Below are 116,107 nucleotides of genomic sequence, written 5' to 3'. Positions count from 1 at the left end.
AAGTATAAATGAGAGTAGACCTTGATGAATTTCGCAGCTAACGGTGAGTTCGTTAGACCTGGTACATCTTGTAGTTACAAATTACCAATATAACCGTTGCTAGTGGGAAGGTAAAACTACCATAGGTTTGCTTTGGGATTCACCCCTTTAGCGTCGATCCTGTTCCTAAATTGGATCGTGACAATTTACATATGAAATAAATGATTAATAGATATAAGCGTATTTTAATAAAATATAAATTTGTGCGTCATTTTTTATATTTAAAAATTTCAAATCATAATTTTTAAAAAATATGAGATTCCATCTCATGATATGAAATCATGAGATACAATCAACATGATATTACATATCTATATGTTAATTCCATCTCACAATTTCATATCTTAAAGTAATATCTCGTGATCAAACCCCTACTTAATTTGTGAATAGATTCTCTCTCTTGGTTTGTGATCCTATAAGAGTGCAGCAAGTAAAAGTCATACATGAATTTAATTCGACTACCTGGCGAGTATAATTAAATTAAAATATAATCAATTGTCATTTTTCTTTTTGATAACCATGGTATAATTCAAATAATTTTATTCACCTAAGTTAAAACAAAAAAAAAATATCATGAAATGTATTCATCCCACTTTATTTACCGTTATTAGGTATCTAATGTATTTATTAGGTTTATATAATACATGTTATGATGGATTACATAATTGTCACGCTTTTAAATTTTCTTTAAATATTTTTTAACCTATCAAACTATCACATAATATTGTCCTACCCCTACGTTAACATATAGTTTTCCAATATCTTGTTAATGGATAATGGTTGATATTTGTAGAATACTTAATTAATGACCAGTCTTCCTTTAGATATGTTGAAATTAAGTAATTAGAAAAGTTAGTTCAGTTGTTACAGTAAAGTAGTTAGTCATTTTTATGTTTTTCATACATGTATATATAGAGGTTAAAGTAAAGCTCATATCAGTTTTAGTGAAATACAATTCACACCTGATCTTGATCACATCATTCCTAATGAGGCTTCCCCATTACCATCTCTCGGGAGGACAACTAGATCAATTCACCCTCCTAGCTACCTTAAAGACTATAACTGCACATTACCTAAGTTAAATTCTTCCATATCTACACCTAATTCACAACATTCCCTCACCTCAATAATATCCGACCATAACCATGTTTGTTTTACTACCCTATGTTCTAATAGCCAACAGTTAATAAAAGCAATATCACATGATTGTGAACCTTCTTGTTATGAGGAAGCAATCCTGAATCCTGCCTGGCAAATGGCAATGACACAAGAGTTTGAAGCACTATATGCAAATGATACATGGGACTTGGTTCCCTTACCAGCAGGGAAGAATGCAATTGGATGCAAGTAGGTATATAAAGTTAAACATGCTGTTGGGAGTGTAGAGAGATTCAAAGCTACACTGGTAGTAAAAAAGTATACACAACAAGCTAGGATTGACTATACTGAGACAATTTCACCTATAGTAAAAAATGACTACAGTGAGAACTTTAATCTGCTTGGCTGTGAAAAAGGGATGGAATATGTATCAGCTGGATGTGAACAACGCTTTCCTACATGGTGACCTACATGAAAAAGTGTACATGAAACTTCCAGAAGGTCTAATGGTAAATGAAAACAATTTGGTGTGCAGACTCAAGAAATCTTTATATGGCTTGAAGCAGGCAAGTAGACAGTGGTATGACAAGTTGGCCAGTAGCCTTTGCTCAAAGGGATACACACACTCAAACAGTGATTACTCATTATTTTACAAAAGAAAAGGTCATTCTTTAGTGTTTGTTGTTGTCTATGTGGATGATGTTATCTTGACAGGAACTGATTTGGAAGAAATCACCTCTTTGAAGGTTTTTCTACATGATCAGTTTAAGATTAAAGACCTTGGGAGGCTCCACTATTTCTTAGGGCTGGAAATACTATACAGACAAAATGATGCTCTCATTTCCCAAAGAAGGTTCACTACCAACCTTCTAAAGGAGTTTGATGTTATGGACTGCAAAGTGACTAATTCACCACTTGACTCTACAGAGAAGCTTACAGCAGCTGATGGCAAACTATTGTCAGACCCTACTCACTATATGAATCTAATTGGTAATCTTAACTTTCTCACAAACACAAGAATAAACATATCGTTCAGTGTGCAACATCTCAGTCAATTTATGCAATCGCCTAGAGATACACACTTGAGGTCTGCATATCATGTACTAAGGTATCTCAAACAAGATTCCACTTTGGGAATTTTCATCTCAAATAAACCAGAGTTCACTATCAGTACTTATTGTGACTTAGATTGGGCCTCTTGTTCTGATTGAAGGAGGTCAATTAGTGGGTACTTGGTCCTTATGGGAGATTGTCCTATCAGTTGGAAGTCTAAGAAGCAGGTCACTGTGTCATTATCCTCTGCCGAAGCAGAGTACATGGCTGTGAGATAAGTAGTTGGTACACATTTCTTTGCCTATACATGTATTTTGTGACAGTCAGGCAGCAGTTTACATTGCCAAGAATCCAGTTTTCCATGAAAGAATGAAACACATCGAAGTTGATTGCCATTTTGTTACGGATAAACTTCAACGAGGGTTAATCACACTTCATAATATTTCTACAAACTCACAATTGACAGATATATTTACCAAGGCATTGACTGGTGCTAAACACTCCACACTTCTGCACAAGTTGCCTGTGATTACCTCACCTCCAACTTGAGGGGGTGTTAGAATTAAGTAATTAGAAAAGTTAGTTGGAAGTTAGTTAAGTTATTACAGTATAGTAGTTAGTCATTTTCATGCTTTTCATACATGTATATATAGAGGTTTATGTAAAGCTCATATTAGTTTTAGTGAAATACAATTCACACATTTTTTTCATTTCATCTCCTCTCTAGAATGTTCTATGCTTCATCTTTTTCCATCTTTCATTTATTTTAGGAAACGTATTCTAGAGTGTGTTTGGTATGAAGGAAAACATTTTCTGGAAAATATTTTCGAATTTTCTCATGTTTGGTTGGGGCAAAAGTTTTGGAAAATGTTTTCCAAATCAACTCATTTTCCTCAAAATTAAGGAAAATGACTTCCCTTCAAAAATTAAGAAAAACATTTTCCAAAGCTCTCCTCCAATTTTAAATTACATTTTTTTTTTTGGAGAAACATAAATTTTTAAAAAAAAATTCAATATTTTATTTTTTCATCGATCTCTGACCACCCTCCCCCTCTAACCCCGCCCCCAACACCCACTCCCTCCCCAAAAAATTAATTTTACTTTTTAAAAATATTTTCAACTCCAAATTTTTATTTTTAAGCTCCTACCTCCCCCCCCCCCCGGCCAGCCCCATATCCACCCCTACTAACCCCCCAAAAAATTAATTTTATTTTTTAAAAATATTATCAATTTCAAATTTTTATTTTTACACTCCTACCTTCTCCCTCTATGCCCCCCCCCCCCAATCACCACCACCCAAAAAAATTGTTTTTAAAAAATATTTTCAATTTCATAAATTATTTTGTATTCTAGTAAAAATAAAATATATTCCTCAAAAATATTTTTCATTCATAGATCAAACACTAAAAATCATTTCCGAAAAATATTTTCTACTTACCAACCAAACATGAGAAAATAAGTCCAAAATCTACTTGTTATCCAGGAAAACTTTTTCTAGGAAAACATTTTCTATGGAAAACATTTTCCTTCGTACCAAACACACCCCTAATGTAATTTATTTGTTATAACAACTCGCTCATTCAATTTTTTTGACCTACCATGTAAAACATTTGAATCAATGTATCTAAACATACATCTATATCTCAAAACATCAAAAGTAGAATTTTTTTAACGAAAAATCACTCGATGTAGACCTTTCGTGTAATAGTCAATAACTTAGCTAGCTAGAAATGCGCCTAGAGAATGAATATTCATAGCACTAAAAAATTTAAAGCAAACATATATATATATTTATATATATATATATATATATATATATATATATATATAAATAGCCAACTTATGAAGAAGTCAAAAAAATTCTACCACTATTATATATAGCGGTAAAAAATAATTTTGACATTATAGCGCAATTAGCAGTTGTTCCGGGAAAATCAATAGGCATGGATGGTAAAAAAGATCTAGACATCCATTTCCTCTTCCATAAACTTGAATTGAGATTTTTGGTATGGATATCATATTTGGGTTTGATTTCTTGTTATTTAAAAATAGAGAAAAAAGTCCGAAATATATTCTAACTTTGATTCAAATTTTATCCACTTGGACATCATAAATATTTTATAATTATAAATAGTAACGTGTCCACATAAGTATATATACACTATTAAATAGTACAAGGGTACAATATCTTTCTACTTTTTCATTTTTTTCCTTTCGTAAAAGCAATTTAATTTTTTCGAATATAGAGAAACTTGCAACAGGTACAAGGATAATCATGTTCTGCCTAAAATGCATATATTTAGTAATTATTTGCTTCATATTTTAATAATTTAATATTGTTTGGAGTATCAATTCTAATAATTGTATGCTTATATATGTTAGTGAACTTTGACAGCTAATATTATAAAATCAACGCAATTCAAACTCAAACAATCAATATATATATTTTCCTAACTTGTAATTGAAATTACAAAAAAATTTAAGAACTAAAATAGAAATTGAAGAATACAAGTAGAAGAAAGGGATGAGAAGTAGAACTCAAAGAAAGGGTTGCATAAATAGTTTTTGAGAAAAATTATATATAATAGCAAACTATTAATTAAAGTTAAATGCTATAAACATAGTTTGATTTAATTGTACCCTATAGCAAACTATTATTTTTTTCGCCTCTCTCCCTGGTGGAATCTCGCTCGCCACTCTTGTTTTGGTTGCAGTCTCGCCTGCCTCTCTCGCTTTTATACAAATACAAATGTATAAAATGCATTTGTCTTTGTAAAAAGCGAGAGAAAATTGTATATATTCATATATTTTCGTTCCCCTCTCTCTCCTCTCCCAGATCTCGCTCGTCACTCTCACTCGCGTCTCTCACTTTATACAAATACAAATGTATACATTGCGTTTGTGTTTGTATAAAGCGAGAGAAAATTGTATATACAAATACAAATATACATATCTTCATCCTATACACTTATGATTATACAAATACAATCTTCCCCTACCTAGTTTTCTTTTATCTTTCTCACTTTATACAACACAAATTATACAATTGATCTTTTGTATATGTATAGCAAATAATACAATTGCTTTCGTTGTATATGTATAGCGAAATATATATATATATTTATATTTTTTTTATAGAGCGCGATTATACAAATTATACTTATAGAATACAAATATAATTTTTATGTTTATTATACGTGAAAGTTGCTCGTAGTTCTTTCTCATCTGTTGTCCTTTTAACTAGTTGTTAATTGGGCTATATCTGAAATAAACCTTTGTGAAGGCCTTTTAATTTTGTTATCTCTTTTCGGTCTAATAACTAGTCATGCGATATCCGTATAGGTATCAACATTGCACCGAGACTCCTGGCTCATAACAATTAGAGAGTTTCGAGCTACAAGTGTGTATATATACATATACATATATATATATATATATATATATATATATGTATGTATATGTATATATATGTATATGTATATATATGTATATATATATATGTATATACATACATACATATATATATATATGTATGTATGTATATTTTATATATATATATATATATATATATATATATATATATGTATGTATCCGGTATAACAAATGAAAATAAATTGTTTACCACTTAAATAAAATATAAAGACATAAAAGAAAATTAAACTTTATAATATTGAGTGTATTATATTATATCTTATTTTAAAATTATCTGGATCTAATTCATTTAACTAAATATTTTTAGACGGATCCTTAACCCATTCATTCATAAACTTAATTCAGTTTAATCAAAGGCGAATTTAGTATTTGATAATTACGAGTGTAATTGTTTTTAAGAAAGTTGTATTTTATCGAAAACAAAAATTTATGGATATAAAAATATCCTCTGTTATAGTTTATGGATGGCAAGGACATTAATATTCCAAAGATATGATAGAGGGTATTTGCATACATTTACGATAATTTAGAAATATATTTATTTATTTTTCTAAAAATAAATGAAGTTTTTTTTTTTTTTTACTTTTCTTAATGAAACCAACATAATCAATGAAAATCTATGAATAATGAAATTTCAAAACTTTTTCTTTAGATGATATAGGAAGAATTTTGGGAAATCTATCAAATTCTTTATTTTGAGATAAAATTTTCAATAAATAACTGTATGTCGGTATTGTGACTTGAAAAAAAAAAGTGCTCTTAATATATAGAGCACTATCTTTAATGCAAACTTAGGACTAGTTAATAAAATTGAATTGTAATCCACATATAATTAGACTAATAATATGTTTCTTGATTTCGCTATTCTAAATAATTTTAAAAATTAAGAAAAGAGTAACATTAAATGGATGAACTAAAAATGCTTAAACTATATTCAAATAAAAAAATTTAAGATCAGAAAAAACAAAACAAACATATAATTTAAATAAAAATAAGTTTGTGAAATAAAAAAGAAATTGATGAAAAAAAGAGCTATAGCAAACGGTTAAAAGATATCATAAGGGACTATCCACAAAAATAATAAAGGAAAATAATAAAATAAAGCCTTTATAGTCCCCATATAATATGTGAGATTGAGCGTCTTTTTTTTTTTGATCATATTAATATTTCTATATAGAGTATCAAAGTATCAATATGTATGCTAAATTTTAGTCAAAGCTATTTTAAAATTCAATTTATAGGTCGATTTCTAATTTTAATATGTTATTATCTATTCAAATCACGTTATTTTACACCTTCAAAGTATATAAATTGAGCATCATTTTAATATTTTCAAATTTAATTCAAATTATACTGATTAACATACTAATTAATATCTTAAAATTTAAGTCACACCATTTGACACCTCAAGTATTATTCGTTGAGTTGTGAAGGGAAAAAAATTGAAAAATTAATTTGTCGGACTCTGATTTTAATTTGTACAAAATTAATTTAAATTAAGTCACGCTATTAAAAACTCATAACCCTCCAAATCCAAGTCACATCATCAACACTCCACCACCACTACCACCTCGATCCCGTCCAAATTCAAGTCACACTATTTAACACCCCAAATCTTGTTTGTTGTGTTAAGTGTGTATAAGTATGTTTTTTTTTTTCTTTGGTCATGAGTATAGTGTGTCATAGAAGATATGTTTGTGAAAAATAATATTCATTGAATTTATAATATACAAAATTGATGACAAGATTTGTCATTTACTGCACGAAAATCAACCACAATATACAGTAGTGATGTGGCACTAAAGTACCTAGTAATAACTCAATAGATATTCTTTTTGGTTGTCTAATACATGCTCACACATAAAGGACTTGTCATGTTTTAATCATTTTAACTACGTGAGATACAATTTAATCAACTAAATTTTAATCACCTATTAAACGATCTTCAAAAACTAAGACTTAATAAAAATCCTAATTGATATAATATTTTACATAAACTATCTACCAAGTAAAAACAGTTATAGTGCATATATGTGTGTGTTTTTTGTAGTAAGATTATTAACAGATTTTCTAACTCATCTTCTTGTAACAATTAAGGTTATTAAAAAATAATAATTTCTTACAATAATTTTTTTTGTTGCTAAATAATCATACAAGTAACAATGATATATATGATTTTTTACAAATAAAATCTTAACAATAATTTTTTTCTCTAGCATAAATGATTAGCTTTCGACAACAATATAGTTGTTATTGCATAGCTTTATTTTACACGATATTTACGTCAACACTTGCTACGACTTTTTTCTTATTGCTAAGGGTACATTTGGCAACAATATTGAAATATTACAACAAAAAAATGTTACGTACGTTTATCACTCATATTATATCTAAAAATAATATTCTCTATATTACATTATCATAATTATTATTATTACCACCATCATCATTATTATTATTCTATCTATTTTTGAAAATTTTAATTTCACTTTAGATTCTGACAAGATTGCATATGCATTTGTCATCATGTATTTAACTAATTATTATATTTATTATTACAATTTTTTAAATCAATATCATCTTATATTATGGCGATATTAAGTGTTTTTATATTTAAATAATAATCCTAAATACAAGCTTCGATCTCTTTTTTAAAAAAAATTGGTTAAATTATGTTAACTTTAGCAAAAATTTGCACCTAATTTTAAGGGAAACCTACATAAATGGGTCATAAAATTTAAATTAATTACAAGTGTATACCCAAACTCAAAGTAATTCATGGCAGATACTTTTTGTTTAATTGATAATCTCTCTGTTCATTTTTATTTGTCATATTTAGTTATTTAAAAGTCAATTTGATTAATTTTCAAAGTTAAATTAGATTATATTAATTCGATATTAAGCAGAGAATTTAGATATTCAAAAACTAGATGAAAAGTTCTATAAATTGCAATTTTTTGCATATCAATATGATGAAAAATACATCTTAAAATGTTAGTCAAAGTTTTTAAAGTTTGATTCTATATATAGAAACCATGACAAACAACACCGGATGGAGGGAGTATTAAATTAGTAACATATACTGCATTAGTATCATTAAGGCTGATAATTTTTGCTTAATTGATACTAAACCAATATCATATATTGTATTGATATCATTAAGGCTGGTAATTTTGCTTAATTTGATATATATATATATATATATATATATATATATATATATATATATATATATGTATGTATGTATGTATACACACACATATAAAAGGGAAATTATCAGTGTTAATAATACCAATACAATAATATGATATCGATTTAGTATCAGTTAAGCGAAATTAGTTGAGAATATATAATGTAATCATTTAGTGAGGGTATAAATATAAAGTGGTACAAGTTTGTAACATATTTACTTAGTTTCCCCTAATTTTAACTCCTAAATTGGTCCAATTCACAACGCATAAAAAAAAATCCGAAATACGGCCCATTTGATCCTCGTAAACTTCACCACTGATTCTATATAAACAGACGATCACTCTTCTTTACAAATTATTCTTAACCCTAATTCATTTTTACTTCCGTCGGCCGTTGCTCTAACTCTCCTTTTTCTCTTCCTTTCAGTCGATAAACCCTAACAAACCTCTTCAAGCAATGTCTATTCAACTATGAATTTATATATTCTTTTCAGTTCTGAACCATTTTTTTCACTTTCTTATTCTCCTTTATCGATGTGTCGTGAAGTTCATATATAAAAAAATACTTAAATCTAAGAAGAGGCTTCGTCAACCATAGATCCAAAAGAGGAAAGAAAACAAAGATATCGCGAAACATAAATGAAATTATTTAAATATTAGTTTAATGGGTAATACTATTTATATTCTCATTGAATACTGATTGATTTATTTTTGTTTGTATAATTTATTTTAATAATTTCTTTTTTGTTATTGAAAAGGAAAACGAGGAAGGAGATTACTGAGTGGAGAATTGAACTCTCACCAACAAGGTTTCAGGTAGTCAATCTTAGTTACTAAAATTTTTCTTAATATTGTATATCTTAGTCTCTTGTCTATTTTTTAATTTATTTTCAACAGGCTTTGTGTTTTATCTCAATTCCGAACTTCTTAATTTAAAGTTCATACACATACAAAATCATAGATGCGCAAAGTATCTAATATATATATTAAGTAGGTGTTTGGTCATGCGATATCATATCACGATATGAAATCGTGAGATGGAATCAACTTTGGACATGTGATTTCACGCTGATTCCATCTCATGATATCATATCATGTTATAGAATACCCTATTCTTAAAAAATCATGATATGAGAATTTTATATTATGATTTAAAAAATTTTAATTACAAAGCTGGACCTACAATTTATATTTTGTTAAAAACAACCCCACATAATATCTACTAAACATTTATTTCATATGTAAATAAAATTAATTATTCATATCATTATTTTTTAAAATTTATTATTCTCACCAATATAAAATTTTTGTTGCTTTCAATTTGATGAATATACTTGATAAAGTATAAGAATTAATTTGGTGAATATAACTATAAATGGAGGGAGAAATACTTTTTTTATTTTTTCATAGTAAAAAAACTTCTCTTTCGGCTACATGTGAAAATATTTAAAGCAATTTAATATGAAAAATTAAAGGACAAAAAACTAGTGATGTATGTTTGATAATCACTACTTCTAATATGTTTGATTTTAGCATGAAATTAATGTTCTGAAAATGTGCAATTGCACATAAGTGAAACAACGAATGAACCATTTAATATAAACACACGAGTGAAAATTGTCTTAACTTGTACAGTATTACATAACTATTTGTGAATACCATTAGGGTGATAAAATTATAAATAGTTTCATTTCATCCTATCATATCATGATTTATACTATGATTCCATATCGCACGACCAAACAAGCCCTTAGTGGGAGATATATTTTTGGGAGAGAATATTGTGGGACCCACACTCGAGCATGCCTATATATATATACCCTTCTCTTATTAAATTCTTACTTCAACTATTTTTGTTTCAAAAAAAACATATCATTTTCTTCTCATATATACTTCATTTTTCATGGCTGAAGAATTTCAAGAAAGCGAAATTCTTTTTCCTCAAGAGCATGAAATGGAGCTTCAAAATTCTGCTGACGAGGAAGAAGATGAATTTGAGTTTCAAGTTCGGCATTATAACAACAACGTATCCATGATACGAAAAATAATTATGAAGCAAGATGTTGAGTCAACACCCATGAACAAAGCTTCATTCTTCATGGACAACTTTTTCGAAGATGAGTATGAGGATGATGAAATGGTACCACCCGATGTGATAATTGAACGGAGAGTTATTAGAAGAATGATGGCATTTTCAATTTGCATCGGCTACGGAGGAACGCTCAAAGGAATTTGATTCAAGCAAGAGACTTAATTCTAAGGATGACTGGTTTTATTGAAACATGAATTTAGAGTTTAGTTTCTCGTTTTTTAAGAAATAGTATGAAAAAAAGTTAATAGAAAAGAGAAAAGATTTATTTACTTTTTTTTCTTAATTAGTAAATGTAACATTGATGGATTACCAATTCAATTTCTCCATTACTCATGTAATAGAAAGTTTGAAAATTTTGATGATGATTCTTGAAAAAATTATACATGTTTCCTGTAAGTAAATTCAAGTTGTTTTAACCAAAAAAAAAAGAAAGAAAGAAAATTCAAGTTGTTAAAATGTTACTTCTTCTGTTTTTAATTACTTTTTTTTTTAAGTTGTTCTTAATGCTTGTCCATTTTGACAAATCAAGAAAGAATACTTGTTATATCCTCAATTAATTACTTTGTATAGAATTTTTTGAAAATATTAAATTTTTAATTCATTCATTTCATGATTAATAAGAATAAAATAACAAATTCATTATGTATATAAGTGTGTCCTTAATTGATGTGTTAATTTAAAAGTGAACAGATAACTAAAGACTGAGCAAATATAATTTGACATTACCTATGCCAATGAGGTAATATATATGTTACCTTTAATTTTTCTCACTTATGTTTGAGGTAATATATGTTACCTTTAATTTTTGTCACTTATGTTTGAACATCAGATAAAACCCAGCACAAACAGTTCTTCATAAGTGGTGACAAAACTTTGGTTATGAGTGGTAAGTTTCTTTTAATTCTTGGATTCATAATATTAAGATTTTAATTTGAAGCACCAATTATAATATAAGAATCATTATTATTTTAATTTCTTCTTAAACAAGAATTCAAAAAAATGATTTATATGCTTTATTTGATTGTTTAAAATTAAGATGCTCAATTTCGTGATTGTTTTGACATTAATAACTATAATTTAAGTGTATTAGGAGTGATCAATGTTAAATTTAGCACATAAATCATGTGAATATGATATGTTGTTGCATGCTCTACTTTTTTGTTTGGATACTATTGACATATTCATTATATAATTCTAAAAGTAAAAAAGATTTCAGTTAAAGATTTGTTATTAAAATTTGTCCCAAATAAAATCTATATGACATATATTACACATTAGTGGTATAAATATCATAATGATATATCAATTAATATACAAGTGCGAGGTTCCTAAGTTAAAATTTATTTTCGTTTCCTGTTGGTGCTATCAGCGCTCGATATATATAGCTTCGATTAACAAAAAATTGCGTTGTGTATAATTTATTTAAGAAAATAAACAATATTAATTTATTTAATTTTTTGATATTCAAAATTTGAATTTAATTTTAATTAATGATGAAGATATTTTATTTATTGCATCAGAACTTTTTTATTCTTCTTATTTGCGACGATTTAACAAAGTTCTTCCACAAATAGTTTTCAAACATATCTTATTATCAATACTTTTAAATTTATTTTCGAGGCAAGTTTTGAAACAGAACTTACTCTGCGATATAAAAAGCTTAAATCAAAGGATACATTCTGAAATAAAGTGTAAGTAAGCCCGGGGAATAAATTTTCTACAAAATGACATGTCAACAAACAATCTGAAATTTCCTTATTTTTACAACATATTAATTAAGAATGACAACCATATTATGACATATCAAGGACTATATAGGGAACAATTTGAAATTGATTTTCTTTTCTTAATCGTTTTCATGTTTTTCTTTTCATGTGTAGTGTTTTATTATGAATTCTACTTGAATAAATATATATACCTACCAAGTTAGAGTATTTAATATTACGAGGTCCGTTTCTATTACCCAAAAAAAAAAAGGATCAATGTCATTTTAATAAAATAAAGTATGATTAGTGTCCACATTTTCCTTTTAAAATAATATATATAGTGCAATACATTTTCATAGAATATTTTTTCTTGAAAGAATAAATATTCATCAGCAAGAAATTTAGACTTAACAAATATTGAGTGATTGTTAGGAAGCGAAATGCACATTGTGCTATGTACGTGGTAACTGCTTGCGGATATTCAACTAATGCTCTCAAAATTTAACCTCATTCTGAAACTACTCTTTGTTATTTTAAAGCGAAAAATAATAGTCATGAAATAATTATAAAATTTTATCGTGGAATTTACTGATTTAATTTATAATATAGTGACGTAAAATAGTAGTCGAAGGAGAAAAAAAAATAGAGAATAGCGTAGTTAAGGGCTATATCTATATTTCATAGAATATAATTAATTTGGGAGTTTATTAGAGGAAGTAATATGATTCACTTTAGGTAAGGAATATGAGAATGACATTTTCTATGACTGAAAATAACAAAGACATAATCAAAGTTACATTCCATAAACTAAATTAAGAAATAATGGCAATCAATAGAATTTGTATTTTGACATTGTGTAAATTTAGCTTTTGAATTTCATTTTCAAAAGCACCAGTGATTGGAAAAACACTCTGGCACAGGTGAAATGACACCATAATAATAAAAGGGGTATTTAATAGCAATAGATATTTCTATTAATACTCTCCGTATTATATTATTATCGAGTTCGAAGTCTAATAGGTATAAAATATTAACAAAAAATATTAAAATGATATATAAATTTTTAATTTAATCAAAACAGTAATCGCTGGTGGAGCAGCGTTTGCTCGCCAGAAAAAGCAAAATCACTGCAACACCAACGATTTGATAATTATTTGCTTCATATTTTAATAATTTATTATTGTTTGGAGTATTGATTCTAATAATTGGAGTCCGAAACTCAAAGGGTAAAAATATTAACAAAAATTCCAAAACGGTATATAAAATTTTATATAAACCAAAACGGTAAAATCGCTGCCGACGCAGCGATTTACTTCGACTGAAAAAGTAAAATCGCTGCTGAGGCAGCGATTTTGCCAAAAAAAAATTTTTTAATAAAAAAATGAAATCGCTGCTCAAGCAGCGATTTCAAAATGTTTCTTCTTACAAATCGCTGCCCCTGGCAGCGATTTAACATTATTTTTTAATTTTCTTTTTTTTTAAAAAAAATAAGGTATATCGCTGCTCTGACAGCGATTTACGAAGAAAATTTTTTTTTTCTTTAAAATCGCTGCAAGTGCAGCGATTTATAAAAAAAAATAAAATTTTGCAATATAAATCGCTGCCTTAGCAGCGATTTATAAAAATTAAAAAAAAAATTTGATATAAATCGCTGCTCTAGCAGCGATTTATATCAAAAATTTTTTTTTATAAATCGCTGCTTAGGCAGCGATTTATTTAAAAAAAAAAAAAATTGTTATTAAATCGCTGAGCGATTTTTTAAATAAAAAATTTTTTAAAAATGTTAACTTATGTTTATAATTTATAAGAAAATATACATTATTTTAAAAAAATTAAAAATAAGTAAATATATTTTCTTTCTAAAAAAAATATTATATTGAATTTAAATTTAAATAATATTTGAATTCAAATAATTAATTTAAAATTAAATGAGAAAAATTATTTAATTTTTTTTAAAACAAAATTATATACTTTTATATATATATATATATATATATATATATATATATATATATATATATATAAAGTGAAAAGGATCACATGACAATAGTAAAATTTTTTGTTTTTATTGTATAATTTGAAGAAAATTTTCACAAGTTAAAGTGGATGACATCACAATAGTAAACCTTTGTTTTTATTGTAAGTTTTAAAAAAAATATTCACATGTAAATAGTACATCATACTTTGAATTCTATAAATTGGTACTTCAATTTTTCATACTTTGAATTCTATAAATTGGTAGTTCAATCTTCCAATCCAATCTACTTTCAATCTTCCACAATCTTAAAATTCTTGTTATTCTTCAAATTTTCTAAAGTTTTTAAAAGCATTTTCCTTATAAGGTGAGTTTAAATTTATTTTATTTTTAATTTATTTTAATTAGTTTTATACTTTTATATGATATTGTTTGATATATTCAATCGTTTGATACTTATATTAATGTTAATTTTTATTTTTATTTTTTGTGTATAGATATGGATCCATCAAATTTATACGTACATCCTGGTCCAGTAGAGCATGATGTATTAAAAATTCAAGTTCATCATCGTTCCGAAGGAATTTGGAATGGTAGCATAAAAGAAGAGAGATGTTGCTTATATACGCGTCGTGGTGATATTGAATTTTGGCAACATTTAAAATATCATCCATTACATTCTCGCATCCTTCAATATTTTGAAAATTGTAGATTTAAAGGAATTCTTGATGTTGGATGTGTGCCGTATGACTCCGGATTAATTTCTGCTTTAATTGAAAGGTGGCGTTCGGAAACTCATACTTTTCACATGCGAACTGGCGAGGCTACCATAACTTTACAAGATATTGAAATTTTATTCGGAATGGTAGTAGATGGTAGTCCTATAATTTTAAATGGAGCTGATTCTTTAGGGATTATAGGTAGACAAGAAATGATTTTTCAATTAACAGGATGGTTACCCGATACTAGTTGTTTTTCTGGTGTTAGTAGATTGTCAACATATAAATTGATTGAGTATATCGAAGGTTTGGAAGTTATTAACGATAACTCAACTGAGCATGAAGTTCAACAAAGATTTAGATTATATTTATTATGGTTATGTGGTGGATCAATATTTCCGGATAAATCTAATAATAAGATTAATTTGGACATTTTGATTGACATGAGAAATTTAGATTTAATGTCAACTCAAGCATGGGGATCGGCCGCATTATCATATTTGTATAATTGTTTATGCCGTGTGTCAATGAAAAAATCAAATGAAGTTTGTGGATTTCTCTCTTTAGTGCAGGTATACATATTTTTTTGATTAAATATTTTTTATATACTAGTAATATGCACTTTTAAATTTAAGTGCATTATAAGTAATGGTGAATTTATTTATTGTAGATTTGGGCATGGGAAAGAATTATTTCCCTGCAACCATTGCCAAAGCCTCTAAGAACCAATCAATTTGAGGCTTTAACTGCACTTGCACGTAAATGGACGCGACGTAGAAATCATCAAAATGAGGCACGAACTGTAATCGGTGTGATTAGGGATGTACTTGATAATCTAACTGATGAACAGGTATTTAATATTATTAGTATCTTATACTTTTCATATTTTATTTTATTTTAAATAAGAATATATTTTTTTCTGCCAATGTTGTTTTTATAATTATCTTACTTAATTATTTTTTTATAGTTTATTTGGCAGCCTTATTCGGAAGATGTTATTAATGGATTGCCTGAGTGGTGTCGGTCAGGACAACGTGTCTGGATGGCACAGGTGCCACTGATTTATGGAATTTATCGTGAGTGGCACATGGTTGATCGTGTTGTGAGACAGTTCGGTTATTTACAACATATTCCTGGACCGTGTACCCAATTTTCCGAATATCATTTTAAGCGTGATAAACGATCAAAAATAAAACAAGAAGATATAGATGTATTTAACTATACACAATATTTATGGGAACAACGTCAAAATCGTATATTTCGACCTCCATTTGTAAGCGATCAAACAGATTACTTCCGTTGGTACATGAGGCATACCCGCATGGTCATTGGAAATCCACAACATGTTGTACAAAAAGGGTATCAACACATGGCAGGAAGACATGAGGCATTAGTATGTATATTACATAAATTTCAAATTATTATGTCAATCTTTAATAATTTTTTTTATTAATATTTGTTTATTCATTATAGGCTAGAGGTCATGAAATGCAGTATCGTCGAGCTCGGATGATTGAAAATGATGAAAATCAATCTAATGAAATGAGACAATATGCAGCGGAAGTCGCTCGTATTTCAATGGAGTCAATGAATGCGGCCTTTCAGGGAACGCGATTGAGCTTTGATCATGATTACAATCCTCCCACTCAATACGATGAACCACCACCAGTACAAGTATCTCGCCGATCACGATAAACAACACCGAGAGAGGGTGCTCGTCGAGGTAGAAGGACCACTAGTGAAACAGCTGATTTTTCTGCAGGGCCCTCTAACACTAATGTGGCGACTCCCGAGCCTTATTATCCCACATTTGATTTTTCTGTAGGGCCCTCTAACACTAATCCGAATTTTTCTAGTCAGCAAACAGTTGGTTTTGTAACTTCGCAGGTTCCAATATCTGGGTTTGCACAATTTAGTGGTTCTCAATATGGTTTTCAACATGGTATGCGTGAATTTCCGATACATAATTCTCCATTTGGTGGAAGATTGAATTTTTCGAATGTAAGTATAATTATTTTCATACAATTTTTTAATTTTTTATAAATTTTTTTATTTTTATTGCATGTTTATTTGATTATATTATGTTATATTGTATTATAGGTAACTGCGTTTGATGATTCAAGATTTAATGCTGGGGCTTCACAAAATTTAGTTCTTAATAGACAAAATCCACCTCGGAGAACATCTAGGCTACACAAATCAACTAGATGTGGAACAGGCAGTCACTATCAAAATGAGGAAGATTTTGAAAATGAAGATGAAAATGAAGATGAGAATGAAGATGTAGAAGATTCGGATTCAGAAGAATAATTTTTTTTATGCACCTTTATTCTAAAAGGCTGAAGATTCGAATTTTGAAATATGTAAATTTTGTTGTTTCGTGCAAGTTTGAACAAAGTAATGAGATTATGTTTGAACAAGTTTGCTGGATTTACTTTTCTTTTTGTAATAGGTCAAATCAATACTTTTTATGTTATGTCAAATCAATACTTTTTATATTAGGTCAAATCATTATTTTTTAATAGAGTTCAAATCAGTAATATAATAATAATGTAAAGATATTATACGTACAATATTTAAAATGCACAAGACAAATTAAATTCATGTTAACAAATAAATATAAAAGATATATCATATGTCAAATCAATACTTTTTGTCAACATTTTTGTATGTTTGAACAAGTTTGCAGGATTTACTTTTTTTTATCTCAAATCAATACTTTTTGTCAACATTTTTGTATGTTTGAACAAGTTTGCAGGATTCACTTTTTTTTATCATAAGTCAAATCAATACTTTTTATGTTAAGTCAAATCAATACTTTTTATATTAGGTAAAATCATTATTTTTTACGTACAATATTTAAAATGCGGAAGACAAATTAAATTCATGTCAACAAATAAATATAAAAGATATATCATATGTCAAATCAATACTTTTTGTCAACATTTTTGTATGTTTGAACAAGTTTGCAGGATTTACTTTTTTTTTATCTCAAATCAATACTTTTTGTCAACATTTTTGTATGTTTGAACAAGTTTGCAGAATTCACTTTTTTTTATCATAAGTCAAATCAATACTTTTTATGTTAAGTCAAATCAATACTTTTTATATTAGGTAAAATCATTATTTTTTACGTACAATATTTAAAATGCGGAAGACAAATTAAATTCATGTCAACAAATAAATATAAAAGATATATCATATGTCAAATCAATACTTTTTGTCAACATTTTTGTATGTTTGAACAAGTTTGCAGGATTTACTTTTTTTTATCTCAAATCAATACTTTTTGTCAACATTTTTGTATGTTTGAACAAGTTTGGAGGATTCACTTTTTTTTTTATCATAAGTCAAATCAATACTTTTTATATTAAGTCAAATCAATACTTTTTATATTAGGTAAAATCATTATTTTTTACGTACAATATTTAAAATGCGGAAGACAAATTAAATTCATGTCAACAAATAAATATAAAAGATATATCATAATATTAATAACAAGATAATAAAAACACATTAACCTTAAAAACATATACAAAATATTTAAAATCGAGTAGGACATCGTGCCTTTGTGTGACCTGTCTCCTTACAAACACTACATTTTCTAGTCATGCGAGCCGGAGCTATATCCATATCATTCTTAAGTCGGCTTCTTCCTTGCGTACCACTTGTCCGCAAATATTCAGTATTTGCAATTAAATTAAAAGGAGCTGGTGGCCAATACATTTCATCACCCACTGGATTAAATGTCTCACTGTATGTTCGTTTGTAATATTTTGCACTGTAGAATTTACTTACATAAGATTTTGGCTCAATTCCGCGAAGTCCACAAAATTTGATGGCATGCGAACAAGGCATATGATAGTTTCTCCATTTTCCACAAGAACATTTCTTACCTTTTGCAGTAACCTTGTGGACATTTCCACCTTTACCATCATGAGCAAAAGTAAGAATTTCAAAAACTCCATCACCTGTGTTGTAAGTCATCATATCTGTGTGCCCTTGAGCTCTTTGATAATAATCATTAAATTTTTTATCTATCGCAAGTGGCCATGGCATATTACTTTAAAGTAATGCAATTGCAAGATTGTTTCTTTCGACAAAACGATCAACGAGAGCTTTGAACGTCATTCGAACCATGGCAGTCACAGGAAGCCCCCGAGCTTTTTTCAATAAACCATTATATGACTCAGACACATTTGTCGTCATGGCACCCCATCTACGACCACCATCCTTATACATCGTCCATTTTTCCAAAGGAAATTCATTTAACCATTCATATGCTGCAGGAGACAATGTTTTGATTTGTTGCATCCGTTGCATAAACTTTTTCTCCTGATGCTCAGTAGCAGCCAACCACATTAGATTTTTGAGTTCACTATTTACAAATTTTTTATTAAAATTTGCTTTTAAGTGTCGAACACAAAATCTATGATATGTGTTGGGTGGACTCAACCAATCATAAGATTGAACGCACTGCAAGATTCCTTGATGACGATCAGAAATAAGACCAATTCCTTGTCGTTCACAAACTACATGTGTCCATAATAAGTTGAGAAACCATGACCAAGACTCAAAACTCTCACGTGCAACTAAAGCATATGCAAGTGGAAAAATATTTCCATTCGCATCAATTCCAACCGCAATTAACAATTTGATATCATACAAACCATAAAGATGTGTGCCGTCGATAGAAATGACCGGCCTACAACTTTTGAAACCATCAATGCTCTGTTTAAAAGCCCAAAAAAGAAATTTAAAAATTTGCTCACCTTGCATTGTTGTAGAATGATGCTCCCACTCAATAATAGTGCCTGGATTGAATAATTGTAATGCAGCCATGTATCGAGGTAATGCCTTAAATGAACTTTCAAAATCACCATAAACCATTCGAAATGCTTTTCTTCGACCTTTTTGTGCTTTTCTGTAACTAGGAGTATAGTGATGTTTTCCTTTGATAATTTCACGGATCATCTTAATATTTATGTTTTCCTGTCTTCCACATACCGCTTGAAATCTCTCTAAACCGAATCATCCAATCACACCCTAACTCATGACGCTTGCAAATAACTTTCCAACTTTTACTTTTGGATTGATCACAAAGAAATTCTTTTTTAATAGCAAGACTATATGCTCTTACTGCAGATTTCATTTGCATCTTATTCATAAATAACATACCTAGTTGCATATACAAATTAAATTAATCAACATGCAATAAATAAATAAATAAACAACTATAAAATATTTAGTTTTCAACAATCGAACCTGACTGGATATGTTTAGGATTGTTTGAATTCCAAAGTGCCGTTCGAATGGAACCGTCATCTCTCGTGTACATAAAATCTTCTGCATTTTCGTCAGTGTGATCTAAGTATGGAATCGCTGTAGAATGATAATTAATACTTTGATCTTCAATGGATGCATTAGGTGCATTATCCACATTATCATCATCGCCGTCATACATATCATCACTGTCTGTTAATTCATGCTCGGAAGGTTCATCATTGTGCAACTAACCAACTCGTTCATCACCCATAACATTGTTATTTACAATTTGTGTACAATAACTCACTGCATTTTGAATTTGATCATACCTATAAAAATAATAATATAAATATATTACATATAAGAAAAATAATTTTTAAGAAATAAGAAAACATTACTTTATTTACCTATTAGTTGAATCCGATGAGAAACAATTCAAATGACTGAAATTTTGGCTAGACTCTCCCATAATATTCAAATGTTTTTACCTAAAATTGTTGGTAGATTGGAAGATTGAAAGTAATATGAATATGAAGGATAAGTTCCAATTTATAGAATTGAAAGTCTCATGTACTATTTACATGTGAACTTCTTCAACTATTTACGATAAAAAAACAAATTTTACTATTGTCATGTGATCCTTTTCACTTTATATATATATATATATATATATATATATATATATATATATATAAATATAAAAGTATATAATTTTGTTTTAAAAAAAAATTAAATAATTTTTCTCATTTAATTTTAAATTAATTATTTGAATTCAAATATTATTTAAATTTAAATTCAATATAATATTTTTTTTAGAAAGAAAATATATTTACTTATTTTTAATTTTTTTAAAATAATGTATATTTTCTTATAAATTATAAACATAAGTTAACATTTTTCAAATTATACAATAAAAACAAAAAATTTTACTATTGTCACATTCCGACACTGTATGTGGGATCGAAGTGTCACATTCCGACACAATAACATTAAGGAAATGAATCTTGAATTAACTTAATATATTCAATCTCAAAGAACCCATTTTCCAAATGACTATGGTATGGAGGCATGAGTCCTCCAAGGTATACTTGATGTTGTGACGATGGTGTACCTACTATGGTGTTGTTGGCATTGGTTCATGTGTGTGTTGTTTGCCATATGTTAAGTATTGTAGTTGATTTTATGTTATTATTCAATATATATTGGTTTCTATTTTGAGTTGGCCGATGATACCTACTCAGTACGTGTTCCTTGTACTGTCTCCTACTTGTATTTTCTTCTCTGTTCTTTTGTGGAGTGCAGCAAGTGTACCATCGACTTCGACTCGCCTTCAACTCTAGCCAGTCTCCAGCACATCAGAGTTCAGAGTGAGCTATTAATTCTAGCTCGTGCTGGATTCTCTCATTAACGTCTTGATGTCTTTGAATTTCGGACAAGGACCATTTTTTTGCTTATTTTGGTTTCTTAAACACTCTTAGACTTGATAATTTGAAAATAGCTGTCCTTGATGTGATGACTATCAGATTTTGGGATGATAAGTATTAAATTTTAGAAACTTATTTAAATTGAATGTTAGTATCTTTTGGAGCTTCCACATTATTTATATTATTTATAGTTGACTATTGGTATATGTTGGGGTTTAGATGTGTTGGTTCGCCTATCTAAGGAGATAAGTGTGGGTGTCACTCACGAATAATTTTGGATCGTGACACAAAATCAACGCAATTCAAACTTAAACAATCAATATATATATTTTCCTAACTCATAATAGAAATTACAAAAAATTTAAGAACTAAAATAGAAATTGAAGAACACAAGTAGAAGAAAGGGTTGAGAAGCAAAACTCAAAGAAAGGGTTGCATAAATAGTTCTTGGGAAAATTGTATATAATAGTAAACTATTAATTAAAATTAAATGTTATAAACATAGTTTGATTTAATTGTACCCTATAGCAAACTAATTTTTTTTTTGCCTCTCTCCCTGGTGGAATCTCGTTCGCCACTCTCGTTTTAGTTGCAGTCGCGCTTGCCTCTCTCGCTTTTATACAAATACAAATGTATAAAATGCATTTGTGTTTGTATAAAGCGAGAGAAAATTGTATATATTCATATATTTTCGTTCCCCTCTCTCTCCTCTTCCAGATCTCGCTCGTCAATCTCACTCGCGTCTCTCACTTTATACAAATACAAATGTACACATTGTATTTGTATTTGTATAAAGCGAGAGAAAATTATCTATACAAATACAAATACATATATTTTTGTCCTATACTCTTATGATTATACAAATACAATCTTCCCCTACCTAGTTTTCTTTTGTCTTTCTCACTTTATACAACAAAAATTATACAATTGATCTTTTGTATATGTATAACAAATAATACAATTGCTTTCTTTGTATATGTGTAACGAATTATACAACTGCTTTCTTTTTATATGTATAACGAATTATACAACTGTTTTTTTTGTATATGTATAGCGATATATATATATATATATATATATATATATATATTTTATAGAGCGCGATTATGAAAATTATACTTATAGAATACAAATATAATTTTTATATTTGTCATACGTGAAAGTTGCTCGTAGTTCTTTCTTATCTGTTGTCCTTTTAACTAGTTGCTAATTGGGCTTTGTCTGAAATAAACCTTTCTGAAGGCCTTTTAATTTTGTTATTTCTTTTCGGTCTAACAACTAGTCATGCGATATCCGTATAGGTATCGGCATTGCACCGAGACTCCTGGCTCATAACAATTAGTGAGTTTCGAGCTAACAAATGAAAATAAATCTTTTACCACTTAAATAAAATATAAATACATAAATGAAAATTAAAATTTATAATAATTGAGTGTATTATATTATATCTTGTTTTAAAATTATCGGATCTAATTCATTTAACTAAATATTTTTAGATGGATCCTTAACCCATTCATTCATAAACTTAATTCAGTTTAATCAAAGGCGAATTTAGTATTTGATAGCTACGAGTGTAATCATTTTTAAGAAAGTTGTATTTTATCGAAAACTAAAATTTATGGATATCATTTGTCTACTATTTTAAACTAAATTAGCATATATTATTAAAAAATAAGAAAAAAATGACAAACATACCCCGAACTATCATAAATGGTATGGAAATATAATCTGTCATACTTTATGATCTAATTTATGGACGGCAAGAACACCAATGTTTCAAAAGTATGACGAAAGGTATCAGCATATCATTTACGATAATTCAAAAATATATTTATCTTTTTTCCTAAAATTAAATGAAGTTCTTTTTTTTTTTTGTACTTTTCTTAATGAAACCAACATAACCAATGAAAATCTATGAAATGAAATTTAACTTTTTCTGTAGATGATATAGGAAGAATTTTGGGAAATCTATCAAATTCTTTATTTTGAGAGAAAATTTTCAATAAATAACTATATGTCGGTATTGTGACTTTGAAAAAAAAAGTGCTCTTAATATATAGTGCACTATCTTTAATGCAAACTTAGGACTAGTTAATAAAATTGAATTGTAATCCACAAATAATTAGACTAATAATATGTTTCTTGATTTCGCTATTCTAAATAATTTTAAAAATTAAGAAAAGAGTAACATTAAATGGATGAATTAAAAATGCTTAAACTATATTCAAATAAAAAAATTTAAGATCAGAAAAAACAAAACAAACATATAATTTAAATAAAAATAAGTTTGTGAAATAAAAAAGAAATTGATGAAAAAAAGAGCTATAGCAAACGGTTAAAAGATATCATAAGGGACTATCCACAAAAATAATAAAGGGAAAAAAATAAAATAAAGCCTTTATAGTCCCCATATAATTTGTTGAGCGTCGTGTTTTTTATCATATTAATATTTCTATATACAAGATTATCAATATGTATGCTAAATTTTAGTCAAGCTATTTTAAAATTCAATTTATAGGTAGATTTCTAATTTGAATATGTTAGTATCTATTCAAATCACCTTATTTGACACCTTTAAAGTAAATAAATTGAGCATAATTTTAATATTTTTAAATTTAATTCATGTCATACTGATTAATGTACTAATTAATATCTTAAAATTCAAGTCACATATTTGACACCTCAAGTATTATTTATTGAGTTGTAAAGAAAAAAAAATTAAAAATTAATTTGTCGAACTCTGATTTTAATTTATACAAAATTAATTTAAACTAAGTCGCGCTATTAAAAACTCATAACCCTCCAAATCCAAGTCACACCATCAACACTCCACCACCACTACCACCTCGATCCCGTCCAAATTCAAGTCACACTATTTAACACCCCAAATCTTGTTTGTTGTGTTAAGTGTGTATAAGTATGTTTTTTTTTTTCTTTGGTCATGAGTATAGTGTGTCGTAGAAGATATGTTTGTGAAAAATAATATTCATTGAATTTATAATATACAAAATTGATGACAAGATTTGTCATTTACTGCACGAAAATCAACCACAATATACAGTAGTGATGTGGCACTAAAGTACCTAGTAATAACTCAATAGATATTCTTTTTGGTTGTCTAATACATGCTCACACGTAAAGGACTTGTCATGCTTTAATCATTTGAACTATGTGAGATACAATTTAATCAATTAAATTTTAATCACCTATTAAATCACCATCAAAAACTAAAACTTAATAAAAATCCTAATTGATATCATATTTTACATAAACTATCTACTAAGTAAAATCAGTTATAGTGCATATATGTGTGTGTTTTTTGTAGTAAGATTATTAACAGATTTTCTAACTCATCTTCTTGTAACAATTAAGGTTATTAAAAAATAATAATTTCTTACAATAATTTTTTTTGTTGCTAAATAATCGTATAAGTAACAATGATATATGTGATTTTTTACAAATAAAATCTTGACAATAATTTTTTCTCTAGCATAAATGATTAGCTTTCGACGACAATATAGTTGTTATTGCATAACTTTATTTTACACAATATTTACGTCAACACTTGCTACGCCTTTTTTTCTTATTGCTAAGGCTACATTTGGCAACAACATTGAAATATTACAACAAAAAAATGTTACGTATATTTATCACTCATATTATATCTAAAAATAATATTCTCTATATTATATTATCATAATTATTATTATTATCACCATCATCATTATTATTATTCTATGTATTTTTGAAAATTTTAGTTTCACTTTTAATTCTGACAAAATTGCATATGCATTTGTCATCATGTATTTAACTAATTATTATATTTATTATTACAATTTTTTAGATCAATATCATCTTATATTATGGCGATATTAAGTGTTTTTATATTTAAATAATAACCCTAAATACAAGCTTCGATCACTTTTTTAAAAAATTGGTTAAATTATGTTAACTTTAGCAAAAATTTGCACCTAATTTTAAGGGAAACCTACGTAAATGGGACATAAAATTTAAATTAATTACAAGTGTATACCCAAACTCAAAGTAATTCATGGCACATACTTTTTGCTTAATTGATACTCTCTCTAGCCACTTTTATTTGTCATGTTTAGCTATTTAAAAGTTAATTTGACTAATTTTCAAAATTAAATTAGATTACATTAATTCGATATTAAGCAAAAAAATTTAGATATTCAAAAACTAGATGAAAAGTTCTATAAATTGCAATTTTTTGCATATCAATATGATGAAAAATACATCTTAAAATGTTAGTCAAAGTTCTTAAAGTTTGACTTTATATATAGAAACCATGACAAACAATACCGGATGGAGGAAGTACTAAATTAGTATCATATACCGTATTAGTAAGGCTGATAATTTTTGCTTAATTGATACTAAACCAATATCATATATTGTATTGGTATCATTAAGGCTGGTAATTTTGCTTAACTTGATATATATATATATATATATATATATATATATATATATATATATATATATATATATATATATATATGTATGTATGTATGTATGTATGTATGTATGTATGTATGTATGTACACAGACACATATAAGGGAAATTATCAGTGTTAATAATACCAATACAATATATGATACTGATTTAGTATCAGTTAAGCGAAATTAGTTGAGAATATATAATGTAATCAATTAGTGAGGGTATAAATATAAAGTGGTACAAGTTTGTAATATATTTACTTAGTTTCCCCTAATTTTAATCCTAAATTGGTCCAATTCACAACGCATAAAAAAAACCCGAAATACGGCCCATTTGATCCTCGTAAACTTCACCACTGATTCTATATAAACAGATGATCACTCTTCTTTACAAATTATTCTTAACCCTAATTCATTTTTACTTCCGCCGGCCGTTGCTCTAACTCTCCTTTTTCTTTTCCTTTCAGTCGATAAACCCTAACAAACCTCTTCAAGCAATGTCTATTCAACTATGAATTTATATATTCTTTCAGTTCTAAACCATTTTTTTCACTTTCTTATTCTCCTTTATCGATGAGCCGTGAAGTTCAGATATAAAAATACTTAAATCTGAGAAGGCTTCGTCAACCATAGATCCAAAAGAGGAAAGAAAATAAAGATATCGCGAAACATAAATGAAATTATTTAAATATTAGTTTAATGGGTAATACTATTTATATTTTCATTGAATATTGATTGATTTATTTTTGTTTGTATAATTTATTTTAATAATTTTTTTTTTGTTATTGAAAAGGAAAACGAGGAAGGAGATTACTGAGTGGAGAATTGAACTCTCACCAACAAGGTTTCAGGTAGTCAATCAACTTAGTTACTAAAATTTTCCTTAATATTGTATATCTTAGTCTCTTTGTCAATTTTTTAATTTATTTTTATCAGGCTTTGTGTTTTATCTCAATTCTGAACTTCTTAATTTAAAGTTCATACACATACAAAATCATAGATGCACAAAGTATCTAATATATATATTAAGTAGGGGTTTGGTCATGCGATATCATATCACGATATGAAATCGTGAGATAGAATCAACTTTGGACATGCGATTTCACGCTGATTCCATCTCATGATTTCATATCATGTTATAGAATATCCTATTCTTCAAAAATCATGATATGAGAATTTCATATTATGATTTAAAAAATTTTAATTACAAAGTTGGACCTACAATTTATATTTTGTTAAAAACAACCCCACATTATACCTACTAAACATTTATTTTATATGTAAATAAAATTAATTATTCATATCATTATTTTTTAAAATTTATTGCTCTCACCAATATAGAATTTTTTATTGCTTTCAATTTGATGAATATACATGATAAAGTATAAGAATTGATTTGGCGAATATAAATATAAATGGGGGGAGTAATACTTTTTTGATTTCATAGTAAAAGACCTTCTCTTCCGGCTACGTATGAAAATATTTAAAGCAATTTAATATGAAAAATTAAAGGACAAAACTAATGATGTATGTTTGATAATCACTACTTCTAATATGTTTGATTTTAGTATGAAAATGTTCTAAAAATGTGCAATTGCACATAAGTGAAACAACAAATGAACCATTTAATATAAACACACGAGTGAAAATTGTCTTAACTTGTACAGTGTTACATAACTATTTGTAAATACCAAAAGGGTGATAAAATATTTCTGGTCTATGAGCATGAAAATATAGTTGTGAATGATATTGACCAACAAATGACTCAAAGTAATAATGTCGGTTCATCTTCTCGGTCATACGATCAACAAATACAAGTTGAACGAGTAGAGAAGATGGTTTATACTATATGGGAGGATTATATTTAAGATTAGTACACTACAATTTATGTTTAATTTTTTTTTATTAAATTAAAGTTTGATGAAGTAATTTATTAAATGGAGAATAAATAGCTTTGTAATAATTTATTACGTGATTCTATAAATTTTTGTTTATTTGATAAGATTGAATAAATAATTTGGGTTATTTTAATAATTTTACAGCTTATAGGCTCTTATATTTATGAGAAAATATACAACACAAAAAATTTTATATTGCATGTCCAAATAAAATTACCACTTTATTTCATAATTCCATATTGCATAACCAAACAAGCGCTTAGTAAGTTGGAGAGACTATGGAGACCCACACTCGTGCTTTTAGCATGACATTCAACTAATCACAATGACTATATACACCCTTTTCTCATCTCAAGGTAGGAGAAGGGTATATATACGCATTGGGATTAGTTGAATGATCATGCTAAAAAGCATAAGTGTGGGTGGGTCCCAATATTCTCTCCAAAATTATTTCTCTCGCTAAGGATCGTTTGGTCATGCAATATGAAATTATGGTATGAAATTATGATATGATATCATATTATGAAATCATGAAATGAAGCTAAAGTTGTGTTTGAACATACAATATAAAAATTTTGTGCCGTATATTTTTTCATAAACATAAGAATCTATAAACTGTAAAAACTATAAATAGTTTCATTTCATCCTATCATATCATGATTTTATACTATGATTCCATATCGCATGACCAAACAAGTCCTTAGTGAGAGAAATATTTTTGGGAGAGAATATTGTGGGACCCACACTGGAGCTTTTTAGCATGCCTATATATATACCCTTCTCTTATTAAATTCTCACTTCAACTATTTTTGTTTCAAAAAAACATATCATTTTCTTCTCATATATACTTCATTTTTCATGGCTGAAGAATTTCAAGAAAGCGAAATTCTTTTTCCTCAAGAGCATGAAATGGAGCTTCAAAATTCTGCTGACGAGGAAGAAGCTGAATTTGGGTTTCAAGTTCGGCGTTATAACAACAACGTATCCATGATACGAAAAATAATTATGAAGCAAGATGTTGAGTCCACACCCATGAACAAAGCTTCATTCTTCATGGACAACTTTTTCGAAGATGAGTATGACGATGATGAAATGGTACCACCCGATGTGATAATTAAACGGAGAGTTATTAGAAGAATGATGGCATTTTCAATTTGCATCGGCTACGGAGGGACGCTCAAAAGAAGGAATTTGATTCAAGCAAGAGATTTAATTCTAAGGATGACTGGTTTTATTGAACCATGAATTTAGAGTTTAGTTTCTCGTTTTTTAAGAAATAGTATGAAAAAAAGTTAATAGAAAAGAGAAAAGATTTATTTACTTTTTTTTCTTAATTAGTAAATGTAACATTGATGGATTACCAATTCAATTTTTCCATTACTCATGTAATAGAAAGTTAGAAAATTTTGATGATGATTCTTGAAAAAATTATACATGTTTCCTTCAAGTTGTTAGAATGTTATTCCTTCTGTTTCTAATTATTTGTTATTTTTTCTTTTTTAGTTGTTTTTAATACTTTCTCATTCTGACAAATCACGAAAGAATACCTATTATATTCTCAATTAATTACTTCGTATAGAACTTCTTGAAAATATTAAGTTTTTAATTCATTCATTTCATGATTAATAAGGGTAAAATGACACTCACTATGTATATAAATGTGTTCTTAATTGATGTGTCAATTCAAAAGTGGACAGATAATTAAAGACGGAGCAAATATAATTTGACATTACCTATGCCAATGAGGTAATATATGTTACCTTTAATTTTTCTCACTTATGTTTGAACATCATATAAAACCCCGCACAAACAGTTCTTCATAAGTGGTGACAAAACTTTGGTCTCTTTCAGAAAGTCTAATCAATTATGAGCGGTGAGTTTCTTTTAATTCTTGGATTCATAATATTAAGATTTTAATTTGAAGCACCAATTGTAATATAAGAATCATTATAATTTTAATTTCTTCTTAAACAAGAATTCAAAAAAAAAAAGATTTATATGCTTAATTTGATTGTTTAAAATTAAGATGCTTAATTTCGTGAGTGTTTTGACATTAATAATTATAATTTAAGTGTATTAGGTGTGATCAATGTAAAATTTAGCACATAAATCATGTGAATATGATATGTTGTTGCATGCACTACTTTTTTGTTTGGATACTATTGACATTTCATTATATACTTCTAAAAGTAAAAAAGATTTCAGTTAAAGATTTGTTATTAAAATTTGTCCCAAATAAAATCTATAGGACGTATATTACACATTAGTGGTATAAATATCATCATGGTATAACAATTAATACTTAAGTGCGAGGTTCCTAGGTTAAAATTTATTTTCGTTTCCTATTAGTGCGCTATTAGTGCTCGATATATGTAGCTTCGATTAATAAAAATTTGTGTTGTGTATAATTTATTAAGAAAATAAATAATAATAATTTTTTATTTTTTGATATTCAAAATTTGAATTTAATTTTAATTAATGATGAAGATATTTTATTTGTTACATCAGAACTTTTTTGTTCTTTCTTATATGCGATGATCTAATAAAGTTTCTTCCACGAATATTGTCCAAACATATTTTATAATCAATACTTTTAAACTTCTCTGCAAAATGACATGTCAACAAACAATCTGAAATTTCCTTATTTTTACAACATATTAATTAAGAATGACAACCATATTATGACATATCAAGGACTATATAGGGAACAATTTGAAATTGAATTTTTTTTCTTAGTCGTTTTCATGTTTTTCTTTTCATGTGTAGTGCTTTATTATGAATCTACTTGAATAAATATATAGACCTACCAAATTAGAGTATTTAATATTAAGAGGTCCGTTTCTATTACCCCAAAAAAAAAGGATCATTGTCATTTTAATAAAATAAAGTATGATAAGTGTCCACATTTTCCTTTTAAAATAATATATACAGTGCAATACATTTTCATAGAATATTTTTTCTTAAAAGAATAAATATTCATCAGCAAGAAATTTAGACTTAACAAATATTGAGTGATCGTTATTTGTTAGAAAGCAAAATGCACATTGTGCTATGTACATGTTAACTTCTTGCATGTGGATACTTACCTAATGCTCTCAAAACTGAATCTATTAGCTCTTTGTTATTGGAAAGCGAAATATAATAGTCTTGAAATAATTATAAAATTTTATTGTGGAATTTGCTGATTTAATTTACAATATAGTGACGTGAAATAGTAATCGAAGGAAAGAAAATAGAGAATAGCGTATAGTTAAGGGCTAAATATATTTCATAGAATTGGGAGTTTATAAGAGGAAGTAATACGATTCACTTTAGGTTAGGAATATGAGAATGACTAACTGAAAATAACAGACATAGAGTGTGATTGGTACGGAGGAAAATGTTTTTCTGGAAAATAAGTAGATTTTGGACTTTTTTTTTCATGTTTGATTGGTAACTAGAAAATAATTTTTCGGAAATGATTTAATGTTTAATTTATGAATGAAAAATATTTTTGAGAGACATCTTTTATTTTTACTAGAGTAAAAAATAATTTATGAAATTGAAAATAAAATATTTTTTTTGGGTGGTGGGGGTGGGAGTGGGGTGGGGGTAGTAGATGGGGGCAGGGGGAGGGGATAGGAGTGAAAAAATAAATTTTTGAAGTTGATAGTATTTTTAAAAAATAAAATTAATTTTTAAGGGGGTTGGGGGTGGGTGGGGGGCTGGCCAGGGAAAGGGGGATAGGAGTTTAAAAATAAAAATTTGAAGTTGAAAATATTTTGAAAAACAAAATTAATTTTTTGGGGAGGGGGTGGAGTTGGGGGCTGGCCCGTGGTGGGTGGGTGGGTTAGGCGGTCAGGGATAGAATGAAACATAAAATTTTGAAATTGAAAATATTTTTTAAAAATTTAATGTTTTTTCAACAAAAAAAAATTAATTTAAAATTGGAGGAGAGTTTTTTGAAAACTGTTTTCCTTAATTTTTGAAGGGAAATCATTTTCCTTATTTTGAATACGAAACACACTCATAATCAAAGTCACGTCCATGAACTAAATTAAGAAATAATGGCAATCAATAGAATTTGTATTTTGACATTGTGTAAATTTAGCTTTTGAATTTCATTTTCAAAAGCACCAATCACAGGTGAAATGACACTAAAATAATAAAAGAGATATTTAATAGCAATAAATATTTCCGTTAGCATTTCTCATATTATATTATTGTCATTATATATAGGATAAAAATTATTTATATTATTATCGCTAAAGAATTATCCCATTATCTTGTTCTAGCATGGACCAAACAGTACCTGATAGATGATAGAAATTTTGGTGTTTATACTAAGAACTAGTTACGAAGATTGCGAGTTGTTGTGCACAGACTCAATATTTGTTCACAAATTTACTTTTTAGTGTTACTAATTAAAATATATTAAATCATCTTATTAAGTGTAAAACAAATATTTGATAAATAGAATTAATATTGATAAATTATAAATTGTACTAATTAAATGATTTTAAATTCACTCTAAAATAAATTAAACGTAATATATTTGTATAGTACTCTAGTAGATCATATTTTTGTTTACGTAAATTTTATGTGAATTATTAAGATGTCCATAATTAAAGATTTTTTAATCAAAGTAATTACAAAATATCAAACAAATATATTTGAAAACTTTTTTTCTAACTTACTTTTCACTTTTGAAATTATATTTGAATATATTAGTTTTTCCTTCTTAAATATTTTACTTTCTAAAATTAGTATATTTATACAAAATAGAGATAATACTCAATTACCCCTAGCCTATACCAAAAATCCCTGACTTATTTTTTATGAGGTCCTATTACTCCCTCTAATTTTTTTTTAAAAGTAATTAATTACCACTTTCGTACTTAGGGGTAAAACTTTAAATATAGATTAAGGGGACTGTGATATTTATGGAGCCATACAAAAGAAACTCTCCCTACTTGATTTTTTTTTTCTCTATAAATACATATGAACGGTTGGGGTAACTTCAGGATATTTATTTTTATTTTTGTAATTGTAATTTTAAGAAATATGTCAATTTGGTAGTAAGATATTTTTTTTTTAAAACACCGTGAATTACTCCAACAAAAATGGCAAAATTTGAAATCTTTTTGCCAGGATTTCTTACTTAGACAAATGTGTTCATAGAAATGCATAATAATTGTTTCCTACGTAATTAAGTCTTAATCAAATAGTTATATATTTTAGAAACCTCACAAAGTTATATATTCGTCCAGCTAACGATTTCTGAATGGTATTACCAGTTCCAGTGTTGTAAAAACTTAAACATGCAAAGTTAGTTTTTTAGTTTAAAAAGAAACTTCTTTTGTTGATTCTTGTGAAACATTTTCCAGAAAAGTTTTTTTCAGCTTTTGCTAAATAAGTTACTCTCCCCTGAACTTACACTTGATTTCTTCACCTCACTATCAGAAAAGTAGATATACACAATCATATCAGATAACAATTCCATTCACAATGTACATATAAAACTGCTTATTGATCTTTGAGAAACTTCAATATTCCGTAAACGCATCTCAAATATGGGAATTGAGAAGACTAAAAACATAAGGTGGAGAAGAATCATAAGAAATGAGTAATAAAAATAGAAAACCAAAGTGAAGTAAACCTTCAAATTTCAGGCTGCCGATGAAACGAAAAGATATCCCTATCAGAGCGGATCCTGCATCAGAGAATTGAAACAGTTTTAGTTACCTAGAGGAAAAGAAAAGGGAAACTGTGAATTTGGCCAAAAAAAATGGCTACTCACCTAACAAAATGGAAATTTAGCAGGAGCTGTTAGTTGATTCTAACTCATAGATATCAAGTTGACAATTGCCGAATCCAGTTTATACAAATGCAGGCAGTGTAGTTGCAAGGTTTAGACCTTATGACGTGCTGATAATTGCTTTTGCTTTGTTGGCTTGTACACAAACTTGCTTAGATCCATGTTACTAGCGGACCTTCAGTCAAAGGGTAAATTTAGAGGTGACAGTCAAAAACAGAACTAAACAAAAAGTAGATGTTCAAAATAGTATTACCTATTAGTGCTGGTATTCTTAATATCTTTTAGAGGGGCTCGGAGCCCACTGGCTCGAGAACCATTTGAGGTGTATCTAAATGAAGATATGACCGAAACAAAATTGTCCATTGATTTCTCTGATATTTGAGAATAATGTCCTAAATGAGAGATGTTGGAACCGAATTTCCTTTGTCCATCCTTTGTCTCCTTAGTTGAATCATCTAGGTTGGAGTTGAAGTCGCCTGAAATAGAAAGATGTTTTGATGTCTCTCCTGTAAAAGGATTCTATAAAAGATAACCAACAAAAGCTTAAGGATGAAGGAGATTCTCGATAATTGTATGACAGCCTTTTCTTTGTAAGAAATGGTACAGGAAAAAAAAAGTAAGAAACTATCAAGTGTTATATAATCGAAAGGAGCAGCACTACAGTCACTTGAGAAGCTAAGCTTGAAGAGTCGAGTCGTGGAAAAAGCAGCACTGTCTCAAGAATATCTCCAATCTAGCATATAACAATTATACTTGTCCTAGTTGCCACAATTGGATATAAAAGGGCAAAAACAACTTCATATATATATATATATATATATATATAAAAGAAGCTTTTTGCTTTAGGTTGCAGGTTTAAATTCCCAACTACGCCGTTGCCTCATTAATGTGCTCACTAACTTGTTGGCTGATCTTTTAGTTCTGGTTTTACATTAATATACTGGTAAGCATACCCAGAAACATTTGCTGCTGTGAAAAGAAAGTGCACAGTTCCAGAGATTTCAGCATAAATTAGGAGTGTCAAATGTGGATAGACAATGATGAGTAAAATAATTTTCATATCATTGATGAGTTCAAAATATTGGTTTTGGCCTTCTACATACCTTGACTGCCAGATGTGTCAGCCTCTAAACATTCATCACTTGCATTATCCTATACAAGAAGAGGAAATTAGATGCAACAAGCTGAAAATTTGACCAAATTTCTTATCAATTAGAAATGAAAGATGAAAAGAAAAACACATCGTGGAAAAACAACTTACAGTTTGAACAGTGTCAATGAAGGTAACCTTCCTTTTCTTTAATCTCCTTTCAGAGCAGTCATCTCCTGAAGCCATCTCAGCTGCAACATCCAAGTTGCCCTGAGAACTTTCATTTGCCAAGTTCTTCTGAAAATAAGAACTCCTAACTATTCCTCTTTTGTTCTCTTTCTGTTCAGCATCACCTGCAGGAACTAAAATGAGTTTATTGTCAGAGCCTCAGAGGAAACATCATCCTTGATAAAAAGCTTAGAAATACGTATGTACTGACCATTTTGGGCAGATGGATTGGACTGAAAAAATGAACTTTGTGGAATGGCAATTTTGACTGCTGCAACGACTGCTCCGTCCATTGCATCAGACATAGAATCATAATCATTCTCCCGAATGCTGCTATGAGATTTATCATTGGCAACCAGATTTATCTTACTCTTATCATCTTGAATATCTTCCTTCTTGTTATTCTTCAAAAAATAGCTGCTCCTCACTATCACTTTTTTTTTTGTTGCTCGTATCTTGTTCTCACTTAAATCCAGAGCATGCTCCTTGTGCAATGTGATGCAGGGTTTACATATTGAATGCTGTAGTGGAACAGATTGTCGTCCTAGGCCATTTTCAATTTCTTCCTCTAACAGAATTCCTGCTCAAAGAACACACGGAAAGGAAGTGTCTAAGTGCACTTATTGATCCTTCAATAAAATTTTGTATCTTAGTCTTTACCTTGACTTTTTGACTCCAAACACATGGAAGCTTTCAAGTGAATATCATCATCCACCTAAGGAGAAGAAACTACTATTCAGAAAGATGCTATCAGAATTCCAAAATGATACAACAATGTTATTCTCAGTGTTAACTGCAAAACCATCTTTGCTCACCAGAGGATTGGGGGAGGACATTGACAAGCTCCCGAATTTATACGAATCGGCTCCCTTTCTACTGTCTGCCCAAGCGCTTGAAACTCCAACCTCTGAATTCAGAAGGATAGGGCTAGTTCTTGGGGCCCTAAATTTCTGTTTTGCTTCAAGAGAAGCAGTGCCTATAGTAAACGTTAAGGAACACACAAACCTACCAAAAAGTATCAGAGAATACTATTGTGCCAGTACAAAAAAGTAATCCCAGACTAGTCTGACATTGGCTATATGAGTCCTACATCCGCTCCACTCTACTTGGCCTAACATCTAGCACTACATTCGAACATCAATTGGGTGGGATTAACATAACTCTCATCAGAAAATAAGATTTTACACAGTGTAAATTAACGTAACTCTCATCATAAAAAATGATTTTACACAACTCTCGAAATGTGTCAAAGTAAGTTCTCCACAATAGCTGGGAAACAATCAAACAACAACATACCTAGTGTTGTCCGAGAAGGGTGGAGTGTACGCAGACCATAACCCCTACCCCGTGAGAAAGAGAGGCTGTTCGCAATAGACCCTCAGCTCAATAAAAGCATTTAAAACAGGTTTGAGAAATGCAAAAGTGAAAGAAGCTCCAATGAAAATAAAAACTAATTGGAAATGACTATATGAACCCTCTATATTCATTCAGCCCTAATTAGGCCAATTCAATGCTATTATTGGTAAAAGATTGACCAAAATCAGAGGTCTTTTAAGACTCATACTTATCTTTACACTGATATACATCTTTAACCAGCCAAAAGACTAGTCAAACGTCAAACCTAATATAATGTCCATAACTCTATTCAGAGAAAAGAAAAAAGAGAGATAATTGCAAAATATAGATTTATGCAATAAACAGGAAGAAGAGAAATGATCTATGTTCAGATACATTTAGGCCTTCCCTCCTAAATATGCAAGGTACATAACTAAAGAGTTGTTTGTCGTAAACATGTCAAAAAATGAAGAGAGAATCATTGTTAATGATGCCTTGAGCTCCAAATGACAGTAAGAAGTGTAAAGCTAAGTACTTGTACAATAGGATACAGAAGTAGTTGGTTAGGAGATTTTTCTGTGCAGGCAAATCAAGCTTCCTCCTTTCACCTTCCACTTTGAAGTCATTCAGTTCATAAGTTCTGCTATCCACCAGTTCAGCAGCGTTGCATTCTTTCTGGTGAATTGTAATTCTATAACTTAGAGAAATATAGACTTGATATGAAGTATATCTAAGGTTAATAAAAGGAAAGAAACATTTGTCAGAGGTTACAGATCGGCACACTATCTTCATCAAATTTTGCATAAAGTTGCAAAGAATATTTTCATTTGCATTGAAATGGATGAAGAACTGATAATGCTAAAAGAGGAAGACACAACAAGAAGCACGACATATGTAGGTGTTGTGCATGAAAAAAACCACTAAGTTTTAAAGCCGGCATGCATATCTTCACTAGAACAAGAGATAAAGTCCATATATCCCTCAGAATGTGGCCCTATATTCAAGTACTCTCCCTCTGTGCCATTTTGATTGACCTGCATCGACTTTAGAAGATTTCAAGAGTATTTTTTGATGGATTCGGGGATCTTATATTGAGTTTGGTAGAGAAGGGTATGAAAGTAAAAATGTGAGTTCGAAAGTTGTCGCATCAACTTTAAATTAATACATAGTATGCATGTATTAATTAAGATTAATGGGAGAAGAATTGTCGTTTTAGGAAGAAGACAGCTTTTTGAGAGGGGCAAAAAAATGCAATAGGTCAATGGAGGCGGATAGAAGGAGTGTTTTACCAAGATGGTTAACCATAGGCTGCCTCGAGTTTCCTTCAAACCTCAGTTTATTGGGAACATAATACTGCTGAAGCTAGAGCATAAATGCAAATAATGACGTAGATTTGAAGGGAATGTAGGGAATATCACTCAAAAAGTGATTGGTCTTCTAACTCAAGAGAACTGAAATCAAGAAACTTCATAAACGAAAAGAGGACTAAAATTAAATACCTGAAATGGCATCATAGTGAAAGGATCAATGTCACCTTTTGCTATTCCTTGAGCTACTTCTGTAGGTATCAGCGTTCTCCTGGTTAAGGAATGGATCGTAGAAAAACCTCTGACCATAATAAAGGAGATTGATCGTAACAAGCATCAAAGTTGCATCATAAATAAATATGTAAGGATATGGGCCTAGGAAATCTAGATCTTGACTACCAAGATCAGAGAGCTCGGACAAATGAACTAGATCTTCAGTCATGAGATCATAAACTCGTTGATGCTGGAAGGTCATAATTGCTTTTCTGAAAGATTCTTCATACATAGGAGAAACTGCAGCAGTATTGTACCTCAAGTGCTTAATGACCTGTAAGCAAACAAATTAGTTTCCATTATCATTCTCATGTAAATGTCCAGTACCAAATGCGGGTCAATAGATAAGAGAAGCATATTGAGGAAGAAAACTTTGGCAAAATACATACAAATTTTTCTAAAAAATTCACTTTTCTAATGTTCTAATGATAATACTCACTTTGTCATAACTCTTGAACTTTTTTATAAGTGCATGAGCTTTTTTGAGCCCCATTCCAGGCAAGGACTGCAAATAGTCACAACCACTCAAGATGCACATCTCAAGAAGCATCTGCTTTGTGAAACCTGTTAAACTCAGTTCCTTATTTTGTTCCAGCTTGGAGTACCGAAACTCAAGACCTTGCCCAAACTTATCCATTTTGTAAATGATCTGGATTCAACAAACAATTACCAGGACTTTTATAACAAAGTACAAAAACAATATAACGGCATAAAAGGAAAACCTTTTTTTAACAAAACTTGCCAAAAAAACAGACAAAAGCTTACCCTAGGACAACCAAATGCTATTAAATCTGAGTCCTCGGTTATAACAGCATCAACCTGTTTGCTGATGGCCAAAAAGGTCATTTGGGCATCTGCTTCATAAGGAGCCACTACATAACATACATTTTCCCGCTTTAGGACCTTCAAATGCAAATATAAATTATGAGAAACAAAAGGCTGACTTGATGGCAAAAGTGAAATCATGATGAATTCGGTACCTGTATTAGATCGTGAGCCACTGAAGGTGATATATCAACAGCCTTCTGATAGCACTCATAAGCAGCAGTCATGTTTCCATTATTTTCATGCTCTATTGCACGAGAAAGGTTTTCCTTTCTAGACCTGAAGGAAAATTTGTGAATTGCTTCATCTATCATATCTTGAGTAACATGCTTGCAAAAACATCTTCCTCCTTTTTACTAAAAATTAAGTAAAATATGTATTAATTTGAGACGACATAACAACCATAGATCAATTTCTAGACTACATAACAATCATAGATCAAATTCTCAAATACTTTTTTTCCACAGAGGAAGTATCAAGCACTATGACTTCTAAAATTGCATTAAACAAACTCAGAACTCCGGCAATCAGCTTTCCCCTTAGACAACATCACTATCTCTTGAAGATTAATCCATTTGACAGAGTAACTTAAGCAAAAAAATACAGCAATCAGAAATATTAATCAATTCCACTTGCAGATAAGACCTAAGAGATGTGGAGAGATAAAATATATATTTCCTCGCTAGAAGGAAACCTTTCAACCTAGTCGACATCAGTGATAGTCTGAGCTGTTTAACATGGAAAGAAGAAAGAACTTCATTGGCGGGACGATGGTAGATGGATGTGATTCTGGGGTTGATCACATCTACAGACAAACTGTGTCTCTTTTATTGGAAAAGCATGAGGGAAAAGGTGGTAATTTATTTTAAGAAATGTGATGTGTGTCAAAAGAATAAACATGATTCAGCTTCCTATCCTAGATTACTTCAACCTCTTCCGAGCCCTTCAGCTACCTGGATTAGTATCAGTATGGACTCCGTAAGTGTTGCCAACGTCTCGGGGAAAAACTCACTTGGGTGGGTGGACAAATTGACTAATATGCCCATTTTATAGCCATTTCACATCATTATCATGTAGTCTATGTTTTCAAGCTATTCATGGAACACATATTTAAACTCCAAGGTATGCCAGAGGATATTGTAAAGTGACAGGGATCCAGTATTCACAAGTAAGTTGTGGCAGGTATTGTTTGCTATACAAGGAATGATTCGGTATACCCCTACTGCTAACCATCCTCAGCCTGATAGTCAAAACTAAGGTTATTAATAAGTGTTCAACAACTTATTTGAGGTTTATTGCTGCGACTCTCTTCCAGAGTGGCACACTAGTTCTTTGCAAAATGGTGGTATAATACCAGTTTCCATACTTCAACTCAGACCACTCATTATGAAGCTTTATATGGGCAACCACCACCATTAGGCTTGCCATGTGTTGCAGGTGATTCTGAAGTAGTTTAGACAGACAGGATATTAATAACTGAAGAAGACAAGCTACAGCTATTGAAATTCCATTTAGCCAGATCACAATAAAGGATGGTGGAAGGCTAATAAAAAGAGATCGGATAGGAAGTTCGAGTTGGAAGGTTAGATGTATCTCAAAATTCAACCATACAGGCAAATGACTATATCCAGAAAGCACTTCACCTTCCAAGTGTTATGGACCTTATCAAGTTGCCAGAAGGTAAGATATGTAGATATGATTGTATACCTGCATATGGAAATCTATCACAAGCTGCATTTAGGGACCACATGGAGAAGAGAAACATAAGATGTAAAGTAGGTTTCATCACTTGCCTCGACCATAATTGCCAACTCTGTAAACCTGTTTTATCAGGAAATCTCTGTGATATAAATCAGTTTTTAGACTATGTTGGTTAATTGTGTTTTATAAAAGAGGCAATGATATCTCTCTCTTTTTTTTTTTGTAATTTTCATGCATCCTCTAGATGCAATATGTCAATAGAACTCCTATTACTTAATCAAAGAAATTAAGAACTCATAAATAAGACCAATCAAAAACAAAAGGAACTCACAACTAAGAAGTTAAAGTTAGGAGTTTATATGTACCTTCCCCGCTTGTTCTCCTGTTCAATCTTCATTGGTAAGGGACCTCCATCAAACACAAGAATAGGTTTGACACCATGATGGCGCAATAAATTCACTCTGTGCATGCAATAATCGATATGCCTAAAAGAACATACAATGAAATAGATTGTCACGGTTTGTATTAAGCTAACATAAAACATTATATTTATGTTTTTTATCTTTTCAGCCATCAATGAGACTTCCATTTTCAAAGAAGGAAATTTCAAAGACATTCAATATAGTGAAACTTGAAATTTTTGTGCACTTCTCTAAAGGTAGTTTTTTTTACAAGATAATAGATTTCATAGCAGGCATCAAGAAGATGCATAAATTACAGATCATAAAAAAGTTAAATACATTGTTAGCTCTATAACTAAAGGCTAATCTAAATTTAAGGAGCAAACAAAGTCCATGAAAGTTTCGGGGGAATTGACTGGGGGCAAATGCTCGAGCTACAAAGAGTTGTTAAAAATCTAGACTTAAAGACTTTAGCTTGGGGAAGAGGTGCTTTGAAAGCATCTATTGTTTCTTTTTGTCCAGACACACCAAAATATGCAAGCAGGGATCATCTTCCATACTATCCGATTGGTTTTCTGTCCTTCCATGAGCTCCAACGAACCAGGGCATTACTTCTCTAAAGGCAGTTCACACTTCCTGATCTCATCTAAATTCAATCTTAATGTGAAATCTACAATATTTTGGGAGTAGAATATTTTACTAAGGTGATCTTAACTTACAATTAATATTCTCTAAACAAAAGTAGACAACCCAATGTATTTTCCTTGTAACAGTATGTAAAACTTGTTCGATCTTTGTTCCATATGAACGCCACTTAGCATAATCAAACCCCAATGCAATGATAAATACAGAAAGCAACATTCTTTGCAAAAATATCTTGTTCAATAAATTGGTATAAACAAATGGACTCAGATTTATAGTCCCTTTGCATTAATCATTAGCTGAATCAAAATTTTATTATCCAAATAATCAATTACATATCCACATTCACGTACTGGAGCATCACTTTGGAATAACAAAGACATTTTAAGGACACCATCATGAACATCAAGTCATAAAACAGTAGAAAAATTCTAATCATGTACCAGAAAAGGAAATCGAAAGAAAGCAACAACCCCATTATCCCCCCACCCCCAATTAAATATTCAATACTAACATTTAAAAAAGAATCTTTGAACCATCAAATGATGAAATCATATAAGATGAAAACAATATTGTTTTACACAACAAGAAATAGTTATTCAGATTTTCTTTACCCCAATTAAATATCTTGCGCTAATAACACACAAGAAAGTAAAAAAAAAAAAAAGAACTTGCAGAAATCAGTGAAAAACGTGAGAAAGAAAGATGAATACTTAGTAGTAGGAATGCCTTTACAGAGCTCTTTGCTGCAAGAAAGGGCACCTTTATGCAGCCATGAATATGTATCAACAGCAACACTGCAGCCATTCAAGTCTTTGATGTTTATTGGTAACATTATCGATTTCAAAAGGGGCAAAAGGCCTTGTATACCCATATTCTCTAGTGAATTCAATTGGGTTTTCGAGAATTTCAGTAATTTTGAGAAATGGGTTTCAGCTAAGATTGCTGTTTAGCCCTAATTTCTCAGTTTTGTTTACCCCATTTCGGAGGAGCTAAGAGAAATGGCGGGAAGTGCTTTTTGAGAGGTGAAATTTGTGCTCTTTTTCTTTTCTTCTCTTTTTTTTTTTTTGGAAAAAAATAACTTTCTACAAGAAGTGCTGAACCAAAAAATAATGTGTTTAAATACACTTTAATAAAGGTTGGGATGTGAAAAATTAAAAAAATATGATATTTTTTTATTATAAATAAATGATCTTTTTTCATTTTTTAATTAAAAGAATAAAAATATTTAAAAAGGTAAAATAACATAAAAAAATCTCATTTTGTCCAAATTTCTAACTACAATTTTTTTTCCATAAAAGGGTAAATTACTCGTGTTTGAAATATGTATCACAAAATTAGCTTAAGAATCAGTGGTAAATTATGTAATTTGTCACTACATAATTTATTTCAGATTTTTAATACGACTTTTATTCTTTTTACGGGATCTATCTAGATAGGTAGACCAAGTATCTGATTTCCCTCCTCCTCCCTTCACCTATTTTTATTTTTTTTTATTTCAGAATTTTGAAGAAAAAAAATTATTATTTGCTTTGATCTTTGATGAAATCATGTTTATTTGAATGAATTGATCATCCTAGCAAAAGAATGAAAAAAGTAGCATGTCAAATAATTTAATGCAAGCAAAAATTCATTTTGTCTCAATTTTTCCTATTTCATAAAATTCCAAATATCATAAGATTTTGAAAAATAAAAAAGATATTGAATGGGCAATTCTATCGAATCAAGAATTAACAAAGGAACAATCAGAAAGAATGATCTTGGCTCCTACATTTTGTCTCCAAGCATTCATGGTGGTGCTATCATTTTCAATTCGTAATCTTGTTACACTAGTTAAGATGTACAGTAATCATTTAAATTATTTAGACTTTTTAAAAATATTAATAAATACGTATAAAATCCTTTTAAATAGAACTCTACATTATTTAAAAACTCAATAGACAATATCATTTATTGAAGAGCCTGTAACCACAAATAAGATTTGTAGTAGTTGGAATGTTAATAAAGCACATATTTCATATTATTAATATTATTTAGAAAAAGTGATAGAGATTAGTGATGTCTGAATATTTGTAGTGTAGTAAAACAGGACCCATCCATGTCCTTTTTTCTTTTTTCAGGCTTCATGATTCATGTGGCAAATTTGAAGTGGTAGACAGAGACAGGCCCACCTAATTACTATTTAATTAATATAATATTCACTAAATATTATCAGTATTAGTGAATTGCTATAATAGGTGCATACCCACAGATTTAATATTAATTTGATTTAACACCTCTAAATTTATTATAAAGAATAAGACTTATCAAGATCTGTTCCATTATCATATTTCCTAATAACGTGAATAAAAAAATCATATGCACTCCTCCATTTCAATTTATATTCTTTTTAGTCCATTTTAATATAAAATATTTTTTAATTTTATTTTTTGTGTGGTCATTTAAAATCACAAAATTATATAATATTTGATTCGTTCTATGTATCTTTAGTCTAGATCAAAAGATTCAAAATTTTTATTAAAAAATCAAAACAAAAAATAATCAATTAAAACGAAATGAGTAATTAATATGCCAAAAGTTGAATTGTTATTTAAAAATGGAACTTGTGAAACAATTTATTTATTTTATTGTTTCTTAATTAATGATCAATATGTTTAGCCTCAACGAGCCGGAGAAGCCAAGTTAAATTAGGGCTATTCACAATTAAATCAAAATCAATAATTTAAATTGAAACAAAATATATTAATTTAACGTGAAATTTTAGTAGTTTAATTAGTTGACTTTTTAAATTTTCATCTTATTGATGAGAGTTCAATTTTTCATATTGTAAATTTTTTTTAGTTCTTCTATAAAATAAAATAAAAAATTTAATTGATTTAGCTTTTTGGATAATAATTAACTTTTTTATTAAATTATACAGAAAGCTTAAATATAATAAAATCTACTATTATTTATTAAAATTATTTTTTAGGTAGAATATATATCTATATATTATTTATACATATTTCAAAGATTAACTTTTTTAACTTCAAACCTGGACTGGTCAATTCTAAATTATCGCCGTCTTTGATTAGTTAAAAGTAGTTTTTTTTTTAAGAGGAAAAAATTTGTTATTGTTTCGATTTGTTTATCTGATTTATTTAGATAAGATGCAGCAGAATATGATTGACCGGTAATCAATTTAGGCATATGCTTATTACAAATTAATCAATTTATAAGCGCTGTCACAGATTGGAAAAGGTTTCTCCAGCTGGCCCTATCAATAGGAAAGAAATAATTGTTGATGTAATTATAATTTTATACTATGAATTTGTCTTTGCATCCATTAAATTTTCCACCTCAATAATTATGTTTTCTGCAACCACTAGCACACAACCTCTTTCCTCTCAGCTTCAATAAGAACTGAGATTTTCTTCTGTTATATGTTTTAAAAAATTTTGAGGTTTATTTGAACAAAGAAAGAATGTCAGTTGTAGGTGGACTATACTCAATTTACTCAATTTGCAGTTTTGCAGCTGGGATTGCAGGTACTACTTCTTATCCACACCCCCAATTCAATGATTTTCTTGTTTTTGTTTTTGTTTTTGTTTGTAATTTGATGCTATGGTGTTCTACTCAATTTTTTATTGTTAATTTTTTGAAAGAGAAGAAAGTTTTGTGGTTGATATGTAAAGTAACTATTGGATCTCATTAGAATAAGTTCTGCAGAATCTTGAACTTTCTTCTTCTTCTTTTTCATTTTTTTTTAGTTGATAATTGTCTGCTTTGCATTATTTATTTGTAAAGGTTCCATCTTTTTGGTCTATGTTAAAACCCCATTTGTCTGTTGTGCTTAATGGGGATTGTTTGTTTAGAAAGTTGGTTACTTTTCATTTTTTACTTCTATTTTGGTTGTATAAAGTTGCATTGAAAGCTTTGCTGTGATGTTCCTTTCTTTATTTTTTGGGTAAAATTTGCCATCAATTTTTCTGGATACTGAAGTAGCTTCTTTCTTTCTTTTTTGGTAAAATTTGCCATCAATTTTTCTAGATACTGTAGTAGCTCTTGACCCCTTGATATGTACTCTAAAGATGGAGAAATGCTAGGAAAAATCTTAATTGTTGTTTGACCTTGATAGACATGTTCAGTGTTGGCTAATGCTTGTCAATTTGATGAGCTAGGATTGGGGGGTTTCCACTTCAATCATTAGATTCAAAGATATCATTAAGTCCATTTTTGTTATGTTAGTGAAGGATAGTATTTAGGGCAAATAGTTAAATTGGACTAGCATCATATTAATGAGGATCCAATTAGTTTGTAATACTAGTCAGACTCATTATCCTTAACTAAGGCTTTAGTTTTATAGTGTTTGACTTCAAAAGTTCCCAAATATTGGCATAACGAAGCTACCAAAATGTTTATCTTCTAATTTTTACCTTTTGAAGTCATCCTCATGGTTTGATCGGTTAGAAGAAATTTGGTATTTAAGGTAAGGAAGAAGATAATTAGTGATCTTGTAACGGAACAGAAAGAAAGGAGAAAATATACACATCTATTTTTTATTACTGTCTAAGCAGGGTGGTGTGTGTAGTATTATACTTCTCCTTTTATGTTCGTACTAATCATTTCCTCTCTTGTCCTTCTCGTCCCTTTCCTTTTATCCAACAGACTAAATCCATCCATGAATGAAGGTTTTTATCCAATCTAACAAGCAATAACACTATAATATTCCTAAAGAATCAGCCAACTTGGGAAGTTTCTTACACTTGCTAACCAAATATTTGGTTTATGTGTAATGCAGGGAATCTCTTTGCATTCGTCTTATTTGTGTCACCAATGTAAGTATCTGAAATCTCTGAACAGTGACAATGAATAGTAAGCGATTCATATAAGTTGATTGTATCCCCTCCTTTTTCAGACCAACATTTAGAAGAATCATTAGAAGCAAGTCTACAGAACAGTTTTCTGGATTACCTTATATATATACGCTCTTGAATTGCTTAATATGCCTCTGGTATGGGACACCAATTGTGTCTCCTGGTATTATATTGGTTTTCACTGTCAATTCAATTGGAGCAGTGTTCCAGCTAGTATATATTACCATCTTCATTATTCATGCAGAGGGGTCCAAGAAGGTAATTGTTGGTTCTTACAAACAAAATATTGCTAAAGTTTCTGCTGTAAACTGATCTTGTTCTTATACCGTTATACACGTTCAATGCAGTTGAAAATGTTGGGGTTGGTGCTTGGCGTTTTTGCGGTATTTGCTGCTGTAGTTGCCATCAGCCTTACTCTATTTGAGCCTTCTAGTCGGCAAACTTTCGTTGGATATTTATCCGTCTTTTCACTCATTTGCATGTTTGCTTCTCCACTATTCATCATTGTAAGTTTTCACAAACAAAGTACTATCACCTAAGTTGATAAACACTCCATTTCTCAGACTAATTGGTTTAAGAAACAATTTTTTGGGGCAGAATTTGGTGATCAAAACAAAGAGCGTGGAGTACATGCCATTTTATCTATCCCTTGCGACTTTTCTCATGAGCCTTTCTTTCTTTGCCTACGGAATGTGCAAGAATGATCCATTCATCTCTGTAAGTAAATTTTCCATTCTTCAGGCTGATTACTTCCTTTTCCGTCCTACTTAAGTCGACTAATGTGTTGTTAAAATTTTGTTGTATGTTCAAAGTTATTCTCATTGTTTCTGGAGATAAGTTGGAGAAAGTCTGAACTTCAAAGTTTCTCCTGCACCACCTATTTATGAAAGATGAAAATTTATTCTAGTGACTAATTTTAACACGCGAGCTGAAAATTGGTGAAAATTAATGTTCTATACCATCTGTAAAATGCCCAGTGTTCTGTTGGCAGCTTTCTGATTTAACTGCTTTTACCTCCTATTGCATTGGCCGATGTGCTAGTGCATAGATAGTTGCTTCCCTTGCTATTTATATTTTACCTTTTCACCCACCCTCCAGAAAACAATGAACACCAGAAAGCAAGAAATGTCCCTTGAATGATTGCACCAACCCGACCTTGAAAGCGTGCTAAGGCTTTTATCATTGCATCATTGTTATGTTTTGTTTTCTAATGAACATGTTCTACGGAATGTAATCAGGTACCAAATGGGATCGGAGGAGTTCTTGGTGTCACACAACTGGTACTCTACTTTAGATATAGCAATTCAGAAGAGGAGCCAAGAGCACCTCTCTTGGACTCTTATGCATGAAACACAAAACTCTCTCAATTCTTCTTTTCACTGATTCTTTTTTCTTGTGTGAGAATTTGGGATGGTTAGAATTTTCTTTCGCTCTTTCTGTTTTCCAGGGAAGAATTTAGTGTATGTATTAAAAAGTGGTGAAGGGTAGTAGAGAGTGTCACATTTATGAGAAATAAAGTTATTTATCATTTGTTGTGTGCTCAAATTAACATTGAGCATCTATTGTTTAATGAAAGGTTCAGTTGCTGAGATGATAACTCTCAGCAAGTTTGGATTGATGTGTACAGATTTTCCCCAAAATTATAAGTACAACAGCCCATAATCATGAGCTAACACTCTTGTTTGGATATTTGTTATATATCTATAGTGTTTTGTTGATATTTTAAATATAATTTTATTATATTGTATCGTTAAATTTATTATTATATAACGATGAAAAAGATGTCAAATGAGTTTGTGGTCATAATAAACATCAGGTGAAAATGTATGATATGTGGCATTCACAAGACCATTTTGAACACAAAATCAAGTGAAAGACCTTTTCCCTAGAGTGAATTATAAAGCAGATATTTTTTCCTAAAAGTGAATTATAAATATTTCAGCAGATATTAGTTATGCAATAACTTTAAAAGTAGATATTAATGCACTTGGAAGATAGATTTATAAATTTATTTTCTTTCGCTTCAGAAAAGCATGATATATAGTACGAATAAAATAAAAAAATATAATTCATCTAAGTTTTGAAAAATCATGATATATAGTAAAAATATAGTTTATCTAAGTTGAATTCTAACAAAAAATACTTATAACGTTGACATCATTACTTTATCGAATTATTTTGATATCATTATATTTTTACTATACTATAGTGACGTCAAAAGTGCTCAAGCAGACACTGAAGTATTTCTGCAATTTTTTTTGGTTTTATCTATTTGTTTGTTTTTAGTTTTTTATTTTGTAATATATTTAAAAATTATATAAAAATATAACTGACAATGTAAAATATTTTTTAAAAAAGTATTTTTTTTTACTGATTCTTGAAATTAATCTATTGTTTACCTAAAACGAAACAAAAGAAAAGGGTAACATTTATTATTCAATTTAGAAACTAAAAAAAAAACTAGAAAATACAATAATTTCAATTTTAAAGTGTTAAAAAAGTTATTTTAAAATTTTATTGACACTTATAAATATATATAAAATTATTTTAACTATATATATTTTTTCACTAAAGAACATTCAGATCTTCGTATAAGATGACTTCGCCCCTATCTATATCACATAAATTAATGGAGAAAAAGACTTAAATTAACCCCGTGTAGTGATAAAAGAAAACAGAATATTCTTAGTTATAAACTTAGAAGAAATATTATTCATGATGTGGATAAGGTAATAAAATAGTTTAGTATTAAACCAAGACTTGAGACTCAAGCAAAACAAACAAGGAAAAAAAAATATTAATCCAAAAATTTCTTCAGGGGGTTAAAAGGGTCATTTACTTTTTATCAAAGACGGCATATACTAGAGAGAATAAAACTAGGAAAAATATCGATATAAAATATAAACCCTAAAACCTCTGCAAGAGTCGCTTCTCTCTCTCTCGTGCTCGTTTACTCTTAGCAGTTGTTTCTTCTACACCAGCACACTTCTCTGCGGGCGTCAGGAAGAGGGCTCTCGGAGCCCTTTTTGCTCTGTTTTCTGTTCTGTTCTGTTCTTGAGAACTTGGACGAATTTACAGAAGAGCGGTTTGGCTTGAGGGTTTTTTGGGAGTTGAATTTCAGGTATTTTAGTGTAAAGTCTGTTCCTTTATGTGAATTATTGTGTAAGAAATTGTGGGTGTTCTTTATTTTTTCTGTTTTTGTTGTAAATCATCGTTCGCTGATTCTCTTTGTGTTGTTGGAGAAAGTTTGATCAAGGTCGTTTTTGTGTTGTAGGAAAGTTATTGTTTGGGTTGAATTTTGTTGATTTTTTTTTGTGGGGTTTAGGGAAAGTTGAATTCTGAGGTTTCTTTTTAGTTTAATTTGAATATTGATTGATTTAATTCCACTCCGGGTTCTGTTCTCTCTGTCTCTGTGTGATTTGGGGGTATTTTGTTTTACTCTTTGTGGTTTGGGGATTTTGGGGAAAAACAATGATGATGCTCTTTTTTGGAAAGAAATTGATTACTGGAGGGGTTGGGTGGGGTTTGAGTGAGTCTTATGGGTACTTGGTGCTTAATTATTGGTTGAAATTCATCTCATCTTAGGCATTCATGTTGAAGAGCACTAACAAGGAAGTACAGTTCCATTAACTAAGAGCGTAGGTAAGTTTCAAGTTCCCGTTTCTAGGAGAATTGGAGTATAACAAACAATCACTTTGCTTTATTGTCTTTCTCTCTAAGCTCGTGGGATTTTGGTGACTCCCCTGGAGGTAATTTAGTCTTGATATCTTATCATCCTGATTAGGAGGTTATTTTTTTAAATCATATCTTTGGCCTGGGTAAATGTTGCATCTTTTAAGTAAGCTTTCTACTTATATCAAAGTTGCTGTCTGGTTCCCTTTTAACTCCCTTTTGTTATTTTATATTTTCCAGGGTCTGTATTTCAATGGTTAATGCTCAATCTCCAAAGGTGAACAGTTCTCTTCATCACCTGGAGTTGCCCACCATGAATATTGGTGATAGCGTAGTGACGAAGAAGCTGAGGATAAAAATTTCTTCCAAGGGGATGCGAACTGAACCTAGGGGAAGCTCTGAGATGAGTATAAAGGTGAAACTACCTATGCAGCCCGACTCTAAGAAACGTGAACCTCCGTTGGTGATCGACAATGGAAGAGAGAAAAGGCGGAAAATGGACCGGATTGTAAAGCAGCAATGCGTTAACATTCTGAAAGCCCTGATGGTTCATCCTAGTGGGTGGCCCTTCCTTGTACCAGTGGATCCAATCCAATATAACATTCCTGACTACTTCACTATAATTAGAAAACCAATGGATTTGGGAACAGTCAAAGCTAAATTGGATGGCAATCTCTACTTTGATGTCGATGAATTTGCTGCTGATGTGAGGTTGACGTTTGCAAATGCCATGAAGTATAATCCTCCTAATAATGATTTTCACCTCATGGCTAAGAGGTTAGACAATATTTTTAATCAGAGATGGAAGTCGTTGGAAGGTAAGTGGAAAGCAGAGAGCAAAAAACTCAGTCAGGATTGTGTTTCAAGTGGTAAAGAAAATCACTCTAAGAATACAAGGGAGACTTTCTTTAAGAAATCTGCACAATGTGCTAATGGTCTGAACAAGAGGCCAATGCCTTTGGAGGAGAAGCAAAAGCTGAAGAAAGAACTTGTTGATTTACTTAGGGGAAATGTTATCAAGAACATGCAGAATGCTCTCCAAAAGTTTGGATTGATGGGTCTTAAAGAAGAGAAGGTTAACCTGGACCTGGACAAGTATGATGATGAAACACTATTGGAGTTAAAGAAGGTGGTTAGAGCGTATTCCAATTTAACTACAGAAAAGGTAATTAGTCGTATATATAGAACTTCAACTAGAACAATAATAGCTGTGTACTGCGAAGGGAACTTAAAAGATTATTTGTTTGTTTTTTGTTTGTTGTTTTTGGAACTACAAAAATGTTATCTAATTGATGCTCTCTTTTCTATAGGCAGAGCCCGCTAGCGTGAAACAAAGTGGTGGGTGTCTGTCATCCATGGAGTCGGTCCCTAAAGGTACGATAAGGGCGAGTATAAAATTTCTCCTTTTATGGATCTTTTCCAGGGGCTGATTGGGGATGTGTCTTTTTGGGCACAGATAGTAGCACAAGTTCTATTTGCTCTGTCAATACCAAGCGACAAGCAAACATTGTTGCTTGCCACCTTCAAGGTGTTGATACCCATGCTCTTCCTAGGAGTAAGTTTGTTCTCTGCCCCTCTTCTTTATTTAACCTCATTGGAACTCCAAATCATCAATTGCTAATAAACAAGTTGTACTTCTCTTTTGCGATTCAGATTTTCCTACAAAAAGTAAGCTAGATCGAGATTATTCTGGTGTTGCCAAAAGGGTGGGTGTCTTGATGTTTCAAATATGTTTGAGTAGATTTAAGGCATTCCTCATTCTTTACCTTGCAACTTGACACCTTGTATACATTTTCAGGAAAGAGAAGTGACAAACTCATTGGCATCAGTTCCATGTAGAACTGATTTGAACCCTCATGGTGATTGCAAAACTTTCTTATATTTGTTCAATAGCATGCATCAAAAGATTTTAAATGTTCTTTATTGACAAGCTGCCTCTGATAATATAAAGATGGTCGAGGTACCCTTCATGAAGAAAACCCATGTTCTAGTCCAGGTAGATCTACATGTGCTTCCGCTGTTCCATATGGTGAAGGTGAGTATGTGTTTGCACACTTTTTAAACTTTTTGGTTATCCAAAAGGCCAACGAACTTAATTGTCTCACTGCTTATGACTGCTTTCTGGAAATAGGCTGGGATCCTCTTATGAACTTGGATCTTTCCCCGAGCAAGGCGCTACGTGCTGCAATGCTTAAGAGTCGATTTGCTGACACCATCATCAAAGCTAAACAGAAATCGCTTCCAGTTGATGTAATGCCTTGCCGTTTCCTCTTAAAAACGTGTGGTATACATTATTTTGACCTGCTTTGGTTTGTCTCACACCTGTTTTGTCTGCTGAATCAGTGTGATAAGGCTGATTTGCATAGAATGCAACTGGAAAGAGCACAACTGGAAAAGCAGCAACTCGAAGGTTTGATTTTTTATGTGGTACTGATTGATTGATTTATTACAATAGTAGCTCAAATAATATGGGGATAATGAAATCAAGAATTTAGACATACTTGGCATTTGTGGAATATCTCTGTCTGGCTAGTTATCAATATTGATGGAGAAAAAATAGAAGAAGCAAGGATGGTTATAAAACAAAACAAAATTATATAATAGATAGAAGGAGAACTTACATTTTAGGCACTGCCACCCTTTTTAGGCCTGCCATGGACTCTCTGGAGTGCCCTGGATTAAAAAGATGCAATGTAGCTGAATTTACAAAGATTTAATCTATATTTGAGCCAAAAATACAAGTCTTGGTTTGGTATTGTATTGTTTGGATTTAATTGTTCAGTTTTCAGTTTGATAAATAATAAAATCTAATTCAAACTAATATAAGATTGGTTCGATATTCCTTTTCGGGTTTTAGAGTTGTTTTGCCTTTTGCTCTTAATTAGTCATGATATTTAGTGAGATAACGTATAGTTACAAACTCTGAACATGCCACCCCGGTATATATGTGGGATATTAGTAACTAAAAATTAATCTAGATCATGAACTTAGATTTAAGAATGTTTTTTCTGCCGAAAGAGATGACTGTGATGAAAGAGAATATTGATCATGCAAACTTGTTAACAAAAGTAGTTTTAAATTAATGTTTGTTCAAGAACTCTCAGCTCGACTATTCAGAACTAATAGATCAGAGTGCTTATGTTCACTCAAAAATTACAGCATAACAAACAACTGAAAAAACTTGATGCTTGATATAGTGGCAAATAAATAAATTAGATATATTATCCAACTATACTTTGAGATATTTTTTGCCCAAGTAACACGCTTGCAGACCAAATATGTAGTGCTTTAGCTGCAAAAGTGACGAAGTAGAAAACTGGAACTCATAAAGAAGTTATGTGAAGCTTAAGTGAAGTTGCAGAATATGAACTTTCTAAGAACGTAAGATAATTAAATGTAAACAAAAATAGAAAAATACTTGTTGTAAGCTATTTTGGTTTCACTTTTGCTATTTATTGGAAAATCTCTAGTTGAACCAAAATGTTGAAGATTTTAATTTCTCCATCAGAAACCGAACTAGAGAATCACAAAACTTTTGTGGGGCATCTCAATTAAATCTATAAGTTGAGAGGCTTTAGTAGTTGATAGCCTCTTTTCATTTTATTACTCTTTTGGTGTCATTATATGAGTTGATAAATCTTACATATTTGGTCTGCAAGCGTGTTACTTGGGCAAAAAATATGACTTCTTTATGTGTTAAGGAGCATATCTGTATTGCAGTTCAAGTTTACTGTACATGATTTCCTTTGTTTGGATGCATGATGATTCTCTGACAGAACTTTGGTGTGTGCAGAGAAAGCCCGCATTGAGGCAGAACTTAAAGCTGCTGAAGTTGCCTCTCGGAGGAAAGCAGAGGCTGAGTTAAAGTTGCAGCGGGAGAGACAAAGGGAAGCTGCTCGGATTGCTCTTCAAAAGGTTTGTGCTTATTGTTGAAACTGCGTGTAGTTCCCATATCAAAACTCTCCTTGCTCATCCCCTCTGCACATCTCCCTCTCCAACCGCTACATCCCTTTAAAAAAGCAAAGAGGAGGGAGGAGTAACAAAAGGATAACTGACTTCCTTTTCTTTATCCCTTTGTCTGACATTATGATTGTGCTGCTTGAACAGATGGAAAGAACAGTTGAATTTGAAGACAATTTGAAGATACTAAGAGATCTAGAGAAACTATGTAAATGCTGTTCAGAAGCTGAGAATTTGAGTGGTAATGGAGATGGATTCACTATCATATTGGGGGAGAACCCTCTGGAAAGGCTTGGCTTATGCATCAAAGAGGACTACTTATATGATGATGAAGATGAAGATGCAATATTGAGTGGTGGTGGAGATTGGGAAGATGGAGAGATCTTGTGATAATAGCGCATTTTTGTGAAACGTTTCTTGTTTATACTAGCCTAGCCTGCTTCTCCTTGTCTATATGCACCGATTTTATCTCACCCTTATTCCAGTTTCATAGGAGAGTTAATGTAATAACTGCATATATCTGATTTTTTTTCTTTCAGTTTGTGGTATTATACCAACTGGTAGGGATTTATTACTCATAATAAACGAAATATTCAAAAAAATAATCCCAGGTGTATTATAATTTACTGCCCCTTAAGTGTGAAAATTCATTCATGTAGATGCAGGCAACATGGTAATGAGTAAATAGGCTGAAAAATGTCCTTCAATGTACAAATAAAATTAAGTGTGTTTTGAGTGTAGTGTCCAATAAAGGACGCAGAGATTCATTTTCTATTGATGTCTTTTTAGTCGAGTTCATCCAATCAGCTCAGCTGGTGTGATTTACATATTTCCATGTAATTTGTGTTCTATTGTATTGTCATTTTTCTATGTACTTTAACACAGGAAGGATCTGTATAAATCAATTATCTAACCATTCCCGTGACTTTATGGGCTATCTTTCAAGTGTGCGACTGATTCGCGATATGGCTTGGATTCATTATACAAATGAATTGCCTGCAATCTGCGGTTCCCATGAAAAAAAAAATGGAATCTACAGCTAAATAAAAGGACTATGTTGGATTTGTTTGTTCGTTTTCATCGAGTGAGCAGATGGAGTCAACCCCGGTTAAAATGAACTTTGGAAAATCTCTGTTAGTTCCAAGTGTTCAAGAGCTTTCCAAACAACGCTTAACCAACATTCCGGCAAGGTATGTCCGCTCAGAACAAGAACCTCCGGTCATAAACGCCGGAGAGGCGGTTCCAGTTATCGATCTTCAAAAGTTGATTTCAGGGGATTCCATGGATTCTGAGCTTCAGAAGCTTCATTTTGCTTGCCAACAATGGGGTTTCCTACAGGTCTCTCAATTTGCTTACTTATTTAATGATTCCTTTTACTCGTAGCTTCATTAATTCATAAACTGGAGATCATAGCGTTGTAAACATATTGATATTGTAGTTTTTTTACTATTAATTTGACTTTTCTCTCGACAAGTTAGGTTATAAACCATGGAGTGACACCTTCATTGTTGGAGGACTTCAAGAGGGAGGTTATTGAATTTTTCGGGCTTCCAATGGAAGAAAAGAAGAAACTATGGCAACAGGAAGACAATCATGAAGGTTTTGGACAGCTATTTGTTGTATCAGAGGAGCAGAAGCTTGATTGGAGCGACATGTTTTACATAACTACTCTGCCCTCTCATATCCGGCAAATGGACTTGTTTCAAAAATTGCATTCAAAGCTCAGGTGCTTATCTCTCTCACCGTGGTTCACTCTCCCCGGAGTCTAAATCATATTGCATCGTTCAATGATACTAGGTCCCTTTGCAGTATCCTCTTGGGTATTATTACCTTGCGTAAATCATCGTGAAGGATCTCTATATTGCAGATGTTGTGTTAAAATTTGATTGAGAAATTTGTTACAACTTATGCAGCAATTGCTGGTGCTCATTAGTGTAAGTAGAGATTAGCAAGTTTTGTTTATAAACTGTTGGTTAGTAAGAGCAAATATAGACAGACCTGTTATGTAATGGTAGGAACTAAATGAACTGAACTATTTATGGAGGCATGAACGAACCATTTAGCATAGTTTAGGGGTATGTTTGAACTCTGAACCTTTTCATATTTCCCCATAGACAGGACAAGTAGGAGAGGATTACTCATCTATGGTTATGTTGTATCCTATTCAATAATTTGTTAATTTTATGAATATTCTGTTAATATACTAATGATGTTTAGATAAGAACTAAAAGTGGTTAGATACAAGGGATGATTCTAACGCAATCTGCTGATAATATTAGTACTCATTTTTCTGTCGTGTGGAATATGTAAACACGCTGGTGCTACTAGTTAGATGATAAATTTTATTGTTGCAAGATGATCATGACTTGATAATCCCAAAATGCAGGGAAATCATGGAAGCATACTGTAACGAAATCAAGAACCTAGCAATGATCATCTTATGTCAATTGGCAAAGGCTCTAAGAATGGATGAAAAGGAAATGCGAGAGCTATTCAGTGATGGCGTGCAGTCAATAAGGATGAATTATTATCCTCCTTGTCCCGCGCCAGAAAAAACTATAGGCTTCAGCCCTCATTCTGATGCTGATGCCCTCACCGTCCTGTTCCAGCTAAATGAAACTGCAGGTCTCCAAGTTCGTAAAGACGGTGTTTGGGTGACTGTAAAACCCCTCCCTAATGCTTTGATTGTGAATATTGGCGATATTATGGAGGTAAATAACAACATTCATTCTTGTTGAGTAACCGATTTCTATAATGTACTGAAAATATTATGTATACATGTGTTATTTGACATGACAGATAGTGAGCAATGGTGTTTATAGGAGCATTGAGCACAGAGCAATTGTAAACTCAAACAAAGAGAGGCTCTCTGTTGCAACATTTTACAGCTCCAACCTCGACTCCGAATTGGGACCTGCACAAAGCCTTACTGGACCGAATAATCCTCCAATTTTTCGAAGAGTTCCGGTGGATAAATATTTCAAGGATTTTTTTGCACGAAAACTTGATGGAAAATCGTACATTGATTTTATGAAGGAAGAGTGAGGAATGACAAAATCGTAGCGAGAATTTGATAATTTAGTTGGTTATTAGCTAATCTAGGTCTGATGATATAATTTTACGAGTTACACTTGCTATCGTTTAAACGTGATTTCTTGTTTTAAACTAGTAAAATATTTTCATGAATAAATAGTACTTTATTTAAGAATTCAATATGAAGATCTTTTAGTCCTTTTTTTAGATGAAAAATATTGTACATGCTTTATTTAGTTTTATTGTGTCATAAAAATAAAAAAAGTCCTATAACTTTTCAATATAAAATAAATTTATGTAATAACAAAATGAAAATATTTCTAATTTCAAAGTAAACAAATTAGGACTAAAACATACTTAATATACTTTCAGCGATGTCAATACGCATACATGATTTGCTTATTTTACACTATTATTGATTATCCAATATAATAAATGAAATGTAATTGTAATTAACAAAAGATATGTATATTTAAACTATATATTTTTGAATGATCAACAAATTCACCTTTTCAATTATAGAGAAGAATAATTCATTGTATAGAATAACATAAAAAAAAAGTTATATAATTTTTAATGATATCGTGAATTTTGATAGATTAATTGGCTCCAGCACTGATTGAGAGATTTTTTTAAATAAAATTTATTTTTTCACTAATTTATTTATCAATTACGCAAAATGAATAAATTAATTAAAATGTGCGGAATTATTTTAGAGTCGAGATTGCGGTGACCGCAATATACAGCTGGAAGCCAGGAATTGCTGACGATGAGATAAACTAAAAAAATGAATAGACAAATGGCTCAAGTACTTGGAAATTGATAAAGAAAGCTAAATAGAAGATTCTCTGTTGAGTCTAGTTTTTGGTTGATTGAAACTTTTATATATTTAGAAAGTTTTCATTAAGCTAAAGTTTTATTATTATTTTTTTTTTTTATAATTTTATACATTTTTTTGATTTATATAATATTTAAATATTTTTATGCGTTTTAATTGTGTGGAGTCACAGTGTGTCACGTAATACATAAGGAGTACAAAAAGGATAAATTTAGAGGTAATATCACCTTAGTTTAGTTAAGGTATGTGTCTGAAATTTCGATCATATTATTGAATACTTATGCATTTTCTCAATTTATAATCTCGACGTGCCATCACACACCAAAAAAAAAACAAATAAAAGTGGTATATTTTAAGTACATGTTGTCGTTTCACATATCTCTATTACCTAAACCAAATTCTCTTAGAAAAAAAAATTCTCATTCATCAATGGAAGAATCAAGCTCGAGAAAGATCGGTAGTACTTTGAAAGTTCCCAGTGTTCGCGAGCTTGCAAAGCAAGAACTAGCAGCCATTCCATCGCGATATATTCGTGATGATTTAGAAAAGACATCCTGTTCCATATTAATGCCTCAAGTTCCAGTGATTGATATGGAAAAACTGCTGATAATTGGAGATCATGATACCGCAGAGCTTGAGAGGCTTCATTTTGCTTGCAAAGAATGGGGATTTTTTCAGGTATATTTATATGATTTTTGTTTAGTTTTTGAGTTGTGTAGAAAAGGTCTAGTACTTAAAATACGCGTTGGTCTATTGTAGGTGGTGAATCATGGGGTGAGTTCATTGTTGTTGGAGAAAGTGAAGTCAGAAATCCGAGCATTTTTCGATCTACCAATGGAAGAGAAGAAGAAGTTTGATCAACAAGAAGGGGACGTTGAAGGATTTGGACAAGCTTTTGTTTTTTCTCAAGAGCAAAAGTTAGATTGGGGTGACTTGTTTTACATGACCACTCTCCCTACTAATTTGAGAAAACCTCATTTATTTCCCAAGCTCCCTCACTCACTTAGGTAAATCGTAAAATTAGACATTATTTGTTACATAGGTTAATCATTCAGATCTAAAAAAATGGACGAACTGGATGGTTTTCATCCGCTATTATAGCTAATATGATTCGAAATATAATGTAGGGAGACCATGGAAGAACATAGCAAGGAATTTAAGAACCTAGCCATAAGGATCTTGTGTCAATTGGCAAAGGTTTTAGGGATGGATGAAAAGGAAATGAGAGATCTATCCAATGATGGTATGCAGTTAATAAGGATGAATTATTATCCTCCTTGTCCCGAGCCAGAAAAAACTATTGGCATAAGTCCTCATTCGGATGCTGATGCCCTCACCATCCTTCTCCAGCTCAATGAAACTGAAGGTCTCCAAGTTCGAAAAGACAGTGTCTGGGTGCCTGTAAAGCCCCTCCCAGATGCTTTGATTGTCAACGTTGGCGATATGATGGAGGTAAATAATACATAATTGAGACTTAACTTGTTGAGTTTGAGTAGTTGAAATGACTTGACCCTAGATAGGACAGATGATATGTAGGTCGAGGATTAGGATGGATGGTTAATAGGTAGTTGAACATTGTCTAGTGTTTCTTTTCAGTATTATTAATAGTATTCCTCTCCTACTATTTTATTCTTCGATTTGATTGTTACTTGATGTTCCCTAATTGGTTTCAATTATCGTTATTATTGCCTAATCTCCGTGATTTTTGACATGGCTTCTTTATTTTACTATATTTCCTTTTCTTTTTTGAGTTTTGTTATGCTTTACTTGAGTTGAAGGTCTATCAAAAACACTCTCTATCTTCACAAGGTATGACTATAGTGTAGGGTCTGCGTGCACACTGAATTTGTTGTTGTAATAATTAGGTTAAGCTTTATCACTTAGAATAAATTGGAGATTATTAATATTAGAATTGACTCAAGACAAGTAGTCTAGATCAAATAGATGAATGAATGAATGAATGGAATTTTACTAATCCATTTAATTACTTGCAAGTTAGCTAGACGTTATATAATCTTATTTTTGTAAGAAAGAGCTCATATGGATGTTGTTTGACTTGGCGCGCAGATATTGAGCAATGGTGTTTATAGAAGCATTGAGCACAGAGCAGTTGTAAACTCAAAGGAAGAGCGGCTATCTCTTGCAACATTCTATCTCTTCAACCTCGACTCTGAATTGGGACCTGCACACAGTCTCATTGGACCAAATAATCCTCCAATTTTCGGAAGAATTCGTGTAGGAAAATATTTGGAGGATTTTTTTGCACGAAAACTTGATGGAAAATCGTTCATTGATCGCATGAAGATAGAGACAAAGGATGAAGAATCCTAGGTACCATTTGATATATACTCCAGTTACTCTTGCTTTTCTAATTTCAAGATTCAATGTTTGATGGTTGTAAGCCTGTAATAAAGAAGAACGATAATATACTCTCTTTTTATGTAACTAGTTCTCGAACACGTACGTTGCACGTGCATCTCATGTTATTTAATACCAAACATTTCAAATGATATAATTATTTTAGAATAATTGATGCATTATACAATATTTAAAGGATAAAAATGATGTTTCTGGTAAAACATTCAACTAAGGTTGCAACTTGCAAAGATCAATAGAATTTGAAGAATTTTTGATTGTATTGATAAAAACTATTTATTTTAATCATGTGGAATACACTATATTTATTGGTAAAAAAAAAAATTACTATTTCAACTATATGATTTGTCAAGATTGTCAAATATCTAACACTATATTTCCATACAAATGAAAGAAGTTAATTAAACAAAGTAATATATCAATAAGAAAAAAATGATCAATGAATAAAAGATTACATAAGAACTATAAGATGTGAAAAATATAAAGTGTAATGGACTAATATTTTCTATTTAACTTATAAAGAGAGAAATTGTGTATATGAAAGGTTGTGAATGAATGTATTTAATTGTAGAAGCTAAAAAGTTAAGCAATTAAAGTCATTAAAAAGTGAAAAATAATAAATTGTGACATCTAGCCATGTATTCTCTTCAATTAAATATTGATATTGTATGAATCTCTCCATATGCTCTAACCTCTCTCTTCATATGCTCTAATGTTAAGTTTTTTTTGTATCTAAAACGGTAACTGTTTTAAGTGCTCAAAATTCAGCAATTAAGAAGAAAAATTGTTAATGCAACTCAATGATAATGGCAAAAGGAATACTCATAAATGCACTTAGTGGTATGTAAAAAGTTTTCTGTTATGGAACTTAAATTACTATTTGATAATAATAATAATAATAATAATATAATGGTATTATTGTAGTAACTCAACTATATAAGGTTATTTTGGTATTTCAACTTTCAACTTTTTTGTTCCCACTTATAATAATATACTAGTTTCAGCACACGTGCGTTGCACGTGTATCCTATGTTAATTTTTTTTATATATTTCATTATAACAATTAGAATTCTACATGTACATGCATGTAACGAATAACAAAATTCAACAATTACAAATAAAATTATAAAATTATGACCAAAAAAATCAGGTGAGGATTCTTATTTTAATGTATAAATATCAACAAACTGTAAATTTAGAACTTTAGATAGTAACAAAAGATTAACTTTAGCCTAAATAAAAATACAATTAAAACAATCAAAAATTTATGAAAAATCAAATTAAAGAAGTTTAATCACAATAACATCAAACGAGGAATCTTATTTTAATGTATAAAATTTATCAACAACTGTAAATTTAGAACTTTAGATAGTAATTAGCCAATTTGCATTATATATAGTCACAAAAGATTAACTTTAGCCTAAATAAAAATACAATTAAAACAATAAGAAATTTATGGAAAATCAAATTAAAGAAGTTTATAGAGAGAAAACACATACAAAATAAACAAAGAAAAAAACATGTGACAACATACACATTCTTTTGAAGACTTTAATCATATAATAATGCAAATCTTTAGTGGGCATCTGGGCATTGATTATGGTCTTTATATATTGATTTAACTCAATGATCTCATAATAACCAATATTTTTAATATTTAGTGTGGCATGTAGAATGATTACTATTTATAAATAAATATTTTATAATATTTTAATTTAACATAGAATAAAATGATAATCTAATTTTATACTTTATTATTTAAATATTTTTTTACCCTTCAACCAAAAACAACCTTCATTGGGAAAAAAATAGACAAATACAATGAAAACTTATCAAACAGTGTAATATAACACCAAAAGATTGAAGAGAAGACACCATATCAGAAAGAAAATTTATACATTAGGATTGTATCATATATAGCCAAAAAGAACATATACAATGAAATTAATTTTATACAGTGACTATTAATCAAAGAAATATAATTTTTTTTATGAACAACATATCTCAAAATTGTAGTCCACCTTACTTTTTTTTTCTATTAATATATCAACATATTATCTAAATATAACAAAAAATCATTTAATATAGAAGGAAGAATCATAATTAACAAAACTAAAACGGGAAGAACAAGGAAAAAATTGTAATCTAAATCGTGACGTACTCTTTTAATAGATTTATTGTAAGTTCATCTAAATGTTAGCACAGCATTTTCAAATGTATTAGAACCGTACTGTGCCATCATATAGTTTCATGCAATAGAGAAGACCAAGAAAATTTTCGAAAAAAGGGTTAGAATATGAATTCTTGTGCTTTTGAGTGTTCTTGATTTCTGTTGTTATTTTCTTTCTCTATGTCTTAAATATCTATACATTTCAATAATATGTGGAAGATGAAAATAATTCAAGTTAATTAAAAAGAGTGAAGTAACATATGAAAGTTCAAAAGAGTGATCTTTTCATTTACAATATTCATTGTAATTAATGTAAGTTAAGTAGTACCTTCAAAATTTAAAACTGAAAAAACCTTTCAACTTTAGTAATTAAATGATGCATGAATAAATAGGAGTAATAGAAAGACTTTAAGAATCTTATCATTGTTTTTCTAATCAAAGTCATTGACTGAATAAATTTAAACTTTCTTCCTAACTTTAAATACTTATGAAAATTAAATATATATATATATATATATATATATATATATATATATATCATTGTGTAATTAAAATATTTATATTTTTAATTAAATAATAAATTAAATTTTAATTAGTAAAAGGGCAAAATGTTATATATAAATTATATAAGTTTTAATTTATTAGAGGGGCAAAATGGTAATTCAACTTTTAAGTTTTGAGCTTCATGCTTATAATAATATATGAAGATTTGATTTTTTAAAATGACAGTAATTTCTTATTTCGTTTAACTAATTCCCAAATTTTCATGTAGTACGATATAAACTCTTATCGTATGCATCTATTTAAAGTTTTACGTAGAGGTATACAAAAAAAATTACAAAGTAATAGATATCCATGTTAACATATCATATTAAGACATTTTCTGTGACGTGGAACAAAAATCATTTCAGTATAAAGCCAAAACATTTTGCAGTGTTCTACAAAGGTAAACAATGTCATACGTCTATTGAAACAGAAAAGATTTGGATTATAGTTTCCTTTCTTTATTTTTAGAATACTTATTGAATGAGTGACATGGTCATATGACGAAATAATTGATTTTTCTAGTTTTGAATAAAGGAATTGGATATACTCATTTCGCGATCATATTATTTGGTCCTTATTGACGTGAAAAATAAGCGGTGACGCAAATCTGGTACCTCATGATGATACGATGACAAAATGTATATATCTTCATATATACAAAAATTTGAAATTTGCAAGAAATTCATAAAACCCAAATTAATTTTCAAGTGCAATGGATTCAACGCCGGCAAATATGAACTTTGGAAAATCTCTGTTAGTTCCAAGTGTTCAAGAGCTTGCCAAACAGCACCTAACCAATATTCCGGACAGGTATATCTGCTCAGAGCAAGAAACTCCGGTCATATCCACCGGAGCGTCGGTTCCAGTTATCGATATTCAAAAGTTGATTTCAGGTGATTCCATGGATTCTGAGCTGCAAAAGCTTCACTCTGCTTGCCAACACTGGGGTTTCCTACAGGTTTCATTTTCTTCATAATTTTGTTTAATTTAATTATTCTGGTATGTTTGTTATGAATGAAATTTATTTGCATTGAGAAAAGGATTTTCTTAAATAAAAGTGACTCTGCGCGATCTTCCTGCTTGAACTATCAAACAAATCTGAATTATCAATTGTTCTCTTTTTCTACGTGAACATAATTTTCATCTAATTAGTTCAAATTAAACATCTCAGATGAAGCGCAATATCAGAATAATATAGTCTAAAATGCATAATCCTTCTCATTGTTGGTCGTATGACTATTGGTTTGGGAAAAATTACTCTTTGTTTAATGGTAGAGCGCCTAGCTTTGTAATTGTGAAAAGGTTGTAAAATTTGTTAGCATATTGTTGAATGTTAGGTCATAAACCATGGAGTGACACCTTCGTTACTGGAGGACTTCAAGAGAGAGGTTATTCAATTGTTCAAACTTCCAACGGAAGAAAAGAGGAAACTATGGCAACAAGAAGACAGCTTTGAAGGTTTTGGGAGTGTATTCGTTGCATCGGAGGAGCAGAAGCTTGATTGGAGTGACATGTTTGTCATAGTAACTCTTCCTCCTCATCTCCGCAAAGTGGACTTGTTTCACGAGTTGCCTTCAAAGCTCAGGTACCTTTAACTTACACATTAAAAAGTAAATTTAACACCATCCTAATAGCTAATGTGTCGGCCATGGAAATTAAGAGCTTTGAAGAAGAAAGAATTGAAGATGGAATAAGTGTGAAGATATGACAACCAGCTTAACTCAAATCCTAAGCTCGCTTATGAGGAGAGGATTGTCCAAATCCATATAAGCAGACCGTCAGTTCAATCTCCAACCATTGTGAGACTTTAATCCAGTCTAACATAATATTCTTTGAGATCAATTATTACCATACTTTTTGTTGAAACTTGTATTTCTAACTTGTACCTTGATCTTCATCCTCTCCATTATGTTTGTATGTTTATAATGCAGGGACATCATGGAAGCATATTCTAAAGAAATCAAGAACCTTGCAATGATTATCGCGTGTCAATTGGCAAAGGCTTAAGGATGGATGAAAAAGAAATGCGAGATCTATCCAGTGATGGTGTACAGTCAATGAGGATGAATTATTATCCTCCTTGCCCTGAACCAGACAGGGCAATTGGCTTAAGTCCTCATTCTGATGCGGATGCCCTCACCATCCTTCTCCAGCTAAATGAAACTGAAGGTCTCCAAGTCCGAAAAGACGGCATTTGGGTGCCTATAAAGCCACTCCCAAATGCTTTGATTGTCAATATTGGGGATATGATGGAGGTAAATAACAATTGTTTGTTTGGTTTTATTTCACAGTCTCATCATGTTGTGTGTTCGTTAACGTGTTGTATTTGACTTTGGCAGATATTGAGCAATGGTATCTATAAAAGCATTGAGCATAGAGCAATTGTAAACTCAAACAAAGAGAGGCTATCTGTTGCAACATTCTCTACCTTCAACCTCGATTCCGAATTAGGACCTGCACATAGCCTCATTGGAACAAATAATCCTCCAATTTTCCGAAGAGTTGTCGTGCAAAAAAATATTTACAGTACTTTTTTGCATGAAAACTTGACGGAAAATCATACCTTGATTTCATGAAGGTAGAGGCAAGGAATGGAGAATCCTAGGTAGCATTTGATATATAAGTTACTCTTGTCGTTGAAGAAAGAAAGAAAGTACAAGTTGAATTTGAAAAATAATCAGGCTACTTGAATAACTTTACTGTTCAATACAAAATATTAGGACCAAATTTTTAAAAAATATTTAAATTTAGTTATATAGGTGCAATCTGTAATCAGATAATAAATATGTGCTTATTTGTACAACTAGAACATGACATGATAAAATATGAGCGACACCAAAATTTTAAGAGTTAATATTACTACAAATAGCTCTAAAAAATCTTATCCTGAATTAAATACAAATATAACACATATAATGATTTTAAAGTTTAAACATAAAACTAACCCTTTTTTAGTAGTACACTTGTAGGAGTAATTTTAAAAAGCTAGTATCTTAAACCTGTATTTCAAGTCATCATAACATAAAATTGAAGAGCAATGATATCGTATTATAAATATTTTAAGAATATCAAAAGATTGACTAGAATACACAGAGAAGATAAAACTATGATTTATGTACAATCAGTAAAAATAAAAAAAAAATTAATATTAATATAAAATAAGAATATAAAAAGAAGTTATAATGGAAGATGAAAGAAAAAAAAAATTGACAAGTGAAATAATTTAGAAAACTTATAGACATGTGACCTAACTAAAATTAATTGTTGTTATACAATGTCTTCCCTACTCCTACCAAACGCTTTTGTTCTTCTAAACATGTAGAGAAGGAGAAGGTGAAAGATATAAATAAAATTATGGCAGTAAACATTTTCAAAAAGCATTAATAAAAAATTTGGATTTATTGAATTTGAGAGGGACTAATGAATTTTGTTATACTTTTTTTTATGTAAACAAAAGTTATTTAAATGAAGATTTGCTTATACTTCAAGAATAAAATGGTAATTAACTTTTGCTTGATTTTTATAATGGATATTTATTACTATTATTTATGAATTATAATTCAACTTTATAGGTCTCCATGTCCGAAAAGACGGCATTTGGGTGCCTATACAGCCCCTTCCAAATGCTTTGATTGTGAATATTGGCGATATGACGGAGGTAAGTTACAATTTTTGGTTTGGTTTTATTCACGATTGTTAAAGAATGACAAAAGTCCCACATTGGTGATTAATGAAATGGCTGAACTCTTTATAAGGCTTGGGCAATCCTCTTCCTTTGAGCTAGCCTTTGGGATGTAAGTTAGGTCTAAGACCTAATTTCACATGGTATCAAAGCACGGCCCGTCTCACCCGATGTTGGGGTCGTGGGGTGTTAAAGAATGACAAAAGTCCCACATCGATGATTAATGAGATGAGTGGACTCTTTATAAGGCTTGGACAATCCTCTTCTCTTTGAGCACCTACGCCATCTGTTGCAACATTCTCTATCTTCAAATTTCATACCTTCATGTCATGAAGTTAGATGGAGAATCCTAGGTAGGCATTTGATATATAATTTACTCTTGTCATTGAAATTTGGAGTTCCCCTGTTTGATTACTGTAAATAAGAGGAATATAGTACTCTTCATCAATTTCATTGTATGTGACAGGTTTTTATTTATTATGGAGTTAGATAGCTAACCTATAATTAATATTTTGAAACTAACTACTTTTGCTAATAGCTAATTTCATATTAGCTAACTATTTTTACTCATCCATGTAAATTTAGGATGGTAATGATGTGAACTCGGAAGTTTCTGAGAGGAAAACCAGAAGGTTTAGGACTTGAGTTCATCTAAGTTTTAACAATTGAATCGCGTAGAATATTTAATTAGAGAGCAAATTTTTAATTGAAATAAAACTATATTAAATAGACATCACATGGGATGATAAAAGGGAACCTGACATATAATATGTATAAAAAGTTGGATGACAAGGATAAATATATCAAAAACGAAAACCACGTAATACTTACATTGAAACAGAATTAAGACGTTGATTTTTGATATCAGCGTTGCAGCATCTTCATCTGAATTCGGAATGTCCTAATTGTGAAGATGGCGACAGAGTCAGCAGTCAAATAGAGTTGCTGAATAGCTCCGGCGGCTATGTAAATCTGGTACCTGACGATTATACAATGACAAAATGTATCTATCTGTCACATATATAAAAATTAAAAATTTCCACTAGTATATACTATATGCTTTTGGAAGAGATTGATTAAACTCAAACCCAAATTAGGAGTTATTTTTTCAAGTTTGCAAGAAGAGCAAATGGAGTCAACGCCGGAAAAATTGAACTTTGGAAATTCTCTGTTAGTACCAAGTGTTCAAGAGCTTGCCAAACAGCACCTAACCAATATTCCGGACAGGTATGTCCGCCCACAACAAGAATCTCTGGTCGTATCTTCCGGAGCATCAGTTCCAGTTATCGATCTTCAAAAGTTGATTTCAGGGAATACCATAGATTCTGAGCTACAAAAGCTTCACTCTGCTTGCCAAGAATGGGGTTTCCTACAGGTTTCAATTTCTTCGGAATTTTGTTCAATTATTTCGTTGTGTTTGTTACGAATGCATTTTATTTGAATTGAAAATGACTTATTGGTTGAGAAATTAACTCACATATTGTTGAATGTTAGGTTGTAAACCATGGAGTGACACCTTCGTTACTGGAGGACTTCAAGAGAGAGGTTATTCAATTGTTCAAACTTCCAATGGAAGAAAAGAAGAAACTGTGGCAACAGAAAGACAGCTTTGAAGGTTTCGGGCATATGTTTGTTGTATCGGAGGAGCAGAAGCTTGATTGGAGTGACATGTTTGGCATAATAAATCTTCCTCCTCATATCCGCAAAGTGGACTTGTTTCAGAAGTTGCCCTCGAAGCTCAGGTGGCCATCTCCTTACTCTCTCTCAGCACATGCTTACTCGACGCCCTTACTTGTCTTTCTTTTGTATAAGAAAAGTCAAGAAATCGACTTTGTTCAGTTATCTCTACTAGTTTATGAACTATTTAAGCAGTAAACTACTCTATCCAACGGTATCAACCAATTCTTGAAATTTAAATTCGTCCCACAGACCATTTTGTCTAATGTGTGCCTTGATCTTCGCTCTCCTCATCTCTTAATATGTTTGTGTGTTTGAAATGCAGAGACATCATGGAAGCATATTCCAAAGAAATCAAGAACCTAACAATGATCATCGTATGTCAATTGGCCAAGGCTTTAAGGATGGATGAAAAAGAAATGCGAGATCTATTCAGTGATGGTATGCAGTCAATAAGGATGAATTATTATCCCCCTTGTCCTGAGCCAGACAGGGCAATTGGCTTAAGCCCTCATTCTGATGCAGATGCCCTCACCATCCTCTTCCAGCTCAATGAAACTGAAGGTCTCCAAGTCCGAAAAGACGATATTTGGGTGCCTATAACGCCCCTCCCAAATGCTTTGATTGTCAATATTGGCGATATGATGGAGGTAAATAACAAACCTTTTACTGAGTAATTTATTTCTCAAAGGGTAGGCGTTAGCCACATATGATAATTGTAGTTTTTGTGTTGCAAGTTATCGTTTTAGTTTGGTTTTGATTCACAGTATCATGCATCATGGTTCACGTGTTTAACACTTCTGAATTTTCATGAAAGTACTTAATTGACGAAAAATGTGTTTATTTGACTTTGGCAGATAGTGAGCAATGGTGTCTATAGGAGCATTGAGCATAGAGCAATTGTAAACTCATATGAAGAACGTCTCTCTGTTGCAACATTCTACAACATCAACCTTGAGTCCGAGTTAGGACCTGCACACAGCCTTATTGGACCACATAATCCTCCCATTTTCCGAAGAGTTCCTGTGCAAAAATATTTACAGGACTTTTTTGCACGAAAACTTGATGGAAAATCGTATCTTGATTCCATGAAGGTCGACGCGAGGGATGATGAATCATAGGTAGAATCTGATATATGTCTGTCTTGTTGTTGTAATTTGGAGTTCCCCTGTTTTCTATTTGTTAGCTGTATTGACGTGAAGCAAATATTAATATGTGGATTGCTTTAGACACTATATTTTTGGGTTGAGAGGAATTTCCATGAATTTATTTTAGAGGAAAATACACGACTATCCCCTAAAAGTTGCAGTGAAGTCGGATCGTACTAGAGATAAAATTATTTTTAAAAAATAGTAAAGTTAATTTTTTTTCTCGATAAAAACAGAATGGAAAAACAATCCTATATTAACATGGATGAGCTTTTTTCACGAAGAAAGTTTTGCGCCCAAATGTTTGTATAGCGATCGGAAGAAAAAGTGATTCTTCCTTCCTATCCCATGACCAAAAATTGTGGATACCTACCTAACATGAAAATCCTATTTTTCTTCTTTTTATTTGGCTAATTTTATTTACTAATTATTTATATTCTTACTTGTTAAATTACACAAAATATATCATTATGCCACGTTGTAATATTTCTATAATTAGTGTTTGAAAATGCCACGATCTAATAAGGTCTAGTAATTGCAGGATAAAATGTCAGGTTTAGACCTTCGAACGCCAGAAAAAATACTCGAAAGAAATAATGAAAAATTAACAAAGCAAAACGCCTCCACTTTTTCCAGGGAAAACACATTAAAATAATTCGAAGAGTATAATAAATTCAAAAATAAGTGATATGGTTAAACTACAGTATAAAAAATGAAATCAGTGCTATCAGTCCCAAATTTAGCAACAAAACCTCCAAATCGAACACCGAACACATTTTCACCGCCGGAGATGCAAATCTGGTGGTTCTTCCCGCCATCACCGCCGAAGAATTGAAGGTTGTGGTGGTGACCTTCATCGTGCCTGCGAGGAGGATGATAGTACAGACGGGAAGTTTGAGGACAGTGAGAATTGAATCTGGCTACCATTCTCACTCCGGTATCCAATAGCTTCACGTACTTATTCATCTTATTTATGATTTCTTAAGCGCACTGTAAAATAAAAAAATGATCAAGTAATGTGACACAGAAAAAATAACTAATTTCAATATCAGTTAACTATTTATAACATAAAAATAAAATAATTAAATTATAATAATGAATAAGTAAGAAAATCACTAAAAGTCATAAATTATTTTAGACATAATGCATAAATATGTCTTTTAATTTAATTTCGTTTCATATTAACGTCTTTCAATTTTGGGTATATACTAATAGACACTTAAACTTATAGATCAAGAACGGTTCTATGGTTTGGAAAATAAGGCCTTTGTCTTAGGCCCTCAAATTTTTGTCAAAACATAAAATTGTATGTTAAAATTTTCATAGAAAAATTAATTATTTATGATAAAAAGTACATAATTATTTTTAAAAATAAATTATTTATATGTCTTTTGTACTTTGTTAGAAATAAGGATTTATAATTGCTTCAACAATACATATAATAATTGTCTCACTTTAAGGATGTTTTTCAATTTTGAGTTGATAAATCTTATCTAAAACTAGTAACTGAGAAAATAATATAAAGTACTAAGAGTGATTATTTTTATCTAAATAGTGTACAAAAATAGTTTTTGAATAAATATATATATATATATATATATATATATATATATATATATATATATGAAGTGTATTTATATTTTAGGTCACGAATTGAAATTTCGCTTTTAGCCCCTCAATTACGTTGAGCCGTCCCTGAAGTAGATACATGAGTCCTATGTGGCATAATACAAGTAGGACACCACGTAAGATGCAAATTGTCATGTAGGATACCATGTAGTAAGTATGTGCACTGTTTGGATTAAACCGAACAACCAAACCAAATCAAATCGAATCAAATTTTTATTTGGATTGACTTTTTGGTTTTCAGATTGGTTTTAGATTAATAAAGTACTTTATTTGTTTTTTGGTTTGATTTTTCAAATTTAAAAATAGTTAACCACTTTTATCCCTTTTTTAATTATTAATTGTCTTTCGTGATGATTACGTTTATAATTTATGTTTGAATTATATCTATAATAAGTATATTTATAAGTATTGTGTTTTAAGTTTTACTGATAAGTTATATAAGAAAGTACATTTAAGAGATTAAATATTATTACTTTGGTTATATTAATATTGACATAAACGAATAATCAAGCTGAAAAAGCCGAACCGAATAGAGGGAAACTAAATCAAACTAAATTTATTTTGGATCTAATTGGGTTACACTTTACAAAATCAAATAATACAAAACTAAAACAAAAATTGAATACATACTTTTACTATATATAAAATGTATGTGTCTATTTAAAAACATAAATATAAAATAAGATAAAAGTAAAAAATCATATTTATTGTACTGTGTTTTTTCTGTATGGTGTACTATTCAATAGTCCCTTATTTATGGCTGCCCCCTAACATGATTGACATGTTTCTATTTGTTCTTCAGAGGTCACCTTCTCATGTTATAAATCAAACATTAACCAAACATTGGTTAGTATAACCATTCGAGGATGGAGTTTATCTTGCTCTTAATTAGAAATTTTATTTCGAAATTTGAGTAAGGAAATATATTTGCTAAAAAATATTTCTTTTTAAATTGAATTTATATTAATTAAAGTTTAATATGAATATGTAAAAAAATAAATAAATTTGATACTAGTAAACTATTATAGTTCAACTCCTTAAGTTTCATATTAGTTGTCATTTCATATTTTGTTTTTGCAAGTTGTTTAGAATATAAATTACATAAATACGACAGGTAACCTTATTTTAAGAACATTTGATATTGTAAAATGATAAATAAGTTGGACAATGTCACATAATTAAATGTGGACTTCTTTTTATTTTTTATTTTATATATGTATAGTTTCAGCTTTGCCGCACCTACCCTAATTTTGGAGAAATTGATTAAAAACCCAAACCCGAATTTGATAGAAATTTTCAAGTTTGTAACAAGAGCCAATGGATTCAACCCCGGAAAAATTGAACTTTGGAAAATCTCTGTTAGTTCCAAGTGTTCAAGAGCTTGCCAAACAGCACCTAACCATTATCCCAGACAGGTATCTCCGGCCAGAGCAAGAAACTCCGGTCATTTCCGCCGGAGCGGAGGTTCCAGTTATCGATGTTCAAAAGTTGATTTCAGGTGATTCCATGGATTCTGAGCTGCAAAAGCTTCACTCTGCTTGCCAACAATGGGGTTTCCTACAGGTTTCATGTTCTTCATGATTTTGTTTTATTGTGCGAATAAATTTTATTTGCGAAGCTTCAAAAACACTCCTAAAGTTTATGTTTTTCTCTCACTAATGTGAATTTCCTACTTTTAACTATTAACAAATGTTTATCGAAATACAATTCATGTATCAAATGTTCATTTTTACTACGATGATATTTCAAGTAGGAAAAGGATACAACTGTAGTAGAAATAAGCAACTTTTATAAATCTTGGCCAAACATATTCTATTCTTAACGTTATTTTCATCTATTTAGTTCAAATTAAACATATAAGACATGTAAAAACTTATTTTCAGCTTTCCTTCCCCCATTAAAAGTGTTCAGATTTTAAATAAACTGTAATATCAGAATAATAGATTCTAAAATGCATAATCCTTTGTTAAGGGAAAAATTCCCACATCGGTTGGGCTCGTTATAAGGCGTGACCAATCCTCCTCCCTATGAGTTAGCTTTTGGGGCGTGAGTTAGGCCCAAACCTAATTTTAACAAAGATCACTTTAGAAAAGTGACTTCTTGTTTTCTTGTAGAGTGCCTAGATTTGTAATTTTTAAAAGGTTAATGAATTTGCTAGCATATTGTTGAATGTTAGGTTATAAACCATGGGGTGACACCTTTGCTCTTGGAGGACTTCAAGAGAGAGGTTATTGAATTGTTCAAACTTCCAATGGAAGAAAAGAAGAAGCTATGGAAACAGGAAGACAGCTTGGAAGGTTTCGGGCATGCATTCGTTGTGTCTGAAGATCAGAAACTTGATTGGAGTGACAGGTTTGGCATACTGACTCTTCCTCCTCATATCCGCAAAGTGGATTTGTTTCAGAAGTTGCCCTCGAAGCTCAGGTGCCTGTCTCCTTACTAGATTATTACTCTATTTGAGTGTTCATTACTTAAACAATCATTGATAAAGGAGAACACAATTACTTTTGGTTTTTTATAAATTAGGTAACCAGATTGTTAACTATACTTTTTGTTAAAAACTTGTATTTCTAACTTGTGCCTTGATCTTCGCACTCTAAGATTTTAATATGTTTATGTGTTTGAAATGCAGGGATATCATGGAAGCATACTGCAAAGAAATTAAGAGCCTAGCAACGAGCATTATATGTCAATTGGCAAAGGCTTTAAGGATGGACGAAGAGGAAATGAGAGATCTATTCAATGATGGTATGCAGACGCTGAGGATGAATTATTATCCGCCTTGCCCTGAGCCAGACAAGGCAATTGGCATAAGCCCTCATTCTGATGCCGATGCCATCACCATCCTCTTCCAGCTCAATGAAACTGAAGGTCTCCAAATCCGGAAAGACGATGTTTGGGTGCCTATAAGGCCCCTCCCAAATGCGTTGATTGTGAATATTGGGGATATGATGGAGGTAAATAACAACTTCTTACTGAGTAATTTATTTTTCAAAAGGGTAGCGACGTAATGATAATTGGAGTTTTTGTGTGCAAGTTATTGGTTTAGTTTGGTTTTATTCACAGTGTCATACAAGTTATTGTTGTTGTTTGTAAAGAAAGAGCTCACATTCTAATAAGATTCTCTATTGTTAAAAATATCATTTCACATAATGTGGACGTAAATGTGTTATTTGACTTGACAGATAGTGAGCAATGGTGTCTATAGGAGCATTGAGCATAGAGCAATCGTAAACTCAAATGAAGAACGTCTCTCTGTTGCAACATTCTGTGCGTTCAACCTTGAGTCTGAGCTAGGACCTGCACACAGCCTCGTTGGACCATGTAATCCTCCTATTTTCCGAAGAGTTCCCATGCACAAATATTTACAGGACTTTTTTGCACGAAAACTTGAAGGAAAGTCATACCTTGATTCCATGAAGGTAGAGGCAAAGGATGATAAATCCTAGGTAACATTTGATATAGTATAAGTTAGTTACTCTTGCTGTTGTAATCTGGTGTTCCCCTGTTTGATTACTACAAAGAATAAAAATATTGTACTCTTCATTTCATAAAATGTGACTTGTATATTGAGAATATAAATTGTTTTTTTGGTTGTTCTATTATATTGGCATAAAAGAATTTATGATAACTTTTAACGGACTTTTTTCATAGTATAACATTTATTCATCAAACACTTACCAACTATTGGATATAGATAAATAAAAAGCCTCTTACGTGAGGTATATAAACGTATTTTTATTTAGACATCTTAATTGAAATTGTTATTTACATTTATGCTTGAAAATGCACCCTAACTAACACCACAAATGATTATAATTGATTATTGGGGAACAACGTTAATGTTAAAACATAGGTTAGTGCAAATTTGAATAAAAAGTATTTCTTTTTACTATTTTACCTTATTTTCCCAATAAATTGCACTTTATTTGAAAGGATAAAAAGACTTCTAAACAATGTGAAATTAAATAATAACATCTATCAGTTAATAGTTTAATTAAAAAATGTCTCTATTATTATTTTGGGTCAAAAATGATCAATATGTTAACTTTTCCTTTCTAAACACGTTCTTTTCTTAATATCTTCATTGTAATTTATTATTAATTTTCATATTTATGAACTCATAGTTCATCATTAATTTTCATTTAGATGATGGCAGAAAAATCCTAAATATATTTTTCGAATTGAAAAATAATAAATATTAGCTAATATAATCTGATGTTAAAGTTAAAATGTGTTGAATAACCATAAATCATGTTCTTGTGAATTTGTGATGTACAATAAAATTTTCTTAAATTAATATAGGCGGGATCATGAAGTATTATTATTTTATGAATATATTATTTAATCGTTAATTAATATTTAATAATTTAAAGAGTATTTGATACTGAAAAAATTGTTCAAGGATGGAATCTCAAAGAATATGAAAGAACCCACTTGTGATTAATGATCTCGGTTACTGTAATAAATGGACGTTAATAACATATCGAATGTGTGAAAATAATACACGTTTAGAGGTCCAAAACTTAGAATTAACAAAATTGTGAATATCATTTAAAAAATAATGTTAATGATAAAGTTAAAGATGACACAATACATTAGGAACTAGTACGCGTAAGGAAACACTTAAATCTAGAACTCATCACAATTTTTTGAGGCAGTTAGAAAAGACAACATCAAAACTTTTGAATGAAATAAGAAAAGTTAGAGATGCACTTCAACTAAATTTAAAATTTTAATAAAAATAGAATATAATAAAATCATATTTCACTAAATTTTCTAAGATATATTTGTACTCTTAAACAATTATTAATTTATAATATTAATGGGACCATATACTTATAGACATAATACATATATTGGACCCTAAACTTACATTCAAATTTTAACCTTTACCTCCAACTTTCATAATGCACAAACAGACACTTTAACTATCCAACTTTTAAATAAATAAACACTTGAGTCCTACATGACAGAATATACGTAGGACATCACGTAGGACAAAAAAATGACATGTAAGACATATGTGTGTATTTGTTCAACTTTATACAAGTTTAAGTGTTTATTTATGTACATCCAAAATTGAAAAGTATAAATTTAATTTGAAGCCAAGTTAAATGACACATTTATGTATTATGTCATTTATATATGAATCTATTAAAAATATATTATCTTATTATCCAAGAGTAATTCTTTTCATTGACACAAATTGTAACCAGAGAAAGTTATCATCTTAGTGTATGCTAATGAGAAAGTCCCGACCCTTTATAAAAATAAATTTATTACTCACTTCTACAACCATTTCATTGGTTTTTCAGTCATTTGATTTTTTATTTTTTTTCTTTATTTTTAAAAAATTTCTTTCTCAATAAGTTAAAAGCATAATACATAAATATATATTTTAGTTGATAATTCTCAGTCATATTTATGTCTATAAGTTTTAAATATTTCTATCATCTATTATATAAAAGAGTGAAGTGGTTGGACAATTAAGGATAAAAATTTAATTTCATTCTAACAAATTTTTTAAGAAAATAGTCAATAATTCTAGAAAATTTTTCTATATATAAATTGAACAATGATCAACAGTAAAAAAAGTAATTTTATGCTAATAAAAATCTATCAAATAGAATGGTAACAAGAAAATTAAAATTTTTCAAAACCTCTTTAGTTATCGTTATTAATATTAACTTATTTTGTTATTACTTCACTTTCTTTCTTTTTTTTAACTTATTTGTGATATATATATATATCAAACATTTTATGGAAACCGATAAAAGGAAGAATATTAGGACAGTATTTGAACAACGTTAATGTTAAAACATAGGTTAGTGCAAATTTGAATAAAAAGTATTTTTTTTACTATTTTACCTTATTTTTCCAATAGATTGCACTTTATTTGAAAGGATAAAAAGACTTCTAAATGTTTGTGTGCTTGAAATGTAGGGACATCATGGAAGCATACTACAAAGAAATGAAAAACCTAGCAAGGATGGACGAAGAGGAAATGAGAGATCTATTCAGTGATGGTATGCAGTCAATGAGGATAAATTATTATCCGCCTTATCAAGCTCGTAATCCATAAATTCTCCCCCTAACCAAAACTCTTAAAGTCATTAAGACTACATTGTGAATGCTGATTAAGTTAGAAATAACATGTTTCTATTTATAGAGTTCTAAACCTTTTTCTACCAGAAAAATGATTAGTTAATTGAAAAGTTTTTCCTAAAAGAAAAACCTATTTATGGTAAAAGATCAGGACAAATAGAACTCAACAAAAACTCGATAGAGGGGAAGGATGACGAATCTTAGGTAGCATTTGATACGCTAGTACATGTTGCTCTGTTGTAATTTTGAGTTGATTACTCCAAAGAATAAAAATAGCTGACGTTCCTTTTCATTGAGAATATAAAATATACTTTGTTGTAGTATTATATTGGTATGATGGAACTAGCATGAAATTTTTATTTGTTACTTTGGAATAGTTGCGGGCGGCTATGTAAATATGCAAAGACAAAATTATTAGTTAAAATTACTTGATAAATAATACTATATGGTTTTGGAAGAAATAGATAAACCCAAAGGTGAATGGGATCTATAGTTTGAAGGAGTCATTGTATCTATATCTCTGCTATTCTTTTCCATCAGACGTTAATAATTTTCAATTTAATTACTAACAAAGAGTGACGACGGTGGCAAAAATGAACTTTGGAAAATCTCTGTTAGTTCCTAGTGTTCAAGAGCTTGCCAAACAGCATCTAACCAATATTCCGGCCAGGTATGTCCGCCCAGAAGAAGAATCTCCGGTCATATATGCCGGAGCATCGGTCCCAGTTATCGATCTTCAAAAGTTGATTTCCATGGATTCTGAGCTGCAAAAGCTTCACTCGGCTTGCCAACAATGGGGTTTCCTCCAGGTTCCATTTTTTTTTTTTGCTTTGAAAATGGTTCTTAAGGGGTATATGTATTGACCTTTTGAGAAATTAGCTTGCATATTATTGAATGATAGGTTATAAACCATGGAGTGACATCTTCGTTGTTGGAGGATTTCAAGAGAGAGGTTATTGATTTGTTCAAACTTCCAATGGAAGAAAAGAAGAAACTATGGCAACAGGAAGACAGCTTTGAAGGTTTTGGGAATGCATTTGTAGTATTAGAGGAGCAGAAACTTGATTGGAGTGACATGTTTGGTATAATGACTCTTCCTCTTCGTATTCGCAAAGTGGACTTGTTTCACAAGTTGCCCTCAGATCTCAGGTGCCTTTCTCCTTACTACTACTCTATTCGAGAGTTCGTTACTTAAAGAGTATTAAAATCACACCTAAATTACCCCAATTTCTTGAGCTTCATATCTGAATTATTGAGAGCGTAAGTTTCCTACCTGAAATTCAGGGGCATTATAGAAGCATACTCCAATGAAATCAAGAGCCTAGCAATGATCATCGTATGTCACTTGGCAAAGGCTTTAAGGATAGATGAAAATGAAATGAGAGAGCTATTCAGTGATGGTGTGCAGTCAATGAGGATGAATTATTATCCGCCTTGCCCTGAGCCAGACAGGGCAATTGGCTTAAGCCCTCATTCTGATGCTGATGCCCTCACCATCCTTTTCCAGCTCGATGAAACTGAAGGTCTCCAAGTTCGAAAAGACGACATTTGGGTGCCTATAAAGCCCCTCCCAAATGCTTTGATTGTTAATATTGGCGATATGATGGAGGTAGGTAAATAACAACTTTTTCTTGAAAGAACTTAATGTGGACTAAATATAAAGAAATATCACTAATCCGTTTACTTGGATCGGAAAATGTAATGTAACATGTTTTATTTGACTTTGGCAGATATTGAGCAATGGTGTTTATAAGAGCATTGAGCACAGAGCAATTGTAAACTCAAACAAAGAGAGACTCTCTGTTGCAACATTCTCTACCTTCAACCTTGATTCCGAATTAGGACCTGCACATAGCCTCATTGGAACAAATAATCCTCCAATTTTCCGAAGAGTTGTCGTGCAAAAATATTTACAGGACTTTTTTGCACGAAAACTTGACGGAAAATCATACCTTGATGTCATGAAGGTAGAGGTGAGGAATGGAGAATCCTAGGTAGTATTTGATAATATAATTTACTCTTGGCGTTGAAATCTGGACTTCCATTACTATAAATAAGAAGATTCGAGTCTTCTTCATTTATTTTGTTTTAAGCATGTTCTTCCATCTCAAAAAAATTCATATTTTTTTTTGGAAAAGAGATTAAAAATTCTCCAATCTACTTTTTCCCCCCCTCAAATTAGCTAATGGTCATTTGCAATGTAAAATAGTCACATGCCATATTACGATTCGTCACATATGTAACTTAATTCAAAAGTTAAATCCACCAAATTCTCAAATCCATACCCCGTTATCTTTAACCTAAACCGCCCCTAATTACTTCAATTATATACAAAATATGTATAATATTTGTATGAAATCTGTATCAAAATTGAAGTTTTGAAGCCACAACAGCCACTTTCTCAATCGAAAATTCATAATCAGTTTGGGTGGAAGAAAGCCCCAACCACAGGCGCACTTACGCCGAGGGAAGTTTGGGTTTTCTTCAATGAGAACCTTGCCGGTAACGGATCGGTTCGCCGCCGATCCAATTTAAGAACTGAATCGGGTTTACAAGATGAGGTTTATGCTCAGTAGCAGCTCTTTGTTTAGGAGAAAATCACATCTTTTAACTACTACTAGAACAAAATCAAGGCTAATTGACCCACCTGAGCAAAGATTAATGGTTTACTATGAAATTTGGGATTTTAGAGAGAAGTACTGAATTTGAAGATGACGAAGGATTTACCAGAAGAGTATAAGAAAATGAAGTTAAAATAATTCTATGTTCTTTAGATGGTGAATTTGATTTTGATAATGGTTGCTTTTCTTTGTTATCTAACTATTAGAAAATTTAATAATAGTAAGTATATAAATAAATTTATTTTAACAGCAAGAGTATAATCTAATTAATAAGCTAAAACTGTTAGGTATTTTTGACAGATAATCAAACGACTCATTCTCTATATATATCTTAAATCATTTATAATTTATTTATTTATTATATTTTTATTAGTGTAGACATTGCTGATCAATTTTTTTTTATAAAGAAAAGGAAACATAAATTAAGTGAAAAAAACAGAAGATAAATAATTAATTAAAGTGATGGACAAACGGGATAAGATTTTGAACTTTATGGAGATATTTTGTTAAATTGTTCGGCAGGAACAAATTTGAATACGTAACCTCTGGACTATTTTTGTAATTTTTCCTTTTATTAATAAAAAATTAAATCCCATCTGCACCAAAAGTCACCTGAATATAGGTGACTAATTAGGCAAAATGATTAGAAATTGTAGGTATATTACCAGATGGACCACGTGTTTATTTACCCAAAAAAATGACATAAATAATCTCTTAATTATAAAGGTAGGTCTAATGATTTTATAGCTACACACTCAACAGGTTCCGTCTTTAAATTATTCAAGTACCTTAATTATATCCTCATTAATTTTAATATGTTAATTATAAATTTATGGATTTCAGTCTTTTTAATATTTAAAAACTTATCAGATTTGATCTTTATTCATTTTTTTAAAACAAAGTAGCTTAGGTTTATATTAACCGATTCTTCGTGAAATTAAATCTTTAATTCATTTTTAAAGTTATTTCTCTATCCCATCCTTTTTTATTCAAACTACTCTTATAAAAGAACAATAACGTCAATAATTTAAAATACAATTAATGAGAAAAAAATATAAGTCCTATTTTTATTCAATTAAAAATAAAATTTAAGCACTAAAATGTGCTAATTTGTGCCGGTTTTTATCTAATTTACTCAAACAAAATTACGTAAAATAAAATGATAAATAATAAAATTAATTTATTTTTAAAAAAAATAAAAAATTACAAATCTACCACTTTATAAATTTCAGATTTTGAAAAACTAAAAAAATTATGTTTAATGAAATCATTATAGTACAAACTTTGAATTTAGCACGTAATAATTTTTTTCTTTTGCATATTCAAGACATTCGTAGCAATAATATGCTTCTTTTTATTTCCTGTTGAATAAAATTATAACTTATATTTTCTTTCATCGTAAATTTTATTTTAAATAGTTAAGATTAAGATTCTTTACAAAAAATTAATTTGAAGAAAAAATAACAAAGACAGAAACAACAGAAGAAATTGCTAAGGAATTTAATTTCTCTATACATGAATTGTATTCGATTAATGTAAATCTAAAAATAAAACTCTTTCACTATAATCAAGTTGAGATAGTCAACCGAACATATACTAGACAATTAAACATGACTTTTTTTTTTATATTATATAATACACGTTATCCTAGACAAATAAAAATGTCCATTATTTCTTTTTGCATTATATGATACACGTTATTATTTCATATCTCAATAAGTTTACTTTGTAAAACAAGTTTGAGGGAGAAAAAAAATACAAACTTCATCAATGGAAGAAGCAAAGTTGAGAAAGCTAGGTGGTTCTCTGAAAGTCCCTAACGTTCAAGAACTTGCAAAGCAACAACTAGCAGCCGTTCCATCGCGATATATGCGCGATGATATTGAAAATCAATCATATTCTTCCATATTACCTCAAGTTCCAGTTATTGATATGAAAAAATTGCTGGAAATTGGAGATATTGATGATGATTCGGAACTCGTGAGGCTTCATCTCGCTTGCAAAGAATGGGGATTTTTTCAGGTTTATATATCAAAAAAACACTTTTTTTAAAAAAATTATTGTTTTATGTTACAGAAATGTTGGAGTTGACTTATTTAACCATCAATAATACAACTGCACTCCAAAACATACAATAATCTTATTAAATATAACAAGTGATATTCTTTTTTTTGACGTATTGAAACTAACCTAGGAAGAAACAAAATTTAACAATCTTTTTGATTACCGATCATATCTTTTAATTTAAAAATAAACTGATGTATCTTCGTGTCGCATGATGATATCGATTTTTTTAAAAAAAAATACATGTGCAGCTGGTGAATCATGGAGTGAATTCCTCATTGATGAAGAAAGTGAAATCGGAAATCAGAGCATTTTTCGATCTACCAATGGAAGAGAAGACGAAATTCGAGCAAGAAGAAGGAGATCTCGAAGGATACGGGCAAGCATTTGTTGTATCTGAAGAACAAAAGTTAGATTGGGCTGATATACTTTACATGATCACTCTCCCTACTCATTTGCGAAAACCTCACTTGTTTCCAAAGCTTCCTGCCTCGTTCAGGTACGATAATATATAACTGAGTTTACGATTAAATATTTAGTTCACAATATTTAAATTCTTGGACCGATAAGGGATGCATTGGAACAATACTCAAGAACACTGAAGGAACTTGCTATGAAAATTCTGTACGTAATGGCCAGAGCTTTAGGGATGAAAACAGAGGATATGAATGTACTATTTGAACAAGACGGGACACAAATGATGAGAATAAATTATTATCCTCCTTGTCCTCAACCAGAGCGCGTAATGGGGTTATGCCCCCATACTGATGCTATTGGTCTAGCTATATTACTTCAGGTTAATGAAACGGAAGGTCTTCAAATTAAGAAAGATGGAGCTTGGACTCCGGTTCCATATCTTCCTGATGCCTTTGTTGTCAACATTGGAGATATTTTAGAGGTGAGAAATAAGTATATATGCATGTTTGGTGTAACGAAAGACATTTGTCAGCGTGGCAAAAGTTATTTTCTAGTGTTTGGTTATGAGAAAACTTATCAATGTTGTTTCACGTGCAGATTCTGACAAATGGAATCTACAAAAGCACTGAACATCGAGCAATTGTGAACGAAGATAAAGAGAGGATTTCCATTGCTACATTTTTGAGCCCCAATCTGGATGGAGATTTAGGTCCAGCTCCTAGTCTCCTCACTCCTCAATGCCCTGCAGAATTTAGGAGGATTGGAGTGGCTGATTACTTCAAAGGATATTTCTCTCGAGAGCTCGTTGGAAAATCATATGTCGATTCTATAAGAATTGGAAATGGAGGCGATGGAAGCAATTGATAAATGTTTGCATTTTATGCCCCCTTGGATACCAACAGATTGTTTGATTTGGATGGACTTTTTACTGTATCATTTTGTGGATGTATAATGTTTGAATAAATTGTGGCATTTGTTGTGGTTGAATAACATCATTATTGTTTGATTTTAATGTATCAAATCGTATATTAGCTACCTAAAACTGGTTGAATGGAACGACGTATCCATGTTTATACCCTGTGCTACTTGGAGAAGATGCTCAACATCTACTTCAGGGAAATGTTGTAAAAGCTTCAAGTTGCCTACAAAATCACCCCTTATTAGTTTGCTTTTAACACACATCAGCATAGCACAACAGATCCTCAATAGTATCTCCTGTAAATGAGCCATGGAGTTGGATGAAGAGCGTCTTATATATTAGATCAACCACAATATCCATCCATATAAACACACATTGATCGGATAAGTACCTGAAGGCCAAAAGGATTGCTGAGAAGCGTATCCCAGATCCGTAAGATGTGATGCAAACTAAACTCCTGAGTAAGGAGCAGAGTGATCCACCTAAATGCATAGAATTGCGGGTTAACCTGAAATCAAAACATTAGCTAGGACGACTGATATATATGTGAGCAATAACTTAGGTATTTATAGCTGTGCCTAAGAAATAGGTTCACATTCACCTTTGTTTTTAATTCAAGATGGTGCCACAATTCTTCATCATTAGTTTTCAATAACTCTGACAATTTGGAAAGAGTTGAGTGGATACCAAACGAACTGCAATCAAATTGTTGACAGAAGTGATCCACACAGCTACTCATTAGTATAACAAAACAGGAAAAAGTATCTGCTTCTATATTTGCCTGCACAGTGGAGAAAAACAAATGAAGCTTCTACTATTAACGAAAGAGTTGGCGAAGGCATCAATATAAACTATAAGAGCAAATTTGAGGAAGAAGAACTTACAACATTATTTTCATCATTATCGGTGTTGAAGACGTAGTACAATGGGGCCAAGACCTCATTCATACCTTGTACATAACTAATTGCAGGATTTAATTTCGCAAACAAAAGAAGAATATTTCTCATTGACTCCTGTAAAGCAAAACATAAATTCGGAAAGAAAAAACTATCACAGACTAAAATGTTAAACTAAAATCAAGAGTTGAGAGATATAAGTAAAATGTTACCTTATTCTTCGTAGATAATGATGAGTCTCCTGAGAAGAACTCTAAATCTGGATGAGTTCGCTGCAAATCACGGTCTATCTGCTCTGAAATTTCTGTAAACTACAAACACCACCATTTGTATTTTGTATTCATAAAAAAACATCTTCAGGTGATATAAAAGGTTGCAGAAGAACTCGCGGTGCAGTAGGTACTTGCCTCAAAGTACTGATGCCATATGCTAGTTTTACCTAAACTTAGTGGATGATCCTCTTTAGAAATGTTGTAGCGTTTAAGGGGCTCAATGACTCCGCTGCTAGTGTCGTGTCCAAGCAATATCATGCTTTTATCTTTTCGACATGACAATTCTGACTGTCTAGATCAAAGATTTCTATGAACAATAAGGGACCAGCTAAGACCATAAGTTACAAGGTAATGCAGCTTACAGGTTTTCGTAGAAACTCCTCTTTTAGCTTGTTATATTTCAATCGACTCTCGTTTAACTCCTTCTCCCATAGGTCTCGAGAAGTAGGTAAATATCCCAACAGTAGCTGCAATTTATAATCATGGAAAACAGAGTTATTCGATTTCAATTTCAACATATTTGGCGAAGAATATAATGCTTATACTAATGCGATCAGTTAGGGTAATTAATAACCTTCCAAATTGTTGCTCGCAAACTCCCTCCATCAGGAATACCTGAACGGGCAACTCGTTGCAACTTCTCCAAATTAATCTCCTTTCGAGAAATCTGTTTTACAAACAGCATCAATGATCAAAGAACGCGACAATGAAGTAGTGATCACCTCTAAGCAAAGAGCGGAAACAATGAAAATTGTGATGAACAGTCTCACCTCATATTCAAGATCAGATCGTTTATCATCATCGTTGCAGGCGTGCAATACAATTGATCCCAATTTCCTATTTTTGCTTTGGGGAAAACTTATAAGCTCATCATCAAAATCATAACATCGATCCTTAATCATCTGCTTCAGAGCAAACTCGCGAGTCAGATCAAATGTCTGTAATTCTTCACCAGATTCAATTTCTTCATAATTACTTTCTTCTCTACCATGATGGAAGCCATTGATCACTAAACTTCCAATCTTTTGAGGAAATACTACTAATTTCCTCGGTTTTTCTGGAACGTTGAGCTTGCTAATCTTAGGCGTCATTTGCTCGAAAGAATGAATGATTGAGGAAAAAAAAGTTTCTGCTTTTCACTTCAAAAGAAAAAAAAAAGATAATTTTAGAAGGATTTTGGTTTATAATTTTCTTGTTAAGAGAGGAAGAGGAATGTCAGTTAGCCGTTTGAATGGTTGGCGGGTTCTTTTCCTAAGAGTCAAATACTTACCTGCTAGTTATATTTTTTTTCTCAAAATATATCCTTTCAAGTTATACTTTTGATTTAAATATATCTCTAATATTATATTTTGACACAAATTAACCCTTAATTTAATTAGGGACACGCAACAAGCTCAAAATCTCTTTATTCACAAATTCTTTCTGATAATGTAAAATTAACCATAAGTCATGTTCGTGAGAAGGTCCATTTGTCAAAATAATTTCTATAATGATTTATTTGGGTTTCCAGTCGTTTTCTTTTCTTATTGTTTTCTCAATTTTGCTTTCAATGGTCAAATAGAGTTGGTGAAACTGTTCCGATAAATTTGGTACCTTACGATGAGGGGCGGATTTAGGAACATAGAATGTGTGCCACGTGACACAATTTCGTCGAAATTTTTTTATTGAATATACCTATATATATATATATATAAAAGCATAATACATGAATGTGCTTTTTAACTTGGCTTCAAATTATATTTATACCCTTTAACTTTGGATATGCACAAATAGACATTTAAATTTGTATAAAGTTGAACAAATAGACACACATGTCCTACATATCATTTTTTGTCCTATATACTGTTCTACGTGTATTGTACCATGTAGTTATTATGTGTTTATTTATTTAAAAATTGAATAATTAAATTACCTATTTATATATCATAAAAGTTGAAGATCAAAATTAAAATGTAAAGCTAAGTTTATAATCTAATATATGTATTATGTTAAAAAGAAAAAACACAAAAGTATAAAATAGTTTACAGGACACTGTTTGTAACTAAATGTGGCAAGCTTAACTATGCTTACAATCGTTGCATGACGTCACAGGTTGGATTCTCGGAGGCACATTTTTTTTTTCTGTTTGTTTTATTGGCATCTTAATGTTTTCTTTTAGCAATTAGAGTTATAGTTAAATAAAAGCCCGTTTGGATGAGCTTAATAAAAGCAGTTTTAAAAAAGTACTTTTAAAAGTGCTGAAACTTATTTTTAAAATAAGAAGTTATGTGTTTGGATAAAAGTGCTGAAATTGTTATGTCAAACGTGAAAAGTGAAAAATGAAAGAAAGAAATGTTAGGGTTATATGGGTAATTTGGAGATTGTACAAAAATATTAAGCACAAAAAGATAAAAATGTGGTCAACTTAAAACAGCTTATAAGCTAAAAAAAAAAAAAAACACCCCTACCCCAGCTTTTAACTTTTGGCTTAAAATAAGTTTTTTTTAACTTAAAATAAGCTGTTTTGAGTATTGCCAAACATCTAAATAAGTCAAAAACCAGCTTTTAAGTCAGTTTGACCAGCTTTTAAGCTGAGCCAAACAGGCTCTAAAGGCCCGTTTGGATGGGCTTAATAAAAGCAGCTTTAAAAAAGTACTTTTGAAAGTGCTGAAACTTATTTTTAAAATAAGCAGTTATGCGTTTGGATAAAAGTGCTGAAGTTGTTATGCCAAACGTGAAAAGGGAAAAATAGAAGAAAGAGATATTAGGGTTATATGGATAATTTGGATATTGTATAAAAATATTAAGGGAAAAAACATAAAAATATGGTCAACTTAAAACAGCTTATAAGCTAAAAAAAAAAAACACTCCTACCCCAGCTTTTAACTTTTGGCTTAAAATAAGTTTTTTTTAACTTAAAATAAGCTGTTTTGAGTATTGCCAAACAGTTAAATAAGTCAAAAACCAGCTTTTAAGTCAGTTTGACCAGCTTTTAAGCTGAGCCAAACAGGCTCTAAATCTATATTTCTGATTTGTGATTTTTTTTGGTTCTTATTCATCTATCATTCTTATTTTTATCTTGAATCTCCATATTAGGTTAATATTTTTTTGTTATTCAATTTTTTTATCATGTGCTTGAATTTTTATTTTTATTTATTCATAATAATAATTTTATTTTTTATTATCTACTTGTTGCAATGAAATATTTTAGAATTCATTAAATTGATTAAAATTGTTTGTAATCCTTGATCCTCAATTACTAATTGTGCAGGTCAAATCATATTAGTCTAAGTTTTTAATGGAGAGTTATTATTCCAATTTTTTTTATACAAACAATTTTAACTACTCAAGCTTCAACTGACTTACGAAATCGAATGGATAATGAGTTTTTGAGTGATTGTTTGGTGCCTTATATAGAAAAGGAAGTATTTAGTCGTATTTCTAATGAGGATATTATGTATACCTTTAAAAAATATGGAATTTCGGGAGAACTATAGTTATATACTCGAATTTATTTTATTATTATCACCTGAGTCATTTTTTTCATATATATTATAATTGCAATGATTTTTTCATTTTTTTGAATTATTGAAAAAGGTTATCCGACATGAATAGTGGTGTAAAACTTCTGTAAAATAGAAAAGTATAGAAATAGAATATAATTTAGGATTTATACTATGAGAATTATATAAATTATACAAATAAGGCCTATAACTTCTTCTTTTTTTCTTTTCTTTTTCATCTTCTTTTAAAGACGTAATCATTTATTTGCAATGCCCATGTTGAATAATATTGTAAATAAAATTTTATTTAATAATATAAAGATGTAAATGGTTTAATTATAATATTATCTAATTAAAAGAGATCTTAAATTTTTGGAGGCCTAAAAAATTTTTTTGATTGATTTTCTTAAGTCAGCCATTTTGTCCCTTTAATAGTGATACCGCTTTTAAAAAAATGTTGTTGTGTATGCCACTGCTTACAATTAAACAACGGAAAATGGCATATGTAGTTAAAAAATTAAAAATTATACTATTTATATACTATATGGTTTTGGAAGAGAAACCCAAATTGATTTTAAAAAAATTCAAGTTTGCAACAAAAGCAAATGGAGTCAACGCCGGAAAAATTATACTTTGGAAAATCTCTGTTAGTTCCAAGTGTTCAAGAGCTTGCCAAACAGCACCTAACCAATATTCCGGCCAGGTATGTCCGCCCAGAGCAAGAAACTCCGGTCATATCCACCGGAGCATCGGTTCCAGTAATCGATCTTCAAAAGCTGATTTCAGGCGATTCCATGGATTCTGAGCTGCAAGAGCTTCACTCTGCTTGCCAACAATGGGGTTTCCTACAGGTTTCATTTTCTTCATAGTTTTGTTTAACTATTTCAGTTAGTAAAAGGAAATAATTAATAGTTGATGTGTGTTTTGATCGATTGTTGATGATAGTTCAAATAAGAATAGTGAATCACACAGTTGATGAGTGTTTCGATAAATTGTTGACCATAATTCAAATAGGAAAAGTGAAAATTTCATAGTTTAGTAACTTTGGAAGTAAAATATTTATAATTAAGTAACTTTTGAGTTAAAATAAAATTGAGTGAAGAGTATGTTTGATTTTAAAAAGGTGTGAATGGAAAATGAAGAGTTGCGACTTTTATGAAGAGTCGTGACTTTTATGAAATGTTGCGATTTTGATGAAAAGTTGTGACTAAAATTGTGATTTTTATGGAAAGTTGTGACTTTTATGGAAAGTTGTCGCTTTTATAAAAGGTGACGACCTTTCTGAAAGATTGTGACTTTTCCAAAGGTTTGTGACCTTTCCGGTAAGGCACAATAAGAACATTTTCACACTACCCTTTGTTTTCTATAAATTGAGGGATTTCCTCTCATTTTAATATAGAATTCATAGACTTCTTCTTCAACTACTAAATCTAATATTCTAAGTGTACTTTACTGCCGTTGAGTGGTTCGCTGACACCGGAGTTTTTGGTATCTATACTCTGGTGATTGAGATCATTTTACCCTGGAAAATAATTTTCTTAAGGGGACACTGTGAGTTCAGTGGACTCGATTTTTTTTCCTATTAAAAATTTCCAGATTCTGCTTCGTATTTTACAAATTTTAGATTTGTGAATTAATTTCAGCTCTTCTATTTTTTTTATTTCACTGGTTCACTAAACATGGTAACTTCGTGTTTCTGCAAAGTTTGTTGGAAGCAGTAAGATTCTTTAGACACATATTAACAACAATTCTTCTTTAAGAAAATATTTCGTATATTTTTTTTTTTAAATCCGTTTCTGATTCTAGTTTCACTACTAGTTCTAATTTTCTAATTGTGAAAATGTTCTTAAACTTTGTTGTCTTACAAAGATGTTCAAAGTTTGTTCTAAGTATGTTTGGAATACAAGATGAACAACAGAGTATAGTTGAGCGACTTCCTGAGAAAAAAAATTCATAATTGAGTGACTTTTGAATTAAAAACCAAAATTGAGTTTGACTTTGTGAGAACAGAGTCTATTAATTGAGTGACAATCTATGATATTGTCTCAAGAATAATATCACGTTAGCTTTAATCCTTCTCATTTTTTGTTGATAGTACGAGTGTTAGTTTAGACAAAATTAGTCTTTATTTTCTCCTAATGCGCCTAGCTTTGTAATTGTTGAAAGGTTGTTAAATTTGTTAGCATAATGTTGAATGTTAGGTTATTAACCATGGAGTGACACCTTCGTTACTGGAGGATTTCAAGAGAGAGGTTATTCAATTGTTCAAACTACCAATGGAGGAAAAGAAGAAACTATGGCAACAGGAAGACAGCTTGGAAGGTTTTGGGAATGCATTCGTTGTATCGGAGGAGCAGAAGCTTGATTGGAGTGATATGTTTGGCATAATGACTCTTCCTCCTCGTATCCGCAAAGTGGACTTGTTTCAGAAATTGCCCTCGAATCTCAGGTGCCTATCTCCTTATAACTATATCCCGCTCTCCTCATCTTTTAATTAATATGTTTGTGTGTATTGAAATGTAGGGACGTCTTGGAAGCTTACTGCAAAGAAATTAAGAGCCTAGCAAGGATCATCGTATGCCAATTGACAAAGGCTTTAAGGATGGACGAAGAGGAAATGAGAGATCTATTCAGTGATGGTATGCAGTCAATGAGGATGAATTATTATCCGCCTTGCCCTGAACCAAACAGGGCAATTGGCTTAAGCACTCATTCTGATCCTGGTGTCCTCACCATCCTTTTCCAGCTGAACGAAACTGAAGGTCTACAAGTCCGAAAAGATGATATTTGGGTGCCCATAAAGCCCCTCCCAAATGCTTTGATTGTGAATATTGGAGACATGATGGAGGTAAAAATGTTCTACTACCGCCTGAAAATATTATGCGCGTAAATGTGATATATTTAACTTGGCAGATATTGAGCAATGGTGTGTATAGGAGTATTGAGCACAGAGCAATTGTAAACTCAAATGAAGAAAGGCTCTCTGTTGCGACATTCTATTACATGAACCTTGAATCCGAATTAGGACCTGCACACAGCCTCATCGGACCACATAATCCTCCCATTTTCCAAAGAGTTTCGGTGCACAAATATTTACAGGACTTTTTTGCACGAAAACTTGACAGAAAATCGAACCTTGATTTTTTGAAGGTAGAGACGAGTGATGGAGAATCGTAGCATTTGTTACACTTGTACAAGTTATTGTTGCTGCTGTAACTTGGAGCTTCTACGTTTTTATTTTTCTGTTATGTCATAGTCTTTAACTTACTGTGGCCTCGTCTCAATAAAAGCCATGCATATAGATTGATGAATTATACAACTTTGATACTTATTACTCCATCCGTTCATTTTTATCTATTATTAAGTTAGACACATACATTAAGAATTTTTTTTTTAATTGATATACTTATTTTACCTCTCTATCCCTACCAATTAATGTTTAGTATTGGATCTTAAAAAATGATACGGATAAATAGTATTAATGCTAAGGATAAAATATAAAGAAAAAAAACTAATTGTCTTTTTCTTTATACGTAAAAGATGCTAAATAAAAATAAAAATTTATTTTAGGAATAAGTGAGAAGTAAAAGTGAATAGAGGGAGTACCTAAAGTAAGAATTACCTCTCCTATTTTAAAAAAAAACAACTTTTTTTCTATTTTAGTCTGTTTAAATGATTTTTTTTATAATAACTTTTTACATGACATGTTTAAGGTAAATAAAGTATTATCAAGGCAGTAAGCACCTATAAGGATTGTAGTGGAGCAATAAATATTCTTTCATCCTTAATAAGAGGGTCCGTGTTCAATACGAAATTATCTTTATTAGAAAGTGTTTAACCCCTCAATGTGTATCATGATTTAATCAGACTCCAAGTTTTATTGACCACGTAATAATCTGATTAGATCCTCCTAGATCGATCATAAAATAATCTTGCGTCGTTGTCTTATATAATTACAACACTACTAATTAATAGTCTTGGGTCATTCTACATTTTTATCCAACCATAAATTTGAAACGTTGTCAAGGCAACGTTACCACAAAAATCTTATGCAATAATCTTTCTATAAATACAAATAGGGGAATCAATGCCACATGTGTAACTAGGAAGTGACCAATCCTAGTTAATGATTTTGCTGGAAAAATTATAAAGCTGATGATGGAAGAAGCAAGGTCGATACTATTTAGTTAAAAAATTAAAAATTATACTATTATGAACCTGCATGCCATATACGATAATTGAGATATATTATCTTTTCCATTAATTATTATCAAAAAGTATAATTGATTTAGGCATATCATTTTTTAAATGCTGTCAATTTGCAGATCCAATATTTTCCAAGCTTTACCTTCCACTTGGGTTCGTAATTATCTACAACATTGATACTTATTACATACGAGTAGTAATTACTCGCCGTCCTGTATATTTACCCAAATAAAATTAGAATAAATTACAGAAATAAATACATTTTGTTTCACTTATTTTCATTACCCTTTATTATTTTTAAAAATTTCAAAAATTGTTTATTTTTTTAATTTATACGAGTTGCATATTAATGTACCTAAGTCAGTATTTAATATATTTGAGTTACATATTATGTATTCGGGCCAGTTTTTAATATATCCGAACTATATATTAATGTATTCGAGATAACATTTACTGCATCCGGGCTACATATTAATGTATCCGAACTTCAATTTTTATATCCTTTTTTTTTAATTTTTAAGGAGTTAATAAAATTAGAAACTTATTAAGGATAAACTGTAATTTCATATTAAAACTGTGAAATTTACGTAATTTATGCAAATTTAACACATTGTCAACACAATGCATCATCAAGTTTTATTAAATATTAACCCCCCCCCCCACAATAATCTTATTAGAACCTACTAATCAATAAGTATAGGATAATCAAATTGGGACGATTATAAATTAGTCTTAGTATCGTTTCCATACATATTTATCCAACGTTGTCAAGGCAAAGTACAATAAAATTTTATCGACTACACACAATAATCTTTCAATCCTAGATAATGATTTTGCTAAAAAAAAAAAAATACAAGTTGATGATGGAAGAAGCGAGGTCGAGAAAGCTAGGTGGCTCTTTGAAAGTTTCTAACGTTCAGGAGCTGGCAAAACAACAACTAGCAGGTGTTCCGTCGCGATATATTCGTGTTAATGATGACGAAAATCAATTGTATAATTCGTCCATATTATTGCCTCATGAATTAGCTCCAGTTATTGACATGAAAAAACTGCTCAAAATAATTAAAGACGGTGATACAGAGCTTAACAGATTTCATCTTGCTTGCAAAGAAGGGGATTTTTCCAGGTTACGTTTCATAGATCAAACACTCTTCATTATGCTCCATAACTACTTTTTCTCAGTTAGTTTAGCAAAAATATATGTCTAATTAAATTGCGCAGTTGGTGAATCACGGAGTGAGTTCATCATTGATGGAGAAAGTGAAATCAGAAATCAGAGCATTTTTCGATCTACCAATGGAAGAGAAGACGAAATTCGAGCAAGAAGAGGGAGATCTCGAAGGATACGGGCAAGCATTTGTTGTATCTGAAGAGAAAAAGTTAGATTGGGCTGATATACTTTACATGATCACTCTCCCTACTCATTTGCGAAAACCTCACTTGTTTCCAAAGCTTCCTGCCTCGTTCAGGTACGATAATATATAACTGAGTTTACGATTAAATATTTAAATTCTTGGACCGTTAAGGGATGCATTGGAACAATACTCAAGAGCACTGAAGGAACTTGCTATGAAAATTCTGTACGTAATGGCCAGAGCTTTAGGGATGAAAACAGAGGATATGAATGTATTATTTGAACAAGACGGGACACAAATGATGAGAATAAATTATTATCCTCCTTGTCCTCAACCAGAGCGCGTAATGGGGTTATGCCCCCATACTGATGCTATTGGTCTAGCTATATTACTTCAGGTTAATGAAACGGAAGGTCTTCAAATTAAGAAAGATGGAGCTTGGATTCCGGTTCCATATCTTCCTGATGCCTTTGTTGTCAACATTGGAGATATTTTAGAGGTGAGATATATGTGTGTTTAGTATGATACAAGTCAATTTGTGGGTAAAGCTCTGTTAATTTTGTTTTTTTTGCAGATTGTGACAAATGGAATTTACAAGAGCATTGATCATGGGGATAAGGAGAGGATCTCTATTGCTACATTTTTTAGCCCCAAATTGGACGGAGATTTAGGTCCAGCACCAAGTCTCCTCACTCCTCAAAATATAGGAGGATTGGAGTGGCCGATTACTTCAAAGGATTTTTTTCTCGAGAGCTCCATGGAAAATCATACCTACATACTCTAAAAATTGGAAATGGAGATCATGATAGCAATTGATCAATGTTGCATTTTATTCCGCTCGTATGATAATTATTGTAGCAATGGTGGTCTGTTTAGTTGTATGAGCTATCTCATGTGATGTAAAAGGTTGCAGAAGAACAGTTATTGCTTATATTTATATTTAAAACCATTAAGAAATGCATAAACTTCCAATCCTATATTTGAATTGGGAAAGGGTAAAAATATGTTGCTGAATTATTGAGAACAGAGCAATTATGCTCTATTATCTGCTCTTTGACACAAAAAATGCCATAGCCATCAAGGTCCGCCACCCTTTGGATACTGATTTGACAGAACTCAATAACTTTATCTCAAATTTTATATTTGTGTTAAAAAATTCATTTGATAGGTAAAAACAGTATTCTTAACCATGTAAACACAAACGAATTATGAAAATTGTAATTAACAGTATCACCTCATATTCAAAATTAAAAAAAAATCGTTTTAATTTATTTTTGTTTAATTCGAAATGTTAATTAGTTGGGTCTTTAATTAATTAGGGATGGTAAAATTGATCTAGGCCTGCCCAACTCTAGTGGCCAATCTAATTCCTAGAATTTGTACTTGAAGTTAAGTAATATTTGAGATTTGACCTCTAATTTTGTGTTCACTAAATTAAAGTCACTCTATTAGACACTAACCAAAAAAAATTTAGGAAAAACTACAAAATATGATAAATACTAATATACATTTAAAATAAATATCTACAATCCATTTCTTTTTTTATGTTATATGGATATAATTACACAATAAATAGAAAAGTTAATTATATATAAAAATAATTAGAAAAGTAATTGATATTAAATAGGAAAGTTATTGTTACACACCTAATTTATTATCTCTAAGCATGTTGTGTGTGATTGGTTCCCGTGTTTACCCTCACTAATACTTTCTCTTTCATCAAATTTCTTTCAATTTAAGATCTTTTTGATGATTTTAGGAACAATTTTGTAATTTGAATTCATCATATATTACTTGATTGATTTTCTCCTCGTCTTTGTGTAGATCATAGTTTTATACATATATGTTGCATCTATTTTTATAGGCTTTCAATTGACTTGTTTCTGTATTACAATGACTATAGTAATAAAAAAAAGTAGTACAAGAAGAACACGAACAAAAAAAGATTGAGGTTTGTAAAATTGTCAAATTTGTATATAGTAGAATAGTTATATACATATATACTTGTATTTTAATATTAACACAAGTTGAAATGGTAATTTCTGAATACAAGTATATTTGGATACATAAGTAATCTATCAAATTTGAAAGGTTAATTAGGCAATACAAGTATAATTAGATACATTAATATAATTTTTTATTAAAAAAAATGCACGAGTCAACACCAAGCCTCAAGTATTATAAGAAAAACTTGACCAAAAGAGATTGATGTTTGTTGATTTTTTCATTTTTTTATACAACCGAATACTTGCACACTTTTGCTACAAACACATTCTATTATTTTTCATTTTTTTGTTTATTTATTTGTCAAATATATTCATCTTTTGTTCAACAATAATGTTCATATGTATACTATATTAGTGTATTCATTTTTTGTTTAACAACAATGTATTCATTTTTCAAATTATCGTGTTTATATGCTGAATTGTTATACTTTATCTTGTTTAATATATTAATACATTAAGTTTTTACAAATAATTGTATTCTTAAAATATTAATACTTTAAATTTTATAAATAAAGATACTAATTTGAATTCATAAAATTAATATAGTTTCCTCATTTAGTTCATTGTAATTAAACTTGTATCAATGTATAATAGAAAAATAAAAAATATATACAATAATATAGCTAGTAAAAAAGCTAAAATATAATCATTTTTATATATATCATACTTATAGCTATTGAACTTTAATAACCCTATAAATATAGTTATTTTTGTAGGTTGCTCAAAAAATTACTTAACATGTAATACAATTTTTTGCTGAGGCGAGGGCTTGCCAAACCTCCCAATATTTTCACGAAGTAAATGTGCACTAGCCTTTTACTTATTAAAAAATTAATAATTGATATAACGAGTTTACTATTTTATTTTTATTAATTATGAAGTATATAAATTAAAAATTATTTTTTTAAAAATTCTAAATTTTTTAATATAATAAATTGAGAATATAATAGAAAAAGAAATTATTTTTTTTATTTGTTAAAATAAACAAGTAATCAAGAATAACTTAAAAAGAAAAAGTGAAGAATTAATTAAGAACAAAGTGAGTAATTTTTAGTCGTGAGTAGCCATGCCACGATTAGAGCGTGGCATTAAATCTTCAGCTTTCGAGAACAAAAATTCTTGCTTAATTTTTTTTTGTGTAGAACCTAACCTAAATTTTGACTTTTGTTCTACATTTAACCATTTTTTTAATTTAAATTCAAAATAAACTTCAATTATGATCTTGATACTTGCGTGCATAACTTTGCTAATTTACGATGGCATGAGTAATTAAATCTTTATTAAAATGCATATATAGTCTATTTGCATGCAATTTGTTAATTATTTTTACTGAGAAGTGACATAAATTGATGAACAATTAATAAGTATACAACGATAGTCGTTATTACTTACTTACCTGTCTATATATTTCCCCACCTATTAAAACGTAGCAGAGGCAAAGGACCACAAGTTTTATTTCTAAAAAATAATTTGTTTATTTTTTTGTGGGGTGAGGTTATAGAAAATAAAGATTTTTCTTTTAAAAAAAAAACAAATTAATTTCTTTTTTATATTTTTTGGGATAGGCTGCTTGGGGTCGGCATAAGTGGTGGGGTGTGGTAAAAAATAAATTTCTTCCTTTTTTCTTCCATATATAAATAGCTAATATTCAAATTTATCGACCACACACGCAATAATCTAACTAGATCATCCTAGCTAGTCAATATGTATAGGATAATCAAATTGGAATTATAAAACAGTTGAGGAAACAAGTATTAATAATGATAATTTAAGATTCTGACAATATTGATTTAGTGAAATTTTACTCTATTATACAGAGAGTACTCAAAAGAAGTGAATGAGCTAAGCATGAAAGTATTGAAAATGTTGGGTAAAGCTTTGGGGATTGAAGAAAAAGAAGTGGAGTTTTTTTTGAAGAAGGAATGCAATCAATGAGTATGAATTATTATCCACCATGTCCACAACCAAACAAAGTGATGGGACTTTGCGCTGACTCAGATTCCTCTGCTTTATAACAAAACTTCTTCAACTCAATGAAATTGAAGGTCTTCAAATTAAAAAAGACGAAATTTGGATTCCCATTTTACCCCTTTCTAATGCCTTTGTAGTCAATGTTGGAGATGCTTTAGAGGTGGTACTAATTCCTTTATTCTCTCCTTTACTCTTTTTTTTTTTTTTTCATATTCTCGTGTTTCAATTTATGTGATGATATTGAAGGAAAGATGTATAGGTACTCTCTCAGTCTTAATCTGAAATTCCAGAGATAAATTTTTATCATACGAAGGTTCTATTACCCCTGAACTTATTTTATAAATAATTTTCTACTCCTTTTTGGCCTACCTGACACTAGATTGAAAAAAAGTCAATACACGCTGGGCCCACAAGATAGTGTCACGTAGGTCTAAAAGGGTAGAAAAATATTTATAAAATATAAGTTCAGAGGTAATATGATCTTAGTATAATATAAGTGTGTCTATGAAATTTCAAGCATATGTTGAAAGGATACTTGTGCATTTTCTAAAATAAGATAATATGTAATATGAAAAAGAAAGGACGATTTAGATATTTATGTGACAATATATTATTTCAGTAAAAAATTAAAATTAAAATATTTCTAAGTATATAAAAATAAAATCCTTTTTAGACAAATTAAAAAGATAATACTATCAGAGTAATTGATGAAATGATTTAAATCCATCCTATTTTATGTGAAGGTAAGTTAGTGTAAAATATAGAGGGGGAAATATCATTTCTTAATAACTTGATTCAAAAATGAATCTTTGTACTTAATTAATAAATCAATTTCAAGCATTTTTTTTTACCACATTCCATTTGTTTTATTTGGTTTTAGTCTTTGTAAGCTTTGTGTAAAGTTTTTTTTTTTTTTTTGCCAGATTTTCTCAGATGGAATTTACAAGAGCATAGAGCATAGATCAGTGGTGAACTCAGAAAAAGAAAGAATGTCAGTAGCAACATTTCAAAATCCAAGATTAGATGGTGAATTAGGTCCAGCTAATAGCCTTATTAATGCTCATAATCCACCAAAATTCAAAAAAATTTGAGTTGCTCAATTTTATAAAGGATATGTCACACGTGAACTTGTTGGGAAATCATATGTTGATACCATGAAAATTAATTAGTAGTTGAATTAATTGTAATTAAGTTAATCCTACCATTATTAAAAAATTAAAACAAAATAAATTTTTACTTGTAACTTTTCACTTTACGACAAATCGAGATAACTAGTAATTTTCTCTTTTTGTCAAAGTTACACTAATGATCGACGTTCGATTAACTGTTTCCCCTAACTATCAAGAACTTCTTATTTTAAGAAGTAGCTTTGTTAAAATTACTGTTTAAAATAAAAAAACTTTTTGAGAGAAGTATGGTGATTGGCAGTTGAGATTGATAGTTGTGGTGGATGATAGTAACAGGTTATGGTGGTGATTAATAATTAGCGAAGACAGCAATATATAAAATGTGATGGTTGATAGTGGTGATTGTAAATGGTGACTAATGACAGTAACAACGATAACTGATTATAATGTATTGACAATATAATGATTGTGTCGTTATTAGTGATGAATATTGACATGTAATTAATAATAATAAAAAACAGTAACAAAAGTTTATAATTATCGACGATGATGAATAGATAAAATTGGTGAACTGCTATTTTCTAAAGTGATGAAATCAATGGAATTTGTAAATGTAAATTGTTAGATCCTAACATAATGTAAAATTGATCTAGGCTCGACTAAAAACCAACCAATATGTCACATATTAGGCATGACTTTTTTAAAATCTTGTTATCTAAAAACAAATTATAATATATTGTTATATAATTATAATTTATCTCATTAAGAATAAATAAAATTTCAAAGAAAAATTACTTTAAAATAGATGAGAAAAATATATTTTCCCTGTTAAAAATATTAAAAAAAGAACACGGTAACAACACAATCAAAATCCTAACTACAAGGTTTATATATATAAAGCGATTCATGATTTGCATTAGGGACATTTAAAAACAAATCGAAACTGATAATTGGAATCGAAAAAAGTTATTGGTTTATTTATATTGGGTTATTGATTTAGCGCTTTTAATTAAAATTTTGACTTTTTTTTGTTATTGGATTGTCAGTTTTTAACGGTTTTAATTTTTTTTAATTGGTAAAACCCATAATTTGGTAGTAAGTTAAATAATTATATTTATACCATTTTGTATGTAAAGTACTTGACTTAGAGTTTGATTTCCTACTTTTACTTCTGGTTGTCCCAAACTCTTGGTTATTCTACAATGTAAAAGTGCTTACTTTTGAGAAAGATGTAACTTGTAAACTCATGTGCATGATTTATTTGGTTTGTCACCTTGTTATTAAATGTTTCCAGTGGTTTTTTTTGTCAAATTGTAACCGTTAAACCAATTAGTAAATCGATAATGATCAATAATCAATAAACCAAAAATCGATAAATCAATATATTTATGATTCTATAAATTAAACCGTTAAACTTTAAAATCGAACCGACTAATATTGCACTCCTGCCTCTTTTTGCGAATGACACGTTATCTTTTGTTTGTACATGATTTTGCAGGGTGATGCTTTTGATTCATGTTGAACTAAAGGAGCAAGCTGATGTAATTGTAGTTGAGTTAGGCTTAATTAAGTTTGTTAGAAAGTAGTTAAAAGTTAGTTATGCAGTTACATACATTGTTAGAGAATCTTCTAGAAAGTGTGATGTAAAACGTGTATATATATTTCTCATATCATGTATCTTGCATTGAATTACAGATGAGAGAATAACAATTTCAGTTTCCTTCTTCTTCTTCCTACATTCTGCTTCTTCCTTGGTTTGAGAACTCAGGAAGACTTCAACTATAGAAATATAACATGGTATCAGAGCTTCGATCAAAGAGTTCAGATTAGTGTTATATTCAAATTTAGAAGAAGATCATGGAAGTAGAAGGTGCAGTTCCGGTAGTTTCAGCAGTCCCAGCGGTTTCAGGCAGATCTGTGATTGATCACACACATCCTCTGTATCTATATCCTAACGACACTTCAGGTAGCTCTCTTATTTCGATTCAACTGACTGGATCTGAAAATTATGCACTTTGGAGTAGATCTATGCGTTTAGGATTGTTGGGAAAAAGCAAATTAGGCTTTGTAGATGGCAGACACACTAAAGATACATTTGAAGAATCAATGTATGATCAGTGGGAAAAAGTGAATGCAGTGGTTTTATCTTGGATAATGAACTCTGTGAAGTCTGAATTACTGAGCAGCATAATATATGCTTCGAATGCTCATAAGGTCTGGCTAGATTTGCAGGAGAGATTTGATACTGTGAATGGTTCCAGAGTGTTCTATCTTCATAGAGAAATTGCTACTCTTACACAAGGTAGTCAATCTGTTTCTGACTATTTTTCTCAGTTGAGAAATTTGTGGGATGAGTTTGATGCACTCATACCATGTCCTGGATGCAATTGCACTGAATCTCGTAGTTATGCTCAACATTATGGATATCAAAGACTTTTACAATTTCTCATGGGTCTTAATGAGACATATGCTCAATGTAGAAGTCAAATCCTAATGTTAACAGCTCTTCCAACACTGAACAAGGCTTACTCATTAGTGATAAATCATGAAAGCCAAAGATCAATTGCAATGTCAACTTCAGTCAGTAAGAGTTCTGAGGTGTTGGAAGGAGCTGCATTCTTCAGTAAAAAAGGAAGTCAGCCTAATAACAATGGAAGAGTGTTTAATTCTAACAGATCATTTCATGGAGGAGGTTCTAATTCAGGAGGCAATCACAATGGTAAAGTATCATCAGCAGGGGGAAGCAGACCACAAAAGAGAGAACCAGTAGTTTGTGAGTTTTGCAATTATAATGGACATACTAAGGAACAGTGTTACAAACTCATAGGATATCCATCTGACTGGCCTAAGAACAGAAGACAAGGATCATCTCAATTTGCTAATCAAGTAGGCAATTATTTTTCTTCTTGTTCTGATGAGGCAAAGAACTCAAGTTCATATAATACAAATCAGGAAGTAGGAGGAACTGCAGCACAATCATCTATTCTTCCTTCATTTACTCCAGAACAGTATCAACAAATTCTTCACTTGTTGAACAAAACAAATGATGATTCATCCCTACCATTCAAACAGCAAATGCAGGTACTCAAAGATCTACTTCAGTCAATAGTGGATCTGTTAAGTGGATAATAGATACAGGAGCTTCAAATCATATGGCATCTAGTTCTGAGATATTACATACATGTCATAAAATGTCTCAATATGCAGATAATAAAGTTCATCTTCCTACTGGACAGACAGTATCAGTAGCCTATACAGGAAGTTCAAAAATATTCAATGATTGTTCTATCTCGAATGTGCTAGTGCTACCAGAGTTTAAGTTTAATCTGTTGTCAGTCTCAAGGTTAACAAGGGAGTTAAAATGTTCTGTAGCATTTTTTCCTGACTTCTGTATATTTTAGGATCTCTTAAATGGCATGGTGAAGGGGATTGGTAGAGAAGAACAGGGTTTGTACATCTTAAAGAGCAATTCTGAGAAGTCTGCTATATGTGGTTTTACAACTAGATCTGGTATCACTCAAGAAAACTTTTTGAATCTAGCATCCTTTGGCACAGAAGGCTGGGTTATGCTCCCATGAATATCATCAGAGTTCATAAACAACTTCAATATTTACACCATTCTCATCAGTTGTGTACTGTATGCCCTTTGGCAAAACATACTAAACTTCCTTTTCCTGTTAGTAGTTCCTACTCTAAGTCTGTTTTTGAGTTGTTGCATTGTGATATCTGGGGTCCTTATCGAGTTCCTACTTACAATAAAAAAAGGTATTTTGTTACTTTGGTAGATGATCATAGCAGGTTTACCTGGTTGTTTCTAATCCAATTTAAGTCTGAAGTCATTGTTGTACTGAGGAACTTTCTGAATAGAATAATGAATTTGTTTTCAACTACTATGAAAGTACTAAGGACTGATAATGATTGTGAATTCTTTAGTTCTGAATTTCAGTCATTGGTGTCTGATTATGGCATACTACATCAAAGTTCTTGTGTCTACACTCCTCAACAAAATGGAGTTGTAGAAAGAAAACATAGAACAATTCTTGGTGTAGCAAGATCTCTTAGGTTCCAAGCTACTTTACCTTTGAAATTTTGGGGTGAATGTGTTATGACTGCTGTATATATTATCAATAGACTTCCTTCCAAGCTACTAAACTTCAAAACACCTTTTGAAATTTTACATAGTCATCCTCCTTCTTTATCTCATCTTAGAGTTTTTGGCTGTCTCACTTATGCCTCATCTACACCATCATCTGATAAATTCAAGGCAAAAGCTGTTCCAGGGGTATTCAGGGGCTATTCATCTACTCAAAAAGGTTATAAACTCTATGATCTTCATTCTAATAGTTTTTATGTTAGCAGAAATGTAGTGTTTCAGGAGTCAGTGTTTCCTTTCATACATGCAAAATCTTATGGTTCTCCTCTTTTCCCTGTACTTGATGTGTCAAATATTCTTCAAGAGTCTCCTATCTTCATTACTACTGAATCCAATCAATCTATGAATCCTCCTATTACTGAACCTATCTCACAGCCTAATCTAGATGTCACTGAATTTGTTCAGCTCTCCTCACTTCCTCTAACTTCTTTATCCTCTCCTGTTAATCTTAGGAAATCTACCAGAATAAGACATCCTCCTACATGGATGACTGACTTTGTTGTTCCTTCTTCTGTCAATCAATGTGCTTATCCTATTTCATCCTTTGTCACATACTCTAATATATCCAAGTCCTATCATTATGCTTTGTTAGTGTACTCTTCTATTACAGAACCTGGTTCTTTTCAACAAGCTTCAAAGGATCCAGACTGGGTTCATGCTATGAAATTAGAAATTGCAGCCTTAGAATCAAATCAGACATGGTCTATTGTTGATCTTCCAAGTGGTAAAATACCTATTGGTTGTAGATGGATATATAAAGTTAAGTACAAAGCTTCTGGAGAGGTGGAAAGACATAAAGCCAGGCTAGTGGCCAAAGGCTATAGCCAACAAGCTGGGATGGATTACTTTGAGACTTTTTCACCAGTTGCAAAAATGGTGACTGTCAGATCTCTGATTGCTCTTGCAGCCTCTAATATGTGGTATATCTATCAAATGGATGTACATAATGCTTTTCTAAATGGTGACTTACTAGAGGAAGTATATATGACTATTCCTGAGGGGTTTGCAAGACAGGGGGAGTCTCACAAGGTCTGCAAACTTCATAAATCTTTATATGGGTTGAAACAAGCTCCAAGGCAGTGGAACAAAAAACTGACTGGTGCTCTTATTCAAATGGGATTTAGACAAAGTCATTATGATTATTCTTTGTTCATCAAAAGGACAGGAAAAGAGTTAGTAATAATTCTAGTATATGTGGATGATTTGATAGTAACTGGAAATAGTCAGACATTGATAAACAAAGCAAGGAAGGATTTACAGCATAGCTTCAAGATGAAAGATCTTGGAGAACTTAAATTCTTCCTGGGAATTGAAGTAGCCAGATCAAATGAAGGTATTGTAATGTGTCAGAGAAAATATGCATTAGAATTGGTTGCTGAAACTGGAATGAGTGGAGCAAAACCAGCAAGTACACCATTTGAGATAAATCAAAAGCTAACTTCTGCAGAATATGATAAACATGTATCAAGCAAAGCTGAAATTGGTGATGAAGTATTGGAAAATCATGCATCATACCAAAAACTAGTGGGAAAACTTCTATATTTGACCATGACAAGACCTGATATTGCATTTGTTGTACAGTTCTTAAGCCAATATATGCATTGTCCAAAAAGATCTCACATGGAAGCTGCTCTAAGAGTAGTGAGATACATCAAGGGGACTCCAGGAATGGGACTGATGATGCCTGCTGGTACTACAAATCAACTTATGGCCTATTGTGATTCAGACTGGGGAGCATGCGTGGAAACAAGAAGGTCTGTCACAGGGTATTTAGTTAAGTTTGGTGGAGCAGTTATTTCCTGGAAATCTAAGAAGCAAGAAACTGTGTCTAGAAGTTCTGCTGAGGCAGAATTCAGAAGTATGGCAGCTTGCACTGCAGAACTTACGTGGTTGGTAGGATTGTTCAGTGAACTTGGAGCTCAAATTCAACAACCTATAACCTTAAGATGTGATAGTAAGGCAGCTATTCAAATAGCTGCAAATCCCATATTTCATGAGAGAACCAAACATATTGACATTGATTGTCACTTTGTAAGAGAAAAGGTTAGCAAAGGGATGATTGAAACTGATCATGTGTCTACTGAAGAACAATTGGTAGATATACTTACTAAAGGACTAGGAAGAGCTCAACATGAATACTTGCTAAGGAAGATAGGCCTAAAAGATATATTCAAGCCATCAGCTTGAGGGGGAGTGTTGAACTAAAGGAGCAAGCTGATGTAATTGTAGTTGAGTTAGGCTTAACTAAGTTTGTTAGAAAGTAGTTAAAAGTTAGTTATGCAGTTACATACATTGTTAGAGAATCTTCTAGAAAGTGTGATATAAAACGTGTATATATATTTCTCATATCATGTATCTTGCATTGAATTACAGATGAGAGAATAACAATTTTAGTTTCCTTCTTCTTCTTCCTACATTCTGCTTCTTCCTTGGTTTGAGAACTCAGGAAGACTTTAACTATAGAAATCTAACAATTCACAACAAAACCATAAAAAGGTTGAATTATATGGTAATGGAAGTTGGTAACTTAAAGGGGGGAGAGAGAAATGAAGGGAATTATTTTTTAATAGAAAGAAAGAGGTGATCTTTTTAAATAATTTTTGAAGTCTTTTAATTTAAACAATTATTTTATGTTTTTTTTATTTCCAACGTCCTGTTTTGCTCTTTGTAATATTGAAAAATTGACTTTTTAATAATTTTGTAGTGAAGCAAATATATTGTGGTGTAAATCTTTTTCTTTTTTTTTTTAAGGACAAGGGGTAAGTCATAGCAAAGGATATACGTGTGAACCGCAAAAATTTCTTTATACGTGTGTCATTCATGATAGCGATATCACTTTATTTTAATTTATTTGTATTGTTATGACTTGATACGTAATTTTAAAAAAGTAAAAATATATTTTTGATTTTTTGTGTATTTTAAAGTAAAACACATTTTTTTTAAAAACTATTAAAAAATTAAGACATCTCCGATGGCCCACATATTGATGAGGTAACGAGGATATAAATAAATATTTTTCTGGTGCACTATATCATAAAGATTATTAGTCGTTAATTGTCGCTAAATATATATCTATAACAATAATTAACATTTTTAGTATAAATTTTTAAAATTTTTAGCAATATTAATTTTAATAACACTTAGTTCACGCTCATAAAGACTTTAAAGCTTTAAAGTTGATTGACATTACTGCTTTAAACCTATACCAAGAATTAGAAATTATGTCTTTGTTAGTCCTAATTTTGCCAACAGATTGTGACATTTTTATTGACCTCACACGCAATAATTTAATGAAATTGAGATACCATCGTAAAAAAGTTGTGGACATAAGTGAAAGGAAAGGGATGGTACAGTTAACGTAAGGTATAATGCATAAATATATTTTTTAACTTAATTTATTTTTATATTTATGCTTTTTAATTTTGAATGTGCACAAATAGACTCTTAAATTTGTATAAAGTTGAATAAATATACACATGAGTCCTATATGTCACAATACACAAGTCTTATATGTCACAATATACGTAGGACATCATGTAGGACACAAATTTCCGTGCATAATGTCATCTAGAATGTTTGTGTCTACTTGTTCAATTTTATACAAATTTAAGTGTCTATTTGTGCACGCTCAAAATTAAAGGACATAATATGAAATGTGATCAAGTTAAGGACATATTTTATGGATTATGCATTAATAAAATATCAAATTATTCAATATCAGAACGCCATAGAATTAAGCAGCTAAACATAAATGGGAGAAACTCGTGACAATTTTATAAACATCACGTTGAAAGTCTCACCTTCTAACGGTTTCTAAATTATTAAGTCAACCTCTAATTTTATGTTTGATTAGAGAATCCAAACTATATATATAATACTAAAAAAAAGAAGTTAAAAGAAAAATATTTCACATATATGTAGGGGTGATCGTTAATAATAAGTTGTTTTTCTCTTCACTTTAATTTGTTTATATGATTTTGATTTGACATATAATTTAAGAAAGTAAAAAGAATTTTTGTATTTGTATTTATAAATATATCATATGAAAAATTGAAATAAAAAAAAAAAGAAAAAATGTTCTTTTTTAAATACTAAATTAATTTTAAAAATAGAATAAACAAATTGACACGATTTCTATTGTCCCACGTTATTTATGATATTGAAAATTGTCAAAATTATCCTGGAACTCTTCGAAATAACTCATATATATCCTTTATTTATGTTTGGGATCTAGATTACCCTTGATGTCTATATTTTGGACGATAATATCCTTAAAATGTTATCTTTGTCATATGTGCTGACACGATAGTCTATCTAGGGAGTCCAACATGGCAAAAATCCCTTCCTCTCAATTATGTTGTTCTTTCTTGTTTCATTCTATCACAATTTCTTTTTTTAAAAAATAATATCACAAATAGTTTTTTCATTGTTCTTGTATGCGTTATTGCATGGACTTTAAAATTTCAATTTCGTAGTGTGTTAAAGTTCGTTTGAGATAGTAGTTGTGTGTTGAATGATCAAATCCATTGTTTGGATTTTGATGTCATCGAATCTGAGGCTGAAATTTTAATTCTCAAGGTTGAAAGATGCTGAAAAACTGTTGAAGTCATTCTTTTTGTGTTGAAACTCAAAAATAGTTACTTATTTGAAAGCTTGTTGATGAGAAATTTCTCTCCTTCATTGGGTTTTTGAAGTGCAAAAATTTGAAGAGATTTAGCTGAATGTTACTAAAAATTGCTTGAATATTGTTATTGAAGCTAAAAATTGTCGTTTAACAATTGATTTTTTTCTTTGAAGATTGATATTTTGAAGATTTGAGTTGAAATCCCCAAAAATATATGAAATAGTTATTAAAAGCTTGAAAAACTAAAAATCAATTTTGTGAATCTATGACCCCAAATTCCAAACAATGAACTCGATCCGTCAACGAACAATTACAACCTCAAACAAACTTCAGTACACTTTGACATTGGAGCTCCAGAGCCCGAATAACAACTCAAACAAGAACAATGAAAGAATTATATTTGATTTTCTTTCTGTTATAGGAATGAACTAGCTAGGAAGAACATTATTGAGAGAACGGTATTTTTGTCACGTTGGACCACATGGATGGACTGCCATGTCAACACTAATGACAAAGATAACGTTTTAAGGATATTTATGGTCCTAAACATAGATGGCAAGGATAGTTTTGATCCCAAACATAATTAACGGATATATATGAGCTATTTTGAATAATTCAAGGATAATGTTGACTTTTTTTCTGTTTATAACAAGTGTATAACCATACATAATATGATTCTGGTGGTGCATGTTCTGGTCTTTGTTTGGTCCTACTTTTGCCCACCAATTGTACTGACCTCACACGCAATAAATTAATTAAAATTGAGATATCATCGTAAAATAGTTGTGGACACAAGTGAAATGAAAGGGATGGTAGAGTTAATATATATAATATCAAATTATTCAATATTGGAACACCATAGAATTAAGCAGTTAAACAAATATGAGAGACATAGAAGTCAAGTACATGGAAGTTCCTTCTGTACAGGAACTGGCCAAGAAGAAACTCGTGTCGATTCCATCGCGATACGTACGCGATGATCAAGACCGTTCAATTGCATCATCAATTTATAAAGAAGTCCCAGTAATTGATATGCAACGATTGATCAACTTTAATGATCATGACTCCATGAATCTTGAGCTTAACAAGTTGCACTTAGCAGCTAAAGATTGGGGTTTCTTTCAGGTACATATAGATCAATAATATACTAGCAAAGATATATCAAGTGACTTTTCTCATACAAAATATCAATTAAAAGAGCATATGTATTCTTTAGTTTAAGCTTTCTAAATAAAATTATCACATACTTTAATATGATATCAGTTTTTAAGATTGTTTGGTTCAAAACGGTAAAGCCCATTGGCCTTGAAGTAGTCCGTGGTTCAGCCAAAACGGACCATATATAGGTTGTATTTGCATATTTTTACTTTGTCTCGACTTTTATGATACAATTTTTTTCAGTGTCAAAAACACCTAAATCAATCTTTTCTTAGTTCTATACCTAAATTATTGAGAATATGAGTCTCACATTTAAGTTATTACTTAGTAGTTTGAGAAACACATTTTTCTCTTTTATTACACTCTTATATCATGGTGTATGTACGTCTACACCTACTCCTTTAACTTTACCTCATGTTATATTTATGTCCTTTTAACTTTGAGTGTGCATAAGTAGACACTTAAACTCGTATAAAATTGAACAAATAGACACATACACCCTATGTGGCATCTTACATGGTAATTTACGTTCTACATGGTGTCTTGTGTGTATTGTACCATGTAAGATTAATGTGTCAATCTGTTCAACTTTATACAAGTTTAAGTGTCTATTTTTGCACAGCCCAAAGTTGGATCGTATACATGTTAAATGATGCCAAGTTAAAGGGCATATACATGTATTATGCCATAAAAATCATGGACAAAACATTCTAGGCAAAAATTAAATAGATTATTAATATCAATTAAAATAATAGACAAAATTATATTTCACCTTAACAAAAAAATTTAATAAATTATAGTATTAGTTAAAGTTAAAAGTAAAGGCATTACTATATATCCAAAAAATTTATAAAATAAAGTATAAAATATTTTTCTTACTTTTACTCCAGACTCCACCACTTCCTCTCACCCCACCCCCTCCCCACCACAATTTTTTAGTTTTTTTAAAAGAAAAATAAAATTCCATTTGTAAAAGTCTTTTTGAAAATATCTTACTTCCTCTCCCCCTAACTCTCCAAATAATAATTTAGATATTATTTTATTTTTTTAAAAAAAAATTCTACCTCACTCCACCTAACACAATACTTTCAATTATTTCCTCATATTGTGTTATATATAATATTTTTCTAAAAATATATGTACATATCTAGCACAAAACTAAAAAAATATATCTAAAAAAGAAAAAAGAGAGTAGACGGTGTATGGTAGAATTTCTTTTTTAATAAAAAAATAAAAATAATATCAATCTTTTTTAGGAAGAAGTGAGGAAGGGGGTGAAGTTTGGAATTTTTTTAAAAAAAATTAAAAGAATAAAAGGGTGGGGTAAGAAAAAAATTCTAGATTTTATCTTTTTTTTTAAAAAAATTCTTCTGGGATAGTAATACTTTAATGTTTATCTTTCAATTAATATTAATGATTTACTTAAAAAAAAATTAAGACATATTTTATTTATGTGGCGAAGTTTTGCTGGTAAAACAGAAGGTAGGCATACTATATAAATGTGCTCTTTAACTTGGATTTATTTTACATGTATGTCCCTCCAAGTTTGGATATGTATAACTTAAACTTGTATAAAGTTGAACAAGTAAATATATAAGTCCTACATGAAACAATACACGTAGGATACCATGTAGAACAAAAATGACATGTAGGATGTCATGTTAGACCTACATGTCTATTTGTTCAATTTTATACTAATTTGAGCGTCTACTTTTATATATCCAAAGTTAAAGAATATAAATGTGATTTAAAACTAAGTTAAAATACATATATGCATAAAGTGTATTACACTCCCAATAGTTTAAACTCCATGCGCAATAGATAGTAATAACAAGTTCAACTACATGCTGCAGTTGATTAATCATGGAGTTAGTTGTTCAGTAGTGGAGAAGATGAAAGACGAGACTCAAAAATTCTTCGATCTGCCATTAGAAGAGAAGAAAAAGTTTGAAAAATCTTCAGGAGATACAGATGGATTTGGACAGCTATTCGTCGTCTCTGATGAACAAAAGCTTGACTGGGCTGATCTCTTTTACTTGAAGACTTCACCCACATATTTGCGAAAGCCTGTGTTTTCCAAGCTTTACCTTTCACTTAGGTACATACCAAACGTTGTTTGCGCCCTTTTTAACGCTTGAAAATAAGTAAGAGAATCGCTTATTAATGCGTATAAATGTAGAGAGACGATTGAAGAGTACGCGGATGAAATAAAGAAGCTAAGCATGAGAGTATTGGAAACGTTGGGTAAAGCTTTGGGGATTGATGAAGATGAAGTGAAGAGTGTTTTCAAAGAAGGAATGCAATCGATGAGGATGAATTACTATCCACCATGTCCACAACCAGAGAAAGTGATGGGACTTACTCCTCATTCAGATGCAACAGGCCTTACAATACTTCTTCAAGTTAATGAAACTCAAGGTCTTCAAATTAAAAAAGATGGAATTTGGATCCCCATTGAACCACTCCCTAATGCCTTCATAGTCAATGTTGGAGATGCTTTTGAGGTACTTCCTTCATCCTCTTCTCTCAATATTTATTGAGTAGTATGGTATTATTTTTACCGTAGTTTTAATTTATGTGGTGATATTTGACTACGATCTTTTGTCAAAGGGGAGATATAACAAGTAACAAAATGAAGAGAAAAAACATCTCATGACTAGCTAGTTGAATATTCCCATAAATTTCCTTGGTATTAGTGTTTCAGTAGTCCATACTTATTTAGGAGTCTGCATTAGCTATATCAATCGTACAATTTATTTAGGGAAAATGTAGAAGTACTTTTTTATCCTATGTTTGAAATCTAAAAGATATAATTATACTATACTAAGGTCATATTACTTTCTAAACTTATTTTATAAGTAATTTTCTACCCCTTTCCGACTTATGTGACACTAGCTTGAAAAAAAAAATCAATTAGCGTTCATTGATTAAACCCGAAATTCAATCCGACTTTGACATAGAACCTAACTCCCGAGACCTGGTTTCAACTCTGACCTTGACTTAGGGACTAGAGTTGTAAGATTCGAATCCTGGCCTATAGAAAAAATCAAACAAAATCTTAGAGATAAGCAATAACTAGGCTAATATTGAGTTAAATTGAAGATCACTTTCAAAATGAGTTATTAGGGGCGTATAAAATTGAATCAAATCGTAAAAGGAGTCAAATCAGAAAAAAAATTGATTAGTAATTTGGTTTGACTTGATTTGGTGTTGGACAAAAAAAATCTGATTATATTTGAGTTGGTTTAGTTTCAACTTGAAAAAATCAAACTGAGATCAAATCAACCCGACATTTTATATATATTTTTAAAATTTTATTATACATAAAAATACTTACTTTGATATAATTTTTAAATATCTCTTATACTTTTTCATAGTTTTTATCTTTTAATGTATTTATTTCATGTTTGAAAGTTAGAATTTTTAATGATCCAATAAAAATTATAGTTCATACATGTTGGTAATTATAATAAAGTTTAAATAATTGATACTAATGCAAAAAAAAAATCAACTCAACACTAAGAATGACATAATATTGAATTATTTATTTTTTTAGTTTTACATAGGTTTAGACAATTAAAATGCATCTAATTTTATTTTCTTTTAGTATTTAATCATGTAACTAATACTTATTAAACTTATTTTAGCATGATTTAGTAATTTTAAATTCTGATCAATTTCTATGACTTATTAATTTGCAATATAGTTTAACGCGATTTTATTATTATTTTTTTGTTAGATATTTTAGTGTCATTAATCATATCATATTTTGTGTTGTTTTCTTAAGAAATAACTTAGATAGTTACATTTTGATAGGACTAAAGAAATACTTGAAGTACAAGTAAAGTATATGGTTGTATGAACACTTCATCGAAAAAACCCGAAATTGAAAAACTCAAATTTTATTTGTTTAGTTTATAAATTCAAAAATCAAACAGAAGTAATTTAATTTGATATTGGAAAAGTCTGAATCAACCCGATCATATACATTCCTATGAATTATAATAAATCGATCTAAAATTAGCCCAATATAAAACTATCTTCTGCTCAATCCTTAAAACTCTTGGCGAGCCATCGTTTTTGTAGGCCATATTTGACAGCCTTACTCGTAGCCCCACTCTTATCTTCTTTTTTATTATATATGTACTATAAATGTTTTTTTTTTTTTTTTGGATCAGATTTTCTCAAATGGAATATACAAAAGCATAGAACATAGATCAGTGGTGAGCTCAGAAAAAGAAAGGATTTCAGTAGCAACATTTCAGAGTCCAAGATTGGATGGTATATTAGGTCCATCAAGTAGCCTTGTTACACCTCAAAATCCACCAAAATTCAAAAAAATTGGAGTCACTCAATTTTATAAAGGATTTTTCACACGTGAACTTGATGGGAAATCATATGTGGACACCATGAGAATCACCAATGAAGATGATCTAAACAATTAGTTAGATATCTCGATTTGAGTATATATCTGAATTCTTATAATGCTGTAAGATGTTATATTAAGATGTCAAGACTAAAAATTTATGACTCTTTATATTTTTGAATATGTAAAAAAATTATATGATGATTTTGGATGTCTATTGTATTAAGATTTCAATACTATAAATTAATATTATTCATATGTAAAAAATTATATGATGATTGTGGATGTCGATTGAAGATGATGTACCTTATCTAATAATTACGAGTTAAATTATTTTTCGAATTATCAATAAATATATGACGATTTCTTCTCCAAAATAGTTTTAAGTGGGAATTACCAAAACTTTTTGTTGAAGAAAAAAGAATAACAAAAGCTAAGGTGAATAAAGGTAGCTGATTTTGTGTTTTTTCTAAAATTTATTAAGCAATCAAATACATAAGGAGATGAGATAATTTAGTATTCATGTTGTTTTCTCCAGCACTAATCTACAAATTATCTATCGTCATTATAATTTCTGAATTTTGCAAACAATTTAAAGTTGCACGTCTTTGTGTCCAGACTCTTCATCACGGGGCGGACCCACATAAGTCTTTCGGGTGCTCGAACACTTGTCAACCTCGTCTTGAAATATATATATGTAAAATTAAGATGTATTTAAATGAAATCAATAAAAAGCACTCAATTAAAAAATGATCTAATTGGTCTATTGCCTCATGAAATGGGTGCTTAAGGCTATTGTGGTGTTGTTTGTCCTTGAGTTCGAAGCCTTTTTTTTTTAATTTTTGGCACCACTACTTTCTGAACAGATCCATAACTATAAAATTCTAGATCCGTTACTGCTTGTCACATATAGATGACATGTGTTTTCAAGAGCAACGTACAAGCTTATCAGCATAACATTATTTGATTGTGGTGGAAAACTAAGACTTTTTTTCAATATATGATTGAAATTGCAAGATTATTTAGTCAATCTCTAATTTTATGTTTAGTTAAAGAATATAAACTTAATATATACATATACTAAAAAAATTACATCACATACGTATCATATAACTTTTTAACTCGGGGCAAGAGTCTGCCTAAACCCCACTACTTCACAGGTTAGGCATGACAGTTTGATGAAACGATCATGCTAGCGAAATTATTTTATATTCTCATTGAATTATTACTGAAAAAATTATAATATTTTTCATCTGTGCAATTAAAATATTTTTGAGTTATGCTGAATATATTTTTAATGAGAAATTTCAGTAGAAAAATAATGATTCTTTAGTAATGAATTAATAGCCATGTCACGACTACCCAGTAGCATTAAATCTTTAGCTTTTGGGGAAAAAAATCTATTGATAATTATAGTTGACACAATCATTTAGTTAGTTAATGCAGTTAGTTAGTTAAAACTAGTTAGTTTATCCTTAATTCTGTTATATTTCTTGTTACACAGTTTTAGATATTTTCTATATTTTCTGTATTGTATAAAAGTGTGATATTCTCATAATAAACATACACTTTTTCCCCCAAACTTCCATCTTCTTTGTTTCCCTCTAAACATACATCTTCTCTAACTTCTGTCCAAGTTCATCCATGGAAAATTGAAGCATGATAATGGAGTATTTTTGACATGGTATCAGAGCAGGAGGTATTTGCTCTGTTTTCTGCAGTTATGTTGATCGAATTACTCGTTTTGTTCTTTGTGTTGTGAATCTGATCGATTGTTAGATCGAATTCAGATCGATTTTGTTTTTTTTCTCTTCTTCCGCTGTATTCATTCACTTAGATCCTTGAATTGAATCACTATGGCGACTGAAACTGGTTCAACTTCAAATGATACTACTGTAAATGGCAGTAGTGCTATCAATGAGGTACTCAATTCACCTCTGTATATGCATCCCTCAGATAATCCAGGTGCTTCACTAGTTCAAGTTCCTTTTGATGGAGTAGGATATAGATCATGGAATCGAAGTGTTCTTAGAGTGTTATCGGTGAAGAATAAGCTAGGATTTATTAATGGTGATTGTAGAAGGCCTAATCCAGGAACACCACGATTTCGTCAATGGGGAAGATGCGACGATATGGTTACTTCCTGGATCCTTAATTCTCTGTCAAAGGAAATTGCAGAAAGTGTGGAGTATGTTTCTGATTCATTCGAACTGTGGAAAGAATTAGAGGATCGATATGACCAAACTAATGGTGCAAAGCTATATCAAGTTCAACGTGAAATTAACGAGTTATCACAGGGAACTTTAGACATTACTACTTACTACACCAAGATGAAAAGACTGTGGGAAGAGTTGAACACATTGCATGTGAAAACTCAGTGTAATTGCAATTCTACTTGTGGAGCTAAGGATAATATGTTCAAGGTAGATCAGGATAGAAAATTGATACAGTTTCTTATGGGGTTGAATGAGGTTTATACTGTAATTCGAGGGAACATTCTCATGTTGAATCCATTACCTTCTCTAGCACACACCTTCTCCTTGTTGATACAGGATGAAAAACAAAGAGAAATTAAGCCTAACACTCAAATGTTCATGGAGTCTACTTCCCTATATGCTAGAGGTGCAGGAAAGAAAATTACTGAATCTGTTAACTTCAGTGGAAATAGCTCAGCAGGAGCAAGTACTTCTAGGTCCATGAAGCCAAATTACCCTTCCACAGATAACTCCAATTTCAGAACAAATTACTCCCAGACCAGTTCTTACAATGGTAGCAACAGGCCTCGAATGATATGTGATTATTGCAAAAGACCAGGGCACACTAGAG

At 30.5% G+C, this 116,107-nt stretch overlaps 15 protein-coding genes, 1 non-coding gene and 2 pseudogenes across 22 annotated transcripts; 14 read left to right on the top strand and 4 right to left on the bottom strand.

Moving 5' to 3' along the window:
• Positions 1 to 15,050: 15,050 nt before the first annotated feature.
• Positions 15,051 to 17,952, top strand: LOC138341791 (serine/threonine-protein phosphatase 7 long form homolog). The gene is made up of 5 exons (XM_069293562.1): positions 15,051 to 15,179; positions 15,976 to 16,155; positions 16,273 to 16,698; positions 16,779 to 17,306; positions 17,406 to 17,952. Exons 1-4 carry the CDS (start codon positions 15,177 to 15,179, stop codon positions 16,998 to 17,000), a joined length of 831 nt encoding a protein of 276 aa, XP_069149663.1. The 5' UTR covers positions 15,051 to 15,176; the 3' UTR covers positions 17,001 to 17,306; positions 17,406 to 17,952.
• An 819-nt stretch (positions 17,953 to 18,771) lies between these two features.
• LOC138341790 (uncharacterized) lies at positions 18,772 to 21,196 on the bottom strand. The gene is made up of 2 exons (XM_069293561.1): positions 20,571 to 21,196; positions 18,772 to 20,483 (listed from the first exon to the last, which is right to left on the bottom strand). Exon 2 carries the CDS (start codon positions 20,277 to 20,279, stop codon positions 19,371 to 19,373), a length of 909 nt encoding a protein of 302 aa, XP_069149662.1. The 5' UTR covers positions 20,280 to 20,483; positions 20,571 to 21,196; the 3' UTR covers positions 18,772 to 19,370.
• On the bottom strand, positions 18,849 to 19,292 carry LOC138342170 (uncharacterized). The gene has a single exon (XM_069294373.1). The coding sequence runs from the start codon at positions 19,290 to 19,292 to the stop codon at positions 18,849 to 18,851; it is 444 nt and encodes a 147-aa protein (XP_069150474.1).
• Positions 21,197 to 33,803: 12,607 nt separating the features above from the next.
• On the bottom strand, positions 33,804 to 43,053 carry LOC101256253 (exonuclease 1). Of its 4 annotated transcripts, XM_069294471.1 has the most exons (17): positions 42,663 to 43,053; positions 41,272 to 41,391; positions 40,849 to 40,912; positions 39,361 to 39,484; positions 39,146 to 39,283; positions 38,820 to 39,029; positions 38,480 to 38,654; positions 38,300 to 38,373; positions 37,352 to 37,475; positions 36,281 to 36,441; positions 36,126 to 36,180; positions 35,677 to 36,045; positions 35,409 to 35,599; positions 35,251 to 35,299; positions 34,401 to 34,623; positions 34,130 to 34,322; positions 33,804 to 34,042 (listed from the first exon to the last, which is right to left on the bottom strand). In XM_069294471.1, the coding sequence occupies exons 4-16, from the start codon at positions 39,430 to 39,432 to the stop codon at positions 34,241 to 34,243; spliced, it is 1,923 nt and encodes a 640-aa protein (XP_069150572.1). In that variant the 5' UTR covers positions 39,433 to 39,484; positions 40,849 to 40,912; positions 41,272 to 41,391; positions 42,663 to 43,053; the 3' UTR covers positions 33,804 to 34,042; positions 34,130 to 34,240. The 4 variants fall into 4 exon arrangements, with proteins under 4 accessions (XP_069150572.1, XP_069150569.1, XP_069150570.1 ...); XM_069294468.1 differs by lacking the exon at positions 40,849 to 40,912 and having other exon boundaries at positions 42,663 to 43,048; XM_069294469.1 differs by lacking the exon at positions 40,849 to 40,912 and having other exon boundaries at positions 35,409 to 35,590; positions 42,663 to 43,048.
• A 2,038-nt stretch (positions 43,054 to 45,091) lies between these two features.
• LOC101263567 (bidirectional sugar transporter SWEET2a) lies at positions 45,092 to 48,423 on the top strand. Its single transcript, XM_004232963.5, has 6 exons — positions 45,092 to 45,476; positions 46,730 to 46,766; positions 46,847 to 47,063; positions 47,153 to 47,311; positions 47,403 to 47,522; positions 48,044 to 48,423. The coding sequence occupies exons 1-6, from the start codon at positions 45,413 to 45,415 to the stop codon at positions 48,152 to 48,154; spliced, it is 708 nt and encodes a 235-aa protein (XP_004233011.1). The 5' UTR covers positions 45,092 to 45,412; the 3' UTR covers positions 48,155 to 48,423.
• A 1,235-nt stretch (positions 48,424 to 49,658) lies between these two features.
• On the top strand, positions 49,659 to 55,042 carry LOC101253744 (transcription factor GTE12). 2 transcript variants are annotated; one of them, XM_010318587.4, is made up of 12 exons: positions 49,693 to 49,926; positions 50,391 to 50,447; positions 50,718 to 51,642; positions 51,788 to 51,851; positions 51,934 to 52,032; positions 52,131 to 52,183; positions 52,276 to 52,336; positions 52,429 to 52,512; positions 52,609 to 52,727; positions 52,821 to 52,887; positions 54,271 to 54,392; positions 54,585 to 55,042. In XM_010318587.4, the coding sequence occupies exons 3-12, from the start codon at positions 50,731 to 50,733 to the stop codon at positions 54,825 to 54,827; spliced, it is 1,824 nt and encodes a 607-aa protein (XP_010316889.1). In that variant the 5' UTR covers positions 49,693 to 49,926; positions 50,391 to 50,447; positions 50,718 to 50,730; the 3' UTR covers positions 54,828 to 55,042. The 2 variants fall into 2 exon arrangements, with proteins under 2 accessions (XP_004232976.1, XP_010316889.1); XM_004232928.5 differs by lacking the exon at positions 50,391 to 50,447 and having other exon boundaries at positions 49,659 to 49,926.
• A 302-nt stretch (positions 55,043 to 55,344) lies between these two features.
• Positions 55,345 to 57,650, top strand: LOC101260598 (protein SRG1-like). The gene is made up of 4 exons (XM_004232953.5): positions 55,345 to 55,775; positions 55,916 to 56,163; positions 56,824 to 57,148; positions 57,237 to 57,650. Exons 1-4 carry the CDS (start codon positions 55,530 to 55,532, stop codon positions 57,480 to 57,482), a joined length of 1,065 nt encoding a protein of 354 aa, XP_004233001.1. The 5' UTR covers positions 55,345 to 55,529; the 3' UTR covers positions 57,483 to 57,650.
• Positions 57,651 to 58,323: 673 nt separating this feature from the next.
• LOC101261774 (codeine O-demethylase-like) lies at positions 58,324 to 60,837 on the top strand. Its single transcript, XM_004232957.5, has 4 exons — positions 58,324 to 58,986; positions 59,068 to 59,315; positions 59,436 to 59,760; positions 60,376 to 60,837. The coding sequence occupies exons 1-4, from the start codon at positions 58,669 to 58,671 to the stop codon at positions 60,637 to 60,639; spliced, it is 1,155 nt and encodes a 384-aa protein (XP_004233005.3). The 5' UTR covers positions 58,324 to 58,668; the 3' UTR covers positions 60,640 to 60,837.
• Positions 60,838 to 63,990: 3,153 nt separating this feature from the next.
• LOC101256555 (protein SRG1-like) lies at positions 63,991 to 66,225 on the top strand (annotated as a pseudogene).
• A 1,947-nt stretch (positions 66,226 to 68,172) lies between these two features.
• Positions 68,173 to 70,037, top strand: LOC101258026 (protein SRG1-like). The gene is made up of 4 exons (NM_001365451.1): positions 68,173 to 68,457; positions 68,577 to 68,824; positions 69,085 to 69,409; positions 69,617 to 70,037. The coding sequence occupies exons 1-4, from the start codon at positions 68,212 to 68,214 to the stop codon at positions 69,878 to 69,880; spliced, it is 1,083 nt and encodes a 360-aa protein (NP_001352380.1). The 5' UTR covers positions 68,173 to 68,211; the 3' UTR covers positions 69,881 to 70,037.
• Positions 70,038 to 72,594: 2,557 nt separating this feature from the next.
• LOC113002612 (protein SRG1-like) lies at positions 72,595 to 75,167 on the top strand. 2 transcript variants are annotated; one of them, XM_069293134.1, is made up of 4 exons: positions 72,595 to 73,099; positions 73,713 to 73,960; positions 74,169 to 74,493; positions 74,722 to 75,167. In XM_069293134.1, exons 1-4 carry the CDS (start codon positions 72,854 to 72,856, stop codon positions 74,983 to 74,985), a joined length of 1,083 nt encoding a protein of 360 aa, XP_069149235.1. In that variant the 5' UTR covers positions 72,595 to 72,853; the 3' UTR covers positions 74,986 to 75,167. The 2 variants fall into 2 exon arrangements, with proteins under 2 accessions (XP_069149235.1, NP_001352381.1); NM_001365452.1 differs by having other exon boundaries at positions 72,774 to 73,099; positions 73,713 to 73,888; positions 74,722 to 75,136.
• Positions 75,168 to 77,978: 2,811 nt separating this feature from the next.
• Positions 77,979 to 79,800, top strand: LOC101261481 (protein SRG1-like). The gene is made up of 4 exons (XM_004232956.5): positions 77,979 to 78,453; positions 78,546 to 78,793; positions 78,929 to 79,253; positions 79,375 to 79,800. The coding sequence occupies exons 1-4, from the start codon at positions 78,238 to 78,240 to the stop codon at positions 79,636 to 79,638; spliced, it is 1,053 nt and encodes a 350-aa protein (XP_004233004.2). The 5' UTR covers positions 77,979 to 78,237; the 3' UTR covers positions 79,639 to 79,800.
• Positions 79,801 to 81,925: 2,125 nt separating this feature from the next.
• On the top strand, positions 81,926 to 83,758 carry LOC101257141 (oxoglutarate-dependent flavonoid 7-O-demethylase 1). Its single transcript, XR_003245273.2, has 4 exons — positions 81,926 to 82,287; positions 82,581 to 82,828; positions 82,900 to 83,227; positions 83,344 to 83,758. It is a non-coding gene; the product is annotated as an oxoglutarate-dependent flavonoid 7-O-demethylase 1 (transcript).
• Positions 83,759 to 83,769: 11 nt separating this feature from the next.
• Positions 83,770 to 85,985, bottom strand: LOC101256842 (uncharacterized). 2 transcript variants are annotated; one of them, XM_026029342.2, is made up of 9 exons: positions 85,604 to 85,985; positions 85,408 to 85,500; positions 85,196 to 85,300; positions 84,969 to 85,121; positions 84,774 to 84,872; positions 84,550 to 84,678; positions 84,267 to 84,446; positions 84,057 to 84,173; positions 83,770 to 83,888 (listed from the first exon to the last, which is right to left on the bottom strand). In XM_026029342.2, the coding sequence occupies exons 1-9, from the start codon at positions 85,922 to 85,924 to the stop codon at positions 83,880 to 83,882; spliced, it is 1,206 nt and encodes a 401-aa protein (XP_025885127.1). In that variant the 5' UTR covers positions 85,925 to 85,985; the 3' UTR covers positions 83,770 to 83,879. The 2 variants fall into 2 exon arrangements, with proteins under 2 accessions (XP_025885127.1, XP_019067592.2); XM_019212047.3 differs by having other exon boundaries at positions 83,779 to 83,961.
• Positions 85,986 to 88,777: 2,792 nt separating this feature from the next.
• LOC138342224 (protein SRG1-like) lies at positions 88,778 to 91,634 on the top strand. Its single transcript, XM_069294466.1, has 4 exons — positions 88,778 to 89,166; positions 90,517 to 90,764; positions 90,839 to 91,163; positions 91,229 to 91,634. Exons 1-4 carry the CDS (start codon positions 88,921 to 88,923, stop codon positions 91,490 to 91,492), a joined length of 1,083 nt encoding a protein of 360 aa, XP_069150567.1. The 5' UTR covers positions 88,778 to 88,920; the 3' UTR covers positions 91,493 to 91,634.
• Positions 91,635 to 91,839: 205 nt separating this feature from the next.
• Positions 91,840 to 94,880, top strand: LOC138342223 (oxoglutarate-dependent flavonoid 7-O-demethylase 1-like; annotated as a pseudogene).
• A 4,913-nt stretch (positions 94,881 to 99,793) lies between these two features.
• LOC138342222 (uncharacterized) lies at positions 99,794 to 102,253 on the top strand. The gene has a single exon (XM_069294465.1). The coding sequence runs from the start codon at positions 100,838 to 100,840 to the stop codon at positions 102,107 to 102,109; it is 1,272 nt and encodes a 423-aa protein (XP_069150566.1). The 5' UTR covers positions 99,794 to 100,837; the 3' UTR covers positions 102,110 to 102,253.
• Positions 102,254 to 108,547: 6,294 nt separating this feature from the next.
• On the top strand, positions 108,548 to 113,741 carry LOC101262071 (oxoglutarate-dependent flavonoid 7-O-demethylase 1). The gene is made up of 4 exons (XM_004232958.5): positions 108,548 to 108,882; positions 110,769 to 111,013; positions 111,095 to 111,419; positions 113,094 to 113,741. Exons 1-4 carry the CDS (start codon positions 108,640 to 108,642, stop codon positions 113,358 to 113,360), a joined length of 1,080 nt encoding a protein of 359 aa, XP_004233006.1. The 5' UTR covers positions 108,548 to 108,639; the 3' UTR covers positions 113,361 to 113,741.
• The last annotated feature ends 2,366 nt before the right edge of the window (positions 113,742 to 116,107 follow it).

This window comes from Solanum lycopersicum, chromosome 2, assembly GCF_036512215.1.
Source record: "Solanum lycopersicum chromosome 2, SLM_r2.1".
Classification (NCBI taxonomy): Eukaryota; Viridiplantae; Streptophyta; class Magnoliopsida; order Solanales; family Solanaceae; genus Solanum; species Solanum lycopersicum.
This window is presented reverse-complemented; position numbering and strand designations above follow the sequence as displayed.

Bases quoted from the DNA above. Each gene is read 5' to 3' on its own strand.
- LOC101258026 (NM_001365451.1), top strand. From the start codon at position 68,212: ATGGAGTCAACGCCGGAAAAATTGAACTTTGGAAATTCTCTGTTAGTA. The intron at 68,825-69,084 runs GTGGCCATCTCC...TTTGAAATGCAG, and splicing joins AAGTTGCCCTCGAAGCTCAG to AGACATCATGGAAGCATATT. The intron at 69,410-69,616 runs GTAAATAACAAA...TGACTTTGGCAG, and splicing joins ATATTGGCGATATGATGGAG to ATAGTGAGCAATGGTGTCTA.
- LOC138342224 (XM_069294466.1), top strand. From the start codon at position 88,921: ATGGAGTCAACGCCGGAAAAATTATACTTTGGAAAATCTCTGTTAGTT. The intron at 89,167-90,516 runs GTTTCATTTTCT...GTTGAATGTTAG, and splicing joins AACAATGGGGTTTCCTACAG to GTTATTAACCATGGAGTGAC. The intron at 90,765-90,838 runs GTGCCTATCTCC...ATTGAAATGTAG, and splicing joins AAATTGCCCTCGAATCTCAG to GGACGTCTTGGAAGCTTACT.
- LOC101253744 (XM_004232928.5), top strand. From the start codon at position 50,731: ATGGTTAATGCTCAATCTCCAAAGGTGAACAGTTCTCTTCATCACCTG. The intron at 51,852-51,933 runs GTACGATAAGGG...TTTTGGGCACAG, and splicing joins CATGGAGTCGGTCCCTAAAG to ATAGTAGCACAAGTTCTATT. The intron at 52,337-52,428 runs GTGATTGCAAAA...GATAATATAAAG, and splicing joins AACTGATTTGAACCCTCATG to ATGGTCGAGGTACCCTTCAT.
- LOC138342222 (XM_069294465.1), top strand. From the start codon at position 100,838: ATGGAAGTAGAAGGTGCAGTTCCGGTAGTTTCAGCAGTCCCAGCGGTT.
- LOC101256253 (XM_069294468.1), bottom strand. From the start codon at position 42,823: ATGGGTATACAAGGCCTTTTGCCCCTTTTGAAATCGATAATGTTACCA. The intron at 38,655-38,819 runs GTGAGTATTATC...GTTTGCTTACAG, and splicing joins AGTTCAAGAGTTATGACAAA to GTCATTAAGCACTTGAGGTA. The intron at 38,374-38,479 runs CATATCCTTACA...TAACCAGGAGAA, and splicing joins AGATCTAGATTTCCTAGGCC to CGCTGATACCTACAGAAGTA.
- LOC101260598 (XM_004232953.5), top strand. From the start codon at position 55,530: ATGGAGTCAACCCCGGTTAAAATGAACTTTGGAAAATCTCTGTTAGTT. The intron at 55,776-55,915 runs GTCTCTCAATTT...TCGACAAGTTAG, and splicing joins AACAATGGGGTTTCCTACAG to GTTATAAACCATGGAGTGAC. The intron at 57,149-57,236 runs GTAAATAACAAC...TTGACATGACAG, and splicing joins ATATTGGCGATATTATGGAG to ATAGTGAGCAATGGTGTTTA.
- LOC101261481 (XM_004232956.5), top strand. From the start codon at position 78,238: ATGAACTTTGGAAAATCTCTGTTAGTTCCTAGTGTTCAAGAGCTTGCC. The intron at 78,794-78,928 runs GTGCCTTTCTCC...CCTGAAATTCAG, and splicing joins AAGTTGCCCTCAGATCTCAG to GGGCATTATAGAAGCATACT. The intron at 79,254-79,374 runs GTAGGTAAATAA...TGACTTTGGCAG, and splicing joins ATATTGGCGATATGATGGAG to ATATTGAGCAATGGTGTTTA.
- LOC138341790 (XM_069293561.1), bottom strand. From the start codon at position 20,279: ATGATCCGTGAAATTATCAAAGGAAAACATCACTATACTCCTAGTTAC.
- LOC101262071 (XM_004232958.5), top strand. From the start codon at position 108,640: ATGAGAGACATAGAAGTCAAGTACATGGAAGTTCCTTCTGTACAGGAA. The intron at 108,883-110,768 runs GTACATATAGAT...TACATGCTGCAG, and splicing joins AAGATTGGGGTTTCTTTCAG to TTGATTAATCATGGAGTTAG. The intron at 111,014-111,094 runs GTACATACCAAA...GTATAAATGTAG, and splicing joins AAGCTTTACCTTTCACTTAG to AGAGACGATTGAAGAGTACG.
- LOC101261774 (XM_004232957.5), top strand. From the start codon at position 58,669: ATGTTGTCGTTTCACATATCTCTATTACCTAAACCAAATTCTCTTAGA. The intron at 59,316-59,435 runs GTAAATCGTAAA...AATATAATGTAG, and splicing joins AAGCTCCCTCACTCACTTAG to GGAGACCATGGAAGAACATA. The intron at 59,761-60,375 runs GTAAATAATACA...CTTGGCGCGCAG, and splicing joins ACGTTGGCGATATGATGGAG to ATATTGAGCAATGGTGTTTA.
- LOC113002612 (XM_069293134.1), top strand. From the start codon at position 72,854: ATGGATTCAACCCCGGAAAAATTGAACTTTGGAAAATCTCTGTTAGTT. The intron at 73,100-73,712 runs GTTTCATGTTCT...GTTGAATGTTAG, and splicing joins AACAATGGGGTTTCCTACAG to GTTATAAACCATGGGGTGAC. The intron at 74,494-74,721 runs GTAAATAACAAC...TTGACTTGACAG, and splicing joins ATATTGGGGATATGATGGAG to ATAGTGAGCAATGGTGTCTA.
- LOC138342170 (XM_069294373.1), bottom strand. From the start codon at position 19,292: ATGACTTACAACACAGGTGATGGAGTTTTTGAAATTCTTACTTTTGCT.
- LOC101263567 (XM_004232963.5), top strand. From the start codon at position 45,413: ATGTCAGTTGTAGGTGGACTATACTCAATTTACTCAATTTGCAGTTTT. The intron at 45,477-46,729 runs GTACTACTTCTT...TGTGTAATGCAG, and splicing joins TTTTGCAGCTGGGATTGCAG to GGAATCTCTTTGCATTCGTC. The intron at 47,523-48,043 runs GTAAGTAAATTT...GAATGTAATCAG, and splicing joins AGAATGATCCATTCATCTCT to GTACCAAATGGGATCGGAGG.
- LOC138341791 (XM_069293562.1), top strand. The intron at 16,156-16,272 runs GTATTTAATATT...ATTTTTTTATAG, and splicing joins ATAATCTAACTGATGAACAG to TTTATTTGGCAGCCTTATTC. The intron at 16,699-16,778 runs GTATGTATATTA...TATTCATTATAG, and splicing joins CAGGAAGACATGAGGCATTA to GCTAGAGGTCATGAAATGCA.
- LOC101256842 (XM_019212047.3), bottom strand. From the start codon at position 85,924: ATGACGCCTAAGATTAGCAAGCTCAACGTTCCAGAAAAACCGAGGAAA. The intron at 84,174-84,266 runs GTGAATGTGAAC...TTTTGATTTCAG, and splicing joins ATCTTGAATTAAAAACAAAG to GTTAACCCGCAATTCTATGC. The intron at 83,962-84,056 runs GTACTTATCCGA...GCTCATTTACAG, and splicing joins GCAATCCTTTTGGCCTTCAG to GAGATACTATTGAGGATCTG.